The 144,179-nt window shown below is 45.5% G+C and overlaps 1 protein-coding gene across 1 annotated transcript; it reads left to right on the top strand.

Annotated features, from left to right (window-relative positions):
• The first annotated feature begins 44,046 nt into the window (after positions 1 to 44,046).
• On the top strand, positions 44,047 to 111,610 carry smad6b (SMAD family member 6b). Its single transcript, XM_068018172.1, has 4 exons — positions 44,047 to 45,351; positions 48,197 to 48,253; positions 49,476 to 49,544; positions 110,714 to 111,610. Exons 1-4 carry the CDS (start codon positions 44,934 to 44,936, stop codon positions 111,253 to 111,255), a joined length of 1,086 nt encoding a protein of 361 aa, XP_067874273.1. The 5' UTR covers positions 44,047 to 44,933; the 3' UTR covers positions 111,256 to 111,610.
• The last annotated feature ends 32,569 nt before the right edge of the window (positions 111,611 to 144,179 follow it).

The following is a 144,179-nucleotide window of genomic DNA, read 5'->3' as shown; positions in this document are numbered from 1 at the left end:
AATATCCTGGTCTGCTTCCTATCAAACGTCTCACATTCCACTTGGTGTTGTCATCAAACAGCTAAGCATTTGTACCTAGCAAAGGTTTAATCTGCTTTTGACCTGATACTGATGAAGCATGTTTGTAGTCACGATTTGGCTGTTTGATTCGAACCCAACCTCTAACTTTAAATTGTGCTTCCCTTGTACCTGTACATTTGTCAAAGTATGCTTTTGCTATACCTTGTCGCCTTGCAATTTCATCTGCTTTCAACAGTGATTTTAATTCTCGTTAACTGGTAGTAATGGCTTAAGAATGGTCAGTGACATGCGAAAGTTATGACCTATCATAAGCTCAGCTGGTGTCTTTCCGGTCAGAGAGTATGGGGTGGATAGGTATGTGCAGAGTATGATGTAAATGGATTGTTTGAATAGCCCAGATCAATCAAACACTACAGAGAGGTTTATGAAGGGATTTCCAGACCTTAGGGCCTAGGCAGCTGAAGGCACAGCCTCCAATGGTGGAGTGATTAAAATTGGGGATGCACAAGAGGCCAGAATTGGAGGAGCGCAGAGATCTCGGAGGAATGTAGGACAGGAGGAAATAGAGACAAGGAGGGAGTTTTTGTAAGAAATCATTTGAAGTCATTTCTTTGCACTGAAGGCAGACTAGGTTCTCCACCATGTGCACTTAAGTTTGCCAAGTCTGGTTGGACGTCTTCCTGGAGGTTTCATCACATGACCTCTCTCCACTAACCACCTGTCCAGGCAAACAAAAGCCATACCAGCGCTTCTGATACATCTTTCTTTTTCCTTAACCGAGGATTCCACCCCTCCCCCACTATCACAGAGGGGAAGCCTTGCGAAAAGGTGCCCCGAACACGCAAAAAGCCACGAACGGCTCCTCGGCCACAACTTGATAGGTTAATTGGCCATTATAAATTGCCCCTAGTATAGGTAGGTGGTAGGGAAATATATAGGGACCGGTGGGGATGTTATTGGAATATGGGATTCGTGTAGGATTAGTATAAATGGGTGGTTGATGGTCGGCACAGACTCGGTGGGCCGAAGGGCCTGTTTCAGTGCTGTATCTCTAAACTAAACTAAACTTCAAAGCACCCGCGGGAAATGGCTCGGAGAGCATCTGCAGCGCAATGTCGGTGAATTCCTGCTGGTACCGGCGCCCGAGGATGTCGCTCACCTCCCGTAGGACGCGGATGAGCTCTCCCGGTGTCGATGGTGGGAACTGATGAAATGGCTTATTACCTGCACCCACTTTCCCCCCTTCCCCCCCTCCCCCCCTTCCCCTTCCCCGTCCCAGCTCCACTCTCTCAGCTCAACACCCCCCGCAGCCCCCTCCCCCACCCCTTCCCCCCTCGCAACCCCTTCCCAGCTACCCCCTCGCACCATCTTCCCCCTGCACCCCCTTCCCCTGCACCCCCCACCCCCTTACAGCCCCCTTCCCATCTCCCCCTCGCACCCCCTTCCCTCCAACCCTTCCCCTTCGCACCCCCTCCTCCCACCGGCATCCTCCTACCCCTGTGTAGGGGCCCTAACAACCCCACTGCCTTGTGGGCGTCTCGGGAGAGACCAAGGTTAAGGGAGTTCACCCTAACAGAAAATCAGAAGCGGAACCCCGTAGGCGGTCATGTGTCACCTTTGGCATGTTTCCGGACGTTCCTGCAGTCATACCGGTGCCAAACGTCGTGCTCTGAACTCCTTTGGACCCCACCAGAAAGGCCGAGAGGCGGGTATTGACGCTTGGGCAACTCACAACCTCCACACATTCGCCCAGGCATGCGCCATGGAGAGGTCACTCCATAGTCGCCTCACAGCGACCAAAACAACATGGAAGGCAGCAGTTACAGGTTATAAGTCCAGCTCAATTGGCGTAGAGATTGGGCACCACGGGTTGCCTTTGTCGGTGGGAGAGGTCATCGCACCTCACTGGACAGCTACCACCCGCCTCAAACCGGGCAGCCCCCAGTCAATAAGGTTCTGTCCCGCCACAGTCCACCTGCTTCAATGGGTGCTTGGAGCTCAGGGTCATTGCCCGAAAAGTGGACTGCAACACCGCACCAAAGAACATGAAAAAAGGAAAGAAGGTACCAGCCCTTCGTTTTGCAAGCTGGAACGTCAGAACTATGTGTCCTGGCCTGTCGGAAGACCTTACACAAATCAACGATTCTCGGAAGACCGCCATCATTAACAACGAACTCAGTAGACTCAATGTAGACATTGCAGCACTTCAGGAGACACGCCTCCCTGCGAGTGGATCTCTAACAGAACAAGACTACAACTTCTTCTGGCAGGGTAGGGATACTGAAGAACCAAGACAGCATGGAGTGGGCTTCGCCAACAGAAACTCCTTGCTCAGCATGATACAGCCTCCCTCAAATGGCTCGGAACGCATACTGTCCATCCGACTGCTCACCGCCTCTGGTCCAGTACACCTACTCAGCATCTATGCTCCAACACTCTGCTCCCCACATGAAGCTAAAGACCAGTTCTACGAGGAACTCCATAATATCATTAGTAGCATCCCCAACACCGAACACCTGTTCCTGCTGGGTGGACTTTAATGCCAGGGTTGGGGCCGACCATGACTCATGGCCCTCCTGCCTTGGGCGCTATGGCATTGGCAGGATGAATGAGAATGGGCAGAGACTGCTTGAGTTGTGTACCTATCATAACCTCTGCATCACCAACTCGTTCTTTCACACTAAACCCTGTCACCAGGTTTCATGGACACCGACCACTCCCTGGTGTGCAGCAAGGTTAGACTCAGACCAAAGAAGTTGCATCACTCCAAGCAGAAGGGCCACCCGCGCAACAACACGAGCAGAATTTCTCATCCACAGCTGTTACAAAAATTTCTAAATTCACTTGTAAAAGCTCTTCAAAACACTCCCACAGGGGATGCTGAGATCAAGTGGGCCCACATCAGAGACGCCATCTATGAGTCAGCTTTGACCACCTACGGCATAAGTGCGAAGAGGAATGCAGACTGGTTTCAATCTCATATTGAAGAGCTGGAACCTGTCATAGCCACTAAGCGCATTGCACTGTTGAACTACAAGAAAGCCCCCAGCGAGTTAACATCCATAGCACTTAAAGCAGCCAGAAGCACTGCACAAAGAACAGCCAGGCGCTGCGTAAATGACTACTGGCAACACCTATGCAGTCATATTCAGCTGGCTTCAGACACCGGAAACATCAGAGGAATGTATGATGGCATTAAGAGAGCTTTTGGGCCAACCATCAAGAAGATCGCCCCCCTCAAATCTAAATCAGGGGACATAATCACTGACCAACGCAAGCAAATGGACCGCTGGGTTGAGCACTACCTAGAACTGTACTCCAGGGAGAATGTTGTCACTGAGACTGCCCTCAATGCAGCCCAGCCTCTACCAGTCATGGATGAGCTGGACATAAATGAGTCATTTATTTAGATTCTTGATAAGCAAGGGGGTGGAAGGTTATCGGGGGTTGGTGGAAATGTGGAGTAATCAGTTCAGCCAGGAACTTATTGAATGGCGGAACAGGCTCGACGGGCCGAATGGCCTACTCCTGCTCCTAATTCGTATGTTCATATGTGGTGCCCAGAATCGAACTCAATATTCCAGCTTGGTCCTGACCAGTGATTTATAAAAGTTTAGCATAACTTCCTTGCTTTTATGTCCTTATTTATAAAGCCTAAGATCCATGTGTTTTTAAAAGGCTTATCAACTTGTCCTGCCACCTGCAAAGATTTGTGTATGTTGACTCCCAGGTATCTCTCTGATCCTGCACTCTCTTTAAAATTCTATCACTTAATCGTAACGTTTAATATCCCCGTCTTTATCTCAGCACCCATTCATTTACTTAGACCTCTGTGAAGCCCCTTGAGATGTTTTTCTACAGTAAAAGGGCTATTCAAGTTCAAGTTGTTGTTATGTTATTTTTATTTGTTCATGAGATGTGTCGCTGGCAAGGCCAGCATTTATTGCCCATGAGAAGGTGGTGGTGAGCTGCCTTCTTGAACCACTCCAGTCCATTTGGGGTAGGTACATATACACAAAGTGTTGTTAGGGAGGAAGTTCCAGGATTTGAAGGAACAGCGACATAGTTCCAACTTAGGATGGTGTGTGACTTGGAGTGGAACTTGCATGTGTCTGCTGCCTTATTCTTCTCGGTGATAGAGGTCGCCTGTTTGGAAGACACTGTCGAAGGAGCCTTGACGAGTTGCTGCAGTTCATCTTGTCGATGGTACACACTGCTGCCATTGTGTGCCAATAGTGGAGGGAGTGAATGTTTAAGGTGATGGATGGGGTGCCAATCAAGTGGGCTGCTTTGTCTTGGATGGTGTCGAGCTTCTCGAGTGTTGTTGGAGCTGCACCCATTCAGGCAAGTGGAAAGTATTCAATCACACTCTTGACTTGTGACTTGTAGATGGTGGACAGGCTTTGAGAGTCAGGAGATGAGTTACCTGCCATAGAATTCCCAGCCTCTAACCTGCTCTTGTAGCCATAGTATTTATATGGCTAGTCCAATTCAGATTCTGGTTAATGGTAATCCTCAGGATGTTGATGGTGGGGCTTTCAGCAATGGTAATGCCGTTGAATGTCAAGGAGATGGTTAGATTCTCTCTTGTTGAACTTTCTATCTGACTGTGCTTTAACTTACCACTCACAAATAGTTTATGGTATCCAGTATGCTGTTAAATGGAGTTTGAAGTTATCCATATATTTTTGGAGTCTCCAGAAACACTGGACCATTGGTTAACTTGCTTTGGCCTTTCAATGACCCTCTATTGCAGGCAATGATATTTTGGTGACAAAAAACTGCATGTTTGTGTTTGATATGCTTCTCCACTGAAACAAATATTTCTATTTCCCTGTCATCTGTCTTATATTTGTTGCCATTTTGTGGCCTTCACTGCCCATTCCTTCTAGACAGAAAGGACTTGACTTTCTGTAACACCTTATCGTGTCTCTCAGAAATATCTCAAAGAGTTTGACACGCAATGATTGACACTGCGCAATTGCAAGTGTTACTTGGGTAAGTTTAGGTCATGTCCCGAAACAAATTAACAGTCACTTGGACAAGGGTGGATTAATTGAGGAAATCCAGTACGGATTTGTTAAAGGCAAATCGTGTTTAACTAACTTGCTTGAGTTTTCTGATGAGGTAACAGAGAGGGTTGATGAGGATAATGCAGTTAATGTGGTGTACATGGACTTCCAAAAAGTATTTGATAAAGTGCCACATAAGCAAAGTTGAGGCCCATAGAATTATAGGGCCAGTGGCAGCATGGGTACAAAGTTGGCTAAGTTACAGGAAAGAGAAAGTAGTGGTAAATGGTTGTTTTTCAGACTATAGAAAGGTATATAGTGGTGTTCCCCAGGGGTCAGTACTAGGATCCCTGCTTTTCTTGATATATATTAATTACCTAGACTTCGACGTACAGGGCACAAATTCAAAATCTGCAGATGGCACAAAACTTGGAAGTATTGGGAACCTTGAGGAGGATAGTGATAGACTTCAAATGGACATTGACAGGCTGGTGGAATGGGCAGACATATGGCAGATGAAAGTTAATGCAGAGAAATATGAAGTGATACATTTTGGTCGGAAGAACAAAGCGACACAATATAAACTAAAGGGTACAAACAGAGGAGGTTGAGGGGTGTCTTAATTGAGGTGTACAAAATTATGAGGGACCTATCGAGTGGACAAGAAGCACCTGTTTCCCCTAGCGGAGAGGTCAATCAAATCGGGGCACAGATTTAAGGTGATTGGTGGAAGGATTAGAGGGGACACGAGGAAAATCTTTTTCACCCAGAGGGTGGTGGGTGTCTGGAATTCACTGCCCGGAGCAGTGGTGGAGGCAGAAACCCTCAACTCATTTAAAAGGTACCTGGACATGCACCTAAAGTGCTGTAACCTGCAAGGCTATGGACCAGGTGCTGGAAGGTGGGATTAGATTGGGCGGCTAGTTTTTTCAGCCAGCGCAGACACGATGGGCTGAATGGCCTCTTTCTTTGCCATAGCTTATCTATGGCTCTAAAGTGGGTGTAGGAACAGAGAGATCTGGGGGTAGATGTGCACAAATTGTTGAAGGTGGCAGGGCAGGTTGAGAAAGTAGTTAAAAAGGCATTTGGGATCCTGGGCTTTATAAATGAAGGCACAGAGTACAAAAGCAAGGAAGTTATGATAAACCTGTATAAAACACCGGTTTGGCCTCAGCTGGAGTACTGTGTCCAATTCTGGGCACCATACTTTAGGAAGGATGTGAAGGATTTAAAGAGGGTACAGAAAAGATTTACGAGAATGGTTCCAGGGATGAGGGACTTCAGTTATGTAGATAGATTGGAGAAGCTGGGGCTGTTCTCCTTAGGGAAGAGAAGGTTGAGAGGAGATTTGATAGAGGTGTTCAAAATCATGAGAGGTCTAGACCAAGTAGATCGAGAGAAACAGTTCCTATTGGCGGAAGGGTTGAAAACCAGAGGACACCGACGTAAGGTGAATGGCAAAAGAACCAAAGGCGACATGAGAAAACATTTTTTTACTCAGTGAGTGAGTGGTTAGGATCTGGAGTGCACTGCCTGAGAGTGTGATGGAGGCAGATTCAATCGTGGCTTTCAAAAGGGAATTGGATAATCACCTGGAGAGAAAAAATGTGCAGGGCTAATGGGAAAGGGCAGGGATGTGAGCATAGCTAAATTGCTCTAGCAGAGAGCCAGCACGGACTGGACAGGCCAAATGGCTTCCTTCTTTGCTGTAACCGTTTTATGATTCTATGAGACAGCTGCCTTAATTGCTTGCAAGACTGACAAGTTTGAATAATTCCTCGCCTTACCATTGTACCTTATGTCAGCAGTAAGCTGAGACCTGCAGGTTGAAAATTCAATGGTAATAGTTTGACAATACATATAACAACAACCACCACTTGTGTTTCTAAAGCTTACATAAAACAACACCTTTGAGCGCTTAATAAGGAAGAACAGGCTCAATGCGGAGCAGAGAGGGAGGAAAGTTTAGTGGCTGGAGGAAGTGTGGTATACATTTAAAAGCACAGTCAGACACTTACGAAAGGAAAGAAAGACTTGCACCTTTCAAAACCCCAGGATGGTCCAAAGTGCTTTACAGTCAATGAAATACTTTTGAAGTGCAGTCACGTTTGTAATGTAAGAAAAATGGCAGTCATTTTTCACACAGCAAGCTCCCACAAACAACAATGAGATAATGACCAGATAATCTGTTTTAGTGAATTTGGTTGAGGGATAAAAATTGGACACCCAGGAGAGTGCCTCTGCACTTCTTCAAAATCGTGGCCCTAGGATCTTTTACATCCATCAGAGAGGGCAGACAGAACCTCAGTTTAACATCTCATCCAAAAGAGGGCAGGTCCAACCGTGTAGTGCTTCCTCTATATTGCACTGTAGTATTGGCCTAGATTTTGTCCTCCAGTCTCTGGAGAGGGAGGCAATCATCGCTTTGTTGTGGTTAATTTTTTTGGTGAGAGAATTCAAAAGTGTACTGATTGAATTGATAGGTCTTGGATAGTGCATGGGGAGGGATTGGGGGATTGAGCAGTAACCCTGTGTCAGAGGGGTGAAGACTGCAAATCGGGACAGATGTGCATAGTTTATGCCACAAAATGGCTACAGTGCCTAATACAAGAAACATACACCCCTCGATTCCTTTGACTTTCTTCCTAACACATGGTTTCCTGGATTCGACATGTGTTATAGATTCTCAAGCCAATTTAACAGGATCTGGAGTTCGTCCACAGTCATTGTTTGTGAAGAATTCCTTGAACACATCTCCATTTCCTGACCCTCCCATACTACAAAGATCCAAGTTATCCCTCCGAGTCTGTGAGGGCTTTAAGACATTCCTTGCTTCACTAAATAGTGAAGGTTTCTGGCTCCCCCTTGCTCCTATCTGCAGTCACCACTGCCTTCTAACTTCTTCTAATGTTCCTTTCTGTGATCCTTGATTGACTTGTTGGATGACTTCCAGTCTCTCTACTGCTTTCCCCATATGGAGTGCATTCACCATTGCTTCCAATAGTTATTATGATAGTTGATTTATGTTTGTATAAGCTGGTTAAATTTGTAATTGAGTGTTTTGAAATGTGTGATTTTCTTCCCACCCAACTCTATTTTCTGGATCCAACAGGATACATAGTTATCTGGGTGCCCTGCGTTTGTAGAATTTACTGTCAATGCATCTCCGATTGTTAGCTTCAGTCTTGGTCAGTGACAGTTAGAGCTCTGGGTCAGGGAGATCAGCAGCAGTCAGGCCTTCAGATCTGAGAGACCAGTGGCAATCAGGGCTCCTGGTTAGGATAACCAGGGCTCTGAGCTCTGAGTCAAAGTGACCCATTGGAACTGTTGTATTATCTGTGCTTCGATTAATACAAACTCAGTCGAAGAGTCAGTATGGACGTTGTACTTGGTGCTTTATTGAGAGACTGTTCGCATGAGCTCTTAGCAGGGCATCACTGCAGCACCACGTGGGTGATTATATCACTTCCAGTCGTGGCGCATACATATGCATAAACAGATTCAAATAGCTTTGCTTACTTCCACTATCACAACAGGAATTAGGTCTGGGAGATGAATGGGAGTCAAAGCTCCAGGTCTCAGAGACCAGCTGGAGTCAGGGCTTTGCGTCAGGAAGACCAGAGGGAGTCAGGCTGCTATTTTTTTTACATTTCTTCTTCAGATGTAAGAGTCACTGGCAAGACCAGCATTTATTGCCCATCCCTAATTGCTCTACGAAGGTGGTGATGAGCTGCCTTCTTGAACCACCGCAGTCCATCATCTGGTGTAGGTACACCCACAGTGCTGTTAGGAAGGGAGTTCCAGGATTTTGACCAAGCAACAGTGAAGGAACGGTGAGATAGTTCCAAGTCAGGATGGTGTGGGGCTTGGAGGGGAACTTGCAGGTGGTGGTGTTCCCATGCATCTGCTGCCCTTGTCCTTCTAGATGGTAGAGGTTGCGGGTTTGGAAGGTGCTGTTGAAGGAGCCTTGGTGAGTTGCTGCAGTGCATCTTGTAGATGGTACACACTGCTGCCACTGTGCGTCGGTGGTGGAGGGAGTGAATGTTTGTGGATGGGGTGCCAGTCAAGCGGGCTGCTTTGTCCTGGATGGTGTTGAGCTTCCTGAGTGTTGTTGGAGCTGCACACATCCAGGCAAGTGGAGAGCATTCCATCACACTCCTGACTTGTGCCTTGTAAATGCTGGACAGGCTTTGGGGAGTTAGGAGGCGAGTTACTCGCCACAGAATTCCCAGCCTTTGACCTGCTCTTGTAGCCACGGTATTTATGTGGCTGGTCCAGTTAAGTTTCTGGTCAATGGTAACCCCCAGGATGTTGATGGTGGGGGATTCAGTGATGACAAGGGGAGATGGTTAGATTCTCTCTTGCTGGAGATGGTCATTGCCTGGCACTTGTGTGGCGCAAATGTTACTTGCCGCTTATCAGCCCAAGCCTGGATATTGTCCAGGTCTTGCTGCATTTCTACACGGACTGCGTCAGTATCTGAGGAGTCGCAAATGGTGCTGAACATTTTGCAGCCATCAGTGAGCATCCCCACTTCTCACCTTATGATGGAGGGAAGGTCACTGATGAAGCAGCTGAAGATGGTTGGACCTTGGACACTACCCTGAGGAACTCCTGCAGTGATGTCCTGAGATTGAGATGATTGACCTCCAACATCCACAACCATCTTCCTTTGTGCTAGGTATGACTCCAAGCAGCGGAGAGTTTTTATCTTGATTCCCATTGACATTTTTGTTTGGAAACATCTAATTTCTGCAATGGAAAAATGAGGGTCTTATTTACACACAGAAGGAACTGGGTTACATCATCTAAGTTGTCTAATCTGAAGCAAAAAACTCAATGGAGCCAAAAACCCATGACCTTTTGGCATCCTTCCTACCAAAACTGCAGCAGGACTGGAGATCCAGCCTACACCAGGAATTTCCTGTGTATTCTGTTGGGGAATGGTGCCTCAGCCCAACCCCCCAAACGTCCATCAACAGAGGATGCAGCAGGCCCAGGGGTGGGGACCCAGGACATTTTAACATCGCAGGACATATTTTAATTTCTCTGCACTGTCTCAACGCAAGAGAATGGTTCCCAGCAAATGAGAAGGGAGGGGTCTGAGCTGGAGAAGGGTGGGGAGAGGGATAGCTGTGGGAGAGGAGATCCGACATTTCCTCATTGGACCAGGTGGAAAACTCTGTTCCTTTTGGCCCACATGAAACCTTTAGAAAATATATTTTCATAAAGCAACTTACCTGGGCCTCTTCTGGCTCAACACTGATTGTTAGCAGCTGTTGCTGGTGGGTTGGGATTGTGCAGGCCTTCCATTCCCAGGAGTTAAAATTGCATCGTGGTGCTGATGATGTCATCAGGCCTCAACATTCCTGTTTTAATTTTAATCAGGTTTGATTTCATGGAGGTTAAGATGGCGGAGACAGGGGGCAGGAATATATCAAGTACGCAGCACAAACACCACCCCTCCCCCCTCCCCCCACCCCCTTAACCTCCTTGTCACCCTCCCCCATCCACCCTCACCATTTCCACCGACCAGCCATGGTTCAGTTAGTATAGCTCTCACCTCTGAGCCAGAAGGTTGTGGGTTCAAGACCTAGAACAAGGAGGTTATGTTAAACTTGTATAAAACACTAATTTGGCCTCAGCTGGAGTATTGTATCCAGTTCTCCATTTAAGGAAAAATGTGAAGGTATTAGAGAGAGTGCAGAAAAGATTCATGAGAATGGTTCCAGGGATGAGGAACTACATTTACGTGGATAGATTGGAGAAGTTGGGACTGCTTTCCTTGGAGTATAGAAGGCTGAGACGTGATTTGATAGATGTTTTCAAAATCATAGGGGTTTAGACAGAGTAGACAGGGAGAAACTGTTGCCACTCGCGAAAGGATCAGGAACGAGAGGGTAGAGATTTAAGGGAACTGGCAAAAGAAGCAAAGGCGACATGAGGAAAATCTTTTTCACGCAGCAAGTGGTTAGGATCTGGAATGCACTGCCTGAGTGTGTGGTGGAGGCAGATTCAATCGAGGCAGTCGAGAGGGAATTGGATTGTTATCTGAAAAGGAAGAATGTGCAAGGCTAGGGGGAGAAGGCAGAGGAATGGCACTAAGTGAATTGCTCACTTGGAGAGCTGGTCCAGACATGAAGGGCCGAATGGCCTTTTTCTGTGCTGTTATAATTCTGTGATTCTGTGATACTTCCAGTGCTGCAATGTCAGACGTGCTGTCTTCTGGAAGAGATGTTAAACTGAGGCCCTGTCTGCCCTCTCAGCTAGATGTATAAGATCCCATGATCACTATTTTGAAGAGCAGGGGAGTTCTCCCGATGTCCTGGCCAATATTTATTTATTTATTCATTCATGGGATGTGGGCGTCACTGGCTATGCCAGCATTTATTGCCCATTCCTAATTGCCCTTGAGAAGGTGGTGGTGAGCTGCCTTCTTGAACCGCTGCAGTCCATGTGAGGTAGGTACACCCACAGTGCTGTTAGGAAGGGAGTTCCAGGATTTTGACCCAGCCACAGTGAAGGAACGGTGATATAGTTCCAAGTCAGGATGGTGTGTGACTTGGACGGGAACTTACAGGTGGTGATATTTATTTCTCAACCAACACCACTAAAAACAGATTATCTGGCCATTATCTAATTGCTGTTTGTGGGAGCTTGCTGTGCACAAATTGGCTGCTGCATTTCCTACATTACAACAGTGATTACACTTCAAAAGTATTTAATTGACTATCAAGAAGTTTGGAATGTCCTGAAGTCATGAAAGGTGCTATATAAATGCAAGTTCTTTCTTCCCTTCTTAGAATACCCCTCACAGTACCAGCAGCTCAAACATAAATAGGTATTCAGGGTGGTGGTGGATGGCCTGTGCCACCATTCTGTTCAGGTTGCAGGCCGGTTGGCGAGAGCCCACCACATTTGTGTCACTGGCCACGCAAACCTGCAACGTTCCACAGCCAGAAACTTCAAGTTGCAACCGTTACTTAGAATCTTGGAAACTTCTTCCAATAGTAGGAGGATAAGGGGGCATAACGTTTGAAACAAAACCAAGCCATTCAGGAGAAACACACAGATGGTGGTAGAAATGTGGAACTCTCTCCCACAAAAAGCAGTAGACAGTAGCTCAATTAATAATTTTTAATCTCAGATCAATATATTTTTTGATAGCCAATTGGCACAGCCAAGTCGGGCAAATGGTTTTCGGATACAGATCAGCCTTGATTTGATTAAATGATGGAAGGGTTGAATGGTTCACCTCCGGTTCCTATGCTCCGAATCAGGGGCACAATGATGAATTGTACCCACTCAGTTAATCGCTTTGAAGTTGTAATCACAATTGTGCACGTAGCAGCTTGGGGAGGGCGGGGTTGGGGGGTGGGGGTGGGGGCGCGGTGTTGATGGGGCAGGGGGGGGGGGGGGCCATACACATTTGCTGCAGCATTGCAGCCAGAAATCTGAGGCACGTCCTGCAGTGTTGTTGGTGTGGTTTTAGGGCAATAGCCGACAAAACACATTGTAGGCTAACTGCTCAATGTAAGCCCAGTGCATCATCCATCAGACTTATCTCACTTCACAGGCTGTGCTAAGAAGTAGCCACTGATTTTGTCTATGAAATTGTCTGTACTTTCTCCCCTCCCTTCCAGTTGGCCCTTGTTTGTCCATTTGATGGCTTGGATAGTCAAGTGCCTGTGATTATCACATCACACCTGGGGTGTGTCTGTTCATAGGTGATATTATTCCACCTATATATAAGGTGTGGAAAAGGATATATTCTCCATAATAAGTAGGTGGGGAATGGAATTTAAGTATCAGTCCCGTATCCTTGAAGGCAAATGTTGTCTAATGTGCTGGTGTTTTCCTTCATTGGAATAACAATGGAAGAAAGTGTAATTATTGCATCATTTTCTGACATTTTAGCTCTCGGGCAATCATCTAAGCATTACAAAATAAGGAAGAATCACACAAAGGCTGTCTTAAGCAGACTGTCTCTTGATTTCTGGCTCCGTTGAAAATGCAACATCTTTGATTCGTCAAATTGCTTCAAGTCGGGGTTGAGACTAATTGAGGAACAATTATTGAAGCAAGCAGAGATAGGCTGTTAGGTTAGGGAAGCTGGAAATAGCCAGTGTCTGCAGATCTTAATGGTCTGTCTCCCTGCATTAAATTAAGATTCCATGGCTGTCCCAGTGTCTCGCTGGGTGAGGACACCGCCCAGTGTACTATTTAGTCGGAAGGAACTGAAGATTTCAGTTTTGATTGCTGGTTTGTTCTTGAGTGAACTCTTCCCAGTCTGAGTTTGTACTTAGGGCCCTGCAATTGGTATCTGTACTTCTGGATTCATGTTGCCAACCCTCCAGGATTGCCCTGGAGTCTCAGGGAATTGAAAATTAATCTCCCGGACACCGCTGCCAGCAAAAATCCAGGAGAAAAACCATAGGGACTTCTAAAAAAAACTATGGGGGCAATTTTCACTGAATACTTTAGGTGTTAAAGAGGTAAAGAGGTGGCTACACTGGGGTCTTGAGTTGAAATGACTGTTTAGCATGCATTTTGAGCAAGACACCATCTTGGTAAAGGATTTGAAGCCAGCGCCAGGAATGGTCATCGGGAGGGTTGTTAATCAACCAGTTGCCACTTAAAATGCCTGCTAGTGCTCATTAAAGTGACTGCATGGCATTTTGGTGATTAGTGCTTCAACTAACATACACTCCTAACAGTGACCAGCTGTTTGGGAATAAACATGGCATTGATGTCGATTTCAAGTGCTGCTTAAAGGGATACTCACCATTTGATGGTTATTGCTGCTGGACCTGTGAAGACGAACCTCTGAAACACATCGGGAGACATTCTGGGACACTTTGTCAAGACTTCACCAATGCTCGAGCAACATTTATTCTGGAAACTCTCTGAGGATTTCACCTAAAAAGAGTGAGTGCTGTGCTACTCTTACTTATAGGGCACCTTATAGGAGTCACGAGGAGAAAGGGAGCACTTGGTCATGGGCATCTCACTAGGGATCCCCCTTGGTCCAGACGAGGAGTGGAGGAGGACATGAGGCCACGAAGAGCAGTACCAGTTGTTACAGGAGAGAGGAACGGGAGGATGAGGAGGGTGAGGTGGCGTCCTTCCCCTCAGCAGTTACAGGACATCCCTCCTCCTCTGGACCTCCTCCACCAGGACCTCCAATGCTGCATTCAAGAACCTGTGAATCCTCTCCCTCAGTCCCTGAGCCATCCTGCATCGTGTCGCTGTGTGTCAGCCAGAGCACTCCATACCTCAGTGGGAGCGGGTGCGAGGAGCACATGTACTGCTCCATGAAAATTACACCTGATCAGCACTGGAGTGTTAAACCTGGAGGTTTCTATTCTAGCACCTCCAGCAAGCTCAAGTTATAATAACCAGCGATTAGTATCAAATTCTGTGCTAAATCCAGACTTTCAAACAGCTGTGTCTTATTAGCACTGAATCTATTTAGCGCCTGTTTTCACCCCTTTGGCCAAAGTAACTCCCTTTGTGATTTTATTTTGACCCGTTTTTTTGAATGCAGTTATTAATTAGATTTATTGGAGAGAAGTGAGAAAAAGGGCTGTTTGACTGAGCGGAGTGGTTAGAGGCAGGAGGTCATGTGATGAAATCTCCAGGCATACATCCAACCAGAATTGGAAACCCCTTCTCTGGACTAGGGAGAGGAGAAAAAACTCAGTTTCTGATTGTCTCCCTGGTGGCCCCTGTTTGGACATTGAGTGAGAAAATAGTGGAGCGCGGCTGTGAGGCCCTGTAATGTTGAATGGCCACTCATGCAAGATGTTGCAGGGCGGCATGCATTCACATCTCAGGAGGAGGGAATGCGGAATTTAAAGAATTAATTAAACACAGGAATTAATGTTCTGATGAGGATCCTAATTTAGGTAGATGCTGTGGCCTTTGTTGCTGATGAATTGTTGAGAAACATGACATTGAGAGTACAGTAAATTAGACTTTGAACTTTATTCTTAGCTCCCCTCTATCTGTCAACGGGAGACCTTGGGTGCATTTTCCAATCTAATGTCAATGATGTTACTGCAGTGCATCCACCCTGAATATGCAGACAGCTGGAGTCGAAGAGGCTGAAATGTGGGGGGAGAAGGGTAAAAATAAGAACAAAGGCAGGAGAAAGGAGAGAAAGAGGATTTAAGGGATTATCAGAATTAGACGAGGGAATGATGCACGTTTATAGTGGGGAGAGCCTGGGATCAGCTCGATGCGAATGCAATAAATGTGGCAATGCAGTTCAACAGTTTTTCTTACCCTGAAATATTCTGCCCTTCTCTCTCTCGATGCTGCTGGCTCAATGCTTGGGTTCACTTCCCAGCAGCCCACTAGTATCTGGGGGTCTTGACCACATCATCCAGGCTGACACGCCAGTGCAGTACTAAGGGAGTGCGGCACTGTTGAAGATGTCATCTTTTGGATGAGATGTTAAACTGAGGCTCCGTCCGCCCTCTCAGTAGAAGATTCCAGAGTGTTATTTTGAAGAAGACCTGGGGAGTTGTCCCCAGTGTTCTCACCAATATATTTCCATCACCCAACACCTAAAACAGATGATCTGGGTCATTATCACATTGCTGTCTGTGGGAGCTTGCTGTGTACAAATTGGCTGCCGGACGTCTGGAGGTCGTGAATGGCGCTATATAAATGCAAATCTTTCTTTCCATTATAAGAAGTAAACAAAATTCTGTTATGCACCTCCCAGCCTCCTAAGGTTAAGAAAGTCAGTCAGAGGTCACGGACGTGTGCTACCTGTGGGGAACTCAACCACTGGGAGCACGTATCGGGAAATTTAGGTACAATCCCAATAGAAATTGGATGGAAAATCGGTGTGCAAGGCTGCAGCCTCCCAATGTGTGGGCCCACTGGGTGAGATTCTGTGCCAGAAACGCACTTTCACAAATCTATTTTTATATGTCAGTAGTTAAAAAAAAGAGTTAGACATCATGAATAATAAGAAATGATGCTTTGGACTCTGGACACGTGGCAACAGAGGGTCCTGGATGTAGATACACAGTCAAGGGTCCCCCACAGAGTTCTTGATGTCAGTTGTGTTTGGCTGTGAAAGACACAGCGTAAGGGAAAAAGACTTCCCTCAGCAAAGGCAAACCAAATATACATTATCTCTGAGGTATCACTCATCTAATTCCTAGAAACTGGGTCAAAGCAGCATTGGATGTGGTCAACTAGACCCTATACCCGAGTCAGAACAGAATTGTCTGTGATCAATGAGAAGGGTCAGGCTGGGTCAGGGCAATGCATCATTGGCTGAGGTGAACAGAGGCAGTACAGAGAGGAGCAAACAGGCAGATCCCGTGCTTACAGGGATAGGCTGGAGGGAACAAAACAGTGAATTAGGGCTGTTTTAGCTCAAAATGAGATACCTCAGAAGGAACCTATGATACATAACAGATCAAAGGAAATAAACCAGGAATAAGGTAGAAGGACAAGTTTTTTTTTTATTCGCATGGGGGATATGGCATCACTGGCTAAGCCACCATTTATTGCCCATCCCTAATTGCCCTTGAGAAGGTAGTGGTGAGCTGCCTTCTTGAACCGTTGTTAGGAAGGGAGTTCCAGGATTTTGACCTAGCAACAGTGAAGGAACAATGATATAGTTCCAATTCAGGATGGTGTGTGGCTTGGAGGGGAACTTGCAGGTGGTGGTGTTCCCATGCATCTGCTGCCCTTGTCCTTCTAGGTGGTAGAGGTCACGGGTTTGGAAGGTGCTGCCTAAGGAGCCTTGGTGAGTTGCTGCAGTGCATCTTGCAGATGGTACACATTGCTGTGACTGTGCGTTGATGGTTGTTGGAACTGCACCCATCCAGACAAGTGGAGAGTATTCCATCACACTCCTGACTTGTGCCTTGTAGATGGTGGACAGGCACTGGGGAGTCAGGACGTGAGTTACTCACTGCAGAATACCCAGCCTCTGGCCTGCTCTTATAGCCATAGTATTTATGTGGCTGGTCCAGTTCAGTTTCTGGTCAATGGTGACCCCCAAGATGTTGATAGTGGGGAATTAGTGATGGTAGTGCCATTGAATGTCAAGGGGAGATGGTTAGATTCTCTCTTGTTTGAGATGGTCATTGCCTGGCACTTGTGTGGCACAAATGTTACTTGCCACTTATCAGCCCAAGCCTGGATGTTGTCCAGCTCTTGCTGCATATAGACACAGGCCGCTTCAGTATCTGAGAAGTCACGAATGGTGCTGAACATTGTACAATCATCAGTGAACATCCCCACATCTCACCTTATGATGGAGGGACGGTCATTGATGAAGCAGCTGAAGATGGTTGGGTCTAGGACACTACCCTGAGGAACTCCTGCAGTGATGTCCTGGGACTGAGATGATTGACCTCCAACAACTGCAACCATCTTCCATTGTGCTAGGTATGACTCCAACCAGTGGAGAGTTTCCCCAATTCCCATTGACTGAAGTTTTGCTAGGGCTCTTTAATGCCATACTTGGTCAAATGCTGCCTTGATGTCAAGTACAGGATTGTGAAGGGCTATCTTAGTACAGGTGCCAGGAACTATCCCTTTATGCAGAGATCGATAATTTGATTACTAGGCAAGGTGATTAAGACCAGAACACTTGACTTATTTAATAAACAGCTAGATGCAGTACTGGGAAGAGAGTGGGCGAATACTTTGGCTGGATGAGATCCGACACTTATCTCTGAATCATGTGATCTGTCAGTTGTAGTGATGAATGCCAACTGTACTGGGGCAGAAAGAAAGCAGTGAACAGTTAAAAAAATGCTCACATAGAGCGAGAAAAGGCCATTCAGTCCATCCAACCCACTCCTTACAATGGTCCCTGTACAAAATGCAGTGTCATCGACATTTCGCAATTCATTTAATCTCCTGAGGCCATTAATTAACCATGGTTAGAGCCTACAAGGTGTCAGGGATTATGTAATACAATATGAAGTGGGTGAATGTGGTTAGTTAGCTGATCTAGATGTCAAAGCAATATTTATATGTCATACAGAAAGAGATGTGATTAAAAAGGGTCAGAAATTTAGACATCTGCTTTCAGCGTCTGGAGAATTACACAATGTCCCTGTAGCTCAGAGAGGACTGAAAGTGCTGGTTAGAATTTCAAATTACGTTTTGATTGAATATTGCCTCATAGAGGAAGAAAATTACCCAGCTAATATTATCTCTCAAATGCATTGTCTCCAAGTCCTGGAAGCTGGGTTGAAGCACCACTGACTGAGGTGAAGCAGCCCCTAATATCTGAGTCAGAACGGGCAACTGTTGCATGGCCCAATTATGGATTTTCAAAGAACCGTGGCAACCCGGGGGTGATTGCCCTTGTTCCTTCAGATACTGAATGCTCATTATCCACAGTGTTTCTAGAGGGAGGTGGTAACCACACACAGGGTGCTGGATCCATGAGGAACAAAGGCACATCAGCAAGAAAGTCATTCCAGAGAAGCAGTAGCATGTGGGCAGCCTGAAGCCCACCCTGTTAACTACGAATGGTATATGCATCAGGGAAAGCTCAAGTAAAGATAAAAGGAGGTGGAGGAAATTCCTTAAAAAACATAGAAGACCTTCAAATCACTTCCATTCAATTATATGGAATTCCTATGGGCTGCGTCATTCCCTATTCGCTTCCGCTGTGTGGAATTCTTCGTCCTGACCTAACACTTAAATAATCATGCTGGAATAAAATGCTCCCCAATTATTCATGATTTTGTTGCTTGGCAACACTGAATATTTTCAACCCAACACAGATCATGCTTGGTTCAATGCCTGTGCCTCTGAAACTGGTAAAAACACTGAAGGAACAAACATGTACAGCAAAGGGTCAGACTTGTTAATGATGCTGAGACACTATCCTTTAGGGGCAGTGGTATTGAGAAGACTAGTTGTGTTCAGTAGTAAGCCCAGATAGGCACTCCCCACTCCCAGTTCATCTATCCTTTACATGATAATGTGAAGATTTCCAGTCAAACTGGTTAATGAGGAAATCAATATAATCACTGGCACCGTGCTGTCTAGAGGGCAAAGGTGGGGCCTAGGGAGCCATCTGCTTCTCTATGAGAAGGGTGGGAAGCTTCCCTTTCACAGCTTTCATTTCCTCCTATCGGGGCGGTGAAATAAAACGCCGTTTCTTTCTCAAATCTTCTCTCCAGCCTGTGGCCTATTCAGATTGCTTTCTCTCTCTCTCTCTTGACTTGACAAGACATGAGGTTAATCTGGGGTTTTGCATCAGCTGACAGAGGAATGTTGACCAGGAGATTGAAAGAGTAAGAAACACTTGCATTTGCACTGTGTCTTATTGCATCTTCCCAGAAACAGCAGAAAACACTTCGCACACAATAAAGTGCAATGACCCTCATTACATCAGCAAATGCGGCAGCCATTTCATGCACAGCAAGATCTCACAACAACATATATTTATCTAGTGCCACTAACATTTATGGCTCAGTTGGTAGCGCTCTCACCTCTGACTTACAAGGTTGTGAGTTCAAGTCCCACTCCAGCACTTGAGCACAAAAAAATCAAGGCTGATGCTCCAGTGCAGTACTGAGGGAGTGCTGCACTGTCAGAGGTGCTGTCTTTTGGATGAGATGTTAAATCGAGGCCCCGTCTGCCCTCTCAGGAGGACCTAAAGATTCCATGGCACTATTTTGAAGAAGAGCAGGGGAGTTCTCCCCAGTGTCCTGGCCAATATTTATCCCTCTGTCAACATAACAAAAACAGATTATCTGGTCATTATCACCTTGCTGTTTGTGGGAACTTGCTGTGCAGAAATTCACTGTGACATTTCCTACATCATTACAGTAACTACACTTAAAAGTACTGCATTGGCTGTAAAGCACTTTGAAACATCCAGTGGTCATGAAAGACGCTATATAAATGCAAATCTTCTTTCTTTAACATAGTAAAACATCCCAAGGCATTTCACAGGAGCATTACCGAACAAGATTTAACACCGAGCCACATATGGAGATATTGGGACAGGTGACCAAAAGTTTGGTTAAAGAGAGAGGTTTTAAGGACCATCTTAAAGAAGGAGAGAGAAAGACCAAGAAGCTTTAGGAGGAAATTCCAAGGATGATTGACTAGTTGTATATTTGATGGTGTTGATTAAGGGAAGAATGTTGTCCTGGACAACAAGAAAACTCCCTGCTCCCTGACACGTGTTATCTAGATGGTAATGTTAATACTGTGCAACAGCCCCGACAAACAAATTTCTCTGCAGCACCTGTGGAAGAGCCTGTCACTCCAGAATTGGCCTTTATAGCCACTCCAGGCACTGCTTCACAAACCACTGACCACCTCCAGGCGCGTATCCATTGTCTCTCGAGATAAGGAGGCCCAAAGAAAAAGAATGTTAATATTATAGACCTAATAATTTAATCAAGGGGTTGTTCAGTCAACTTTATTCTTCCAATCGCCACCCAAAACAGGTTCACAGTTCATTCATCTTGCTTATGTTTGTGGGATCTTGCTGTGTGCAATATGGGCTGCTGCATTTGCCTACATAAAAAAAGGCAATGTGCTTGAAAGTAACATGTTATCTGTAAAGATTGCAGAAATGTCTCTGAGGGATGTGATAAGGCGTTATATGAATGCAGTCTTTCACTGTGAATGTTAAAGTTTCCAAAAATATTTGGAATAAGTTTGGAGATGGTAAGACTGGAGGTAAAGCTCCTACATGTATCCTGAGATAGTGTCACCATGCTGTATCACTTGAAAAATGAATGAAGGAGGAAAATGCCTCACTAAAAGGAAGAGTGAAATGCAGTTGAAGATTAAGCAAAGACGATGTGGGGAACAAGTTGCTTTCGAAGGAGGTTCTGGATTTTTCAGGATCCCGAGATTATGGTATCAATTTTCAAGTCACCAGTGGGTGGAAATTTATCTTAAGTGAGAACGCAAAGCAGGCATATCCAATCAGTCGCCCATTATATGCCTCCAAGTATATTTAGATTCATTGCAGTCAGAGGAACTAAATGTCAGACTGGGTGTATAATGAGCAGCCAACTCAATATCACCTGCTTCCGCCCACGACATATTTTTACGCCCAGCTTTTTGAACAATTTTGAACAATTTGGGATAATGTGTAACATGAACCCACATTGGTGACTTTGTGACTATAACTGATAATAGAAATGCTATCAGTCTGGGATGTTCAAACTTGGCTGAGGTACAACTGCACCTCATTAAAATGCCCATCCCATCATAGGCTCCGAAGAGTTTGGAACTCAGTTGAGAGTGTAAAGGGAAGTCTGAAGCATAGCGAAGATAAATCTCTCCTGCTAAGATCCCACATAATCCAAATATTGTTGTTATATGCTTCGAAAGTAGGATTTTGGAAGGTTGGGTGGCACAAATGGTTAGACACTATCTTCACCTCTGGGATCTGGGTTCAAAATAAGCTAGCCTGATGAACTGAAGGCTCCTCTCTCTGCTGGCTGTAAGAGTCCTGTATAAAATGCATTTTGGGCCGATTCAACCCAGTTGTTCATGGGCCCACAGTATACCACGATCCTTAATTTCGCTCTGAAATGGGGTGTTTTTCTGGAGATTAGGGCTTGACGCGCATTGTTGGGGTGGGGCAGAGGTCACTTCATTCTGCAGCAGATTTGGGGTGTTTTTCTGGAGATTAGGGCTTGACGCGCATTGTTGGGGTGGGGCAGAGGTCACTTCATTCTGCAGCAGATTGTGCTAGGCTGTGGCTCAGTGGGGAGCACTTTCACCTTAAGGGTAGGAAATTGTGGGTTTAAGTCCTACTTCAAGGACTTGAGCACAAAATTCAGGCTGATGCTCCCACTGCTGTACTAAAGGAGCGCTGCACTGTTGGAAGTGCTGTGTTTTGAATGAGCTGTTAGACCGAGGCCCCATCTGCCGTCACTGTTGGACGTAAAAAATAACATGGCACCATTTTGAAGAAGATCAGAGGGGTTCGCCCCGGTGTCCTAGCCAATATTTATCCCTCAACCAACATCACCAAAAACAAATTATCCAGTTATTACCTTCTTGCTGTTTGTGGGAGCTTGCTGTGCGCAAATTGGCTGCCCATTTCCTACATTACCAGAATGACGAATGCAAAAGTATTTCATCGGCCAGAAAGCACTTTGTGGTGTCCTGAGATTGCAAAAGGCGCTATGTAAATGCAAACCCTTCTTGCTTTCTTTATACCTGAGCTAGATTCCTGGAAAGGGAAGGTTTCTATTTCCCTCAATGGGCACCAGAACATTTTAAGAATGAATCAGGCTTCTGTTTCCATGCTGGACAACCTCAACTATGCTAAAGATGAGGGGTCTCCTCTCGACTTGTATTTTCTTCTGTGGTTAAATTGTGTGTGGGAAACAAGGAAGGAAGAGAAGCTGACTGTCCACATCGATGGGAAGGAATTTGTGTGTAATTTATGTGGGAAAGAGGAATATAGAGTTGCTGCCTGGCTTATAGCAGAGAAAAAAAACATGAGACAAGAGGCATCAGAGAGTGAAGATGATGACGGAGTGAGAAAGAGGGAAAGGAAGATGGTGGTGAAGAGATATTAGAACAGGCTGAATAGAGGAAAATGAGGGGAAAGAACGAAAGAGAGAAGTAGATGCTCGGTTGGGGAAATTGTTGACGCCAACTTTGTGTTTTAACAGCCTGTTGATTGTAAGCGAAAGGGAAAACTGATGGAGATGAAGGGTATCACAGTTTAAAAATTTAGAAGGATGATACCAGAACAGGGAGGTTATAACTATCGAGAAAGACTGAACAGGCTGGGCTCTTTTATCTAGAAAAGTCAAGGCTGATGAGGTTTCCTAATAGACGTCTTTAAAATAATGAAGGATTTCCATGCGGTAGACGTAGGGAAAATGTTTCCACTTGCAGGGGAGACCAAAACTAGCAGCCATAGATATAAGATATTTACTCATAAATCCAATAAGGAATTCAGGAGAAACTTCTTTACTCAAAGAGCGGTTAGAATGTGGAACTCGCTATCATAAGGAGAAGTTGAGGTGAATAGCACAGATGTGTTTAAGGGGAAGTGAGATAAGCACATGAGGAGGAAGGAGTAGAAGGATATGTTGATAGCGTGAGATGAATTAGGATGGGAGGAGGCTTGTGTGGTGCATAAACACCAGCATTAACCAGTAGGTCTGTCTCTGCACTCTAATTTTAAGGCAAGATACTGGTTAAGAATGAGGTAGAGCAGGAGACAATGTGGTGAAGATTGCAACATAGTGAGGCTTAAGGGAGTTAGTAGATAATGTAAGAAAACAAACATTAACCGCAACGTTGTCGATAAAATAGACAGATGAGGAAGCTTCTGACAGAGGAGAAAGTGAGACTGGTTGGAGGCCAAAAGGAAGGATTACCTATCAGACATAAAGCTCATTCTTGTATCCTGCCCAGGATCTACAGAGCACTTCTGTGTGATGAGATTTCAGTGAGTTCATTGAAAATTATATCCTTGGTATATTTCTGGAAAATGTGCAAATGCTGTGCCACAGGACTCAAATAGCTGAAACAGCAATATCCTATCTGGTTGCCTTCAACAAACTGCTTTCCCAGCTCACAGAGCAACTTAATTACAACTTCCCTTTTCTCTCTTTCTCACTAATTCCCATTTGGATGTTTTGCCAATGATAATGTTTGAAAATGGCACAAATATCACTAATCTCTAGCTTCTTGCCATCCTGCATGGAATTACTATGTTTAAGCTTCACGTACAAATTAAAAGTTACATTTCCCAAGAGTATGCAAGTATATCGTATTTATAGGATAATGCAAAGCTCTCCAAATAACGTGCTACAATGACAAAGTGCGTCATCCACAGAGACAGTTTAGTTGATACAGACACAGTTCAGAGAACTACCAGGGGTGTCTCGCATCGACATGTTCATTATATCTGTCACCCCACCCCAATCATTTGGTGGGTAAACGAGGGAAGAAAGAACTTGCATTGATATAGTGCCTTTCACAACCTCAGGAGGTCCCAAAGTACTTTACAGCTAATGAAGTGTAGTCATAGAGTTATACAGTTATACAGCACAGCAACAGGCCCTTCCTTCGGCCCATCGTGTCTGTGCTGGCCATCAAGCACCTATCTATTCTAATTCCATTTTCCAGCACTTGGCCCGTAGCCTTGTATGCTATGGCGTTTCAAGTGCTCATCTAAATACTTCTTAAATGTTGTGAGGGTTCCTGCCTCTACCACCTCTTCAGGCAGTGTGTTCCAGATTCCAACCACCCTCTGGGTGAAAAGTTTTTCCTCAAATCCCCTCTAAACCTCCTTCCCCTTACCTTAAATCTATTCCCCCTGATTATTGACACCTACGCTAAGGGAAAAAGTTTCTTCCTATCTATCCTATCTATGCCACCTCATAATTTTGTATACCTCAATCAAGTCCCCCCTCAGCCTTCTCTGCTCTAAGGAAAACAACCCTAGCCTATCCAGTCTCTCTTCATAGCTGAAATGCTCCAGCCCAGGCAACATCCTGGTGAATCTCCTCTGCACCCTCTCCAGTGCAATCACATCCTTCCTATAGTGTGGTGCCCAGAACTGTACACAGTACTCCAGCTGTGGCCTAACTAGTGTTTTATACAGCTCCATCATAACTTCCCTGCTCTTATATTCTATGCCTCGGCTAATAAAGGCAAGTATCCCATATGCCTTCCTAACCACCTTATCTACCTGTGCTGCTGCCTTCAGTGATCTATGGACAAGTACACCAAGGTCCCTCTGACCGTCTGTACTTCCTAGAGTCCTACCATCCATTGTATATTCCCCTGACTTGTTAGTCCTCCCAAAATGCATCACCTCACACTTATCAGGATTAAATTGCATTTGCCACTGCACTGCCCATCTTACCAGCCCATCTATATTGTTTTGTAATCTAAGGCTTTCCTCCTCACTATTTACACCACCAATTTTCGAGTCATCTGCGAACTTACTGATCATACCTCCTATATTCATGTCTAAATCATTCATTTACACTACAAACAGCAAGGGTCCCAGCACCGATCCCTGCGGTACACCACTGGTCACAGACTTCCAATCGCAAAAACAACCCTCAACCAACAACCTCTGCCTCCTGCCACTAAGCCAATTTTGGATCTAATTTGCCAAATTGCCCTGGATCCCATGGGCTGTTACCTTCTTGATCAATCTGCCATGTGGGATCTTATCAAAAGCCTTACTGAAGTCCATATAGACTGCATCAACTGCTTTACCCTCATCTATACACCTAGTCACCTCCTCGAAAAATTCAATCCAACTTGTTAGACATGATCTCCCCCTGACAAAGCCATACTGACTATCCCTGATTAATCCCTGCCTCTCCAAGTGGAGATCAATCCTGTCCCTCAGAGTTTTTTCCAAGTTTCTCTACCACTGATGTTAGACTCACTGGCCTGTAATTACCTGGTTTATCCCTGCTACCCTTCTTGAATAATGGTGCCACATTTGCAGTCCTCCAGTCCTCTGGCATCTCTCTTGTGGCCAGAGAGGATTTGAAAATTTGTGTCAGAGCCCCTGCTATCTCCTCCCTTGCCTCACATAGCAGTCACTGTTGGAATACGGTCAACAATTTGTACATAGCTCCACAGCAAAGTGATACTCACCAAATAATCTGTTTTAGTTCTGTAGGTTGAGGGATAATTGGCTCAGATACTGGTGAGCACACCATGGATCTTTTACATCAATCAGAAAGGGCAGACGGGGTTTTGGTTTACCATCTCATCCAAAAGATGGCACCTCTGGCAGTGCAGCACTTCCTCAATACTGAATCTGAATTTTAATCCTGGATTATGTGTTCAAGTCTCATGAGTGGAACATAGGAACAGGAGGAGACCATTTATCCCCTCTAGCCTGTTCTGCCATTCAATGAGATCATGTGTGATCTACAACCTAACTCTAAATACTCACATTTGCCGTTTCCCTCCCCCTCCCCCACGCTGAACCTCACCTTCCCCCACTCCAAAGGATCCAAGTAAGGAAATTTATGCATGGCCAGGAAGCAGTTAACACAGCAAAACATCTTCAGTCTTCTAAAAACCCAGAATCTGTTGGATAAAAGTCAATATATCCAATAATAATGCAGCTTAGATCATGTTCCTGATTCTCACATGCCATTTGGAGAAATTCCAAGTATCAATATTTGAAATTCAAGGGATTTTAAGAGCCAGGAGGTCTTGCTGGGAGCTCTGGTGTGGTAATTCCAGACACTAACATTCTCACTCAGGTTTCACTGGCTGGGCTGGATAACCCAGGGTTACTTTGGGACCTTTAGGTGTGATACTAAGACTATTATCAGCAAGTATGTATCTGGAAATCTAAACCAGGTTGTGTTGTGGAGCCTGTATACTTCTGACAGTAAACTAACCCGACAGTTTAATATGCAGATACACTAAGGCAGTTTAAAGGAGTCTTTGCAGATTCAGCCAATATAAAGTCCATCAGTTACCTCCATGAATTATTTCATCTTGCTTATTTGGTTTGAAATTTCACTGTTTCCTTCATTGCCACAATCAGCTCGGCTGAAATGGTAGCACCTTTGCTTCTAAATCAGAGGGCTGTAGATTTGAGCCCTGCATCAGGAGGTGAGTACATATTTGAAACTGCGTCAGCTGTGACGCAGTGGGTGGCACTCTTACCTGTCTGGTTTATAAGGTTCATTTTCCACTCCAGAGACTTGAGCGCTATATCTAGGCTGATAACTCCCAGTGCTGCACTGTCAGAGGTTCTGTCTTTTGGATGAGACATTAAACTGAGGCCCCATCTGCCCACTCAGGTGGACATTAAGAATCCCATGACATTATTTTGAAGACCGGGGAGTTCTCCCTGGTGTCCTGACCAATATTTATCCCACAACCAACATCACTAAGCCAAATACAGTTTGGTTGGTGAATAATTACTAGGTTAGTTAGTAGCTTGGTCTGTCGATTAGTTAATTAATTGACTCTATTCCCTTGATATTACTAAGACATAGTGAGCAAGCACACTTCACAAATGACACTTGATACAGAACAGAGTGCAGGAATCATAGAAAGAATCCATTCAGTAACAATGATCAGACTGATCCAATCGATTTGTTCCAATTATATTGCAAGTCAAAGAGACATGGCAGCTGTTTTGGGGTCAACTAAACATCCAAGTATAACCAGGAGATCAAATTCGCCCACCTTGTCTCTGTCAGCCGGCTCTAGGACATCCAATAGCAACAGGCCAAAGATGCCTATTGAATCGCTAACAAAACCAAAAATTAACCTTTGATAACAGTATAAAATAAAAATTCCTCCTAACCTCAGGGTCTCCTAAAGTACATCCCATGAAGTACTTTTTCAAGACTCGCCACTGGCTGCCATGTTTCCTACTTTGCAACAATCTATGCATTTTGATATTTATTTTTAATTATCATTTTCTCTTTCTTCAGTTTCTTTGCAGTGTGTATCCTTGGCTCCACCTGAAAGGACAGGAGGAGAAGGCTCTACATCTCCTTGGCCTCCACCAGTTCTCTCAATGTCCAGCTGGAAGAGGGATCACTTGCGTCTATTGAATTTGCCATTATCAGGACCTGCAGGTATGTGTAAATATATGTTGGAAGGAACAGTCAGCTCCAGGGGTCTGGACTATGAATGGTAACTTGCCGTGTTTACTAGATTCTGGTACAAACTCAGCAGACTGAAGAAAAAATATGCCCAGTGCAAACCAATGGCTCATGAGGAAGCTTAAGCGATTAACTGGGGGAAATAACAACACGCATGTATCTCGCTCCTTTAACATAAAATGTCCCAATACACTCTCAGAAGCATTATCAAACAAAATTTGACACCAAGCCGCATAAGGAGATATTAGGACAGATGGCCAAAAGCTTGGTCAAAGAGGTAGGTTTTAAGGAGCATCTAGAGAAAGGTGGAGAGGTTTAGAGAGGAAATTCCAGAGCTTAGAGACTAGGCAACTGAAGGCATAACCCCCAATGGTGGAGCGATTACAATTGGAGGTTCAGGAGATATGTGGGCTTTCTCCTTCCTGTTCTTCCTGGTAATGTATGGAAGATGCGTAAGAGACCAAAATTGAAGGAACGCAGAGATCTCAGAGGGTTGTAGGGCAGGAAGATGTTACAGAGATAGGGAAAATCTGGGCTATATGATTAACTGTTTCACTGCAAGGTCATACAGGGCTCAGGAAATGTGAATAAACTGAACGATATCCATTGCGTGTGTATATGGATGTATATATAATATATAAATACAGTCTGCACCACTTAAAAGTGTTCACTTTTAAAACTGGCACCCATAACTTAAGCTGTGTCATTCATGGTTCAGCAGGTAGCATTCTTCCCTATGAACTAGAAGATTGGGAGACTCCAGAGAGTTGAGCAGATTATCTAGGCAAACACTCCAGGGGTGCACTGTTAGAGGTACCATTCATTGGATGAGATGTAAAACCGAAACCTCGTCTGCCCACTCAGGTGAACGTAAAATATCTCATTACACTATTTTAAAGAGCAGGAGAGATGCCCTGGCCAATATTTGTCTCTCAATCCTGCATCGATTATCTGGTCATTACCACATTGCTGTCCGTGGGAGCTTGCTGTGTATAAATTGGCTGTCATGTTTCCTACTTTGCAACAGTGACTACACTTCAAAAATTCTTCAATGGATGTAAAATGCTTTGGGATGTGCTATGGTTGTGAAAGGTGCTATATTAATGCAAGTCTTTCTTTCTTTCTGACTCAAAGGCACACTGCCACTACCATTACTTGCCTGTGGCTCTCATTTTGTGGTAAACGCCTCACAATATAAACCAGGGAATTTTCAGTGTCCAAACTCCTTGAAAGGAGTTCTGTAATGTAAGAACAAACAAACTTGCACTTAAATAGCGTTTTCATAACCTCAGAACATCCCAAACACTTCACAGCCAATGAAGTACTATTTGAAATGTAGTTAGTGTCACTATGTAGAGAAATACAACCAATTTGCGCACAGTAAGATCCGACAAACAGCAACAAGATAAATGACCAGATTCTATTCTGTTTTACTGATGATTGAGCAACAAATGTTGGTCAGGATACCAGGGAATACCCCTGCTTTTCTTCAAATAGTGGCCTTGGGATCATTTACGTCCACCTGAGAGGGCAGGTGGGCCTTGGTTTAATGTCTCACCCAAAATGTGGCACCTGAAATAGTGCAGCACTTCTTCAGTACTCCAATGAAGTATTAGCTGAGATTATATGTTTGAGCCACTGGAGTGGGGCTTGAACCCACTGATAATCTATTTAAGAGGTGAGAATGCTACCATCTGAGCCAAACATGACATCTCATTTCAAAGCTGACACTTTCTATATTGGGAAATTTCCACTGACCAATAGTTCATATATCCTGTTTAAATGAAACAGCCAATCAGCTAAACCTTAGATTACTAATAGAATAAAAGCATAAGAGCATAGGAAATAGGAGCTGGGAGGAGACCCTTCAAACCTGCTCTGACATTCAATAAGATCACTGCTGATCTTCTACCTCAACTCCACTCTCCCGCTCTATTAGCGTATCCCTTGATTCCTTTAGTGATTTAAAATCTATCAATCTTAGTCTTGAACATACTAAATGACTGAGCATCTGCACCTCTCTTGGGTAAAGCGTTCCAAAGATTCACAACCCTCTGAATGAAGAAATTTCTCCTTGTCACTGTGCTAAACGGTTGACTCCTTATCCTGAAAATAACCCCTAATTTGAAGCTCTTCAGCCAGGAGGAACAACCTCTCAGCATCTACCCTCTCAAGTCCTCTAAGAATTCTATAAGGATTATGAACTCTTCATGGCTGATTAGTCAAACTGACGTATAAAAATCTTTCAGATGATAAAATCACAGCTATCAACCTTTTCACACTAGAGGAAGGTAGCTACAGTTGGACATATCCCTGGAGATTTCCTGACTTCCTGCCTCCAACCGTCGGGCTCCCACAGTCCTGCTATTGGTTGCCTGACATGTTCATTATTGCAGTGCCCCGTCCTCCCACACCAATCAGAAAGTGAATCGCCCCTTCTTTACCTGACTGGGTAATTCTTGGCTGTCAGTCAAACAGTCTTCTTTCACTGTCAAATATTTTCACAACTAAAAAACCAATGTACCAACAAAGCTTTTAAAAATACACAATTATTTTTAATGCCCCTGCAATTTTTCTACTGGATTTTTGGCAGCGTCCTGGAGATGAGTTGTCAACTCCTGGGCATTTCTGGAGGATTGGCAACCCGACGTGTAGCTGAGGGCACGCATATGGTTCCCCTTCGTCTGCACTTACTGAACTGTTTTGCTACTTTGCTGATCATAGACTCAGCAGTTCCCAGTAAGGGTATCGTTCACACTCTGTGACAACATTAAAGATAACATTGCCAGATTTGCTGAGGTCAGCAGAGGAAAAGACGCCTAGTGGGGTCTTAGTGAATCTGGCATGTTTATTTTTCATGTTACCACTGGCTGTAAGGGCCAGAGTCTATGAGCCAGTGACTCTCACAACATATTAAAGCAACTTCAGTGCAAACGGATCAAATCCAGGGAAACTCAAAACTGTAAGTTCTCAGATTCAGGCCTCCTGTTTCTGGGTTACTGAATGGAGCCCAGCACATCCAGAAAGACCAGCTCCTGGTACCAAGCTTCACAGTGGGTAACTAGTGCAAAGGGGCCACTCTCCTGGAACCGGACTTCTTAAGCTGTTTAAGGAACCAAAATAGACGGACCTTAGTTCATAAATGGAACAGCTTTCTCTGTTAAAAGCATGTTACCATTGCAAAGTTTTGGAGTGCGGACTGGATGATGCAATGGGTGTGAACCCGTTCACGTTAGAGAGCTGGATATTGATTCGGTGTACCCATCAATTGAGCACATCAAAAGCTCTGCTGTCCGTAGCCTGACTCGCACCCAGTCCCATTCATCCATCATTCCTGTGCTCGCTGACCTACATTCGCTCCCAATTCAGTAATGCCCCAATTTTAAAATTCCCATCCTCCTTTTCAAATCCTTCCACGGCCTCATCCCTCCCTATCTCGGTAACCACCTCAAGCACTGCTGAGAACTCTGCAATCCTCCAGTTCTGGCCTCTTGTACATCCCTGATTTTCTGTAACCCACCATTGGCGGTCGTGCCTTCAACTGCCATGGCCCTAAGCTCTGGAATTCCTTCCCTAAACCTGTCCACCTCTCCACCTCACTCTTGTCCTTTAAGATGTTCCTTAAAACCTACATCTTTGGTCACGTATCTATCTCAATATCACCTTCTGTGTCTCAGTGTCAATTTCTATCTGATAATGTTTCTGTGAAGCACCTTGAGATGTTTTTAACTACATGACAGGCACTATATAAATACACGTTGTTGCAGCAGACTCTGGGACACAACTCTCTGTCTTGTGTTGCACTCAAAACCAAAAGGAAGATTGGACTGAAACTTCTCGATAGAAGTCTGAAGAGATTTTTTTTAAACCCGGGACTGTTAGAATTCTGAAATAAAAGCGGTAAATGCTGTTAATACACAGCAGACCTGAAAATGACAGGTTTTTTTTCCAAAATATACTTTATTCATAAAAATCTGTAAAAATTACATTGCCAAACAGTTTCCAAACAGCACCAAAAAATACAAACATTGCAAGGGAGATCAGTTTCCTTCAATACTGTCATGTGTTTCTTCCCAACCCTTCCGTTTCACAATTGTCATGTCAATTACAGTTTTACATTTACAGCAATTGAGAATATTAACGATACAGTTCGAGGGGTTTCCCATGGATCCAGCCCCTCAGTCCAGCTTGGTGGGGGAACCTTACACTGTGGTCTTTCCCCATTGAGCCTTTGCTGCGGCTGCCCCAAGCTTTAGTGCGTCCCTCAGCACGTAGTCCTGGACCTTGGAATGTGCCAGTCTGCAACATTCGGTGGTGGACAACTCTTTGCGCTGGAAGACCAGCAAGTTTCGGGCAGACCAAAGGGCGTCTTTCACCGAATTGATAGCCCTCCAGCAGCAGTTGATGTTTGTCTCGGTGTGCGTCCCTGGGAACAGCCCGTAGAGCACAGACTCCGGTGTTACAGAGCTGCTTGGGATGAACCTTGACAAAAACCACTGCATCTCTTTCCACACCTGCTTTGCAAAGGCACATTCCAGGAGGAGGTGGGCGACCGTCTCTTCCCCACCACAGCCAACGCGGGGGCACTGTGCGGAGGGGGCGAGACTTCGGGTGTGCATGAAGGATCTGACGGGGAGGGCCCTTCTCACCACCAGCCAAGCTACGTCTTGGTGCTTGTTTGAAAGTTCTGGTGATGAGGCATTCCGCCAAATGACTTTGACGGTCTGCTCGGGGAACCATCCGACAGGATCCACCGTTTCCTTTTCCCGTAGGGCCTTGAGGACATTCCGTGCAGACCACTGCCTGATGGACCGGTGGTCAAAGGTGTTTTTCCGCAGAAACTGCTCCACGAAGGATAGGTGGTACAGCGCCGCCCAACTGCATGGTGCGTTCCGCGGCAATGTGACCAGGCCCATCCTTTGCAACACCGGGGACAGATAGAACCTCAGCACGTAGTGACACTTGGAGTTTGCGTACTGGGGATCTACACATAGCTTGATGCAGCCGCACACGAAGGTGGTCATCAGGATGAGGGCCACGTTGGGTACATTTTTCCCGCCCATGTCCAGAGATTTGAACATCGTGTCCCTCCAGACCCGGTCCATTTTAGATCCCAGACGAAGCGGAAAATGGCTCGGGTGACTGTCACGGCGCAGGAGTGGGGTATGGGCTGACAGGTTTTTTTTTTTTATTTCCAATATATACTTTATTCATAAAAATCTGTAAAAATTACATTGCCAAACAGTTTCCAAACAGCACGAAAAAATACTAACATTGCAAAAGAGATCAGTTTCTTTCAATAATGTCATGAGTTTCTTCCCAACCCTTCCGTTTCACAATTGTCATGTCAATTACAGTTTTACATTTACAGCAATTGAGAATATTACCGATACAGTTCGAGGGGTTTCCCATGGTTCCAGCCCCTCAGTCCAGCTTGGTGGGGGAACCTTACACTGTGGTCTTTCCCCATTGAGCCTTTGCTGCGGCTGCCCCAAGCTTTAGTGCGTCCCTCAGCACGTAGTCCTGGACCTTGGAATGTGCCAGTCTGCAACATTCAGTGGTGGACAACTCTTTGCGCTGGAAGACCAGCAAGTTTCGGGCAGACCAAAGGGCGTCTTTCACCGAATTGATAGTCCTCCAGCAGCAGTTGATGTTTGTCTCGGTGTGCGTCCCTGGGAACAGCCCGTAGAGCACAGACTCCTGTGTTACAGAGCTGCTTGGGATGAACCTTGACAAAAACCACTGCATCTCTTTCCACACCTGCTTTGCAAAGGCACATTCCAGGAGGAGGTGGGCGACCGTCTCTTCCCCACCACAGCCAACGCGGGGGCACTGTGCGGAGGGGGCGAGACTTCGGGTGTGCATGAAGGATCTGACGGGGAGGGCCCTTCTCACCACCAGCCAAGCTACGTCTTGGTGCTTGTTTGAAAGTTCTGGTGATGAGGCATTTCGCCAAATGACTTTGACGGTCTGCTCGGGGAACCATCCGACAGGATCCACCGTTTCCTTTTCCCGTAGGGCCTTGAGGACATTCCGTGCAGACCACTGCCTGATGGACCGGTGGTCAAAGGTGTTTTTCCGCAGAAACTGCTCCACGAAGGATAGGTGGTACGGCGCCGCCCAACTGCACGGTGCATTCCGCGGCAATGTGACCAGGCCCATCCTTCGCAACACCGGGGACAGATAGAACCTCAGCACGTAGTGACACTTTGAGTTTGCGTACTGGGGATCTACACATAGCTTGATGCAGCCGCACACGAAGGTGGTCATCAGGATGAGGGCCACGTTGGGTACATTTTTCCCGCCAATGTACCCAACGTGGCCCTCATCCTGATGACCACCTTCGTGTGCGGCTGCATCAAGCTATGTGTCGATCCCCAGTACGCAAACTCAAAGTGTCACTACGTGCTGAGGTTCTATCTGTCCCCGGTGTTGCGAAGGATGGGCCTGGTCACATTGCCGCGGAACGCACCGTGCAGTTGGGCGGCGCCGTACCACCTATCCTTCGTGGAGCAGTTTCTGCGGAAAAACACCTTTGACCACCGGTCCATCAGGCAGTGGTCTGCACGGAATGTCCTCAAGGCCCTACGAGAAAAGGAAACGGTGGATCCTGTCGGATGGTTCCCCGAGCAGACCGTCAAAGTCATTTGGCGGAATGCCTCATCACCAGAACTTTCAAACAAGCACCAAGACGTAGCTTGGCTGGTGGTGAGAAGGGCCCTCCCCGTCAGATCCTTCATGCACACCCGAAGTCTCGCCCCCTCCGCACAGTGCCCCCGCGTTGGCTGTGGTGGGGAAGAGACGGTCGCCCACCTCCTCCTGGAATGTGCCTTTGCAAAGCAGGTGTGGAAAGAGATGCAGTGGTTTTTGTCAAGGTTCATCCCAAGCAGCTCTGTAACACAGGAGTCTGTGCTCTACGGGCGTATGGGCTGACAGGTTAACATTTTGCATGTTGACCTTCATCAAATATCAATCTGTCTTTTCTGTGTATTTCAGTATTTTCTGTCAGTGAAGACCATGCCCCTTTAACTGATTCCGTATTTGATTCACAGAAATACTCCTCAGTTCAATTTCATGATTGTATTACCAGAATAGGGAACCAATGGGGCCACAGGAAGACAGAGTCCAGGACTAATCAGTGCATTGAGGGGTGTGGCCTAATAACTCTAAACCAATCATTGAATAGGTAGGTGGGACTGAAATGGTTACATTCTGGTAGCAAATCAACACAAGTAAGAGGTGGGAACTTGCAAAGAACCACCTCACAAGCCTGTGGCATCTTTAACCCCTTAACTACCAAAATATTTTAAATGTTTCAACAAAGCATGGCAGGATGTGTGGTGGGGAGGAGGGGTCATGCTTGTAAGTAAGTTAAAGTACAGAAGTATTTATAATAGATAATTAATAATATATAATACAGAAATATCTAATTTGTCTCCAGTAAAATTATTGAATTCTCTTCTCTACTCCCAATCTTAAAACTGTATTATTTTTCAGTCATCCAAAGTGTTAATTACAGTCCCCTCTTGTACATAGTTATCAGCTGATGCAAAAAGGTAGTCAAAAATTTAAAGAGCTTTAAATAAATCCTTTTAAATTTTATTAAGAATATATAAAATAGTTTACAGAATGGAGAGCTTTTTAATTTAGGATGTGGGCATAGTCACCCAAGGCCATCATTTATTTAGCTCATTAGTACATCTGTCAGAAACATTGAATGCAATGAATTACTTTGCGGTGCAGTGATTTATTTTGTAGGCAATTGTGGCAGACTTTGTTTGCACACAGCAAGATCCCACAAACAGATGCTAGGTCCCTTAATCTGTCTATGATGGTAATAGTTTATTTATTTATTTTTTTTATTTAGAGATACAGCACTGAAACAGGCCCTTCGGCCCACCGAGTCTGTGCCGACCATGAACCACCCATTTATACTAATTCTACACTAATCCCATATTCCTACCACATCCTCACCTGTCCCTATATTCCCCTACCACCTACCTATACTAGGGGCAATTTATAATGGCCAATTTACCTATCAACCTGCAAGTCTTTTGGCTGTGGGAGGAAACTGGAGCACCCGGAGGAAACCCACGCAGACACAGGAAGAACTTGCAAACTCCACACAGGCAGTACCCAGAATTGAACCCGGGTCGCTGGAGCTGTGAGGCTGCGGTGCTAACCACTGCGCCACTGTGCCGCAGTTGAGGGAGACAAGTTGTCCAGGATTCCAGCAGGATGCCCTGAACTTCTTTGAATATTGTCAGAGCATCTTAATGTCCCCCTGATCTGATAGCGAGAGCTTGTCAAGTTCTATTTGATGAAGATTCTTTAACTGTGTTATTGTGACATAGTAATAAATGAGGAAATAGCGGGAGGGGGATGGATCTTGTAATATTAACCAATGAGTGATGTAGCATGACTTTGTTGGTAAGCCTTCTTCTTTTTGGTCAGAAGGTTGTACTTTTCAGTCCCACATCAGGGAGTGTTGTATTGTTCATTATCTTCAAAAGCTGTCGCCCGTTCCAGTATTCAAGCAAGCATTACAATCCCATAGACTCAAAGGAACAAAAGGGAGCACTCCCAATGTACTGGAAGCATACTGCTCTCAAACAATAACACCAAAAAAAGAACAGTTCAATGGTCAGCGCTGTTGGTGGGATGTACTGACACAGAAAGGTGCTTGTCTACAGAATAATTGTCACTGCAATCCAAAAGTAATTCATCGTGTGAGGTGTTTTGATGTGATAAGGCAGTATATGAGTGCAGCTGCTATTGTTCAGCTTGAATTATATGAATAACATCAGGTATGAGCTGGTTACACCATTCAATATGATCATGGCGGATCTTCTGCCTCAACTCCACTTTTCTGCCTGTTCTCAATATCGCTTGACTCCCTGAGAGATCAAATATCTGTCTATCTCAGCCTTACATATACCCAACAATGGAGCATCCACAACCCTTTGAGGTAGAGATTTCCAAAGATTCACAACCCTCTGAGTGAAAAAATTTGTCCTCATCTCAGTCAAAAAGTGGTGCATCCCTTATCCTACAGCTGTGCCCCCATGTTCTAGATTCCCCAGCCAAGGGAAACAACCTTTCAGTGTTGCTCCTATCAAACACCTTCATTTTTTCAACTGCAGAGCATCTACTGACTGGTAAATAATGCAGCTAATTTTGAATGATGTGGATCTACCACCTGAATGGATGGTGGAACATGGTCAAGGAAGCAAAGGAATAGAAGTGAGTAAAGTTTAGTTTAGTTTAGTTTAGAGATACAGCATTGAAACAGGCCCACCAAGTCTGTGCCGACCATCAACCACCCATTTATACTAATCCTACACTAATTCCATATTCCTACCACATCCCCACATTTCCCTACCACCTACCTATACTAGGGGCAATTGCTAATGGCCAATTCACCTATCAACCTGCAAGTCTTTGGCATGTGGGAGGAAACCGGAGCACCCGGAGGAAACCCACGCAGACACAGGGAGAACTTGCAAACTCCACACAGGCAGTACCCAGAATTGAACCCGGGTCGCTGGAGCTGTGAGGCTGTGAGATTAAATGTTTGTGTTAGAATATATTGCATTAGTTGGAAATAAAGCAACATTAAAGAGAGGATGAAAAGCAACAACAATAGTGTTGTAGTGTAGCAAACACCATAAGATGCTTCACAGAGGGAAGAGGAGTTCCAATCAGTGTAGAAGCATGAGGAGTGATGACTGAAACTATAATAGAAGGGTGAAGTCATGAGAAGTCTTTCAAAGGGCAGTAGGTTCATAGGAACACCATTGTGCCCAGTTTCACTTCCAAGTCACACACCATCCTGACTTGGAACGATATCACGGTTCCTTCATCAATGTTGGGTCAAAATCCTGGAACTCCCTATCTAACAGCACTTGTGGGTGCACGTACACCACACAGATTGTAGCGATTCAAGAAGGCGGCTCACCACCACTTTCTCACATCCCCAAGAATAACTTTTTGAAAAGGCAGAGAGAGAAGCAGCAAGACAGAGGGATTTAGGGAGGGATTTCAAGAGAATAGGGCCAAGAAAACTGAAGGCTCTGTCAATGATGCTGAAGTGGGAGGATGAAGGTTGTTTATGGGGATCAGATGGAGAGGCTGAAGAAATAATGAGGGGTAAAGCTTAAGTGAAAAAGCAGACATAAATTGTTTAGAACTTTTAAATTATATTTATCAATGCTTATTATACAGTGTGGGGTTAATATTAGAGTGATTAATTCCTGCTGATATCTGAGTCGCTTTATTCCTGTATTATTAGGGTAGTTTACTGCTGTGTACAAGATGAAAATTACTAGTTAACTCTGGGAGTCTGAGTTTCTTTAGAACTAGTGAGGAATGTTACCTTCTCAATATACAAATTTCTCATTATAATTTTCTACTTGTTAAATGTTAAACTGGTCTTTATTGTGTTTTCATGATACATGTTTATTAATTATACAGGAAATTCCAGTTGATAATCAATTGTGCCATTCTTTGACATCAGAGGCAGATGATATGACACCAAACGTGGAGGCTATTGTAGAGAAATGTCCTGCCATCACATCTCCTGAACCAGTCCCACCATTCACACATCAGTTTAGTTTCCATTTGAAACCCAAGTTTGTGTCTAACTTTTAGCTTTTTAATTATTTACCTGATATGTGTGAATTAGGTGGTGCAGTGGGTTAGGCATTGGCCATTCCCCATTGGCAGCTGTTTTCAAAGCCAGCCCATTTGATAGGATTAAAGTCTCTTCTGTATGCTGTGTGTAAGAGCTCTAGGTAAAGTACGTTCGGGCAACTTCAACTCACCCCAGCTCCTAGTGGGGGAATAAAAACTGCTTCTAGTTTAGCACTAGTATGTAATGAAGTGATAATATCACTCAAAGAAGCCAATGGTCTGAGAAATGGATAAACTGTCACAGTGATGCTGAGGCAGAGGGAACTTTTCTCAGCATCTTTCAGTTCCATTTGCAATTCCTCAGATAATGAACTAGTCCACCCCCAGCTGGGCTGATAAATGGCCTGTAACATTTGCGCGCGCACACAAGTGCCAGGCAATGACCATCTCCAAAAAAAGAGAGAGCCTAACCACCTCCCCTTGACAATCAACAGCATTACTATCGCTGAATCCCCCATCATCAGCATCCTGGGTATCACCATTGACCAGAAACTGAACTGGAGTAGCCACATAAATGCTGTGGCTACAAGAGCAGGTCAGAGGCTTGGAATTCTGCGGTGAGTAACTCACCTCCTGTCTCCCCAGTGCTTGTCTACCATCTACAAGGCACAAGTCAGCAGTGTGATGAAATACTCTCCACTTGCCTGGATGGGTGCAGCTCCAACAACACTCAAGAAACCCAACACCATCCAGGACAAAGCAACCCGCTTGACTGGCACCCCTCCAGCACCTTAAATATTTGTTCCCTCCACCACCAGCACACCTTCCAAACCTGCAAGCTCTACCACCTAGAAGGACAAGAGCAGCAGGAGTGCATGGGAACACCACCACCTGCAAGTTCCCCTCCAAGCCACACACCATCCTGACTTGGAAATACATCGCTGTTCCTTCATTGTTGCTAGGTCAAAATCATGAAACTCCTTACCTAACAGCACTGTGTATGTACCTACAACACATAGACTGCAGCGGTTCAAGAAGGCGGCTCACCACCACCTTCACATGGGCAATAAATACTGACCTTGCCAGCAACACCCACATCCCGTGAACAAATAAAAAAAATCAATCCCATGCTGTTCTGACCCAGGGGTGCTTTGTGTTGTCACTGGGTCCCTGTAGGATCGGATGTGAGTGGTGGAGTTTTAAATGAGTCTTGAGTTTGTGTAGAATGGATTGCAGAAACCCAGCAAAGAATACATTACAGGAGTCAAGTCTGAAATCAGTAAAGTGTGAATAATATTTTCAGCTACAGTGGGGGTGAGGTAAAGGTAAAGGCACGAGATGTGCAAGTGGGACTGGTCTTGGTGCCAGGTAAGATTTGAATCACTGAGGTTGTGTGCCACCTGGCTCAATCGAGCGAGCAGCTGGGGAGAGGAGGAGAGTTGGAAGGTATGAAGTTTTGGTGGAAGCCAAGAGTGCAGTTTGAGCAAGTTCTTTCAAAAAGAAAGAAAGACATATTATACAGCACCTTTCACAACCTCAGGGCATCCCAAAGCACTTTACAGCCTATGAAAAAATCTTAAAAGATAGTCACCGTTTTAATGTAGGAAATGTGGCTGCCAATCTGTGCACAGCAAGCTCCCACAAACAGCAATGTAATAATGGCCTTTCATTTTTCTAGTGATGTTGATTGAGGAATAAATATTGGCCAGGACAGCAGGGAGAACTAGAGGCTGGCTACCCGAACCCGAACCCGACGGGACCCGACGACATGTGTCCGGTTTGGGTCGGGTCAGGCCCATCTTCAGGGTCAGGCTTTCAGGTTCGGGTCGGGTCGGGTCGGGCCGGGTCCAGGTCGAGTCGGGTCAGGTCGGGTCGAGCCGGACACACACAGTAAGTGCTCTGCTGGTAAGTATTGAAATTAAAAAACTTACCAGAGCTGGGAGTCCGGGACGAAACTGAGTCTGCGCAGTGAGCGAATGACATCACTATGATGTCATCACGCATGCGCTGCAGCTTCCTGGAGGTTCTGAGTTGGAAGATATGTAAAGGGATGGTTGGGTCGGGCTCGGGTCAGGTCGAGTCAAGTCGGGGCATGTTCGGGTTGGGTCGGGCCCGGGACTAAATCGAAGGGACTCGGGCCGGGTCGGGCTCAGGTCTGCTGTGATTCGGTCAGGTTCAGGTCAGCTTCCTTTTTCCCCGACCTGGGCAGGCCTCTAGGGAGAACTCCCCAGCTCTTCTTCAAAATTGTGCCACAGGACTTTTTGCATCCACTTGAGAGGGCAGACAGGGCCTTGGCTTAATGTCTCATCTAAAAGAGCACCTCCCGCACTGCAGTTCAGTACTGCACTGGGAATGTCAGCCTAGGTTTTATGCTCAAATCACTGGAATGGGACTTGAACCCACAGCAACTTTGAACTCAGCAACAAGAGTGCAACCAACTGAGAACAGCTGACACTGACTATGTTCTAATGTTGGAGAAGCAATCTGACAATACAGTATGGCCATGGAACCGCGGGTGCTGCTAGAAAGGTAGAGCTCGGCACCATCAGCACACATGTGGAGGCCGATCCCGTGCTATGGGTCAGTATTGTTAACGGGCAACTAGTCAACTGTGAAATGTTGGGTGCTCCAGAGGTAATTGTATGGAGTCAAGTGGTGTAGCCTTTGCTTGAGATATGCTGGCTGCATTAGGGCAAGTTGGAATGGAGCCAACTGAGGCTATCCTGGAGAGGTACACCGAGTTTGTGCTCAAAGGAGGTTAAATTCAAAACTAATCTTTGAAAACATTGGACATGATTTTTACTCGGTGCAACTGAATGAGTTTTGAGTGAGTTAAAATCGCACCCATTTTTTCAAAGAGCAAGTGCTGAAACTATGGAACAGGTTCCCAAAGGAGATGGTGGAAGCGATTAGTGTTCATTCATTCAAATGCAAATCAGTTAGATTTTGTTTCAGCAGATATCATTGTAGGATCCACTATGTAAGTAATTTGTGACATGACGTGTGGTGAGTTGGAGCGAACTTGGGAGGAATAGATGACTTTGGACCTATGGTTCCGAAATCTCTCCACCAATGGGGCTTTTCCCCACGTCATGCCTGCATCTGTTGTAAAGCTTGATTGCTATGATTGGTCAATAACTCCATTATTGCATCATATGATTCCTAGGATGGTAGAAGGCGAAATAAATGGACCGTAGTCTTTTTCCATCTAGCGGTTCCAATGCTCCTGTGTTCTGTAGAGGAAGGGCAACACAAGATGAATAGAGTGGTTTGCATCAAACATTGCAGAGAGGTTGAGGACAAGGAAGGATAACATACCACTGTAGCATTCGCCATGGACATAATTGGTAACTTTGATCATGCCCAGGTTGGTGCTGTAAGCAGGACAGAAACTGGCCTAATGGGAATTGAGCAGGACACAGTGGGAGACATGAGCATAGAGCTGAATGACTACAATGAATTCAAGGATCTCAGAGAGGAAGAGCAAGTTGAATATGGAAAAGTAGCTGGAGAAAACAAAGGGATTAAAGATGGGGTTTTCAAACATTGGGTGATGAAAGTGGTTTTGAAGGTAAGGGTAGAGTGACTGTGCAAAGATTAACAAAATCCTGGAGCATTGGTGCATGAAATTGGAGCTATTTGGTCAGAGGTTGGGATGGGACAAGATCGATGGAGTAGGAGGTTGGTCTCATGGCGGTGATAAGACTTCATCGGTTAAGTACGTGACAAGGATCTGGAGGATATGTGATGAGCCCACTCGTACAATGCAAATGATATTCTACAGACGCTCATCATGTATCTGCTTGTTTCCTGAATGAAGGTTCCATTTTCAGTTCCAGCTTTGTTTGAGGTAACTGGCCTCAGTGGGGGCACTGTACTGTTGAACTCAATAACCCTGGGTTAAGGAGGGGTGGAAACTCTGCAAGGGTAATTCGTGATTAATACTCAGTGATTCCCCACTGCAATGTGCCCCTATTTGGCTGGCCAGTGAGGACAGTGTGGTCGAACATCCTGACAATCTTCATTATCTTAATTTGTATGTTAACGATGGTTGTTTGGGTGAGACACTGGAGTGCAGGTTGATTGGCGCTGACTAGTGCCACCATAGTCCAGCAGTGTGAGGGAGGCGGCTACAAGGGAGAAGTAACGAAAATTGGAGAAAAATATATCCACTAACCATTGTCATGTTACTTTGATGCTTTACCATTAATTCCTTGTTTTATTTCATTGTTGCAGTTTGAATTCCTTGCTGATTCTCCTCTAAAACTCTGCTTAAACCTAGTTCTTTAACTGAGCTGTTGGACACCTGTCCTAATGCCTCCTCCTTTGGCTCACCGCCAATTTTTGTTGTCTTGAGTTACTCCTGTGAAGCGCCTAGGGACGTTTGGCTATATGAATGCAAGTTGTTATTGATGATGATGATTACCCTTCAACCACATTCTGTAACAATGTAATTAACTGCTTTACTGGAAAGGCTTTTAAATTGTTGATTTGAATACAAACACAAGGGGATGTGGTGTATTTGCCATAAATGTCATTTCATGACAGTCTCACATCTACTGGGAATTAACCAAACCAACAGTTTATTAAAGCGGCTTTGTCAGGAAGTAACTTTGTTAATTTTTTTTAAAAGCTCCCCCTCTGGCTCACTAGGTAAACACATTGCCTATTATAGGGCTGAGACCCAGAAATGAGTAATTTCCCAGGTAACTTCTCTGGAAATGCTGCAATTAGCATCACCACTACTCGACTGGGAAAGGGGGTGTGATTGCCAACTCCTCTGGGCCATATTCCTGGATGTTTCATCTCATGAACTCTCGCCTCCAAACACTCAACCTCCACACTCACATCATCAGCCACCCAACATGTAAATCCTTGCGACGCACCATTTACCCAGACCAGGTATAAAGTGAATAGATTCTGCATCAATAAAAACAGAAAGTGCTGGAAATACTTGACAGTTCTGATGAAAGGTCACCGGCCTGAAACGTTAACTCTGTTTCTCTCTCCACAGATGCTGCCGGACCTGCTGAGTATTTCCAGCACTTTCTGTTTTTATTTCAGATTTCCAGCATCTGCAGTATTTTGCTTTTAGATTCTGCCTTATTCGGTTGCAGGCAAACAGCCAATTTTCCCATCTCCAATATTTTTACACCCAAGAAATGAAAGCGTTCAAAGAAAATGAAGCCAAAGTTACCATTCCTCATCTCCAGCCTCAGGAAAGTTTGTGCATGTGGGTATTAGAAGGGCTGTGAGTTCTCTGTCACTCCCAGTCCAACTTGCCACACTGAAGGACTGCTTGTGTTTTTGTGTGACTCCCCTCCTCCTGCGCTGGTGAGCGCACGGTTTTCCTCCCGTGGGATCAGCAGAGAAGCCCGGGCTGGAGACTGGGCACTTAAGGGCGATCAATGGGCGAGATTTTAACTCACTTAAAACCCATTCAGAGTTAAAATTGTGAGACTGCAAACCCCAACACCAGGCGCGAAAAGGCTATAGAGAGGGGAACTGTACTTAATATGCAGATTGAAGCTTTTCTTGTTTTGCATATTCATTTATGCAACAGAATGACACAAAAATATGGTTAATGTATCGATTTGAAAACACTATTTAAATGCCTACAATAAAAGCTCTAGTGCGCAAAGAGTTAAGAAACTGGAAACCTTGTTTGCGCAACAATCAGTGCAGATCAGACCCGCGCCAAAATGTCTAGACTACCACATGATTGCAGACAGCCAATGGCTGAGAAGTGCCCTAGGAGGCCCAGCGTGTTGTAAAGAGAGAGAGAGAGAGAGAGTGATAGAAGCAGAGGAGAGGAGAGAAAATCTACTCAGTGCAGTCTAACTGTCCATGTAGGATGTACTGATCGGACCTAGAGTGTGTTCTCTCTCCAGCTCACTTCTGTCTATGTGTGTGTGTGTGGTTATGTGTAATTTTTTTGTTTTTTTTAAAACAAAGCTTGGAATTATATAATATATAAAAGCATGTTGCATTGGTGAAGTCTGCAGTGTGATTTGTGGAGAAGAAGCGCAGTTACTCAAGATTTCGCTTGCAATTATATTGGATCTATTGCAGTGGGAAAAAGGGACATTTTCATTCAATGTGAAGACTGCGGCTTTTAAGAGGAAGAAAAGTCGAGGTGTTTTGTTTTTTTTGGGGGGGCAGTGGGTGTGGGTTGGGGAAGTTAGAGGTGATATTGCTGACCCCACTTGCAAAGAAAATCTTGTGACTTTTGAATATACTTGGCTCTCTCTCCTCTCTCTATGTGCATCTTGCGTTTGTGGATCTGGCTTCGCTAGTCCCAGATTGTTTTTTTTTGTTGCAACATTCATTTTTATTTTTGCATTGGTTGCTGTTGTGAATTTTCCCCCCTCCCCTCCTGCACAGTATCCTTTTCCCCAGCCGAATGTTGCAGCTTCGTATGCGGTGTAGCTGTGATCTGATCCCGGAGCAAGCTGGCTGTGCTGATGCACGGCTCTCTCCCCAGCTTGATGCCGTGTGAGCTGCCTTTTTAAGATTCCCTTCCCCTCCCTTCCCACCCCATCCCCCCTCTTCCCCCCCCCCCCCCCACCCCCCCAAGACAAGAGAGAGGGAGAAAGATTGCCTCGGAAAGCTGCAGGTTTATACCTTGCCCTCCCCCCCCGAGTATCGCGTTTATAACCGTCGCATGTTCAGGTCTAAACGCTCAGGCCTTGTACGGCGACTTTGGCGAAGCCGGGTAACGGGAGGAAATGGGCAGGAGGCGGACGATTGGAGTGACCTGGCCGGATCGCTAAACGAACTCAAGTCGGTCACGCACTCGCTGCTGAAGAGGCTGAAGGAGAAACCCTTGGAACTGCTGGTGCAGGCGGTGGAAAGCAGCGGGGGCTTAAATACCGCCTGTATCCTCATGGCCAAAAACGAGCTGAGGGTTGGCAAGCAGACACTGGCTCCTCAGGTTTTACTCTGCAGACTGTTCAGGTGGCCTGATCTCAAGCATCTATTTGAACTCAAGCGGCTCTATTCCTGCGAGGGCTTTTCCAGGAACGGGGACAACGCTACCGTTTGCTGTAACCCCTATCATTTCAGCAGACTTTGTGGACCAGGTGAGTTATTTTTCCCTGTTATTCCCCCCTCCCACATCTCTTACTTTTATTTCCAAAATATACTTTATTCATAAAAATCTGTAAAAAAAAAATACATTACCAAACAGCACCAAGTCAAAAATTACAAACAGTGCAAAGGAGGTCCGTTTGCTTCAACACAATCATGAGTTGCCTCACAACCCTTCCATTTCACATTTGTCATGCCAGATACATTTTTACATTTTACAGGAGACAAAATTTTCCCGATACAGTTCGAGGGGTTTCCCATGGATCCAGCCCCTCAGTTCAGCTTGGTGGAGGGGACCTTACATTCCCCCCACATCTCCTCACAGCCAGCCTTCACACATGTACTGTTATTTGCAAAAGCTCTGAGGTGTGCACCACCTTTTGTGCATTTGAGAATTGCAGACTTTCAATTCAGCTCTTTTTTTTTGAAGGGGAGGGTGATTCTGATGCCAATCTGGATTTACGGAGTTTTCATAATTTTGCATTTGTTTTTGTTCCAGCCACCGCTTTAAAATTAACCAAGCAGATTTAGAAGTAAAAAAATTTAATTTGTACCCGGCTGATCTCCCACCAGAGCCAGGCTTTGTAAGCCACGTGAGAAATGGTCAGAATGAGATCGTCTCCACTGGTCGCTCCAAATGTCGCACTTTGTAAACGATTCTGAACTTCAGTTTGACATATAATATTAAATAAGTTTAGACCTTCCCCATGTTATTCGCAAATTCAATGAGATTCCATAAATTAGTACCACGAGTTCACATTGTGTACAGAGTTCGGAAGTGTATTTATGACACAATCTTTAAGAAGGTGCATGTAATTCATAAATTCGATTTCAATCATTGAAGTAGCAGAAATAAATGGAAATGTATGTCGTTTATAAGGCCCAGGCTTACTTCATTCATAAATTGCATATTTCAATCATTCATATAAAGTAGATGTAACATTTCAAGCCATTTGTAAGTTGGATGTCTATTTCAGTCATTCACAAGATACCTTTGTTGCAGCAAATGTAACCAGACAGATAATGACAGGGCTTTAAAACAGGTGAAACTTAACGTTCTTGCCCGAGAACACTTTTTTTTTGGCGGGGGGGGGGGGGGGGAGAGAGAAAAGGGGAAAAAAGATACTTACACACAGGCGGGCCAAAATACAAAATCTAATCACTCAGTAATTAACTGAAATGAGGATTGTGGTCGCCTAGCTTTTAATGTACGCCCTGTGATTTTTTTTTTTGAGCAAGCGACACTCGGTCTGAAACCATGAAACTGTCAACAACATGTCTTGATACATAAATGTTACAAAAAGTGTCCCAACAGACTGGATCTGGTGGGTTACCTAATTTAATCTGTGTCAACGCCACCACAGGACGAGGTGTTCGGGCTGTAAAAGTTTTTACATGGCTTGGTGAGCAAACACCAGCTTAAGAAAAAAGAGTTTTAAACCTATCTATGTAACTTCTGTTAAATATTTCAAAAGACAATTTTGTTCTGGTTGCGGTTACTTCCACTGGCTTTTTATATCCAATTACTTGGGTGAAACTTAAATCTCAGAAAATGATGGGTTTAGATCGAGTTTCGAATTAAATTCACTTGTCGTTTTATTTACGTAACCGTTTTACGGTGGAAATATTGGACCCTCCCTTTTTTGTAATCAGTTCATTGTCATAATTGGGATTAACACTTGGGTGCTGTCAGTCTGTAAATCTCGAGGACGCATGAAAATGCCTCTGAGAAATGGGTTCACACTTACCAGCTAACCTGAGTGTTGGTTCTTTTAAAACTGCAGCTTCGCTAAATCGTGTTTGTTGGGAGAGGAACCTCCCCATTCATTAATACATAATTTAAGCGTCACTCATATAGTTACAGAAGAACTGAACTTTAGAAGACTTGTTGGCCTGGTTAGGGCTTTTATAATGCACACTGGGGTAGCTGTTAATGAGAATTATTAATTCAATTTGTTTTTAAAATCAGTGCTGTATTTAAACTTTGGAGGCCCGATAAAAGGAAACCACTGTCTCTTTTTTTAAAAAAAACAGCCGTGTCTCAAGTCCTGTAGCATTTTGCAAATATCTGAGGATCACCGATGCGTGACGTGATAACGTTTTTTTTAATGTCACTGATGCAGACTCCGGCTTTAACCTGGATTGTGTTTTTTTTTTAGTTGTTAAAACGAATGTTTAAAATGTTGCTACTTTTAGTTTCTCTCCTAAGCCACCCGCATCCCCCCCAAAATATTTGGGAAAATGGCTGTAATGTGACCGTTGCTCTGCATAGTTTGAAATGTTTTAGCAAAGAGATACTGAAACATCTTGTTGATTTCCTTCGGTCTCGGAGACTTGGCGAGTCAATTTCACCTTTTTTTACTTCTGGCAACCAGCGCAGAGAAATTCCTTTCCCTTCCTCAGGAAACGGCAGCAATCTCGTTTTTGTTTTAAATTTAAAAAATCCTCTTAATTCTGCAGGCTGGACCAGAACTGAACGAATGTGATTTAAATCGAAGTTTTTTTTCTCTATCTCTCTCCCTCCCCACCTCCTGTAGTGGGAGGAGATTGAGGTCTGGAATTATCCCTTTGAAATGAGATCAATTTCAAGTCGTGTTTTTTTTCTCCTTTTTCCTAAGAAGTTCCAAAGCTATTTAGGTGAAGGAGTGGCAATAATATGCAGTTTGCATATAGCTGGCGCCAGTCTGGCTCTTCGTTCATCTGACGACTGAATATCCAGGCAATTACTGCAAGCTCACTCTCCCTACACTTAAACCTTTCCCAGGACAGCGAAAGGATTTTTTTCCTCTCTCGTTCCGCACTTTTTCTTTCTGTTAACTCCCATGTCCTCATTTTCAGATTCTCCACCACCTCCTTACTCCAGATTCTCTACAAATGATGAGGAAAAGGCATTGGGTAAGTTTTTAAATGTGTGTGTGTGTATACATATATATATAATGTAATTTTTAAAAACAAGTTGCTATTAGTTTGGGGGAAATGGCTAGAGCATGACAATAAACGTGTACCACAGGAATTCAGCACAAGCTCTTTTCTGTGATAGACACAATGTGTTCTCTGACTAAACATTTTTAAGTGTCTTACTTGAAGTTAGGAATTTGTCATTGCATGTTACCACATAGGGCACCTGGCATCTGTGGAACTGTACCCCAGTGCCTTTTCGGGGGGCGGGGGGGGGGGGGAGAGGCGGGGAATTGGTGGGCGGGGTCGAGAAAAAAGGAGCTCCAGAGATTTTTTTTGGAACTGTTAAAGCACGGGTTTTGTTATTGCAGTAATAAACTGGCTTGGAAGAATTTTAATTATAATTAAATACAGTAACTGCACATTGGCTAGTTCAGTTGGGCATTTACCCCACTGAAAGGAAACCTGTAACTTTCAGGAAAGCTTGAGTGAATTCTGCTGATATTTTACATGGTGCCCTGCCAAACACTGAAGTTTCAGTGAGTTGGGCTGTGGTTGGAAGTGTGTGGTGCTGGGGTTGCAAGGGATCAGTCAGCAGGCAAGCTGTTGTTTGGCCTGGGTTAAATTCTTCCAATATTTAAAATGTAATAATTACACAATTGATATGACATTTAAAAAAAAATCAATTGTGCAAAAACTTTTAAAATTTACTAAAAATTACCTCACTTGAAGGAAAGAAATGTGCAAAATGTAGGGACATTTTCCCCAATATATTCTGTATCCAGTCTTAAGATTGGATTAACTATAAATATTTGCTTGTTGAGAGTTGGATCTTTGGTGCAGCTTTTGATGGCTTGGAGAATGGAAGTTTTAAGAATTTTTCTATAGTTCCCCCCTGTCTCCATTTGTTCTGAACGGCATTAACCTCTCTCTCAAACTTTGCAAATCTTATCTGTGGGCTGTGATGTGCTTGCTCTGCAGCTGTGTACAGCACTTGTCTTATACAGCATCTCAGTTCCCTGTGTAACTTTAGCATGCTTGAGAAGTCAGGTAATATGCAAGAATTGGCCTGTTTTCTATTGTGGTACAGCTGCTGTATACTTTACTGTAGTGTGGGGTGGGTGGGATGTGGAGGATTCACCCTGCACAGTGGTGTAGATAGCTCAGTTCTCAATTCCTGTATCCTTAAAACCTATTTACTTGTTTTACTATCCATCAGAATGCACAGTGTCCTACACTGAAACAGAAGCCACCAATTCCCCAAACATCACACCTGGAGACTTCTCAGGTAAGCTTGTTGAACGTCTCTCAAATGTCCGTGTGTTGTGGAGAAAGTGAGATTGTTAAAGGAATGCGTGTTGAGAGGCCTGAATTGGTTTGGAATAACAGACATCATCACAGTAATCATGATGAACGTTTGGTATTGCTATCTTTTTAAAAAATGCTTATTGATAAAGCCTTCTGAAAATATTCAAGGGGATTTCATATGATGCTGAGCATATCATGGGATGATGCGTTGTGAACTGTCTTGTGTTAACCTGTGCTGAAGTTATGTGGGATCACTTTTGGACCTTCTTGAAGTTGAGTTGCTTTGTAATAGAGACAGAAAATGCTGGAAATACTCAGCAGGTCTGGTAGCATCTGTGGAGATAGAAGCAAAGTTAACATTTCAGGTCGATGACCTTTTGTCAGGACTGTGTTGTTTTGTACTTGGTGGGTTTCCCACTTGGGACTACTTTGTTTTGGAGGCCGGTATTATCAAGGCTTCTTGGAAATTTTGTGGAGTGGGAAGTGTGTGTTTAATAACCTTTAATGATTGTGCATTGGTCCAACTTATTGGAGGATGCCTGTGCAGCTCAGGTTTCTTTTTTAGCAGCTGGTGTTGTTGCCCCGAATTTTTTTATGACTTTTTGGGAAGCGGGGAGGAGGTGGGTGGCCAAGGAAGAGGCAAAAGTACATGATGCCCTCTGGGGGAAGTGTGACACAGAAAAATGGTGGACAAAGTTGTTGACTGCTTAAGTTGACTCAATTTTGTCTAAGGGAGAAAAAGTCTTCAGGTAATTCAAGGAGGAGATTCTTCCTTTCAAAAGATGGTATGAGTACATAACAGGATTTCCATTTTTATATGCACAACCCTTTTACTAAAATTATCAATGGGGGAGGTCAAGTCAGATGTGTTTACAACATAAATAACTCCCCCACCCTTGGTTAATCTCACAGCTAGCTAGGGGAGGGCCCAGATCTGCCCACACATACCAAAGCCGCAGTAGCAGAAGGCAAAGGTTGGTATAAATCGATCCCTTCTGGGCCTGCGGTTTCGGAGTGACCAGCAACGATGAAGATCGATAGGAGGAATTCCGCTCCTCGAGTGACTAAATTGGCTGTCAGAGAGGAATAGAAAATCATATTGGAATCAGCATTTGTGAGATGGCTAATTGTAATCAATAGTTCTGAATTTGCTGCTAACATTTAGAACTAATGTCTTTTTTGGGGGTGGGGGGGTGCAGGTGTTGGTGGGAAATGAAGTATTTCTTTGTAAATGTAATTAGCTGATCCCCAATGGTTCATTTGGTAAAAGGTGGTGTGACACTGAATTGTGAGCAGTAAGATTCCAGGCTTGATTTCCCCCTGGCTGTACGGCATTCATTGATCTGAACTTGGAGCAGCATCGCACTGGGTTAAGGTGGTGGGATAAAAATTTAACCAAGGCGCCTGCTCCTGATCGCTGTCTAGTGGCAGCTGCTGGAAGGTGCACGCGCACCTGTTGCTGGATGTCAGCTCAGCGCTGCACTTGGCTGTAACACTCTTCCATGCTTGAACAGCCTGCTGATAAATCACTATCAGATCTCATACCAGAAGATCGGTTACCGAGATGAGCTTAGGTGCCATTGGAACCATTGCTCAATGTGAGTTGGCACGTTAAGGAGAGAAGAATAAGAAAGATCGGCACTGTTAACTGTGGTATTAGAGTAGCATGAATGTACTCTGGTTGAAAGGGTGCTTCATTTGGTTTGACCATTGCAACAACTTGCGTTTCTATAGGGCATTTAACGTCCTGAGGCAATTTGCAGAATTGTTGTCAAACTAAATTTGACACTAGGCCACATAAGATATTGGGACAGGAGGTTGGTCAAAGAGGTAGCGTCTTTTTTTTTTAACTTATTCATTTTTGGGATGTGAGCATTGCTGGCAAGACCAGTATTCAGTATCCTCCCTAAAGGAGGAGGGAGGCAGAGAGGTTTAGGGAGGGAATTGCAGAGCATGGGGCCTAGACAGCTGGGGGCACGTACGCCAGTGGTGGGGCGATGAAAATTGGGGGTGCCCAGGATGGTCTTGCCAGGGTAATACGTGTATGTTTGTGGACCAGAGTCGGCTCCATGTGAAACATCCGCATTGCTATTTTTCTATTTATTGCTAGCTATGTGGTTAATCTGGAGACTTTGACTGTGTGGTATCTGAACGGTGCACCTTAATTATGGTTGACCAATTCTTTATCATGTCCTGAAATGTAAATGAGGGGATTATCTGGAGTTCTTGCTGAGTTCATTTGTTTGTGATATGTGGTTTCAAAGCCCAGACTGGCATAGAAGTGCTAGCACTCTCTGATATGCCAGGAATATGTGGGAAGGACAATTATGTTCAACATCGTCTCTATGAGGTGATCCTCTTCTCCGTTCCTGTCAAGTCAGTTGTCATTGGGATATGTGCCTCCAGCCTGGAACACTGGATTCTGAGTTATCTGAAATGATGGCGGTACTTTTTCCCCATATAAATTAATTATTACTAATTGACCAGGCTTAAGGCAAACTTTCTTCAGCAAAATAGCACAGCATTTGCAAAAACATTTCCCTGCTTGGCTCCTTGTGCTGCAGTGTAGGAGCCAGCGGCCATCCAATAATCTTGGCCAAATGTTCATTCCCAACGTATGGGCTTGGAACAGGGGAGTCTTGGCGGGCAATTTGACCACGAGGGCATCACTTGAAATTCCAGTCCTGTCCTCATCCACATGTGCACTACTTGTGGTAGGGAGTCGTCCTGGGCAGTAACTCTGGCCAATCTCCCTCCTTTCTCCCCGTCGATCTCTGAGGCTAATTTTAGAACACTAACTACTACCCTGGCTGTGATCCATCAACTCGACTCAGATTGGGAATCAAAGCTGGCACTCTCGGCTGGTATTACAGTGATGGGTTCCACAGCCTGTTCGTGGGGGGAGTTGTATTTACTTTATCGACACCACACAGAACATTCTGAGACTTCCGCACCTCTCAATGAATCACCTTACATGGTACAGAGCCACCTGAACCGGAAAGTTCCAGGCTTTACGAACAAAGCCATTCTCAGCCAGCTCCTCATTTAGACTGCAACAGTTGCCCTCGTGTCCCTGGGCTTGGAGGAGAGAAAAGGCCACAGTTCCAGTTTCAATCACAATGCAGTGGCCCTGCCTTCACCTTCTCCAAGCCTACAACCCTCCAAGATCTCTGATCTTCATCAATTCCGGCCTGTTGGATTCCAATTCAAGTCCTGGTCACCCATCCTGTGCTCGCTGACCTACCTTGGCTCCCGGTCTGGCAATGCCTCAATTTTTGAAATTCTTTTCAGATCTCTCCAAGGCTTCACCCCCTCCCTATCTCTCTAACCTCCTCCAGCCCAACCACTCTGAGATCTCTGCACTGCTCCAATTCTGGCATCTTGCACACCCCCCATTTCCATTGCTCCACCATTGGCGGCCGTGCCTTCAGCTGCCTGAGCCCTAAGCTCTGGAATTCCCTCCCTAAACCTCTCTGCCTTGCTACCTCTCTCTTTCTTCCTTTTAAGAAGCTCCTTTAAAACCTACCTCTGACCAAGCTTTTGGCCTTCAATCCTAATATCTCCTGATGTGGCTCAGTGTCATATTTTGCTTTATAACACTCCTGTGAAGTGCCTTGGGATCTTTTATTACAATAAAGGTGCTATATAGATGTAAGGCTTTTGTTGAAAGTACACACACACATCTGATGAAGACAGGAAACAAGCTGTGTTGTGATACCCAATATGAGTGAATACTGTACCCATGCACTCTGTCTCCAAGTTTGCACCGACATAGTTAGCAAAGGGCCGTCGATACCCCAGAGGCGTAAAGGCTGACCAGAAGCTGAATTCCCAACCCAAAGAGTTTTTATTTTATTAACTATATACAGATGTAACCATGCTTCTTTTTAAAAGAAAGTAGTAAAGGTCCCTGCCAGTGAATTTCAATATTGGGGATCGGAGTCAGCCAATTTAATAAATACTAATAAAATATCTGTTTGACTAACACGTTCCTTGATCTTTTAGCCAAGTTTAGTAATGAATGTTTACAGAGAGAGTGAGAAACGCACACAAAGACAGACACAATGCTGTTGGAGCTGGCTGTAACTTTAATCATTTTTCCTTTGCAATTATATGCTGAACAGCACTTAATGTTTTTCCTTTTGGTCCTTTGAAGTTAATTCAAGTTTTTTAGTTGGTATTTTTTTTCTGTTTTTAGTCTGTCCAGGTTGTGTAGAATTTATTACGTTTTACAGACTGGAAATAGCATGTGACTTGTTATGTTATGATCTTAAAGGAGAAAATAGGTGAGGTTTTCCATAATGGAAATGAGTTTAACTAGAACAATATAAGGATAAAATGGAGTGCAGTCTCCGTGAAATCGGATACTTTGTCTCCCAACTATGCAAGTTCAGATACTGAGACTTCTAATAGCAGACTGTCGCACTGAGTGATTAATGCACTCCCAATGGACAGACTTCTAGTTAAGAGGATGGGAGTTTTTCAGTTTTCAAACTGACCCATACTATGCATTAACCCTGGGGGCTCATATTAACCCTTTGTGTGAGGCTGATAATAGCTTGTGTGCATGTGTAAAACAGGAGGATGAGTTGGAGCAATGAGCAATAAAGCGCTGTCTTTCTCCTTTTTCTCTCTCTGTCTCTCTCTCTCGCTCTTAAATGGCGGGGCAGGCTTCAGGGGCCGAATGGCCTACTCCTGCTCCTATTTCTTATGTTCTTATGCTCGCTCTCGTGCATGCGCTCTCACTCTCTCAAGACTTGACTTGATTAGTGTGTTTTTTTTTCTCATCTGAGATTAGCAGAGGTGAGCTTATCCCCTGACAATTTCTACGCACATACATTTTCTTTTTAAGTCCCTGTATCATTATTAATTTGAAATCCTTTGATTCCTCATGTAGTTGGGATTCGGCAGATGAAGTGGGAGGAGTTTGTGAGCTGTCATCAAATCTTTAGAAGCACTGAGACTTTTTTTAATACCACATGAGTTAGGGAGAAGAATAAATTTATCGCCGCTGCTGTTTGTTTCTGCCCAGTGTCCAAATGCGGAAGACAATCTTTTGCAATATGGACTTTTTTTATTATTCATGGGATGTGGGCGATACTGGCTAGGCCAGCATTTATTGCCCATTCCTAATTGCCCTTGCGAAGATGGTGGTGAGCGGCTGCCTTGAACCTCTGCAGTCCGTGTACATTCACAGTGCTGTTAGGGAGGGAGTTCCAGGATTTTGACCCAGTGACAGTGAAGGAACGGCGATTATAGTTCCAAGTCAGGATGGTGTGTGACTCGGAGGGAAAGTTGCAGGTGGTGGTGTTTGTGCCCTTGGCCTTCTAGGTGGTGGAGATCATGGATTTGGGAGGTGCTGTTGAAGAAACCTTGGTGAGTTGCTGCAGTGCATCTTGTAGATGGTACACACTGGTGCTGGTGGTGGATGGGGTGCCAATTAAGACCACGCCTGGAGTACTGTGTTTAGTCTGGGCACTACACTTCAGGAAGGATATATTAACCATGGAGGGAGTGTGGCGTAGATTTGCCAGAATGATACCTGGACTTCATGGGTTAAAGTACAAGGAGGCTTTACACAAACTAGCATTGTAGTCAGAGTTCCCTCTCATTTTTTTGTCGCGTGCGCAGGTGATTTCTTGAAGTGTGTAGCCGCTTTTAAATTTTTTTGTGTGGCTGCACATGCGCTTTTATTTTAAAGGGGCCGACTTGTGCATGCCTGCATGGGGACTTTGAGGTTGCTGCACAGCTTAGAAAGGATGTTGATTGGATGTCCTGGAATTTAGAAGATTAAGGGATGATTTGATCAAAGTTTTAAAAATGTTAAGTGCAACTGATAGGGTACATAGAAACTATTTCTGCTGGTTGGGGAATCTAGGATGAGGAGACATAGCCAGAAAATTAGAGCCAGATCTTTCAGGAGTGAAATTAGGAAATGCTTCAATACACAAGGGATGGTAGAAGTTTGGAACTCTCTTCCGCACACGGCAATTGATACTAAATCAATTTTTAATTTCAAAACTGAGATTGATAGAGTTGTGTTAGCAAAGGTGTTAAGGGATATGGGGCAACAGTGGGTATATAAAGTTAGGTGACAGATCAGCCATGATCTCATGCAATGACAAAACAGGCTCGAGGGGCTGAATGGCCTCCTCCTGTAATTGATGTTCCGAATACCAGGTGTAATTTGTTGAAAGAGGTTTTGAATAGTGACCAATAGATCGAACCTTAACGGATCCCAAATCATTTCAGCAGGTTCCTGATGTTTCAGGAAAATGCCCTGATCACACTCCTCCATTGCATAGTCTATAGCTGTTTGGTTGGATGGTTTAACTATAACATCAGGAGTCAGTACCTACACCAGTAATTCGGGATTTTACCAGATGACGTGAGGTCCTACCACCCAGACGGAGATTGCTTACCCCAACCTGAAACGTCCCTGTTTTGTATGGTTCAGTCTTTCACTGGGTGGTGCACTTAGCAACTGAGCCCCTGGCTGGGGTGGGGTCCCCAAGCATGTGATTTCCTAAACCTTTTCCAGTACTGGATTGGCTGCTGTGGCTGAAAAACACTTGACATTTAGAATCTGATCAGGAATACGGCAGGCCAGGCCTTGAAGTCAGGCTTTACATTTGGGAAGGCCTCTGTGATTAAACACTGCTACATTAACTAAACTTTTGCAGGATGTTTTTATGAAAGGGTTTATTGATTTTTAAAATTAAATAAGTGTTTCCAATTTCAGACAAAAAAATGAAATTGGTAAGTTATAAGTACCAAAACTAATGTCCAATTATAGATGCCTTACAGGGAGCATTGAAGATTATGTCCCAATAGAACCTCTATTCGAAGATGCTTTTGCATCTCTCATCTGTTGTAGATGTTTCCAATTGTGTTGTCTTCCATAGAAACAGAAAATAACACTGGCTTGCAACTTCCTGTGCTATTGCCCTGTCAGCCTGTCCCCACACACCATTCCATGCTCTTGCACTTTAGCCCCATTCTTGTATAATTCACTCTGTCCCCTTCAACCACTGCACTATTCCCATACTCTGTCCCCTTAAGCCAGCTTTTCTATAACTGCCCCATCACTACACTCAGCCCCTTCCCTCTCGGACCTTACCATACCATAGAGTTGGTTCCCCAAGGCCACGTGCTGGTTGACCCACCAAGTAACATTGGTAAGAGGTCATCTGATGGCCTGTTTGTCTCCCTGTTTGTATCTCTTCCAGTCCTCGCCTGGCTGTCTCCATGCAAACACGCAATCTCTTTTTAGATGTGTTTTTAAAAGTGATTTCTCTCCCCCTCTCTTGCACAATTGGGATTGATAGTATCAGGACTGAGAGTGCAGTGCAGACTGGGAACTTGGGCGCATGAGTTATTGTGTGATTTTATCAGCACAGAGGCTTTTTGACTTTCTGCCCATGGCTTGCTTCAAAGGAGAGGCTTGAATTTCTGCTGTGATTTATGCTAACCACTAGAGCTAATCCATCATAGTAACCTCCATGAGACACAAAAGCAAACTGGAGCCAGTTAGGATAATGGTTATTGAATTCATTCATGAAAACCATTTTTACTAAGATTAGATCTGAATGGATTTTTTTTTTTGCTGTTTTGGTAAAAGTGGAATGTTGCAAGACTTTCTTTTTAATCAATGAATTCCTTAACTTGTCCTTTTAAAATGCTTTTCATGAAGTGAGCATCCCCTCCCCCACTCCCGAGGGTGAATGTACACAGATACACTGAAGAGTTGTCATGTGGAAGTGATTACATGCCAATACTATATGAGTGCATTGTTACATTTGTTAACCTACTTTTCTAAGATCAGGTAAAAATAAACAAATCCTACTCTCTCTAATCTGCTCACCCAATTTTCTCTCCTCCTCATCAAGGCACTGACCCTTCCTGGAGTGCACTTGCACACTCAGTACCTCTGTTATCTCACCCAAATTTTTCATGTGTGAACTTGGAGTGGTACCACAGTGGGTATTGATGCTGAACCTCCCTCTCTGTTTTCATCCAATCCAGCCATACATGTTTTCACCAGGGGTCAAAGGAACAGGGGAAGGCCATTCAACCCGTCAACATTATTGTATCATTCAGTTAGATTATGGCTGATCTGCATCCTAACCTGCTTTGGCTCCATATCCCCTTTATACCCTTGTCCAACAAAAATTAATTACTCTCAGATTTAAAACGATTTATTTTTGTGGGAGAGTTCCTCTCTCCTACCACAATTTTGCATGAAGAAGTGTTTCCTAACTTCTCTCTTGAATGGCCTGGCTCTGATTTCAAGGTTATGTCCCCTTATCCTAGAATCCCACCCCCCACCACCAGTGGAAAAAGTTTCTCTGTATCTACGCTATCAGTACCTGTCAAAATCCTAAAACCCCACAATCGAGTTACCCCCTTAACCTTCTATATTTCAGGAAATGCAAGCCCAGTTTATGCAATTTCTCCTCATAATCTAACTCTGGGAACCCTGGTAACATTCTGGGTCAATGGGAATCCATTAGGAGCCAGGACCGTGGCATGTTGGCCCAGGGGTACTGAAAGGAACAGTACTTCCCTAAATGCCAGCCCTGGTGAGATTGGTGAGCTCGACGTGGCACTAGTTAGTTTGTTTGGCTCAGTTACGGCTGCCTTTACTAAGATGACGTCTACCAATCAATGGGTTTCTTAAGTTGCCCTCCAATAAAAGGACAGCCTCTGAAGTCCCAGATGTTGTCAATGCGCACACTGAAAAAATAGGCATGCAAGTAGAGGCCCTCAGATGGGTTCTGGTGAAATCTCACAGTTTACACACCTGCAGGGTCACAACTGAGCTACTGATGGCTCAATGCTGTCGACTGCTGTCTTCGCAATTGTTGCATTTCATAGAGATTTATTGGGGCTGAGGGGGTAGGTGGACAGGAGCTTGGCTTGAATGAGAGTAGAGAAATGAACTTGAAAGATGATGGGCGTGGATACCAGGGACAAAGTTTGGGTCTGCTGCTCTTACTCATTCTTTGCCAGGATCCCAGAACTTTGGAACTCATTACATCCATTAGTCCTGGCTTTTCCCCTACAATCTATAGACTTTCAAAACCTAATCTGCAAACTATAAATTCTTGATTTGCATCCTCCTTCCTCTACTCTCTTCACTCTGGTTGGTGGCTGGCATTGTGTCTCTTGGCCGTACACACAGGCTGTCGGCAAAACTGAGAAAAGTCAGCATGCTCCATGTACTTTGGCCATCTTTAATAGTGTTATCCAAAAATTCTGGCTGGGCATGAGATTGGCGGGTACATTATACAGCCTACTCCTGTCAATGCAAAATATCTCCATTCAAGTTACCTGATAATTCCCATTCTTTAAATACTTAGTTCCCATTTTATTGTGTTAATTGCATTGATTAATTCAATATTTTTTGTGTTTAAAAGAGAATACATTGAATTATTGGATATAGGCCACCCAACGTTCAAATGTTTTTGGTGCAGGATTTCTGGTTCTTGGGAAGGCCCAGCAGTAGGACATGGGAGGTTGGAGGGAGACATGAGCTCATTCAGTGTTGTCACTATTGCTCAATGGTTGCTAAGCCCTTTGGCACCACCAAATGCACTCTTTTTCTCCCCCCCCCCCCCCCCCCCCCCCCGCTCACTGCTGCCCCACTTCCGCCACATTCCCATGAGGCATAGTACCATGCACTGTCCCTGTCCATGTGTTCCAGTATGTATGGCATTGTTTGGCCACATGTACTTGCATTGGGTTATCCTAGAACCTAGGCGGAATTATTGAGGAACTTTAGTGTAAACAGGAGCAATCTCTCAGCAGAACTTAAGATGGGTCAAGAGGCATGTTGTTGAAACCATTTAATTATCTTGGGAGCAAAAAAAAATGATGTACAAATATTGGAGAAGATGCAGCAAGCAGCAGCAAGACTACTTGGATTGTTCTTCACAACAGCCAGCACAGCCTTAATAGGCTGAATGGCCTCCTATTCTCTTGCAATAGAAGAAGAGGGGTTGTGGGGGGGTGGGATCTTTAATATGGTAGATATAAAATAATAATTGCTGTTAATGAGCCCTGTCTGTTCACTCCACCATTGGTGGCCATGTCTTTAACTGCCTGGGCCCTAAGCTCTGGGGATCCGTCTCCACCTCTCTACCTTTCTTCCTCGTCATTTAAGACCCTGCTTAAAACCTACCTCTTTGACCAAGCTTTTGGTCACCTGTCTTAATATCTCCTTATGTAGCTGTGTCAAATTGTGTTTGATAATGCTCCTGTGAAGCATCCTGGAACATTTTACTATGTGAAAGGTGCTATATAAATGCAAGTTGCTGTTGTAATGGTGAAACTTAAGTCAAGCACCCATTCAACCTGACCATCTTTACTATACTCTGCAGCAGCACAGGTAACTGTACTGAGCTCTCTCATAGTGCCAACCCATATGCCAGCGTTCTTCTTTCTGTGTCTGTGTGGACCTGTCTAATAGACAAAAATAAACCCAAAATAGTATTTCGAGAGTTGACCAGGAATGTAGGAGCAAGCACCATAAATTTAATGAGGAGTAAATCTAAATCGGTTATCAGAAAGAATGAGAAATGTTTGAAATAATCTGTCGGAGTGGCCTCATGTCGCCGAAAACATCAGGAACACTCAAAATACAGCTGAATGTAAACCTGGAGGACCGTGATGGGGTAGCGGGGGTAGGAGAACTTCGATGGGCTGAATGGACTTGTCCCATCAATGATGTATTTTGTGCTTCGTGTCCAAGCTGTTGATGTACTCGGACCAGGGAGCCAACAATTTCCTGCTGATATGTGCACATTAAATGAGGAGCGGACTGGGCTCAGCAGTGATTCCCTCCCCCACGGTGGTATAGTCCACTGGCACTTGCTATCTAGGCTCACGTGGAACATGGCCATTTGCTTGAGGTACCAGAGGGTTGTGTCTCGAGTGATCACTGTGAGGACGGGTAATAGAGGGGGTTCACACTCCTTATGTCATTGTAATTAGTTCAAATGGATATGTGGCATTTTATTCATGGTTGTTTTGAAGGCCGTTGGTGGGTGAGGGGGGAATCCGGCTAAGATGACCAGATCGATTAGATGACTGGCTTGGTCACAGTCTGGCTGAGTGGGGTGTCTGGGACTCTCTCTCTGGCCATGGGGCAGTTTACGAGTGGTCCCATTCCTTACAGAACCACATTTGCACCAATTCCATACTCTTACATTTTCATGGCCTGTGAAAACAGGACATGGTCTCTATCCCTATTAGATTCTACAATGGGCCTGTATCCAAGCCACTAACACACTGTAGCAAGAGAGATTTGCCTATAGTTCATGAGCCTCCATTCTCCTTGAGCCTAAAAGATATCATAAAAGCACCAGTATGTTGTGCAAATGGCAATCTTAGGCACGTCACGGGATAGTGGCTGAGGAACATGTCACACAGGCCAAGGCGGGTGTTGTTCTAAGGTTCTGGCAGTGTAAAAATAAAAGAGCTTTAGTCTTCATGGAACCAGTCTATACCTGAGTGAGCAGAGGCAATCGGATGCTGAAGTGTACAGCCTGTACAAGATAATCTAAGTTGAGAGTAGGTATTGATCAAAGTTCACGGTACTCTGTTCAGACCACACCTTTGAATACTGCATCCAACTCCGAGAAACAGGAGGGACATTCACACAACGGGAACTGTGCAGAGAAGTCTGATCCAGTACCATGAGTTGCGTGGAAAAACGTGGAGAAATTTGGGCTCTTTAAGCTGGGGAGATGAACATAACCTAAGAAATAGGACCTGGAGGAGGCAGTTTTGCCCTTTCCAGCCAGCTCTGCCACTCGACAAGATTATGGCTGATCTACCTCAACTCAACCTTCCTGCAGTATCCCAAGTCCCTTAATTCCCAAAAACCAATTGATCTCACTTCTTGAATATCCTCAATGACTGAACATCCACTGCTGTCTGGGATGGAGAATTCCAAAGATTCACAATCCTTTTGAGAGCAGAAATTTCTTCTCATCTCGGTCCTAAATGGCCGACCCCTTATTCTGAGACTGTGACTGTTCTAGATTCCCTAGTCAGGGGAATCATTTTCTCAGCATCGATCTTGTCAAGCTCCGTAAGAATTTTATATTTTAATTAGATCACCTCTCGTCCTTCTAAATAACAGGGAATATAGTCGTAGTCTTCTCAATCTCTCTTCCTAAGACAATCCCCCCCCCCTGTTCCCAGGAATCAGTCGAGTGAACCATTGTTGCACTCCCTCTCTGGCAAGTATGTCCTTCCGTGGGTAAGGAGACCCTTGCATACAGTACTGAGGTAGGGATCTAGAGGTATATGTAAGGGCTTAGAAAAAGTTAGCCCAGAGTAATAGGTTAAATTAAACTGTAGGAGTTGAACTAAGGGTCATGGGTTCAAATCAGTGAAAGAGAGGGCTGATACAAGGACATTCTTCACACAGACTCAGCAACGTGTGGGATACACTTGTAGGTAGAGCAGAGCTGGCAAAAAACAGACATCATTTAAGAAACAATTGGATGGGGGGGGGGGTGCGGGGTTAAATGTCTCTGGAATTAAGATGGGCCAATTTGGGTCCGTCTTCCTATCTTGTGTTTTATGGGACAGTTAGAGAATGCTTTACAATTTGAGCTCCTGATCCTCACTTTGTGATATGGAAGTATGTCCCGTTTGTCTGCTCTAACTTCCCTCCGCTCAACAGCAGGTAAAGAATATCTTAAATATAAGCAGCACAAACATGACAGTTTTGTGTAGAAGCTCCAAAAGGAACGGGCCTGTTAATTGGCTGCAATATTGTCGTTGCATGTCCTATTCTAACAATTTTTTCACTGATGATTTCTATTGTCTAGCATCTTGTTCTGTCATGAGAGTCCCCTCTTCAAAATCATGAGGGGTCTAGACAGAGTAGATGGGGGGAAAACTGGTCCCATTGGTGGAAGCGTTGAGAACCAGAGGACACTGATTTTAAGGTGATTGGCAAAAGAACCAAAGGCAACATGAGAAAAAACTCTTTAACACAGTGAGTGGTTAGGATCTGGAATGCACTGCCTGAGAGTGTGGTGGAGGCAGATACAATCATATAAAAGAGTATTGGATAATTATCGGAAGGGAGAAAATTTACAGCTCTACAGGGGAAAGGTGGGGAGTGGAACAAGTTGAGTTACCTTCGCAGAGAGCTGGCACAGACACAGTGGGCTGAATGGCCTCCTATGCTATAATCATTCTGTGATCCTTCCTAGTGGTAACTTGAGTGCTGTTGTGGGGAGGTGCTTGCTGTGTTAATTAAATCTCTGAGCCTCCAAGGCCATTTTAAGGAAAGGAGCCATAAAGTGAAAGCAGCTGGCCCTTTAAAACGAATTCTTTTTCCCTGGAAAGCAAGATCAAGCTGTGCTCAGAGCAGAGGCCTGGCAGGGGTTTCTCATCCTGCAATGCCTGCTGTTGCCAGACGTGCCAAGTATTCTTTTGGCTTCCAGTTCTCGCTTTTCAAGGCTCCCTTCTGGTAGACTTAACACTGTCTCCCAGGCGGGTTGGATCCATCAAGGTAAGGGATATGGAAAAATAATGACTTGAGTACTTCCACTATGATGCCTTGCACTCTCTGAATTGGTTGTGAATTGTTTACTTGGGGGAAGCGTGTGCCTCAATCAGACTTCCTGCTTTATTGCTGCTATTGTTTCAGCGACGCAGTAGTTCAACATACTGTAGTTCATATTTAAAGAAACTGGATTTTTTTATTTTATCTTTACCTTTTTGTTTTAGCCAGTTGTCTCTACTCTTGTTCCCCAAAGCCTTTGTACATTGGCGCAGGAAGACACAGGACTTTGATATCTTGTGTGTCCCCAAATAGCATGTTGACAGGCTGTTCAACTGTGAAGGTATCGGCATGTAGTCCAGTCCTGTCTTTATGCCCGTGTCCCCTTTCGGACAGGTCCTTTTCCGGCCGAGGCTGACTTCAGCTGAAGGGGACACTACAGTTAGTGGAAATGAAATCAGCCAGGATCCCCGTTCCTGACTACTGTTGAACTGCTCCTCCCAGAGACTATGGGTTCAAATCATCTGACCCCAGACATGGGGCAAGTCCCCCGTGGCCAATCCGGATTGAAACTACTTTGTTTATGAACACTTGTAGGGGTCATCTGACTGTTTGTTTGTTTCTTCACCCTCTCTCAGAGAGAGAGGAGAGAGAGAGAGAGAGAGGAGAAGGAGAGAGAGAGAGAGAGAGAGAGAGAGAGAGAGAGAGGAGAAGAGAAGGAGAGAGAGAGAGAGAGAGAGAGAGAGAGAGAGAGAGGAGAAGGAGAGAGAGAGATTTGTTTCTTCACCCTCTCTCTCTCTCCCACCCCCCCACCCCCAGTTATTGCAGAATGAAATTGCACCATAACAGTTCCTGATTAGATGTCAGAACACTGTCCAGGGCCAGTGTCAGCCCAGAATAGAAAGTGCACAAAGAGAATGAGTGGGGACAGTATCTCTCAGTCCCATCGCAATCAAAAGGTTGCTTGTAATGAAGGGCCTGGGATAGACTGAAGTCTTTCTTTTGGAAGAGTTGAGACAATGTAAATGGAGAGAACTTTAAAACTGGATTTTCACTTGTGATTCTGACTTTGCTTCAGAGCTTGAGATGTTTCAGTGGTTTGATTGCAGCTTTAATTCTCCAATTCCCAGACCTGGTTGTCTCTGATGTTGTGCTTACTGTTGGAGACACTTCCCTGATATAAATAACACAATGGCTGTGCTACCTGGCTGTGCTACCTGGCGAGTGTATCTGCGCGTTTTATCATCTGCTTCAGCCCAACCTTTTGGATTGTTTCCATTTTAACAAATTTGGAGGATGGCAAAATTGAAGATTTGCTGACCATCTTTCTGGGATATTGGTGAATTGCGTAACTCCAGATTGCAAATTAACCAGGATCTTCCTGAAAGTCACCCTTGTCTTCACATTCCTCTTTTTGCTGTCCCTCATCTTCCCCTCCATATTTCCTTTTCCCTTCTCTCTCGTCCGCTGTCTCTCTCATTTCCCTGTCTCTCTTCTCCATTTCTTCCTGCCCCCATTCTCTTTCCTTCTTCACTCTTTTCCCTACAGGGCAAAACATTGAGCTCTGCCATGTGCGTTTAGTTCACGCAGCAAGTAAATGTTGGTATAAGTTTTTCAAAATAGTTACGCAAAGGTTAATATTTCAGCTCATCTATTCCTGGGACCCCCCCCCCCCCCCCCCAACAGTCTAGGGTATATTCAATAGTATCTGCTCAGTATTTAACTAATCAGGTGATACAGCAAAGATGACTCTGCAGAGATTGTGGTTTAAGGTATATTGCTGGGCCTATTTGTTCAGGTTCCTTTTCCTTGTCGACCCAGAGCCATGATGGTGACCCTAAGTACTAAAGCAGAGTTTTTAGCAAAGGTAGGCCTCAGGAGTGACGTTTTTGTTTGTTGCTAGTTATTAAGGTTAAAGTATTTTGGCACCAGGCCAACTGAATAATAATGTAAACAAAAGAAAGAAAGACTTGCATTTCTATATTGCTTTGGAGTGTAAAAATGAAGTGTCATCCATTACATGCGATGTTATGTAGGCAAATATGGCAGCTGTTTTTCAGACAGGAAGATCCCACGAAGAGCAATAGCCAATTGGAGAACCCCCTATCTCTTAATAATACTATGGGATCTTTGACATCCAGCTAAACCACTGGAGGAGGTAGATACAGCCTCGTCCAAAGGATAGTGCCTCTGACAATGCAGCACTCCCTCAGCATTACACTGGAGTCCTGGCCTAGATTATGAGCTCCTGATCAAGTTGTGACAATTTGATTTTGATTTTTAGTTGCCGATTTTAAAAAAAACCTTTAAGATTTCCCAAGTTTACCCAAACTGCTGAGAACCAATTGCTTCTTGCTTTGTAATGTCCAAGAAGAATCCTAATAATGTTTAGTTGGGGGGTAAAAACTCAATGTGCCTTAGCAGCTAAGGACGCGGAGGAACCTCTTTTAACGCAGTGAGTTGCTGTGATCTGGAACACGCTGCCTGAAAGGGCGATGGAAGCAGATTCAATAATAACTTGGGAATTGGATAAATATTTGACAGGGGAAAATTTGCAGGGCTATGAAAGAGCCAACATGGGCATGATGGGCTGAATGGCCTCCATCTGTGCTGTATCATTCTATAATTCGATGAAGGTCCATTGACCAAAGTAAGATCCTGTTGGGAGACTGATCCTCCATTACTGGGGGAACAATCAGGTGTGCTGCTATCACATGGAATGGTTGAGGTGAATAACTTAGATGCATATAAGGGGAAGCTAGATAGGTTCACGAGCGAGAAAGAGGTAAAAGAATATGTTGATGGGGTGAGATGAAGAAAGGTGGGAGGAGGCTCATCTGGAGCATAAACACCAGCATGGCCCAGTTGGGCCGAATGGCCTGCTTCTGCTGTAAATTCGATATGTAATTTAGAACCTGGACACTGCCAAATGGATTCATGTTCCATCAGGGAAGCTCTGTACTTGAAGGGTTAACTGAATGGAAAATGGGCCATTGCCCAGGTTCGAGAAATGATGGAGTGTAGTAGGCTGGGGAACAACTTCATAATGATTAACTGGTCCATTTTTAGTTGTATGCTGGCACCAGTGAGCTCCCACAGTAATAGCCATCATGTGGCTTCAGTTGAATACAGGAGAGTCTGGCTCCATTTCAGCTGCTACTGATGAAGGGTACTTTTTAAGTCTGCACTCCTTGGGTCTGCAAAGGAAGGTTATGCAACTGAAGAGTGCTGGTGCCTGTCTCGAGAGATTGCAAGGCCTCCTATCCCTCCTGCTTGGTGTAAATGTTGGTTTGAGTCAGTAATACAGCTTCAGGAACAGAAACAGCAATATTGCAAATACTGACTGATGCCAAAGCCATTGTAGCAGCTTCACAGTAAGGAACTCTGCAGAGAGAGAGAGTCTTTCTAGGAAATAAAGGCTTCCAACTTGGTGCTCTATATATATTCCCACCATTTCTTTGCTTCTGACAGCCCTGCTTCATATTGGGGTCCAATTCCAGTGGGTTTGACCAGTTCTTGGTACTTGATACAAGTTCCCATTCTCCATGTGGTAGTCCTAGATGGTGTGGCAGAAGACTATTTCTTCACAGAAGGCATCATCGTAGAGCTAAACTATTAACCCATAATGACCCCGGGTGTTTTATTTGCAGCTCCCAGAAGATTACAAGGCTCGGAGTGGAGAGGAGCAGGTGGTGGTGGGAGAGCAATTTGGGGAAGAAGTCACAATGCGCTGGCAATCATTGTGTGGGGCAGCTTGATGCACCAGCTGGTCATTTCCTGCCCATCAATTTCACATGTTCTTTCTTTCTTTCTTTCTCTTTCCCTTTCTTCCCCGCCTCCCTTTCCTCCCTCTCCCCCTCCCAACCCCTTTCCTCCCTCTCCCCCTCCCCAACCCCTTTCCTCCCTCTCCCCCTCCCCAACCCCTTTCCTCCCTCTCCCCCTCCCCAACCCCTTTCCTCCCTCTCCCCCTCCCCAACCCCTTTCCTCCCTCTCCCCCTCCCCAACCCCTTTCCTCCCTCTCCCCCTCCCCAACCCCTTTCCTCCCTCTCCCCCTCCCCAACCCCTTTCCTCCCTCTCCCCCTCCCCAACCCCTTTCCTCCCTCTCCCCCTCCCCAACCCCTTTCCTCCCTCTCCCCCTCCCCAACCCCTTTCCTCCCTCTCCCCCTCCCCAACCCCTTTCCTCCCTCTCCCCCTCCCCAACCCCTTTCCTCCCTCTCCCCCTCCCCAACCCCTTTCCTCCCTCTCCCCCTCCCCAACCCCTTTCCTCCCTCTCCCCCTCCCCAACCCCTTTCCTCCCTCTCCCCCTCCCCAACCCCTTTCCTCCCTCTCCCCCTCCCCAACCCCTTTCCTCCCTCTCCCCCTCCCCAACCCCTTTCCTCCCTCTCCCCCTCCCCAACCCCTTTCCTCCCTCTCCCCCTCCCCAACCCCTTTCCTCCCTCTCCCCCTCCCCAACCCCTTTCCTCCCTCTCCCCCTCCCCAACCCCTTTCCTCCCTCTCCCCCTCCCCAACCCCTTTCCTCCCTCTCCCCCTCCCCAACCCCTTTCCTCCCTCTCCCCCTCCCCAACCCCTTTCCTCCCTCTCCCCCTCCCCAACCCCTTTCCTCCCTCTCCCCCTCCCCAACCCCTTTCCTCCCTCTCCCCCTCCCCAACCCCTTTCCTCCCTCTCCCCCTCCCCAACCCCTTTCCTCCCTCTCCCCCTCCCCAACCCCTTTCCTCCCTCTCCCCCTCCCCAACCCCTTTCCTCCCTCTCCCCCTCCCCAACCCCTTTCCTCCCTCTCCCCCTCCCCAAACCCTTTCCTCCCTCTCCCCCTCCCCAAACCCTTTCCTCCCTCTCCCCCTCCCCAAACCCTTTCCTCCCTCTCCCCCTCCCCAAACCCTTTCCTCCCTCTCCCCCTCCCCAACCCCTTTCCTCCCTCTCCCCCTCCCCAACCCCTTTCCTCCCTCTCCCCCTCCCCAACCCCTTTCCTCCCTCTCCCCCTCCCCAACCCCTTTCCTCCCTCTCCCCCTCCCCAAACCCTTTCCTCCCTCTCCCCCTCCCCAAACCCTTTCCTCCCTCTCCCCCTCCCCAAACCCTTTCCTCCCTCTCCCCCTCCCCAACCCCTTTCCTCCCTCTCCCCCTCCCCAACCCCTTTCCTCCCTCTCCCCCTCCCCAACCCCTTTCCTCCCTCTCCCCCTCCCCAACCCCTTTCCTCCCTCTCCCCCTCCCCAACCCCTTTCCTCCCTCTCCCCCTCCCCAACCCCTTTCCTCCCTCTCCCCCTCCCCAACCCCTTTCCTCCCTCTCCCCCTCCCCAACCCCTTTCCTCCCTCTCCCCCTCCCCAACCCCTTTCCTCCCTCTCCCCCTCCCCAACCCCTTTCCTCCCTCTCCCCCTCCCCAACCCCTTTCCTCCCTCTCCCCCTCCCCAACCCCTTTCCTCCCTCTCCCCCTCCCCAACCCCTTTCCTCCCTCTCCCCCTCCCCAACCCCTTTCCTCCCTCTCCCCCTCCCCAACCCCTTTCCTCCCTCTCCCCCTCCCCAACCCCTTTCCTCCCTCTCCCCCTCCCCAACCCCTTTCCTCCCTCTCCCCCTCCCCAACCCCTTTCCTCCCTCTCCCCCTCCCCAACCCCTTCCTCCCTCTCCCCCTCCCCAACCCCTTTCCTCCCTCTCCCCCTCCCCAACCCCTTTCCTCCCTCTCCCCCTCCCCAACCCCTTTCCTCCCTCTCCCCCTCCCCAACCCCTTTCCTCCCTCTCCCCCTCCCCAACCCCTTCCTCCCTCTCCCCCTCCCCAACCCCTTTCCTCCCTCTCCCCCTCCCCAACCCCTTTCCTCCCTCTCCCCCTCCCCAACCCCTTTCCTCCCTCTCCCCCTCCCCAACCCCTTTCCTCCCTCTCCCCCTCCCCAACCCCTTTCCTCCCTCTCCCCCTCCCCAACCCTTCCTCCCTCTCCCCTCCCCAACCCCTTCCTCCCTCTCCCCTCCCCAACCCCTTTCCTCCCTCTCCCCCTCCCAACCCCTTTCCTCCCTCTCCCCCTCCCCAACCCCTTTCCTCCCTCTCCCCCTCCCCAACCCCTTTCCTCCCTCTCCCCCTCCCCAACCCCTTTCCTCCCTCTCCCCCTCCCCAACCCCTTTCCTCCCTCTCCCCCTCCCCAACCCCTTTCCTCCCTCTCCCCCTCCCCAACCCCTTTCCTCCCTCTCCCCCTCCCCAACCCCTTTCCTCCCTCTCCCCCTCCCCAACCCCTTTCCTCCCCTCTCCCCCTCCCCAACCCCTTTCCTCCCTCTCCCCCTCCCCAACCCCTTTCCTCCCTCTCCCCCTCCCCAACCCCTTTCCTCCCTCTCCCCCTCCCCAACCCCTTTCCTCCCTCTCCCCCTCCCAACCCCTTTCCTCCCTCTCCCCCTCCCCAACCCCTTTCCTCCCTCTCCCCCTCCCCAACCCCTTTCCTCCCTCTCCCCCTCCCAACCCCTTTCCTCCTCTCCCCCTCCCCAACCCCTTTCCTCCCTCTCCCCCTCCCCAACCCCTTTCCTCCCTCTCCCCCTCCCCAACCCTTCCTCCCTCTCCCCCTCCCCAACCCTTTCCTCCCTCTCCCCCTCCCCAACCCCTTTCCTCCCTCTCCCCCTCCCCAACCCCTTTCCTCCCTCTCCCCCTCCCCAACCCCTTTCCTCCCTCTCCCCCTCCCCAACCCCTTTCCTCCCTCTCCCCCTCCCCAAACCCTTTCCCTCCCTCTCCCCCTCCCCAAACCCTTTCCTCCCTCTCCCCCTCCCCAACCCCTTTCCTCCCTCTCCCCCTCCCCAACCCCTTTCCTCCTCTCCCCCTCCCAACCCCTTTCCTCCCTCTCCCCCTCCCCAACCCCTTTCCTCCCTCTCCCCCTCCCCAACCCCTTTCCTCCCTCTCCCCCTCCCCAACCCCTTTCCTCCCTCTCCCCTCCCCAACCCCTTTCCTCCCTCTCCCCCTCCCCAACCCCTTTCCTCCCTCTCCCCCCTCCCCAACCCCTTTCCTCCCTCTCCCCCTCCCCAACCCCTTTCCTCCCTCTCCCCCTCCCCAACCCCTTTCCTCCCTCTCCCCCTCCCCAACCCCTTTCCTCCCTCTCCCCCTCCCCAACCCCTTTCCTCCCTCTCCCCCTCCCCAACCCCTTTCCTCCCTCTCCCCCTCCCCAACCCCTTTCCTCCCTCTCCCCCTCCCAACCCCTTTCCTCCCTCTCCCCCTCCCCAACCCCTTTCCTCCCTCTCCCCTCCCCAACCCCTTTCCTCCCTCTCCCCCTCCCCAACCCCTTTCCTCCCTCTCCCCCTCCCCAACCCCTTTCCTCCCTCTCCCCCTCCCCAACCCCTTTCCTCCCTCTCCCCCTCCCCAACCCCTTTCCTCCCTCTCCCCTCCCCAACCCCTTTCCTCCCTCTCCCCCTCCCCAACCCCTTTCCTCCCTCTCCCCTCCCCAACCCCTTTCCTCCCTCTCCCCCTCCCCAACCCCTTTCCTCCCTCTCCCCCTCCCCAACCCCTTTCCTCCCTCTCCCCCTCCCCAACCCCTTTCCTCCCTCTCCCCCTCCCCAACCCCTTTCCTCCCTCCCCCCCTCCCCAACCCCTTTCCTCCCTCCCCCCCTCCCCAACCCCTTTCCTCCCTCCCCCCCTCCCCAACCCCTTTCCTCCCTCCCCCCCTCCCCAACCCCTTTCCTCCCTCCCCCCTCCCCAACCCCTTACCTCCCTCCCCCCCTCCCCAACCCCTTTCCTCCCTCCCCCCTCCCCAACCCCTTTCCTCCCTCCCCCCCTCCCCAACCCCTTACCTCCCCCTCCCCAACCCCTTACCTCCCCCCTCCCCAACCCCTTACCTCCCCCTCCCCAACCCCTTACCTCCCCCTCCCCAACCCCTTACCTCCCCCTCCCCAACCCCTTACCTCCCCCTCCCCCCCCTTACCTCCCCCTCCCCCCCCTTACCTCCCCCTCCCCCCCCTTACCTCCCCCTCCCCCCCTTAACCTCCCCCTCCCCCCCCTTAACCTCCCCCTCCCCCCCTTAACCTCCCCCTCCCCCCCTTAACCTCCCCCTCCCCCCCTTAACCTCCCCCTCCCCCCCTTAACCTCCCCCTCCCCCCCTTAACCTCCCCCTCCCCCCCTTAACCTCCCCCTCCCCCCCTTAACCTCCCCCTCCCCCCCTTAACCTCCCCCTCCCCCCCTTAACCTCCTCTCCTCCCCCCCTTAACCTCCTCTTCTCCCCCCCTTAACCTCCTCTTCTCCCCCCTTAACCTCCTCTTCCTCCCCCCCCCTTACCTCCTCTTCTCCCCCCCCTTACCTCCTCTTCTCCCCCCCCCTTACCTCCTCTTCTCCCCCCCCTTACCTCCTCTTCTCCCCCCCCTTACCTCCTCTCCCCCCCCTTACCTCCTCTCCCCCCCCTTACCTCCTCTCTCCCCCCCCCTTACCTCCTCTTCTCCCCCCCCTTACCTCCTCTTCTCCCCCCCCTTACCTCCTCTTCTCCCCCCCCTTACCTCCTCTTCTCCCCCCCCTTACCTCCTCTTCTCCCCCCCCTTACCTCCTCTTCTCCCCCCCCTTACCTCCTCTTCTCCCCCCCCTTACCTCCTCTTCTCCCCCCCCTTACCTCCTCTTCTCCCCCCCCTTACCTCCTCTTCTCCCCCCCCTTACCTCCTCTTCTCCCCCCCCTTACCTCCTCTTCTCCCCCCCCTTACCTCCTCTTCTCCCCCCCCTTACCTCCTCTTCTCCCCCCCCTTACCTCCTCTTCTCCCCCCCCTTACCTCCTCTTCTCCCCCCCCTTACCTCCTCTTCTCCCCCCCCTTACCTCCTCTTCTCCCCCCCCTTACCTCCTCTTCTCCCCCCCCTTACCTCCTCTTCTCCCCCCCCTTACCTCCTCTTCTCCCCCCCCTTACCTCCTCTTCTCCCCCCCCTTACCTCCTCTTCTCCCCCCCCTTACCTCCTCTTCTCCCCCCCCTTACCTCCTCTTCTCCCCCCCCTTACCTCCTCTTCTCCCCCCCCTTACCTCCTCTTCTCCCCCCCCTTACCTCCTCTTCTCCCCCCCCTTACCTCCTCTTCTCCCCCCCCTTACCTCCTCTTCTCCCCCCCCTTACCTCCTCTTCTCCCCCCCCTTACCTCCTCTTCTCCCCCCCCTTACCTCCTCTTCTCCCCCCCTTACCTCCTCTTCTCCCCCCCCCTTACCTCCTCTTCTCCCCCCCCCTTACCTCCTCTTCTCCCCCCCCCTTACCTCCTCCTCCCCCCCCTTACCTCCCCCTCCCCCCCTTACCTCCCCCTCCCCCCCTTAACCTCCCCCTCCCCCCCTTAACCTCCTCTTCTCCCCCCCCCTTACCTCCTCTTCTCCCCCCCCTTACCTCCTCTTCTCCCCCCCCCTTACCTCCTCTTCTCCCCCCCCCCTTACCTCCTCTTCTCCCCCCCCCTTACCTCCTCTTCTCCCCCCCCCCCTTACCTCCTCTTCTCCCCCCCCCCTTACCTCCTCTTCTCCCCCCCCCCTTACCTCCTCTTCTCCCCCCCCCCTTACCTCCTCTTCTCCCCCCCCTTACCTCCTCTTCTCCCCCCCTTACCTCCTCTCCCCCCCCTTACCTCCTCTCCCCCCCCCTTACCTCCTCTTCTCCCCCCCCCCCCTTACCTCCTCTTCTCTTCCTTCTTCCTTCCCCCCCCCCTTACCTCCTCTTCTCCCCCCCCCTTACCTCCTCTTCTCCCCCCCCCCCCCCTTACCTCCTCTTCTCCCCCCCCCCCCTTACCTCCTCTTCTCCCCCCCCCTTACCTCCCTCTTCCCCCTCCCCCCTCCCCCTTACCTCCCTCTTCCCCCTCCCCCTTACCTCCCTCTTCCACCTCCCTCTTCCACCTCCCTCTTCCCCCTCCTCCCTCTTCCACCTCCCTCTTCCCCCTCCTCCCTCCCCCTTACCTCCCTCTTCCCCCTCCCCCCTCCCCCTTACCTCCCTCTTCCCCCTCCCCCCTCCCCCTTACCTCCCTCTTCCCCCTTCCCCCTCCCACCCCCTTACCTCCCTCCCTCTTCCCCCTCCCACCCCCTTTCCTCCCTCCCTCTTCCCCCTCCCACCCACTTTCCTCCCTGCCTCTTCCCCCGCCCTCCCCCCCACTTTCCTCCCTCCCTCCTTTCCTCCCTCCCTCTTACCTTCCCTCCCTCCTTTCCTCCCTCCCTCTTACCTTCCCTCCCTCCTTTCCTCCCTTCCCTCCCCCCTCTTCCCTCCCACCCCCCCTCTCTCTTTTCCCCCGCCCCTACCCCACTTCCCCCTTGCTCGCTCTTTCTTTCTGTCTGACTCACCTTCCAGCAGGGGTAGTTGTATTTTGGGAGGGGGTGAATGGAAGGTCGTTGAGGTTGCCCCAAGTTCAGTATTGAATTCCACTGCCAACCATAAGCTATAGGCTCGCAAATTAATAAACTTATAAAATCAATTGTTTGTTCTTATGGATGTGAGGTGAAATTCTACATAAAATATCATTGGTGAAAGAGACTTGGAGCAGCTGATGCTAAATGGGCTCCTGCCTGTTGGAAATGGTCTGGGACTGCGATCCAGTGCTCCCAGCGAGGAGCTGCACCCGTGGATGGGGAAGCTCGTCAAATCACTGAGTGTTGTAAAACCCTTTTCTTGTCGCCGGCTTCACACTTCATGTCTGAAATTTCGTGCCTGGGTTAACAGTCTAAGGGAACTGTCAGTCAGACTCGAGAATCTTTTCCCATGTAACCATTCCTCACTTGTGAGCTGAGATGGCGAGTGCCGGCAGGCTATTTGTCATGTGGGGTATCACAGCTCAGCCAGTATCCTACCCTTGCTCAATTCACTTCCCCTTTGGGTGGTGGAAGGGTGGGGTCATTGGGTTCGGAGCAGGAACTGTTTTCACCCACTACACTGCCCCCTCCGCCCCCCAAATCTCAGCCCTTTAGGAGGAGCAGCCTCCTTATTTTGCACCAACATCCCGAGCACGTTAATTTTTCTTTGGGGTGCAGTGACTGTTGTTATGTAGGCAAAGGCTAATACAAGAACGCAAGAAATAGGAGCAGGAGTAGATCATACGGCCCAATGAGCCTGTTCCACCATTCAATACGTTCATGCCTGATCTTGGGATTCAACTCCACTTTCCCGCCCGCTCGCCATATCCCTTGATTCTCTGAGACTAAAAATCTGTCCATTCCAGCCTTAAATATATTCAACAATGGAGTATCCACAACCCTCTGGGGTAGAGAATTCCAAAGATTCACAACTCTTTGAGTGAGGGAATTTCTCCCCACCTTAGTCCTAAATTATCGGCCCCTCATCCGGAGATTGTGCCCCCGTGTTTTAGATTCCCTGACCAGAAATAATCTCTCTGTCTACCCTATCCAGCCCCTTTAGAATCTTGTGTGTTTGAATTAGATCACCCCTCAGTCTTCTAAACTCCAGAGAATACAGACCCAATATACTCAACCTCGCATCATAGGACAACTCCCTCATCCCAGGGACCAATGTAGTGAACCTAGGGTGACGGTTGGAAGGCAGTGAGGCCAATTGGGGCCCTATCAGGACTCTGACATGGATCAGCCAGCTCCGCACAGACCATGCATCGGCTCCCCCCACGCCCCCACCCACCACTTCCTGTTCTGCATTTATATAGCACCTTTCACAACCTCAGGACATCCCAAAACACTTTACAGCCAATGAAGTACTGTTGAAGTGCAGTCACTCTGTAATACAGGAAATACAGCAGCCAATTTGCACACAGCAAGCTCCCACAAACAGCGCTGTTATTGACTGGATAATCTGTTGTAGTGATGCTATGCGGCATATGTGTTGGCTAGGGCACAGTTTTACCCTAGCCTTTACAGTTACTGAATTACCGGGGTTCCCGTATTCAGAATAAAGATGAGTTCATGTCCCTGCTTGTGGAATCATTCTGGGGACCAGGCCAGTGGTGCCACGCTCGAGCTGGGTGAAATGCACAGATCGACCCGTGGTTGGTAGAGAAGGAAATGAGGGCACACTGTGGGTATATGGGGCTCTGTTTATTACAGGCTACCAAATGCACCCACACCTACAGGTGAAGCAGCTGATGGGCAGTTGGGTTGCAGGGAGAATTTGCAGAGTGTGTGGGGGAGGCAGAATAATCCAGTTTACTGTCAGCTGTCACTCAATCATTACCACTCTCGAAGAGTGACCAGGTTGTCAGTTCAAGTCCCACTCCAGAGACTTGAACATATAATCCAAGCTGACTCTCCCAGTGCAGTACTGAGGGAATGCTGCACTGTTGAACTTAGCATTTTTCAGATAAGACAGTAAAACAATTGATCTGCCCCCTCAGGCGGATGTAAAAGATCCCATGGCGCTATTTGAAGAAGAGCAGAGGAGTTCTCCCTGGTGTCCTGGCCAATATTTATTCCTCAATTAACATCACTAAAACAGATTATCTGGTTAATATTATATTGCTGTTTGTGGGAGCTTGCTGTGCATAAATTGGCTGCTGTGCTTCCTACATTACAACAGTGACTACACTACAGAATGTACTTCTTGAGCTTTTGGGACCTCCTTCAGGTTGTGAAAGGCACTAAGTGACTGTTCTTTCTCTGTGTAACAGGAGGCCTGGGTACCGTGCAGGTCAGCAAGTTTGACTCCAGTGCCTGTTTGCAACATTCCTTCAAGCGCAGCCAGCGACATTCAGTTTAGAAACCTTTCCCTGAACTCTTGCTGATCAAAAGTCGCATTGTTCTCGGGCGCCTGCGAGACTCCAGAGCCCGGAGTGACTGCTGGAGTTCAGCGATCCGCTCCCTGCTAACTGCTCACGATACGTTCCGGCAATGCTCTTCGAGACTGGCTGGTTCTGATGGAGCATTGCCCCAAGTGTGTAACTGAGCCCTGCCCGGCAGGAAGGTCTCCAGTTCAATGCCCCTCCCTAACCAGTATTGAACAAGCTGATCTCGCCACGAGTGACAATGGGGTGCGACTGCCATTGGATTTGGAGACCCTGAGCAGGCAAGACAATGGGTAGCAGCCAGAAATCCCCACTCTGTTCCCCAATCCCACTGCAGAGTTTGTGCATGTGGGGATTTGGATGAAGACTCCATCAGGGTTGGCTACAATAACTCCTCATCTTCAGTAAGAAAAATCTTGCATTTATATAGCGTCTTTTGCAGCCTAAGAAAGTCTTCAAGCATTTTGCAACCAATGAAGTACTTATTGAAGTGTAATCACTGTTGTACGAAACGTGGCAACCAATTTTTGCACAGCAAGCTCCTACCAGCAGCAATGAGATAATGATCAGATAATTTTTTTTTTGTGATGTTGATTGAGAGATAAATATTGGCCAGTAACTGTGGAGAACCCCTGCTCTTCAAAATAATGTCACGGGACTGTTTCTGACCACCTGAGAGGGCAGCTGGGGCCTTGTTTTAATGTCTTGAGATGGCACTTCAAACAGTCCGTTAGTCCTCTACTGGGAGTATCAGTCTGGATTTTGCACTCCGTCCTTGGAGTGAGTGGGACTTGAACCCAGAAGCTCCTGACTCTGAGGCGAGCATGCTACCCACTGAGCCACAGCTGACCACATAGTCAGTTGCCACTTTCACAGGACTACACATGATGAATGATCACTTGGGCAAGGTACCAGCTGACAATTGGATACCTGTGCAATCATTTCCCAATACCAGTCAGCTCCTTCAGGAGGAAAATTTGAGCAAATACTAATGATAGACCGTGTCACAGTATATTGATGTGTTATAGCGAAGGTTGTGAGTGGATAGAGTCATTTACGGCACAGAATGAGGCCATTCGGCCCATCGAGTCCATGCCAGCTCTCCACAGAGCTATCTGGTCAGTCCCACTCCCTCACTTGATCTCCATAGCCCTGCAAGTCTATTTCCTTCAAGTGGCCATCCAATTTCCTTTTGAAGTCATTGATGGTCTCTGCTTCCACCATCCTTGTGGTCAGCGAGTTCCAGTTCATTACCACCCGCTGTGTTTATAAAAAAAAAAATTCTTCCTCTCATTCCCCCAGCATCTCTTGCCCAAAACCTTCAATCTGTGTCCCCTAGTCTTTGTATTATTAGTTAACGGGAACAGTTTTTGCTTGTCTAACTTCTCTAAGCCTGTCATAATCTTGTAATCTTCTATTAAATCTCCCCTTAATCTCCTATGTTCTGAGGAGAACAACCCCAGTTTTTCCACCCTAACCTTGTAATTAAAATCCCCCACCCCTGGAACCATTCTAGTAAATCTCCGCTGCACCCTCTCGAGAACTGGAGAGTTTTTGGAGGGAATTCCCGAAATTCGGGCCCAAACAGCTGAAGGCACAGCCACCAAAGGTGGAGTGAAAGAAAATCGGGGATGTACAAGAGGCCAGAATTGGAGTAATGTAGAGATCTGAGAGATGTAAGACTGGTGGAGATTACAGGGACAAGTGAGGCCATGGAGAGTTTTGAAAATCAGTTTGTGATTTTTAAACTGGTCACAGTGAATCACAACGTGACCTTGCACTGTGTGTGCCTCACAGAAGCTTCAAGACGGAGCTAATAAGGTATCTTTTTTATTAGCTGCAACCCATTCACTCAGACCTCGTCAGAGTTCCTATAGTATCCAGGGAAATGGGAGCCTCCCTGCATTTTACATTCAGGGAATATTTCCTCAGCTGCAGCATTTCAAATTGGCAGCAGCAATTAAGAAACCCAAGCCGGTTGACATGAAAATGCTTGCACAGTAAAGATCGTGTAACGGAAAGAAGATCAGAGCAGATTGAAACCTATAAAAATACAGAGGAGTAAACTATCAGTTTGTGAGCAGAGTTTCTAATTGATTGAACTGGCAGCTCTCCTGTGGCATTGCTCACAGTGCATTGGCGAATGCAACTCTGAGGGGCCTGCTAAATCCCCATATCAAACGTCCCATTTGCAGCAGAACCAGCGCCCTCTCCCCAGCCTGGATTTCTCCCCTGTTTCTCCTTGCATGCCCCTCCTGTGTTTCGAAAAGCATCTCCTGTCTCTCGCCCCTACATCAGCAAGGCCTTCTACTTCCCCCTTAACAGGCTGTCCATCTCTGTTCACGAAACAGGAGGTCTGCCTCTCGTGCCTCAGCTCTCTTGCCTCACTTCTGCTGTACTTCCTCCCCAACACCCCTTTTTCCACCCCCCCCCCCCTTCTATATCTTGCAATGTTTTCATTTACTGCATTGGGAGACTAGATTGGGGGCGGGGCTATAGTTGAGGAGAAAACCGAGAGCAGGCCCTTGAGGAAGGTGCTCTGATTTGAGATCTCGAGGCAGCCTGGTGCCCACATAGTAACATGTTGGAATTGTAATCCTGGGAATGCCAAATTTTGCCCAATTGTTTGTTTGCTTTGGTGGAGAAGTGGGGATAAGTCTCGAGAGTAGGACATTGAGACTAGGGAGGATGTATTAGCTGTTTCTAGAAAGGACCATGTGCCAAATTTATGGAACGTGCGTCACATTTTTGGGAAATTTTCTTTTCATGTTGCACGGTCAGTTTTATTGAGAGGATTGTAGTGAGGGACTGTAGATGGTGGCTATTTTTTTAAATTTTCCTTTTGGGGAATGTGATTGGGTAGAATTTTTCCTGTAATGGAATGTGATTGGGTAGCATATTAAAACTGGAGAAAGATTTTCCGCAATCTGATTGGCAGAGAATAAAAATAGAAAATAATCAATTGGAAAGGAGAATGACACAGCACCTTGAACCTCAAAGAATAAGAAGATGAAAGCTTGACAAATTGGCGTGATGGTCACAATGCAAAAAGTGGTGACGAATGAAAGTTTACAAAAGAGGCATGTTTAGGAACCAGCTTCCCCCAAAAATGGGGATCATCATTCAGTAACTGGCCAATTAGAGTCCACGTTTTAATTGGATAGTTTAGCTCTTTCTTTCTGAAGGATTGGGTGCAGGATGGGGATAATGCCTGAATGTGCTCTCTTCTTGTGGGGGTGGGTGGGGTCCCTGGCATTTCTGTCCCTTAATTCTCTCATGCAGTGCGTTTTGCAGATGTCGCAAGGAAACGTGGCACAGTTTGAAGGTCACAATGGTGACCTTCTCTTGCAACCTTCTCCCCTCTCCTGAATGCATCGGCTCTTCTCTCATAGGCCAGTGAAACCTAGGGTTTCCTAGTCTGTAATCCTATCTCTGTAACCTCCTTCAGTCCTGCAACCTTCTGAGATCTCTGCACTCCTCCAACTCTGTCCTGTTGAATCTCCCCAATTTCCATTGCTCCACCATTGGCAGCCATGCCTTCAGCTGCCTTGGTCCTAAATTCTGGAATTTCCTCCCTAAACCTCACTGCCTCTTTACCTCTATCTGCTTTTAAGATGCTCCTTACAACCTACCTGTTTGACCAAGCTTTTCATGACCTGTCCTAACATCACTTTGTGTGGCTGGGAGTTTGATGATGCTCCTGTTAAGCGCCTTGGGATGTTTTACGATGTCAAAGTTGCTAATATAAATGCAAGTTGTTGTATGGTTCCTGAATCAAGTGTTGTGATGGGGACTTCTCTGCTGTGTCACTGTTGATAAAATACCATTTGAACTGTTGGCCCATGTTGTCAGAGAGATTGAATCATTGCCTTCCGGAGAAAGGGGCACTTCCTCCAGCGTGAGGCTGTGATGTTGGGACAGCAATGAGTATTTCTGCAATGAAAGATGCACCATCTGTTTTATGCATGCTGGGATGTTTTACACCTACAACGATAAACTCTCATCCCTCCGATTCCCAGAGCCACAAAACAATTCTTAATCCCTTTTCTGTTTCCCAAATTGGTCCTGAGGGGGTGACGTCTGAGATGTGCCATGACTGTTTCACACGCCCTGTTAAATATTTTCTCTTCTGTTCTGCACCCATCTCGCTAGTTTTCTCTCCTCCTCTTCTAAATTGGGTAACCCATGTAGGGATATGGGTCTCTCATGCAACAGCCTCTATACGGTGTCTTGTTCAGGAGCCCATTCGATGTATGCAATCCTGGCCAGTGTGTGTTGGCAGCCTATTTTTTATTCATTCATGGGATGTGGGTATTGCTGGCTAGGTCAGCATTTATTGCCCATCCCGAATTGTTCTTGAGAAGGTGGTTGTGAGCCACCTTCTTGAACCACTGTAGCGGTTTGATACAACTGGGCCATTTCAGAGGGCATTTAAGAGTCAACCACATTGCTGGGTCTGGACTTGCATGTCGGCCAGACCAGGTAAAAACAGTAGATTTCTTTCCCTAAAGGGCATTTGTGAACCAGATGGGTTTTTATAACAATCGACATGGTCACCATTAGACTAGCTTTTAATTCCAGATTTATTAATTGAATTTAAAATTTCACCATCTGCCGTGGTGGGATTTGAACCCATGTCCACAGAGTATTTGTCTGGGCCTCTGGATTACTAGCCTAGTGACATGACCACTACGCCACTGCCTCCCCTACTACAGAAGCATCACAGCTGAGCCCAATGATGCCCCTAAATTGACATGAAGAGGGGTTTTGGGGCTGATTTCTCTTTTTTTTTTTTCCCCCACCTCCATCTCTCCAGTGCCAATTGCTTCTTCCTTGCTCCTGCTCCCTGCTGCATAAACATCAGAGCAAATGTTACGGCTTTTAACCATCATAAATAATTTTAATGGTCAGGAAATTGTGTCAGCCTCAAATTGGACTGCATCCAAATTCCTGATACACAAAATCTCTGCATTGATCGAGCCAAATTGTAAAGTTTATTCCTCCTTTCCCAAAATATGTTCAAAATTCTATCATTTTTTGTAATGAGACATCAACGGCCTTCAGCCAGACTCCTGTTCCGAGGGGGTGGACAGTCCATTGTTCCTCCTCCCACTATCCAAAGATCCCACAGTTACACAGTATCACGGTGCGCTGGTTAGAAAGCTATCAGTCGGAGACTTCTCTCTCGACATTGGCTCCTTCTGGGTCTGGCGGCCAGCACCCATCGCGTGACCATAACAAAGAGTAGTCAGAAAGTCTGGCTGAAGTCTCTCGATGGTAGTCTGGCTGGTGCCTGATGGTTTTTCCCAGCCCTGCTATTTAAAGAGTAAGGGACAGTGTAGATGACAGTTGCTGGACAGGCATCTTGCTACGGGGAATTGCAAAGACAGTTGTTCACTGGACAGGATCCAGTAAACACAGGCCTCTGGCTAACAATTTAAAAGCAATGGGATCGGCGACCTATTGGGACTGTCATGAGTTGGGAATTGAATTCCCTGAGTGCTGTAATAAATCATCCTTTCACATCAGGGTTCACACAAAACCAGGAGTATTTTCTTGCCCTTTCTTTCGCGTCTTGTTTCTCTGCCCAGAATTTCCTCGTCGCCAGTTTTCTCACTTCCCCTCATGAAGCTGCTGGGTCGCCTTAAAGTGTGGGTTCCACGGGCACTGGCAGCTCTCCAGTACCTCGTGAAAAGGACTATTCCTTCCGCATAGAGAGTGTGGTGGTGGCAGATTCAATCATGGCTTTCAAAAGGGAGTTGAATCATTATCTGAAGTGAAAAAAAAATTGCAGGGCTGCAGGGAAAAGGAGGGGGGAATGGAACTCTGAGTTGCTGCCCCAGAGAGCTAGCATGGACACAATGGGCCAAATGGCAGCCTCCTGTGGTGTAACCATTCTATGATTCCACAGTGAGTGTCAGTGGGCAATTTGATCGCTGAGCCCAGTCCTCTGTGTCGCCTGCTTTGCAAGCAAGGGATCACTAGATAGCCACGCGAGCAGATCACTGCGTAACAACTGAGGGCAGCAACTTTGGTTCACGGAATTTGTTCTTCCTTTTCGCCCACTCTTTTAGTCAATTAGAGCAATTCTGATCAATCATAACGCAGGGTTTCCAGGGTAACGTCAGATAGCTAGGTACAGAGCAGGTACCTGGATCCGTACCACACCTGGCCTGGTGTTGACCCAGTGAGTCATCGGGAGGGCTGGCTTTTTCTGCTGTTTCAGTATTTAGCTGACTCCACGTTTGCACAAATGATGGAACAATTTCCTGTGTCTGTCCAGGAAATGTCGTGTAGCTGCCAGATACCTTTCACTTTACGTTTTATCCTTTCCAATTGTCTTTGCCGAATTTATTTTCGTTTGTGTTTTCTGCCCATTAAAGGGGGAGTGTGGATGAGTTTCAGGTTTGATCTTGTACTTTTGAGTTTTCTCAAACTCATGTGATGAGGAAATTCAAATACCAGCCAAAACGTTTCCTACTCAGACAACAGGGAGCCTTGGGTCTGCTGCGGAGACATCTCTCATAACAGAAAGAAAGCACAGACGTTAAAAGCCAGTGAACTGTGGTTACACGGAACCAATGTTGCTGTGACTGAAAGTATAGAATCTCTTCAGGTACCTGGCATACAGCCACCTGGGATACTTCACCATCCTGTTGCATGCCATCTTGGAGAGGACACTTTATGCCTGTATTATTGTGTTGAATGGTTTTTAAACTTGACAATCTTCTGTTTCTGAGAAATCTAATAAAAAGACAATCCGCTGGACTTTGGACACAGCCAGAGTCAGTGAAAAGTAGCCACTTTTTTGTCAACATTTAAAGGCCTGTATTTGAGATTTATGAAGGGGTTTGATCAGGTTGGCGTAGAGAAGACATTTCCACTTGGTGGTGGAGACCAGAAGTAGGGGCCATAAATATAAGATAGTGACTAAATCCAATAGGGAATTCAGGAGAAGCTTACCCAGAGAGTGATGAGAATGTGGAACTTGCTACCAAGTGGAGTGGTTGAGGTGAATAGTATAGATACATTTAAGGGGAAGCTGGATAAGTATATGAGGGAGAAAGGAACAGAAGGACATGCTGATGGGTTTGGATGAAGAAGGGTGGGAGGAGGCTCCCAGACCTTTTGGGACAAATAGCCTGTTTCTGTGCCGTTAATACTTTGTAAATTTGTGGAAACAATATGTAGGGTCATCTGTGCTTTGACAGGTCCGACCTCAAGCTCAAACCGTGGTTACTGAGAATGAGGTAATGCTGCCAGATCTGGGAGCTTCTGATTCACCACCGCCCCCCCCCCCCCCCCCCCCCCCCCACCCCTCTTCCCCGATCACAGTGCGGAATAAAGTGGCAAACCTCTTTATAAGGAAATGCGTCAGAGACTTTTGCTACCCGTAGCAGAGTGGGGATCTTCCTCTTGTGAAGACTTTAAAAGGGTTCCTCATTTTGCTCCCTTCGACTGGGCAGCCCATCCCAACAACAACAGAAAAAAGGCTTACCACAGCCTTAATGAACTCCCTTTGCTTTTGAGAGCAGTGCTGATTATGCTGTGGTGACCCTTGGGTTCAGCTTGCTTTGTATGAACCGCTTCAGGCCTCAGTTAGTGGCTGTTTCCTTTCAATCGGAGGCCCTTTCTGTCAGGGTCATGACACTTGGCCTTTTGGAGAAAGCCATGTCACCCAGTTTGAAATATGGGGAACATACCCCTGACTTTTTTCTCTCTCTCTCTCTCTCTCTCTCTCTTTTCCCCTCCCTCTTTACCTTTTCAAACAGGACTTCATTCCAAAGGTTCCTTTAACCCTGTACTGTCAGCCCCAAGCATGCAGTCACTATTTTATTTCAAAAGATTGCAAAGGGGTGGCTGTTTCTCCGCAAGCATTGCGCACTCATGGCCGTAGGTCACAATTTTTCAATGATTGGGACTTTTATATAACAGTGACTAACCAAGACAGCCCATTATAAACTCCCATTTCCAAATTAACAGGGTGTAGGGGAATGTGGGCCTGTCGTTGCTATGGTGGCCATTTTGCATTGACTCCCAGAGTTCCAAGCAGCTCTTAATTGAAGACGACAACAGTAACTTTGTGAAGTACAGACTTCTTTCTTTTGGTTTCCTGTGCTTTTCAGCTATGAGAACATCTTTGCCGACTGTGTAATTTGGACTTTGCGGTCTGTTTAAAAGGGCGTATAGATTGTAATTTTCATTGCTAAAAGCTGGCTCACATTTTGGGGTACTGAACAGGATACTAGAATGTCCAATTAGGGCCCAGTTTACAAGGTTTGGTTTTGCTGTTACAACTTTTTCTATCTTTTTTTGATTAATTTCTTTCCCTCCTTGCCTGAAGGTTTTAATTAACTTCTGTAGGAGGTATGGCTTCAAAGAGGCCTGTAGATCTCCACCTCCTCATCTAACTGATCATTCTTCAGGTGCCGACAGTGTGGTGGATTTTGACTCTGATAGTGTAGAAAATTGGCAGCTTGTTGTACATCTGATAGAATGATAATACACAGAGACGGTAGCTATTTGACTCACCTTACCTGTGCTGCAGATAAAAATCTCTCCCCATTTCCATCTGCCTCCACTGAGTTTCTTCATGTTTTATGACAATGATGTGGGGGTGTGAAGGAGTAGCATGACAGCAGCACCTAATCCAGTCCTTACCCACTCTTCACAAGTGCACTTACTACAGGGGTTCCACTAGTGGCTAATGAGGGTACTGGAAACCCTGGTTTACATGTTGATTGTCCTCCTGCCTAGACCTGGGGCAATGTGACCAGCAGCTGGTCTGGCTGTGATCAGAGCCACAGCACAGGGATTGAATCTTGTATGTGCCACACAGCCCTAAACAATCGCACACCTTTGCCAGCTGACCCATTGAGGACGCTTGCCATGGTGTCTCGTGCCACAAAAGAGGTGCGTAACAAGCCTACCTGGGCACGTATAACTAAACTATCGCCGGCACAAAGAGAGAGACAGAGAAAGGGTGTATTGGCCTTGGGGTGTGTGCAGCACAGATTCACCAGAAAGACAGCGGGGCTGAAGTGTTAAATTATGAGGACTGGTTGTATAGACTAGGCTTGTGTTCCCTCGAGAATAGATTAAGAGATGATCTAATTAAGGTGTTTAATATGATCAGAAGAATTGATATGGTGGAGGGATACAAACTCTTTCCTCGTGGTGGTGGGGGTGGGTGGTAGGTGGCAGAGTTCAGAACTAGGGGGACATAACCTTAACATTAGAGCTAAGCCATTCAGGGGTGATGTCAGGAAGCATTTCCTCACACAAAGGGTAGTGGAAATCTGAAACTCTTTCCCCCAAAAAAGCTTTTGAGGCTGGGGGTCAACTGAGAATATCAAAACTGAGATTGATAGATTTTGTTAGGCAAAGGGGTGTTATGGGTTATGGAGCCAAAGTGGGTAGGTGGGCTTGTGGTACAAACTAGCCATGATGTAATTGAACGGCTGAACCAGCTCTCGGGGCTGAATGGCCAACATGAAAAGACCCTCTACTCCATCTAGCCAATCCCACGTAATTGGTGATATCTTAATGCACTGCAAGTTGTACACTCCCTAGCCCACTCGAAATCATGTGATCTCTTGGGAGAGGGGCGAATGAGCAAGAATTGCCAAACTGCGAGCAAGGTTGAGTGGTCCATGTCTGATGGGCTGGTTTATTGGACGTCTGCTTCGTATTGGCCCTGGGATGGTTAGGCTGTTGCCATGACGGTGATCCTTTGCTCTTTGGCTCTGTAAATGAACGGCAGAGCAATGCATCTTTCAAGTGAAGATTATGTAACTGGAAGAAAGTTTCTTGGAACCGTCCTCCAAGTCGAGGTTTTTGGAGGGGGTTGTGGGGGAGGCAGTGGTGGAAGTCAGGGATGGGTTTGATCACTAACTTGAACCAACTTTGGGGATGTGATGCCAATTGCTTGGTGGATGGACTTTCAGGCGCAGAGTCAGGTGTGGCATCGAGCAGATGCTTTGCTGATGGGTGGCAGTTGGAGGGAATGTGGTATCCCAGTATTTTGGGGAAATTGGCATCTGGTCTTTCAGCCAGATATAGAGTGGGTATGTCATTTATTGTATTTGCAGTGCAGGCCATTTGGCCCAACTGGTCTTTTCCAGTACATACATGTGCAGAGTTTGCAAGTTCTCCCTGCGACCGCGTGGGTTTCCGCTGCGTGCTCCTGTTTCCTCCCACAGCCAAAGACTTGTAGGTTGATAGGTAAATTGGCCATTGTAAATTGCCCATAGTGTAAGTAGGTGGTAGGAGAATTAAGGGAAGGTGGGGATGTGGTAGGGAATATGGGATTAATGTAGGATTAGTATAAATGGGTGGTTGTTGGTCGGCACAGACTCGGTGGGCCGAAGGGCCTGTTTCAGTGCTGTATCTGCCTATGACTCTATATACTGCACACAAGCCTCCTCCCACCCTCTGAGTCAGAAAATCATGAGTTCAAGTCCCACTTCAGACACTTGAGGATGTAGTCCAGGCAGACAGTGCAGTACTGAGGGCATGCTGCACTGCTGGTAGGCACTGTCTTTCAGATGAGACGTCAAACCAGGGCCCTGTCTGCCCCCTCGGGTGAACGTAAAAGATCTCATGGCACTATTTCAAAGCTGAGCAGGGGAGTTATCCCCAGTGTCCTGGCCAATATTTATCCCTCAATCAACATCACTAAAAACAGATTATAGAATATCCAGTAATTTATCACATTGCTGTTTGTGGGACCTTGCTGTGCACAAATTGGCTGCCACATTTCCTAATTACAACAGTGACTACACTTCAGAAGTACTTCATTGGTCGTAAAGTGCTTTAGGGCATCTTGAGGTCTTGAAGGGCGCTATATAAATGCAAGTCTTTCCTTCTCTTCATCTAACATTATATTGGTGAGAAGCAAACCGGGTGAAGAGGTGGGTCCATACAGAGCTGCCACAAGAATGAGCAAAATTCACACTTCAGCTTTGGTGTAGAATAAATTTATCGCGTGATACACTCGAGTCATCCCCTGACATTGCTTCCCCACTGCAGCTGTCACCTGTGCCTGACCTGTACCCATCAGTACTTCTCCCTAGCGTTATGCAGCTTAAAACATTCCCTCCAGACACAACCCAGGATTGGCAGGAAAACTATCTATAATTGTGTGTTTTTCACAGTTCAATTGAAGATCATACAAAAATTTCTCACACCCACCAGTGCACTTCACTGAAATGCTCGTGCCCGCATTGAGATGCTTTTAAATTTGTGAATTTATAAATTGGCAGACATTTTTAAGTTTAAAAAAAGTATCATACTCGAAGTCATAAATGACTAAGATAGTAATGAATGGAGGGAAACTCGCATTGTGTGGACCAATGGAGAGATTTAATTAGAGGCCTTAACTGCAAAGCTAACCCAAAGTCCAAAAGCAGCCGCAACATTCACCCTTTCACACTGAGGAATTCCAGGAATTTTCATTATTTTCAGTGGGAATTTGATGGGCTCAAGTTGTAGAGAAGAGTTAACACTGAGCTAGCTCTGGGAATAATGCAGTTAGTGCCTGGCAAAGTGGTCTCTGGTAAACATGGGAACTGAATGGTGATGATGATCAGTCAGCAGGTAGGGGGGAGTGCTGGCTACATGAGTAAAAATAGCTATTGTGTGTGTTTGTGTATGTTGTACAGGCTCTTGTCACTCTGTCACACATGGTCACACTCGCGTGCTTTCTTTTCCATCCCAAAACATGCTAATGTAGTCACACTAATCTTTCACCCTGTGTGCATACTCTTCATAGATGGGTACAGACCATCAGACTAAAGGTCTGCTCGGGTCTGCAAATGAAACCCAGCCAGAGTCCTTTGACTTTTTTCTGCACCCAACCCGACCTGACCACTGGAATATAATCAAATTTATTGAAGAGGCTGTGCTCTACCTTGGATGGAATCGCTCACTGCAGCCTAGTGCGGAGTGTTTCCTGCCTTGACGTCCCGGGCTGTCACTGTGTCCGACCCGACCCGAGCCCGAATGCCGTACCCAGAAGAGCGACAACATTTTGTCGGGTTCGGGTCGGGTAGCTATGCTCTACATCAGACCCGCCTCTAGCTGACCCCAAAAACCAAGCGTTTGTAGTTTTAATTCAAACATCCTGAATTGCAACAGTGATTACACTGCAGAAGTATTCCATTGGCTGTAAAGTGCTTTGGGATGTACTGAGTTTGTGAAGGGTGCTATAGAAATGCAAGTCTTTTTTCTTTATCTGGTCTAACTGTTGTTCAGTTTACTGAAAAACTGACACCACATGATAACTAGGTAGAAAAGAAAGGACTTGTGTTTCAAAAATACTTTGGGGCCAATTAACATTAGGCCTACTCAACGCTTGTACCACCCAGTCCGAAGGGGTTACATAAGGTTGTTCTTTATTACTCTGTTGCATGTCCACCATTCAAGAACTTCAAGTGAGGCCCATCTTGCTTGATTCTCATCACAACAGATGGTAACAGTCACCATAGTAACTTCAGTCTTGAGGTGAAGCAGGAGTCACAGTTGCTGGAGGAGCTCAGTAGGAATAGCAACCTTAAGGTGTTATATGTTATGTATTTATTAAATATATCACTATTCATCCTGTGCTCACTAACCTATATCGGCTTCCAGTCTTGCAAAGCCTCTTTTTTTTCAAATTTTCATATCCCTCAGTGGTTTCGCCCCCTCCCTATCTCTCTAACCTCCTACAACTCTCCGAGATCTGTATGCTGCTCCAATTCTGGCCTCTTGCTCATCGCTGATTTTAATCGCTCTACCATTGGTGGCCGTGCCTTCAGCTGTCTAGGTCCTAAGGTCGGGAATTGCCTCCCTAAACCCCTCCGTCTCTCTATCCCTCTCTTCTTTAACATATTCCTTAAAACCCACTTCTCTGCCCTAATAGCTCCTTATGTGGCTTGGTGCTGGATTTTGTTTGATAACGTTCCTGTGAAGCATTAAAAGGCACTATCTAAATGTAAGTTGTTGCTATTGCATCGGATTAATCATTTCTTCCTGTTCGTAAGAGAGAGAGGCACAAGGACTGTGAAGCCGTGCACTTGATGAGCTGGCTATCTTTCTCACTAAATTGATGGGTGGGAGATAACCGAAGGAAGTGGTTTTGATGGCTTGGAATGCGCTGTCTTTCAGATTAACTCATAATGAGGCCTGGACGAAGGCCATCGCAAAGACTATGAAGAGATAAAATAAAGGGAGGGACAGTGAGTGTTGGGGGGGAAAGGAAGAGTTGGAATCTGCTGAGACTGGGGGGAGGTGGGTGATGCAAAGTGCAGAAGTGAATGATTTATTGAACTGAATTACCCTGTTGCAGAAGACGTGAACTAGAGAAGTGCCCTAAACTTACCGGACACTTCTGGCAAATGGAGCTGGAAAAAGTACACAGGACATAAAATTTATAAGATTAAAAAAAAACTCTTCTGGCCAAAAATGTAGCACTTTTTTTTTTGTACATTTTGAATTCAATACTTGGGCATAATTGAAAAAATCTGGATTGAGACAAATTGCTTTCTCTCTCTTGTTTAGCTATCTTCAAACTCAGTCCAGGGTGAGGTGGGTTTGTGACTCCATAATAAAAATGTTCTTGAGGAGTATCATTGCACTAGGGAAACTCCATCTCCTTAAAGGAGCTTTATTTGAAAAGCACCTGGGACTTAATTATTTTGAATAACATTCCTTTTATTTTTTTTTAAAAAGCTCTGTCGCCTCAAGTGATTTGGGTGTTGCTTGGCTCATTTAGTGTGTCGGGTCAGCTTGCTATAATCAACATTGTACATGAGCCAGCGTTATCTCCTCCTCCCCCCCCCCCCCCCCCCCAACTTCCTTCCATTCTACAGCTACATGTAGCTCAGTGGCTAACACTCTCCCCGCTGAATCAGAAGGTGTGGGTTCAAGTCCTCCTCCAGAAGCCTGTGCACAAATTCCTGACTGACACTCACACCGCAGCACCGAGGCAGTGCTGCATTGTCAAAGGTGCTGTCTCTCGGATGCGATGTTAAACCGAGACTTTGACCCCTTGGGTGGGCAAAAAACAAAATCCCATGTCACTATTTGAAGAAGAGAGCATAGGGGAGCTCTCCCTGTCCTGGCCAATATTTATCCATCAACCACCATCATTTAAAAAAAAAAACTAATTATTTGGTGGTCATCACATTGCTGTTTGTGGGAGCTTGCTGTGCAAAATTTGGCTGCCACATTTACTAAAACAGTGACTGCATTTCAGAGTTCTCCAGTGACTGTAAAAAGTGCTTTGGGACATACTGCGGCACAATGGTGCAGTGATTAGCACTGCAGCCTCACAGCTCCAGCAACCCGGGTTCAATTCTGGGTACTGCCTGTGCGGAGTTTGCAAGTTCTCCCTGTGACCATGTGGGTTTTCGCCCGGTGCTCCGGTTTCCTCCCACAGCCAAAGACTTGCAGGTTGGTAGGTAAAATGGCCATTATAAATTTCCCCTAGTATAGGTAGGTGGTAGGGAAATATAGGAACAGGTGGGGATGTGGTAGGAATATGGGATTAGTTTAGGATTAGTATAAATGGGTGGTTGATGGTCGGCACAGACTCGGTGGGCCGAAGGGCCTGTTTCAGTGCTGCATCTCTAAATAAATAAAAGGCGCTACAGAAATTAAAATCTTGTTCTCAGACATGCTCTCACTCTCTGCTGTCATTTGCTCTTTGCTCTCACTCACAATCTATTTGTCTCTTTCTCCACTCTTATCACCTCTTATTTTGTTTCTTTTGTACCACCCTCACTCCCATTTCATGTGCTGAAGATGTATATTTTTTTTCTTTTTCCAAAGTCCATTCAGACTGTTGTAGGAACTCGGTCGTTCCAGTCCCCAGGAATGTGTCTTGTGTTGGGTGACTTGCGTTCCATGCAGGCTGCAGAGAGCCTGGGTAATAAGCAGCAGCTTGGAATGAACAGTGACCTTGCTGCAGTGAGCTTTGTGCGTGTCATTAAAGGTTAGCAACAAAGCACATCTCACGCTTTGCTTAATGAAGACCGTTAGCTGGGGGGTGGGTGTGTAAGCTGGCTTGCTTCCTGTGACGCAGGGGTGCTGCAGTGTGTTCAAAAGTGACCGCATCGGTTATCGGCCATTAAACCTGAAATTTCCCATTTTTTCCCAAAACTTTGCGGTGGTTAAATCTGTGGCTTTGTAGAAACAACCTCCCTCCCGAAAATGTTGAAATCACTCAGAATGGAAACTTGAAACTGATGCAACGATTTTCTCTTCCTTTTTTGGCTGCTGAAAGAATAATAAAGTTTGACAAGTGGGGGTGGGGGGGGGGGGAAAAGGGTGGTGAGAGAGAGAAAATGTAAAGTTATTTGCTGCCTACCCCAGAGATGTAATCTGATTCTATCCTTGGTCTACACTGAGATAAGGAGGAGGAACAGGTCAACAACTGGACTTTAGGAAAGGAACAACTCAGACCTGGGCCTCAAAGGGGACATTATTCATCAGGAATTCGCTCCAGCAAAACCCACATTCCTGTTTCCAAACTGGGTGATCTGATTCGCAATCGCCAAGATGGCAGAATGCTTTTTGACCACAAGGGTGCAATTTCAGAAATTAAAAAAAAAAGTCCTTGCCCATGTGTTATTTATTGGAGAGGGGAGCAAATTCCAGTTTGAGGATTGCCTGGGATTTTACTTTTGTCCATATTCTCTGCCTTTCCGCTCTTCTGTCGAGTGGTGGGATAAAGTTGCAGGAATCCCAGCTGCCGTGCTGCTCCAAGTGTCAGCAGTAGCTCAGTGGGTAGCGCACGCAACACCAAGTCAGAAGATTGTGGGTTTGAGCCCCACTCCAGATACTCGAGTATAAAAATCCCGGCTGACGTTCGTGGTGCAAGGATTAAAGGAGTGCTTCACTATCTCAAGAGTGCCTTTTGGATGAGACGTTAAACCAAGGCCTTGTCTGCCCTCTCAGGTGAATGTAAAAGATCCCACAACACTATATCGAAGAAGAGCGGGGGAGTCCTGGCCAATATTTATCAACATCACAAACAGATTATCTGCTGATTGTCACATTGCTATTGTGGGAGCTTGCAGTGTGCAAAGTGGCTCCTGTGTTTCCAACATTATAGCAGTGACTGCATATCAGAAGTACTTCATTGGCTGTAAAATGCTTTGCAACATCCTGTGGTGGTGAAAGGTGCTTTATAAATGCAAGTCCTTCCTTTACTGGACTGCCAGTCTTCATGTGCAATGGTTCCAGTATCTGCCCTCTGCTGCCCCATTATTCAAGTGTGAGCATAATTAGTGAGTGTCACCTTACACCCTCCATAAACTTGAGCTTATCCAAAGCTCTGCTGCCCATGTCCTAACTTGTACTAAATCCCATTTGCCCACCACCCTGTGCTCGCTGACCTACATTGGCTCCCGGTTAAGCAACACCTCGATTTGAAAATTCTCATCCTTGTTTTCAAATCCCTCCATGGCCTTGCCTCCTCTCTATCTCCGTAATCTCCTCCTGTCCCACAAACCCTCAGATCTCTGTGCCGCTCCCAATTCTGGCCTATTCTGCATCCCTGGTGTCCTGACCAATATTAATCCCTCAACTACCTACCATCACTAAAAAGATGATCTCATTATCTGCTTTTTGTGGGATCTTGCTGTGTGCAAATTGGCTGTTGTCTTCCTGCGTTACAACAGTGATTGCACATCAAAAATAAGTACTTCATTTTTACTGATTTTTTTTATGAATAAAGTATATCCTGGAAATAAAAAAAAAATCCAAAATAAGTACTTCATTGGCTATAAAGCACTTGACACCGAGATTGTGAAAGGGGCTGTAAAAATGCAAGTCCTTCCCTTCAGAGGATATAAGGAGTTAAAACTGAGCAAAATAAAGCCCCATGGGGTTTACATAAAAGATGCTCCCTTTTTGTTTAGTTTTTATTCCCAGGCCCACCCAACATTTTGTGGGATTTTTCATCTCTCATTTCTTTTTTATATATTTTTAAAAGTAATTATTTTGCAATACATATTTAATTTTTCCTTTTTGAAGGATGTGTCTTGCGTTTCCCCAGTCATGTTGATCTTTTGCCAACAAGCACAGTTGTAGCAGAGGGGAAATGGTGACGGCTTGAAACAGCCCCATATATAAACAAGGGCAGCATTTCAGTATACATGTCTGGCTGATAAGTTGGCTTTTGATGGGAGAGATAGCAGTGTCGCCAGGCTGAATGTTGCTGTTATAAGTTATAGTTGTCCCTGTAATAATAGTTGTTTAAAGCATTGGGCTTGTACCATTTCATTCAAGGGGAGAGGAAGAGAGAGAACTGTTAAATTAAACCTTTTTCTTTTTCTCAGTGCAAGTACTTTTCCGTCAAAAAAAAACTGATTGGGCTTTATTGGCGTGATATTGAGTTTTGAGCTCAAATATTGCACTTTCTTCCCAATTCATGTGGCGAAGTGTTGTTTTCCATTCAAAGCGTTCAGGGCCTCCCGCTATCTCCATAATGGCATCACCTAATGGCTGCAGGCAAAGCCAAGAGCTGGCTATGGATGAGACAGTGCAGGCCCCTTGTATTAGGGGCTGGCTGAGAAAACTTGCATCTCGTCAGGTTCTGCTGGTTGAGTCCTTCTTTTCAAGATTTTGTTTGAATATATGTTTGGAGATTTGAAAATTAAATTTAAATGAGTCAACTTCAGCAAAGCGTCGTGCAGAAAGCACAAGACCAGTTCAGCAGGAGCTGAAAACAGTTCCGCCTTTTTACTGTCTAATAGTTTCCTTAAGGCGCACACGTTTTCATTGCCTGCCTCTCTCTCTCTGCTAATCTGTCTATCCCCATTTCTGTCTTTCTCTCCCCCACTCATCTGTCTGTCACTCATGTTCCTTTTTTTAAATCCAAATCATTTTAATTTTTTTCCTGTCCCTCTATCTCTCTGTTCACTGTGGTTCTCTTTCCCTGCACACTATCACCGCCCCCCCTCCCCGCCACCTCTCTGAACCATTGTAGTTTAACCCTTTCAATTCCCTTATCTCCTGTTGTGTAATCACTGACTCACTTCCAGATTGCCAGGTTTGAGTCCGTCTCTGAAACTGTGGAGTCTGTTTGCACGCATATGTTAACCCTTTCAGTGCTGTAACAGTTCTCGGGACAGGAGTAGGCCATTCAGCCCTTCGAGTCTGTTCCACCATTCAATTCAATCCTCCCTGATCTGCATCTTAACTCCATCTATCCACCTTGGTTCTATAAACCTTAACACCCCTTTGCTCAACAAAAATCTATCAATCTCAATCTTGACATTTTCAATTGACCCCAGCCTCGACAGCTTTTTCTTTTGGTGGTGGGGGGGGGGGGGGGGAAGAGTTCCAGATTTCCACTACCCTTTGTGTGAAGAAGTGCTCACTGACATCACTCCAGAATGGTCTAGCTCTAATTTTAAGGTTATGTCTCCTTGTTCTGGACTCCCCCCACCAGAGGAAATAGTTTCTGTCTGTCTACCCTGGCTATCTACCCTATCAGCTCCTTTAATCATATTAAACACCTCAGTTAGATCACCCCTTTAATCTTCTGTATTCGAGGGAATAGAAGCCTAGTCTATGCCACCTGTTCTCATTATTTAACCCTGTATTAAAAGTCACAACCTTCACTTAGTGACACTTGAATGGTTTGGGGTCAGGGCACTGTAGAGTGATATCTATTGGTGTTCCCTGCAGTTCTGTTCATGCTAGTTTACTTGTCTCTCCAGTCCTTGCAATCTAGGAGCAAATGTTGGCATTTTTTGAGGATTAACTAGCAGAATAGATACGGGGGAACTGGTGGACGTAGTCTATTTAGATTTTCAGAAAGCTTTTGATAAGGTCCCACACAAGAAGTTAGTAAACAAAATTAGAGCACATAGGATTGGGGGGAATATACTGGCATGGATTGGGAACTGCTTAATGAACAGAAAACAGAGGGTAGGAATAAATGGGTCATTTTCAGGTTGGCAGGCTGTGACTAGTGGAGTAATGCAAGGATCAGTATTTGGGCCCCAGCTATTCACAATCTATATCAATGATTTGGATGTGGGGATTAAATGTAATATTTCCAAGTTTGCAGATGACACAAAACTAAGTGGAAGTGTGAGTTGTGAGGAGGATGCAAAGATGCTTCAAGGGGATTTGGAGAGGCTAACCAAGTGGGTAAATATTTGGCAGATGGAATACAATGTGGAGAAATGTGAGGTTATTCAGTTTGGTAGGGAAAACAGAAATAGAGTATTTCTTAAATGGTGAGAGGCTGGGAAGTGTTGAATCTCAAAGGGACTTGGGTGTCCTTGTTCATGAGTCACTGAAAGTTAACATGCAGGTACAGCAAGCAATTAAGAAGGCAAATGGTATGTTGATGTTTATTACAAGAAGGTTTGAGTAGAGGAGTAAAGATGTCTCACTGCAATTATATAGAGCCTTGGTGAGACGCACCTGGAGTATTTTGTGCAGTTTTGGTCTCCTTACCGAAGGAAAGATATACTTGCCATAGAGGGAGTGCAATGGAGGTTCACCAAACTAATTTATGGGATGGAGGGATTGTCCTATTCTCTGGAATTTAGAGAATGACAGGTGATCTCATTCAAACATACAAAATTCTTACAGGCCTCAACAGGATTGATACAGGAAGGATGTTTCCCCTGGTTGGGGGATGGGGTTAGAACCAGGAGACACAGTCTCAGAATAAGGGGCAGGCCGTTTAGGACTGAGATGAGGAGAAATATCTTCACTCAGAAGGTGGTGAATCTTTGGAATTCTCTGTCCCAGAAGGCTGTGGAGGTTCAGTCGTTGAGTATGTTCAAGACTGAGATCGATAAATTTCTAGTTATTAAAAACATCAAGGGTTATGGGGATAGAGTAGAAACATGGTGTTGAAGTAGAAGATCAGCCATGATCTCATTGGCGGAGCAGGCGCGAAGGGCTGAATGGCCTACTCCTGTTCCTCCATGTCTTACATAATCTAAAAAAAATCGGAAATCCTCCCAATTTGAGGGTACCTCACCCCACCCCACCCAATTGTTGCTCACTCTTATGCAACTGGTTGGCGACTTCCTTATATATGGTGGGTTGAAAATAGGTCGTTTGCCCTCGAGAACTGGTAAGGAGAGGAGACTTGGAGGAAAGAAGCAAAATACAGATCCCCGTTCAAAAACAGCTCAGCCTCCCCCTGAAGTCACAGGTACATGGAACGTCCCGAAGTAGAATCCCTCAACACTGTTTCTGCTCCACATGACCCTCCTCCTGCCCTATCTCTTATGGAACTTCTTTTGTGAAAGCACTCCTGGCTGCTTTGATGCCGAAGTTAGTCGACCAGAGGAGAGGACTTCACTGGGCAGAATTTCCATTCCTTGATCATTCCTAAATGTCGGCAAGTGTTTGTATGACACTCAGCTGTGGCCCAGTGGTTACATCTCTTGTCTCTGAGTCAGAAGGGCATGTGTTCAAGCCTCATTCTAGAAAAGAGTTATCAAAGCCCTTGCTTCGAGTCCATTCTAGGTAACAGGCATAGCAGCATGGGAAATGTACCCTACTGGCAAATGAAAATAGAACTAAGCAAGTCCATCTAAATCATTCCGTCACTTCTGTCCTTTTGATCAGTACACTGCAGAGACTTGAAGACACAAATCCAGACTGACACTCCCAGTGCGTACTGAGGAAGTGCTACACTGTCGGTGGTGCTGTCTTTCAGATGAAACATTAAACTGAAGTTGTTCCAAAACCACCTCCTTTTAAATCACTCATGAAAATGTACTTCTTTGACCGACCCCCCTGGTCACCTGTCTTAATATCTCCTTATGTGACTCAAGATCAATTTTATCTGATTACGCTCTGTGAGGTGCCTTGGGGTGTTTTACTATGTTAGAGGTGCTATATAAAGGCAAGTCATTGGTGTTGCTGTCCATTCCAAACACCCTCGCTGCAGCAAAGAGGCCCAGGGTCTCCTTTTTAAACGCTGGGGCCTCACTGAAATGCCAGGGTGTCGACAGGAAGCAGTGCAAATTAGCACTGCATGGAGGCTGCAGGCATAGGGGATCGGTTACCAGCCGACCCAGAGATGTCCTGACGATGGGGAGGTGAGAGTGAGGTTGCAGTGGGGGAGGGGAGGAGACTGAAGCTTTCCTAGCGAGGCTGCTCCTGACCCAGATCTGCTGCTGTGCTGGTTTGGCCTAGTGAGAAACTCACTGCCAGTTCTGGCTCAGGCCTCCTCCAAAAACTCCAGCCGAGACCTGAGATCCACGTCTTTTTTTTTAAAAAAAAAAGAGCCCCTGCCCAGTCAGTATCCTTGTCGAAGAAAGAAAGACTTGCATTTATATAGCGCACTGCAAGACCACCGGATGTCTCAAAGCACTTTACAGCCAAGGAAGGACTTTTTGAAGTGTAGTCACTGTTGTAATGTAGGAAATACAGCAGCCAGTATGCGCACAGCAAGCTCCCACACACAGCAGTGGTTATAATGACCATATACACACTCTTTTGTGATGTTGATTGAAGGATAAATATTGGCCAGGGCACTAGGGATAACTGCCCTGCTCTTTGAAATAGTGCCATGGGATCTTTTACATCCCCCTGAGAGGGCAGATGGGGCCTCATTTAATGTCTCATGAAAGACAGGACCTCCAACAATGCAGCACTCCCTCAGTACTGCACTGGAGTATCAGCCTTGAATTTTATACTGAGGTCCTGCAGTGGGATTTGAACCCAGAACCTTGTGACTCAGAGGTGATCGTGCTGCCAACTAAGCAACAAACCTTTTGTACAAGCTATTTAATAATATTACATAGTATTTACAGCACAGAAAGGGGCCATTCAGTCCAGTTGCTTTATGTTCCACGCGAGCCTCCTCCCACCATACTTAATTTAATCTTATCAGCATATCGTTCTATTCCTCTCTCCCTCATGTGTTTATCTAGATTCCCATTAAATATATCTATCCAGTTCATCTCAGCCACTCTATGGGCTGCATTTTGTGCTGTCGGCAGGGCCTCCCAATGCCGGGCCACAAAGGCAGGAGGAATCCTGCCTCGGCCATTTGGAGCCCCCCCACCCCTGCACCCCCGGCACAAGTCTACATTGCCCGGGCAATTAACAGCCCGGCACTGGGATCCCTGTCCCTTTAAAGACAGGGATCCCGCCTCCAAGAGCTGCCAGCCAATCACAGGGGCAGCAGCTCAGTAGTAATAGCAGTGCCACTGGGAATGGTGGCCACTGCTGGTACTGCAAGAGGCCTTGGAACCAGACCCAAGGTGACTGAGGTGGGGTTGTCGGGGCCAGACCAGTAGTGGGGGGGGGGGGGGTGTGAGGGTGGATGTTTAGTGCAGGGGGAGGGACGTTCAGGGAGGTGTGGTTTTCCAGTGGGGGCCCACCATGGGCCACAGATTACCTGCCGAGGAGGGGCACCCAGGGCCAAAGGGAAGCCTCCTCGTTTTACTGGGCGAACTTCTCACGTGGCAGAGGTCCTTTTTTTTTTCCACCTCCGCCCGACCCACCATTCGCTGGTTAAATCCCAGCGGCGGCAGTGAGTGGCTGTTAACATGCCACTTTAAGGTCCTTCATTGGCCACTGGGTGGGAAGGCCATCTTCGGCCTATCCTGCCCCCGACAATGCAAGGGGGAGGTGACACCCTGCCTTCCATCGCAATTTTATGGCCCCTCCCCTGCCCACCACTGAACTCGTTTCCGTGGGTCCCATAGAATTCAGACCTATGTGTTAGTGAGTTCCATGTTCTAATCACTCTCTGGGTCAAGAAGATTCTCCTAAACTTTCTATTGGATTTATTAATGACTATCTTATCTTTATGCTTCCTAGTTCTGATCTTGTCCACAAGCAGAAACATCTCTACATTGAGGTTGATGCTTCGACAGGCTTCAGCAAAGTTAGACATCAATACTGTTGTAAAGGATTGTTAGTTATGTGTGGACAGTCGCCTGCTTCCTTCCTTAACCAATGCTGAAGGAATGTTTGGAGTTCATTGATTTATGTATGCCAATCTAGATAAAGAGCAAAAGGAGACCCAACAGTTTCAAAAGAAAGAATTACGTTTCTATAGCATCTTTCACAACCTCAGGGCATTCCAAAGTGCTTTACAGCCAATGAAGTACTTTTTCATGTGTAGTCACTAATGTAGGAAACAGCAATATTCTGCAAACAGCAGTGTGATGAAGCCAAGTTAATCTGTTTTTTTATGATATTGATTAAGGAATAAATATTGGCCAGAATACCCGGGAGAACTACCTTGCTGCTTTTCGGATAGTACCATGGGATCACTCAAGTCCTCCTGAAAGGGTGGTCACAGCCTTAGTTTAGTTTAATAGCTCACTGGAAGGATGGCACCTCAGACAATGCTGCACTCCCTCAGGGGTGTCAGCCTAGGTTATGTGCTCATGATGAGCAAGGGGGTGAACGGTTATCGGGGATAGGCAGGAATGTGGAGTCGAGGTTACAATCAGATCAGCCATGATCTAATTGAATGGTGGAGCAGGCTCGAAGGGCCGAGTGGCCTACTCCTCCTAATTTGTAAGTTCGTAAATGTCTAAACCCACAATCTTCTGACTGAGGTAACAGTGCTAACCCATTTGAACCACAGCTGACACCAGAGGCATTTGCGTTTGTCTTAACCTAAGCTCCAGTCAGCTGTTGCATGACTGTAATCAGTATCTTGTAGCAGTGGTGGTTTGAGGAGGAGGATTCAGCACAGAATGCATTAGAATACCCTCCCTAAACCTCTTTGCTTCTCTCTCCTCCTTTAAAACAGTTCTTAAAACCTACCGCTTTGACGAGGCTTCCTGTCCTAATATCTCCTTGTGACTCTAGTGTCAAATTTCATTTGATAATGGCTCCTTTAAGCACCTTGGGGCATTTAACAATGCTAATATAAAAGCAGGTAGTTGTTAACATGCCCCAGTTAAAAGCTTTTCATTTTATCAGCTTTTCTATACTTTGGGAGCAATCACCAAACCAACATGAAGCTGTAACTCTCAGAAGCCAACAACTCATTTTCAAATTTTCTGCCACCAGTTTGTGTGCAACAAAGAAACACTCGATTCATTCCAACAATCTGTCTTCCGGGTGAGACATTAAACAGAGGCCCTGTCTACCCTCTAAGGTGGGAGTAAAGGATCCCATGGCACTATTCGAAGAAGAGCAGGGGAGTTCTCCTTGATGACCTGGCCAAAATATTTATCCCTCAACCAACATTACACTAATACAGATTATCTGGTCATTAACACATTGCTGTTTGTGGGATCTTGCTGTGCGCAAATTGGCTGCCACGTTTCCTACATTATAACAGTGACCACACTTCAAAATTGTTCTTCATTGGCTGTAAAGCACTTTGAGACGTCTGGTGGTCGCATAAAGAGCTATATAAATGCAAGCCTTTTCTTTTAACAGCTTTTGGTCCTGTCCTCCATCTGATTTTTGATTGGCTTTGAGTTTCAGCCCCGCCCTCCATCCAATATGGTTCCAACAACCTTCAGTCCTGTCCTGCATCCAATCTGATTGGTTCTGGCAGACTTCAATCCTGCTCTCTCTCTGATTTTAATTGGTTCTGACAGCCTTTGGCCTCCACCCTCCAACCAGTCTGGTGGTTTCCAAAGTCTCCTGTCTCATCCTCTTTACCAATCTGATCATTACTCACCAATCTCCAATTGGAAAAGAATTGGATTTTCTATGTGAAACACTATCTAGAGGATATGTGACTTAAAATGCCAACAGTCAGCTCGTATGCTGATTGGGGAAAGTTGTTATTAGGCTGTAGTGGCTTAACTGGATTGAGATCAGGCTCCTGAGTGATGCTTGGAAACTCTTGCGTGCTGGCATCTGTTGATAAAAGTACTTGAGCGAAGAGCATTGAGCCCTCATCAATCAGCAGTAATATAGCTGTTGGGAATCCAGTCTCCGATAAGAGAGGGAGAGAGGAATGGAAGCATACAGACTATAGAGGGCCAAGATTCAATTCCCAGCCAGTGAGGTAGCTCCACTTGTCTTCTGGGACCTTCGAATAATGGTAGAGAGTCAATCGCCCAGACTTCCTCCGTCCTGACTGCTGTGCAGAGAACCCTGCTGGCAAGGGTGTGTAGAAACATAAAATGATATAGCACAGAGGAGGCCATTCAGCTCATCATGCCTGTTATGGTTCTTTTGAGCTATCCAATTCCCCTTTGTAAATTACTATTGAATCAGCTTCCAACTCGTTTTCAAAGGCAGTGCATTCCAGAACACAACAACTCATTGGTGTAAAGAAAATGTTTCCTCATTTCCCTGCTCGTTCTTTTGCCAATTATGTTAAATCTGTGTCTTCTGGTTACTGACCCTCCTCTGGTACAGAAGCGTTGGGTGAGGACAGGGTAAAGCTCAGCTGTGATGGTCTTTCCCCACAGTAAAATACCCTGCCAGTACTTAATGTTTAGGCAAACATGCGAGGGTCAAATGGGGAACTGCAGGGCATCCCGCTCCCATAGCAATATGTCACTGCAGGAGTCGACGATGTTGAGAATGGGAGGGGGGATATTTATTCAACTCTTCCCTCAAATTCAGAGTGTACAATCCAGAAGGAGAATGTGCAGGGCAAACACTGGAAAATGTGTTCAGCTTCCATTGAGAACTATTGATTGACCTGGTACAGGAAGCTGTAGGTAAATTGTTCACCGTGTTGGTTACAACACAGGACAGCAAGATATGTACTTTTTAAGCCCATTCCTTAATTAAACTTGGAAGCTGTTGTAAAGTGAGAATAGAAGGTCTGCCTTTGAGTTGACTATATATAAAAAAAAAACATCTCCAGAGCTTGCCACCCTGCCCCTACCCTTCCACCCGCTCACGGAAGGCCACAGAGCCCCAGAGCTGCAGCGAGGCCAGTTAATTGTACAGAACTGGCAACGTGTATCTGCTAACTGTTATTTGGGGAGGGTCCTGGACTGATGGGACAAGGAAAGAGTTACAAACTGCATTCTGTAGACCAGCTTCAAGTGTGTTTTGTCAGAGAATTGTGCAATGACAGAGTGCAAAAGAAAGGCTGGTGGTGGGGAAAGGGGAGCTGGAGAGGAGGCTAGATGTGAGGGGTTAGAGAGAAGATTTAATGGGGGCTGCGGTTGGAGAGAAGATTTGAATGTGGTTGGGTGGGAGGGTGGTATTGGGGGTCAGCTCTGTTTGAAAATATGAGGCAGGCTTTAAACCTGTCATGACAGTGGGCTTACTGAAGGGAAATAATGGCATCACCCTGCGTGTGTATTAATCAGAGCTGATGGCATGAGGGGAAGGAGTCGAGAGGGCTCTGTCTGTTGATAAGTTGTCAGGGAGCTGAACACAGCCTCCGAGACAAGCTGGCTCACAGCACTAGCCCCCCGCTCGGCTTGAAAACCTGGGACCAATGCCCAAATAGAGACTGTTGGACGTGTTTCTTTATTTTAATTGTGTGTGTTTGTGTTGGGTTACGAAAGGAGTGCATAGTGTGACCAATGGGAACTTTGAAAAAAAGTTAAAGCAAGCGGATATGGCCTTCCTTAGTGTACTTAGTCTGCTTTTTAATGACTTGTGGGTGTATTATATGGGGAAAAAAATGCACCGAACTGTTTGACTCTCATTAATTACATGTTTGGACTGTGCTTAATGGGCCTGGTGCGCACACAGCGTCACCAAAACCTGGCTGTAGTTGAAGCATTGCGACCCTGCCCTTAATATCTTACCGGTAATGTTCTGTAGCATTTTGCAAGCACCGTAAAATCAAGTCTATGGGTTGCACGTTTCTTTCTGTGTCCTTAACTGGAAGGTGGGGGTTGGTGCCAATATCTGTTGAGCAGTTTGAATGGTTGGTTTGGCAGTCTTATCTCTTGACTCAGGAGGCTGTGGGTTTAAGTCCTGCACCAAGATGTGAGCATGTAGTCCAGGCTGACGCTCGAGTGTAGTACTGGGGGAGTGCTGGATTGTCAGAGGTGCCATTCTTCAGGTGAGATGATTAAACTAACGCCCCCATCTGCCTCTTCCGATGGATGTTAAATGGTGCTATGGCACCATTCAAAAAGCCGAGAGTTATCCCAATGTCCTGAACAACATTCAGCACTCAACCTGCTTGTCTCCTGGCTAATTTGGGGATGATCATGTACACAAAATGACTTGTGGGATTTAGCTGTGTTTGCCGACATCACCAGTCACTGCACTCCAGAGTAATTTGTTGTGATGTTCCTGAGAGATGGGTTAAGGTGCTGTCGAAATGTACATTAGCCTTGATATAAACTGGATAGCTCAGTTTGTTAAGTCAGACTATTTTCACCTCTGGGACTTGGTTCGGCGTCTTGTCTTGTTTTAAGCTGGCTAGTACAGTTAATGATTGGGGAGTGTCTGAAATCATAAAATGAATGCACAAACTCTCATCATCAAATTCCAAGTAAAGTTTTTTGGAGAGGGAAACCTCTAATTGACGTTTGATAATGTATTTTGTGATCAGCAACCTCAGAATCGAAGATCTGATCCCACAGCTCTATTCAGTTCTTGGCACAGGATAACATCCTAACTCATTTTGAAAAGGTGAAAGTTGCCTCTTTCTGTTGAATTTAAGAACCCTGTGTGAAATGAGTCAGGCCTAACTTTCACAAATTAACGGTTGTCGTAACAGGTGTTTCAAGCAATGGAAAATATCATTGGAGGATGCCATTCAGCTTCCGGAGCTTGTCCCACCATTGAATGAGGTCATGGCTGATCAGTATCCCAACTCCATCCACGTGCCTTGGCTCCAAATCCCATAATGTCCTCAGCTAGCAAAAATCTACCAATCTCAAACTGGGGCAGTAGAGGGCACATTGCTGGAACATTGTAGAGGGACTGTTATTCTGCCTAGCCTGGGAGTTTTTGAATGTACAGTGTTGAGTGTGTTATACACTGAATGTAGCCCATACAGTATATGGCCTGGGAGTGCTCTGCCCTAACTGCTGGCATAGGTACGATTGCTGTAGTATTCTATGATTCTAACTTCCCTCTCCTTTGATGAGCACAGAACTATCTAAATAGTAAAGATTATGATCAAAAGAGGTTGCAATTGGAAAGCTTCTAATAACTTGTAGCAAATGTTATTAATTGCCTCTGTTTTGCAGTATAGGAATATCAGTTTACACAGCACATGGTCAGACGTGGAGGGTCCTAAGCTGACTGGCTATTGAGCTTTAATCATCGAGAATATTAACAGTGAACACAAATTGTGTAAACTTTCATCAGGCGCTAATTTCATTAATTTGCTGTGTTGCATCTCGCCACTAAAGATTGCCGATCTGCCTCCTGCTGCGATCGGTACTGCTGAATTGTCCGGGTCGCCATGTTCTGAGGTGACACTATGGGGCAGCTTCAGAGGAGGAATAGACATCATGGGGTAAGATTTCCTGTCCCAAACAGTACTGGTGTGGCCGGGAGTAAGGTCCATTCAGTGTTGAGGTTGCAGTTGGATAGTGGTTATGTTACTGGACTAGTAATCCAGAGGTATGGTTTCAAATTCCACCACAACAGCTGGGGAATTTAAATTCAGTTCATTTAAATAAATCTGGAATTAAAAACCTAGTATTAGTAACAGTGACCATGAAACCACTGGACTGCCATAAAACCCCAACTGTTTCACAAATGTCTTTACCCAGTCTGGCGTACATGTGACTCCATACCTACAGTATTGTGGTTGATGCTTCACTGCCTTCCGAAATGGCCTAGCAAGCTACTCCGTTGCATCAAAACTGCCTTGATGGACTGCAGTGGGTCAAGAGGGTGCCTCATCACCACCTTCTCAAATGCAATTAGGGGTGGGCAATAAATGCATGTGGGACCCCTTCCTTTTATCCATCGGGGATTTGGCATGGAGAGCACAGCAGTCCCGTGCAATAGGTCACTGAGTAACTTCATGGACTCCCAGGTCACCTGTAATTTCTGTGGCCTGGAGAAGTCCGTGTTTCATATTTATTTAGAATGTGTGAGGTTGAAGCCGCTATTTGACTATCTGAGGGAGCTGCTCCTTCAGTCTGGCTGCACTTCAGTCCCACGCTGCTGATCTTCGCCACCCGATGCGGAGGGGAGCAGGCAAATCAAGGGACCACCTCGTGTGACTGGCCAAGGTGGCCATCGACAAGTCCAGGCAGCAGGCGGTCGAGGAGGTCACTTGGCCAGACTGTCTGCCTCTCTTCCACGGTAACGTCCGTGCCTGGGTACCCCTGGAGAGAGAGCACACTGTGCCCACGGGTACACTTGAGGCCTTCTGCGACCAATGGGCACCATAGGGACTGGAGTGTATCCGAGGAATTACATTCTAGTTTGATTTCCTAAGTTCCTAAGCTAAGTTTCCTTTATAAGTTTTGTTTTTTTTATTACAGTATATAATGGTGCTCCTTTCAGAAGGGGCACTTAGTTCTTCTGTATTAACAACCTCCCGGTTAGTCCAAAAGAGGTATAAAGGGAAAACGTAGCACAATATCTGATGGAACCATGACGTGCAGGCTCTCCTTAGGCACATTTTCCTAGGCACGTGAGGACTTCTGGTATCCACCTAGACCATGAGTTGGATATGCAACTGCACAAGTTTTGGATAGGAGAATGCAGTCCTGTTGCAAAAATTCCTTGAGTTCACAACGAGCATGTTACATGATATATTTAGATTTTTGATTTAATTTAGAGATACAGCACTGAAACAGGCCCTTCGGCCCACCGAGTCTGTGCTGACCATTAACCACCCATTTATACTAATTCTATATAATATATGTGATGAATCCTTTTGAGAGCTCAAGTCTATAAGCACCTTCAGTTATGTTGGTATAGGAATGGTTCGGTGATCAGCTATTTCACCCAGAATGATAATGGTGAATGATTCAACTGAGTTATAAATTGAGAATAATGAGGAACGCTTGATAATTTTTTCGCCGATATTAGTAAATTGCCCGAGTCAGGTGATGACCTACTTGATGGAATGTTTTGAAAAAGTAACAAGATTCAATAAAAGCAAAATACTGTGGATGCTGGAAATCTGAAATAAAAACGAGAAATGCTGGAACCACTCAGCAGGTCTGGCAGCATCTGTGGAAAGTGAAGCAGAGTTAACGTTTCGGGTCAGTGACCTTCCGAAGAAGGGTCACTGACCCGAAACGTTAACTCTGCTTCTCTTTCCACAGATGCTGCCAGACCTGCTGAGTGGTTCCAGCATTTCTTGTTTTTATAACAAGATTCAGCAGTCAGGGGAACAGACAGGCCTTTCTGTGGCCGCAGACATGAATCCAGGATACTGTGTTGCCTCCCTGGTGCCAGGGTCAAGGATGTCACTGAGCAGCTGCAGAGCATCCTGAAGGAGGGTGAACAGCCAGCAGTCGTGGTCCATATCGGAACCAACGACATAGGTAGAAAGAGGGATGTGGTCTTGCAGTCAGAATTTAGGGAGCTAGGTAAGAAATTAGCAGGACCTCAAAAGTAGTAATCTCTGGATTACTCCCAAGCCACGTGCAAGTGAGTATAGAAATAGAAGGATAAGACAGATGAATGCTTGGCTGGAAAGATGGTGCAGGAGGGAGGGCTTTAGATTCTTGGGACATTGGGACTGGCTCTGGGGGAGATGGGGCCTTTACAGGCAGGATGCGTTGCACCTGAACAGAGCCAGGACTGGGTTCCTTGCGGGACGTTTTGCTACTGCTGTTGGGGAAGGTTTAAACTAGTTTAGCAGGGGATGGGGACCTGAGGGTAGACTCAGTTGGGACAAAATCAGAAATGAAAATGGAAGGTAGAAAATTAATGGATGAGTCTGGAAGACAGAGGAAACAAAGGTTCGAAATTTTTTTTTAAATTTGGCCATGCTTAAGGGTATCTAGTTCAAGGCAAGAAGTATAGCAAATAAAGCAGATGAGCTGAAGACACAAACACGTGGCAGCTAAATGTTCCTGGCTACAGGGTTTTCAGACGCGATAGGGAAGTGGGGGGGGGGGGTAAGAAAGGAGGGGGAGTGGCAATTCTGGTCAAAGAAACAATTACTGCTATGAGGAGGGATGATATGTTGGAAGATTCATCAAATGAAGCCATATGGATCGAACTAAGGAAAAAAAAGGGGCAGTCACACTGCTGGGAGTGTACTGTAGACCCCCAAACAGTCAGAGGGAGATAGAAGAGCAGGTATGTTGGCAAATCTCTGAAGTACAAGAACAATAGGACAGTAATAGGGGATTTTAACTACCCCAATATTAACTGGGATAGTTTTAGTGTGAGAGGAATTGAGGGAGCAGAATTCTTGAGGTGTATTCAGGAGTGCTTTTTGGCCAGTATGTAGCAAGTCCAACAAGAGAGGGCGCAGTTTTAGACTTAGTTGTAGGAAATTAAGGTGGGCAGGTGAAAGGAGTGGCAGTGATCATAATTCAGTCAGTTTTAACATCATTATGGAAAAGATCAAGGATAGATCAGGAGTTAAGAGTTCTCAATTGGGGTAAGGCCAATTTTACTAAACTGAGGAGTGACTTAGTGAAAGTGAACTGGAAACAGCTACTTGAAGGTAAATCAGTGTCAGAGCAGTGGGAGGCATTCAAAGGGGAAATTCAAGGGGTTCAGATTAAACATGTTCCCACAAAGAAAAAGGGTGAGACGGCCAAATCTAGAGCCCCATGGATGTCGAGGAGCTTACAGGGTACGATGAGGCAGAAAAAGAAAGCTTATGTCCGACACCGAGAACTCAATATAACAGAGAGCCGAGAGAAGTATAGAAAGTGGAGGGGTGAAATCAATGAGGAAATTAGGAAAGCTAAGAGAGGGCATGAAAGAATATTGGCAAGCAAAATCCAAGGTGAACCCAAAGATGTTTTATCAATACATTGAGTAAAAGGATAGCTAAGGAAAGAATAGGGCCCATAAAAGACCAAAAAGGTAACCTATGTGTAGGGGTGAAAGATGTTGGTATTGTTCTTAATGAATACTTTGCATCTGTCTTCACAAAAGAGGGGGATGGTGCAGATATTGTAGTTAAGGAAGAGGCGTGTGAGGTATTAGATGTGATCAACATAGGGAGAGAGGACGTATTAATGGAATTTGCATCCTTGAAAGTTGATGATAAATCACCAGGGCTGGATGAAATGTACCCAGGCTGTTAAAAGAAGCAAGAGAGGAAATAGTGGAAGGTCTGACCATCCGTTTCCATTCCTGTGTGGTGCTGGAGGATTGGTGAACTGCTAACGTTGTACCTCTGGTTAAAAAGGAAGTGAAGGATAGACTGAATAATTACAGGCCAGTCAGTCTAACCTCAGTCAGTAATGGGAAAATTATTGGAATCTATTCTGAGACAGGATAAACTGTCACTTAGGCACAGGTTAATCAAGGATAGTCAGTATGGATTTGTTAAGGGAAGATCTTGTCTAACCAATTTGATCGAATTATTTGAAGAAGTAACAAGGAAGATAGATGAGGGTAGTGCAGTTGATATGGTCTATGTGGATTTTAGCAAGGCTTTTGACAAGGTCCCACATGGCAGACTGGTTAAAAAGATAAAATCCCATGGGATCCAAGGAAATGTAGCAAGGTGCATACAAAATTGGCTCAGTGGCAGGAAACAAAGGGTAATTGTTGATGGGTGTTTTCGTGACTGGAGGGCTGTTTCCAGTGGCTTTCCACAGGGCTCAGTACTGGGCCCCCTGCTTTTTATGGCATATATTAACGATTTGGATATAAATGTAAGGGGCATGATCAAGACGTTTGCAGATGACAAAGATTGGCCGTGTGGTAAATAGCGAGGAGGATAACTGTATGCTGCAGGAAGATATCAATGGTCTGGGCAGAAAAGTGGCAAATGGCATTCAACCTGGAGAACTGTAAGGTGATGAATTTGGGGAGGTCAAACAAGGCAAAGGAATACATGATTAATGGGAAAATACTGAAGTGTAGAGGAAATGAGGGCCTGCTGTCTGGCTGAAATGGCTCAGCTGGGAGAGCATTAGGCTGAAAGCCTGAAGGTGCCTGGTTCAATCCTAGGTTTCAGCAATTTCAACTCTTTTAGGTTACTGAGTTGGGTGAACAGCCATGATCATAATGATTTGCGGAGCAGGGCCAAATGGCCTACTCCTGCTCCTATTTTCTATGTTTCTATGACCGTGGAGTGAATGTTCACAGATCCCTGAAGGTAGCAGGACAGGTCAATAAGGTGGTTAAGAAGGCACATGGAATCCTTCTGTACCTCAGCTAATAAAATATGAGTAGGGAGGTTATGCTGGAACAGTATAACTCATTGGTTAGGCCACAACTTGAGTACTATGTGCAGTTCTGGTCACTTCGTTACAGAAAGGATGTAATTGCACTAGAGAGAGTACAGAGGAGATTTACGAGGATGTTGACGGGACTGGAAAAATGCAGCTAGAAGGAAAGATTGGATCGGCTGGGGTTCTCTTCGGAACAGAGAAGGCTGAGGGAGATCAGTTTGAAATGTATAAAATTTTGAGGGGCCTGGATAGAGTGGAGGTGAAGGGCCTATTTACCTTTGCAGAGAGGTCAATGACTAGGGGACATAGATTTAAAGTGATTGGTAGAAAGATTAGAGGGGAGATGAGGAATCGTTTTTTCGCCCAGAGGGTGGTGGGGGTCTGGAACTCACTACCTGAAAGGGTAGTTGAGGCAGAAAGCCTCAACTCATTCAAAAGAAGTCTGGATATGCACCTCAAGTGCTGTAATCTGCAGGGCTACGGACCAAATGCTGGAAGGTGGGATTCAAATGAGTGCAATGTTTTTCGGCCGGCACAGACACGATGGGCCAAGTGGCCTTCTGTGCCGTAAACTTTCTATGATTCTATCCTATGACTGAGACAAGATGATGATGGAATTGGGAGAATCTCACTCCACAGCACCGTTCCCTGGCCACAACCTGCAACTACACCTTCCAGGCAACTGTTTACATACAGGATTTTCATTCTAAATGTTTACATGGGCAGTTCCAATGTTGACATAAAATTGTGACAACCACAAGTCCATGTGAAATGAGATTTTTCATGTAAAATAGTTGGCGACTTTGACAAATGGTGGAAGTTTGTACCCCAGAAAATATATTTAAAATGAAACTAATGGACATTAGAAAAACAATAATATAAAAGGATGCAGGGAATTGTAATTGCACAGTTACGATAAACTGAATGAAAAGAAAGACCTGTCCCAAAGTGCTTTACAGCCAATTAAATAGTTTTAAAATATAATTGCTGTTGTAATGCGGCAGCAATTTGTATTCCGCAAACTTCCACAAACAACAATGTGGTAATGACTAACTTGTTTCTCGTGATGTTGATTTGAGCACGAAATATCAGACAAGGCAAACTCCCCTGCTGGGGCTTTGGTTTAATCTTTCATCTGAAAGCCAGCATCTCTGACAGTGCAGCACTCTCTTGGTACTGGACTGGAGCATCAGCCTATATTTTTGTATTCAAGTCTCTGGCGTGGGACTTGAACCTACAACCTTCTGACTTAGATAAGAGAGTGCTACCCACTGAGCCGTGGCTGATATAATGGCCCTTTTGTATGCTGTAAATTATATAATTCTTTTATTCACAATTTCTAAACATTTCATGACCATTGTTAATAGAAAAGAGACCCCAGCATTTACCAGGTTTGTTGACCATAAGGGCACCAATGCCTTTAGGAAAGTTGATCGTAAATACACTTTGATGTTGTACGATTCACTACCTCTTCTGTGATGGTCTTAATGGGTCTACTCCAACCATTCCCACCAGTTGTCCCACATCCACCAGTATTTCACCCTGGTGTTACACAGCTCAATCAACTCTGTCCACTCACAAGGCAGGCTTGGAAGGACGACATTTTAATTGGGCCACTGGGCATTCCTCACAGTTCAAGTGAAATGGTACCTACCCACCCACCTACCTGGAAGTCTAGTATGTGGAAATGTTGGCGTGAGTGATGTAGAAGGAAAGGCTGGTACTTTAAGAAAGGAATGTTTTAGTTACCAGCTTGATGTTGAGCTTGTGGGCATTGGTGTTGTGAGCTTCATTTGGCCTGATGTTTGGTTTCTCTTCTCCCTTCCAGATGCCAGTCTCTCACCCGATACAATGAAGCAGAGCCACTGGTGTATTGTGGCGTACTGGGAGCACCGGACCAGGGTTGGTCGCCTGTACACCGTTTATGAACAGTCTGTCAGTATCTTTTACGACCTACCTCACGGGAACGGCTTCTGCCTCGGACAGTTAGCCCTGGACAACAGGAGCGAGACCGTCAAAAGGACTCGAAGCAAAATTGGCTATGGGATCTTGCTGAGCAGAGAGCCAGATGGGGTCTGGGCTTACAACCGGAGCGAGCACCCGATCTTCGTCAATTCGCCGACCCTGGACATTCCCAATTCTCGGACTTTGATTGTTCGGAAGGTGATGCCAGGATACTCAATAAAGGTTTTTGACTATGAAAAATCTTGCCTTCTGCAGCAAGCCACGGATACAGATTACCCAGATGGGCCATATGATCCGAACAGTGTCCGAATCAGCTTTGCAAAAGGCTGGGGACCTTGCTATTCAAGACAGTTCATAACTTCTTGCCCCTGTTGGCTGGAGATAATGCTGAACAGTAGCAGATAACAGTCAACCTCCAGGAATGAAATCCTATATTAGAGAAAACAAGACTATTCCAAATATCATCTACCTAGATTTAATATAAAGTTTTATATATTATATGAAATATATATTGTACTTGTAAATATGGAGTCATTTTTACATTGTAATTATTTATGTATGGTGCAATGTGTATGAATACAGAACACAACAGGAAAATGCACTTTGGTTTATATATACTCATTCAATATCAGATTAAATTATACAGCAAAAATAGGGAGAAAGCCTAGTTTTGGTGTATAGTTCTGCCGTACTATTAGTACCCAGACAAAAAGCTAACTTACCAGTAAAACAACAAAATGAGTCACTCATTGATAATAAAGTATTTGCATTATAAATCAGTTGTATCCAGTCTTTGTTCCAGGTCATAGTGTACCAAACCCTCAGTGAAGAGGCTTGTGTCTGTTTAGCCTTTGTTACCTCTAGACTTGATGGTTCCAACGCTCTCCAGGTTGGTCTCCCACTTTCTACACACCGGAAACTTGAGGTCATCCAAAACTCTGCTGCCCATGCCCTAACTCTTACCGTTCACTCATCACTCCTGCCCTCGCCAAACTACATTGGCTACATTAAGCAATACCATAATTTTAAAATTCTCATCCTTTGTTTCCAAATCCCTCCATGGCCTCATCCCTCCCTATCTCTGTAACCTCCATCAGCTCCATAACCCTCAGATATCTGCACTCTTTCAATTTTGGCCTGTTAAGCATCTCTGACTTTAATCGTTCCACCATTGAGCTGGCGTACTGTGTACAGTTCTGGGCACCACACTATAGGAAGGATGTGATTGCACTGGAGAGGGTGCAGAGGAGATTCACCAGGATATTGCCTGGGCTGGACCATTTCAGCTATGAAGAGAGACTGAAAAGGCTAGGGTTGTTTTCCTTAGAGCAGAAAAGGCTGAGGGGGAACCTGATTGAGGTATACAAAATTATGAGGGGCATTGATAGGTTAGATAGGAAGAAACTTTTTCCTTAGAAGAGGGGTCAATAACCAAGGGACATAGATTTAAGGTAAGGGGCAGGAGGATTAGAGGGGATTTGAGGAAAAATCTTTTCACCCAGAGGGTGGTTGGAATCTGGAATGTACTGCCTGAAGAGGTGGTAGAGGCAGGAACCCTCACAACATTTAAGAAGTATTTAGATGAGCACTTGAAACGCCATAGCATACAAGGCTATGGGCCAAGTGCTGGAAAATAGGATTAGAATAGTTAGGTGCTTGATGGCCAGCACAGACACGATGGGCCCAAGGGTCTGTTTCTGTGCTGTATAACTATGACTGTATTGGTGACCGTGCCTTCAGCATCCTAGGTCTTCAGTTCTGGAATTCCCTCCATAAACCTCTCTACTTTTCCTTGATTTAAGACATTCCTCAAAACCTACCTCTTTGACCAAGCTTTTGGTCATCTGACCTAACATCTCCTTATTTGGCTCAGTCATATTTTGTTTGATAATACTCCTGTGAAGCATCTTGGAATGCTTTATTATGTTAAAGACATTTTGTAAATACATGTTGTCGTCATCATCTCTGCCTCCTCTGGTGTGGGAGGGGCATGTAGGAGCTGCCCTCTGGGGTTGGTGCAACATGGAATGATGGGCTAAGGGTCTGCACCATCATTTCCTCACACAATCAGCTCTGGATTTCAATTGGAGGGAGTTTCCAGGTGAAGATCAGGCTCTTTTCCACGAGAAGTCACGAATAAATCCAAGAGGGAATTCAAGAGAAACTCTTTAGCTAGTGAATGGTTAGACTTTGGAACTTGGGAATAGTTGAGGTGAATAGCATAGCTACATGTAAGGGGTAGCTAGGTGAACATATGACGAAAAGAATAGAAGGATATGCTGCTGGGGTGAGGTGAAGCAGGATGGAAGGAGGCTAGTGTGGAGCAAAAACCCCAGTACAGACCAGTTGGGCCAAATGGCCTGTTTCTGTGCTGTAAATTCCATGTAATGCCAATGGTTCAATTAAGTAGTTGTATTTTAACGGGGACCTTTCACTTACTAATATGGAAGCTGACTTAGCATTATGCCCTACTGAAATTGTCTTGCCTTGTTTCGTTAGGCATCATGACCCCAACCCAATTAACCTCCTGCAGTAAGGCTGGCCACAAATGCAGGCCTTTCTTCCCATCAAGCAGCAGGCGAGGGCAAGGTGGGGCTGTAGGCTCTCCTGTAAGTACCACTTACCTACACAGTTCTGGACCTTGTATTTGGCACATTGTCTACCTCCTATTTGTAAGTAGCTGCTAAACCTTTAGCCTACTGTGGACTTGAGCAACAGAAGCAGTAAGATTCCTGGTTCCATTCCTCAGTCTGTGTTTGGATTGTTGAATTGAGACAGGGCTGGTTGTAGGGGCACTGGAGTATGGGTTACAAAGAGGGGGGAAATCATGGCAATTGATCCCTGCTGTAACGTGCATATTGGGTGAGGCTCGGTAATGATGCTTCCCATGGTGTAATAGCATAGCGACACTGACTACCCTCAAACACCAACAGCCACCTTGGTGAGCTATCAGAGATTGAGACTCTGGTATCCGAGCAAGAAATGGGGTGATTAAGAAAGGAAATGGGGGATGGGGGGGAACAGGAGAAAACAATCCTGAAGGCTATACTGCAAATACAAAAAATCCTGTTAATGTTGAGATTTGTTAGCAAGAATTACATAGCATGTACAGGACAGCCATTCAGCCCAACAGGTCAATGCTGGTGTTTATGCTTCACACTAACCTCCTCTCACCTTATTTAATCTCACCCTATCCTTCTGTTCCTTTCTCCCTCATACTTATCCAGCTTCCCCTTAAATATATTTATGATGTTTGCCTCAAACGCTGCTGTGGTAACTTGCTCCACATTCCCAGCACACTGAGTGAAGAAGTTTCTCCTGAATTTCTTGCTATCTTATATATATTTCCAGCAAGGACCCTGTACTGCGATCAGGAGTGGGAGCCATGGTTGATTTTCATTTAATCCATTCCCTAACCCATGGACACTGAGCCTAATTATAACACAACACGGCTGAGTTTCACACTGGCCTTTTTTAGGAGCCTATAACAATGCAAGTAACAGTCAAATATGTTGAGACTAATATACTTAGTGACTCACTTATCTGGAGGGAGTCGGAAGTGGCGGACCTGCGTGGAGACATCTACCTGTACACGCTGAAGCTTGAAGAAATAATATCAAACCATGACGTTGCAGTAAAGTTTAGTATTCGCAATAGTATGGTGGTTATTACTATTTGTAATCACAGAGATGTGCGTGAACTATAGAGTGGTGATATTGGGGAACTTTAATTAATTCTGGTCACCACACTTTAGGAAGGATGTGAAGGCCCTTGAGAGGGTGCAGAGGAGATTTACCAGAATGGTTCCTGGGATGAGGGATTTTAGTTACAAGGTGAGGTTGGAAAAGATGTGTTTGTTCTCCTTTAGAACAAATGCGATTGAGGGGAGATTAAATATGAGTGTACAAGATTATGACAGGCTTAGATAAGTTAGACAAGGAACAACTGTTCCCATTAATAAATGGTACAAGGACTATGGGACACAGATTGAAGGTTTTGGGCAAGAGATACAGGGGGAATATGAGGAAGCTTTTTTTATGCAGCGGGTGGTAATGACCTGGAACTCGCTGCCCACAAGGGTGGTGGAAGCGGAGATGATCAATGACATCAACGGGAAGTTGGATGGCCACCTGAGAGAAATAGACTTGCAGGGCCAAGGGGGTCGAGCCGAGGAGTGGGACTGACTGCACAGCTCCCTGGAGAGTGGCATAGACATGATGGGCCAAATGGCCGCCTTCTGTGCCGTAAATGACTGTGCAATAGCAATGACGTTAGTCACAGATTGTTAGAGGAAATGTTAAGTCTTTCACTATTTTTGATGTAACCAGATGAAATGATGGTGAACCTGTGTGATGTCGACAACTGACCCACTGATGGCAAGAGGATTTGACAGCAGGTGTTAATGTTGCCTCTTTAAAAAATAGAAGCTGTTGTTACTTTTAAACTCTAGTTGTTACGTATGTCAAAAGCTTAATAAAACTTGACATATAATAAATAGATGTGACAAACAGGAAATCTATAAATGTAAGAGTGACAGAAGTCTACAGATAGTTAATATAGTTATAGATAGTTACATAACTATGCGCCATTCTCTTTATCTCTAGAAATATATAGCTAGTTATATATTATATAGCACAGAAACAGGCCATTCAGCCTAACCAGTCCACTTGAACATATATATAGTTATATATAGTGAGATATATTCATGGCATATATGTATAGTTTTATATATCATTCTTTTGGGCCTCCTTATCTTGAGAGACAATGGATACGCGCCTGGAGGTGGTCAGTGGTTTGTGAAGCAGTGCCTGGAGTGGCTATAAAGGCCAATTCTAGAGTGACAGGCTCTTCCACAGGTGCTGCAGAGAAATTTGTTTGTTGGGGCTGTTACACAGTTGGCTCTCCCCTTGTGCTTCTGTCTTTTTTCCTGCCAACTACTAAGTCTCTTTGACTCGCCACATTTTAGCCCTGTCTTTATGGCTGCCCGCCAGCTCTGGCGAACGCTTGCAACTGACTCCCACGACTTGTGATCAATGTCACAAGATTTCATGTCGTGTTTGCAGATGTCTTTAAAGCGGAGACGTGGACATATATCATTATTTATCTAAAAAAACAACATCCCAGGATTGATTCCTGTTCTATGTTGAGTTAGCTGCTTTCAACCAAGACAATAGTTGGAGATTTTACCCTCAAGGGGGAATCTAGAACTAGGAGGCACAGTTTAAAAATAAGAGGTCTCCCATTTAAGATGGAAATAAGGAGGAGCTTCCATCAGAGGATCGTTAATCTTTGGAATTCTCTTCCCCAGAGAGCACTGGAGGCTGGATCACTGAATATATTCAAGACTGATCTACAAGAGAGTCAAGGGTTATGGGGAGGGGCGGGGGGCAGCAGCAGGAAAGTGGAGTTTAGGCCACAATCAAATCAGCCATGATCTTATTGAATGGCGGAGCAGGCTCAAGGGGCCGAATGGCCTACTCCTGCTCCTTGTTCTTATGATTTTATGGATGGGCTAGGGAAGGGGAGATGAGCCAACATTTCCACTCATGGCTACTAATCCTTTCGGAAAACTATATCACTGGACTCTGAGTGATAACAAAGCAATATATCCCCCTGCACTGTCAAACACTCTCCTGATACTGTCTGGGCTGACATGGAGAATGGATAAGGTACGAGCCAGCTGTCCATGCCATTGGAACTGTAGCAGAAGAGATAGGCCTTCAGGTGAGGAGCAAGAAAACTTCGGGAGGAGATCAAATGCAGCTTCAGAGAGAGGCTCAGGGTTGAGCCCAGGAGATTAGTAACGGAATATCCGTATGGTACCCACTGTTAGAAATTAATTATGTACAATTCGGAATGCTTGGAAAAGGAATCTGCAAACCGAAGACAATATGGGACTCTTACCTATTGGTTTATGTTGAAAGAGTGGGTCCCACCCTCAGTGCTCCCTTTAAAACAGTTTTAACAAAAGACGCCAAATAATGCCTACCCCAAGCATAAGTTGCAGACTAGAATCTAACGAAGGGCTTCAGATTATTTTCTATATAGAATAACATACTATTCTATATACAAACTTAAATTTAATTGAAGGGTTTAAATGGTTTACATGGATACCTGGGAGTGAGCTACAGACTGGAATCTAATTGAAGCATTCATATATTTAAATGTAAAATATTGGCTATCTAGGAGTGAGGTACAGATTGGAATCTCATTGAGGGGATTCAGATAGTTTACATATAGAAATAATGGATATTCAGGGGCAAATGAAAGTTTGGAATCTAATTGAGTGATTAATGATATCAGTATAGATTAATGAATACCTAGGAGTAGGTTGCAGACTGGAATCTAATTGAGAGATCCAAATGTTTCTAGAAGGAAGCAGGAACTTGCATTTATAAGCACCTTTCACGACCTTAGCTGGATTCAGCCCAAAGCTGAAATACCAGTGGTCAATTTCTAACCTATCATACCACTCTTGTACAAAATTGACCCTGGACAGATGAGTATTGCATGATCTCCAGCACTCAGCCACAGTCAATAACTATTGAGATAGACTAGATTTGAAGGTTTGGCTACATGAGGGAGAAAGCAATAGAACGATATGTTGATAGGGTTTGATGAAGTAGGATGGATGGAGGCTTGTGTGGAGCATAAACACCAGCACAGACCTGTTGCGCCGAATGGCCTGTTTCTGTGCTGTAAGTTCCATGTAATTCCATTCAGGCCATCGTACAGTCTCTAATCCCCACATTCCAGCAGCCAGCTGCCAATTTAAGTGACTCCAGAGTTTTTGTTTTCACTACATACCAGGAAGTCCATTGCATGTGTTGATCACTCTTTCTGTTAAGAACTTCCTGTCATCAGTCCTAAACTTGCCAGTTGCTAGTTTGAACCTGTGCCCCTTGTCTTAATGTCACAGTTTAATTTGAAGTAGTGCTCCAGATTTCCTAAATGCCCAGCAATGGAATATTGTAGTTCTGTTTGGCCAGACTACAAGAAGGAAAAAAAGAATCTATTGCTCTTGGATTTGAGCCATGTATAGCCAATGGACATGAAATAAGGGGAAGATAGGGGGCAAAACCTTTTTAAAGAGAATTTTGTGGCTGCTGCATGTTAGCATTCAATTGGCAATATTCAAATTATAAATGAACTGATGTTCCACTGCATTCTGAAACAGAGGTTTTAATTAACAATTTTTAATTTATGAAAGTAACAGCAGATTAGTTGGTTTTTAACTTGCACTTATTATTTACAGAATTATGCTGCTGTAGATTGTTTTTGGTTCCTGTGTTATTGGAGTGGTAAATGTCAGTTTATAACAGGCAGGAACATAGGAACAGGAGGCCATTCAGTCCCTCAAGCCTGTTCTGCCATTTAATGAGATCATGGCTGATCTGTGACCTAACTCCATATACCCATCCTTGCCCAATGTCCCTTAATTCCTTTGGTTAAGAAAAATCTATCAATGTGAGAGTTAAAGTTAACAATTGACCCAGCATCAACTGCCATTTGCGGGAGAGAATGCCAAACTTCTACCACCCTTTGTGTGTAGAAGTGTTTCCTAAATTCACTCCTGAAAGATCTGTCTCTAATTTTTAGTCTATGTCCCCTAGTTCTGGACTCTCCAGCCAGTGGAAATAACTTTTCTCTATCTACCCTATCTGTTCCTCTTGATATCTTGAAAACAGTATTCAAATCACCCCTCAACCTTCTAAATTCCAGGGAATGCCAACCCTACTTTGTGTAATCTCCTTGTAATTTAACCCTACTGGGGTACAGTTCCACTGGTACCCATAGCATCTTCAAGTGGCCATTGCACATATGTGAATCTAAACAGTGAGGGCCCACGTTCATCAGTGGGTATCAGTGTTGACTGTTCACTGCCTACTGTTGCCTCATTGAGGAACGGGGCAGGCAGTGGAAGCTCCTATCTGGAGTAAGCATGAATTTTACTACAATATGTAAAAAGTGGTGTGGAAGGTCCCAGCCGACTTCCTGGTGATGCCAAAGGTAAGAACTTGTATTTCTATAGCACCTTTCATAATCTCATGACGTCCCAAAGTGCTCCACAGCCAGTGATGTACTTTTTGAAATGTAGTCACTGTTGTAATCCAGGAAATGCGGCAGCCAATTTGTGCAGAGCAAGCTCCTACAAACAGCAATGAGATAAATGACCAAATAATCTGTTTTTGGTGGTCTTTGTTCAGGGATAAATATTGATCAACACACTGGGGAGAAAGCTTCAGAACAGTGGCTGTGGGATCTTTTACAACCACCTGAAATATACAAAAGTATTGGAGAAGTTGCAGCAAACAGCAGCAAGAATAACTGAATTAATCTTTATGAAACACTGATTCAGCATCAACTGGAATCGAATTTTGGGCACTACACTTTAAGAAGGATGTGAAGGCATTACAGAGGGTGGAGAAAAGATTTACGAGAATGGTTCCAGGAATGAGGGACTTCAATTATGTGAATAGATTGGAGAAGCTGGGTGTTCTCCTTTGAGAAGGTTGAGAGGAGATTTGATAGAGGTGTTCAAAATCATGATGGGTGTGAACAGAGTAGCTAGGGACCGGTGGTGGAAGTGTCAAGAACCAGAGGACACTGATTTAAGGTGATTGGCAAAAGAACCAAAAGCAACATGAGGAAAAACCTTTTTATGCAGCGAGTGGTTAGGAGAATGCACTGCCTGAGTGTGTGGTGGAGGAAGATTCAATGTTGGCTTTCAAAAGGGAATTGGATAAACAACTGAAGGGAAAACATTTGTAGAGCTATGGGGAAAGGGCAGGGGAGTGGGACGAGCTAAATTGTTCTTGCAGAGAACTAGCTTGGACTCTGCGAGCCGAATGGCCATTTTCTGTGCTGTAACTATTCTATGATTGCTCTTCGAGAAAGCTGCCGTAGACTTGATGGACTGAATGACCTCCATTTTTGCTGTGCTATTCTATTTTATGGGCACCAGTCAGTATGTTGAGGAGAGAGACTGCGGGAGAAAAACACACTCTATTCAAAATCATGCTGAGCAAAAAGTCAATCAAAGGTCATTCTCTAAAGGAGCGTTTGGTATTTTGTTTAAACTCAGGAAAACTAGATTGCTTCCTGTTTACAGAGTAGTTACCCTGTCATAAGAGCAAATAGGATTTTTTACATAGCAACTAAATAAAACTGGACTCAGTAGAATTCCTTGGTTTGGGGAAACCACTGTGGACCTCATGTTGTCTCTGGGGCACAATTAAATTGCAGTAACCTGTGCATCACACCCCACCCCCACTTCACCCTTCATCATTATCTCTCCGGTCAGTTTAAATAATATCCTGCACTCATTATTTATACATACTGTCCTGTGAATTCACGGGCACTGCACAGTCTGCCTCACTGGGTATTTTTACAAGCCACTGAACTGTAGCATGCACTGTCCTTGAACTGGAAAGACAGCAGCCCAGAAAGAAGTTAATAAAGGCAAGGGCTATTGCACCTTGGGGAAAACAGGAGCTCTGCAGACAGCTGGCATATCAGAAGAACACGAGCCCGGAATATCCCGTCCTCGCCTTGTAAAAATTGCCGTTATAATTGAAACCTTTGCTGTCTTCCCGTTTGATTATATTTTAAAGGGGCATTGCCTTTGCGGGGCGGGCGGGAGGGGTGGGGAAAGTAGTACCAAGGAATTATTTTTACCCTGTGATAGAGAAGCAGGTTCCGTACATGTAAGATCCACATTAATGTGTTTTCCTTTCCTGCGCATCTTTCGCACTCTCCTCTCCTACAGACGGTGACTCTCACTGGAGTATAGTTCCGTGGATGGTGGCTGCCCTGAATTTCCTTACCCAAGGGGGTCCATGTGTGTGTGTGAGAGAGAGAGCCTGGACAGGCAATGTTTAGCAAGCTATTCTACCACAGAGGCAACACAGCCAAGTCCAATCCTGCCCTCATAAAGACATCCACACATACAAACAGCTGAGCAGGTGTCACTTGATAATAACCCTTGACTGATTCCCTTCCTCTTCAGTTCAGCTGCACTTCCCTCCCTCATTCTCTACGCCTCTCTCTCCACCTTTAAAATCCTCCTCACAGCCTATCTCTTTGACCAAGTTTTTGTCCACCTGTCCTAATATCATCTGCTTTGGTTCAGTGTCAATTTTTGTCTGATTAATGCTGCTGTGAAGTGCCTTGGAACAATCTAGTACGTTAAAGGCACTGTATAAATGCAAGTTGTTGTTGTATTAGTGCCGTGCAGGCTGAGATCAGCTGAGGGCACAGACCAGTGTTTAAGCCTGGGTTACTACACTTTCTGTAGCAATAGTGCAAATACAATTTTGCTTAAAAACTACAAATAGCTGGAAGATCTAAAATGAAACCAAACAATACTGAAAATGCACAACGCCTGAAAATTAAAAAAAGCAAGTTGGCATAGACCCTTTGGCAGAAGCCAGCATTAACCCACAGTGCCATCAGAGGAAGCAGTGACTCATTCACATCACTGAGTCATAAGCAAATACTCTTTGCCAGATTTGCATGAAGACAGTGCTGCTTTAAGAAAGCTTTTACTCAACTTCTCATCTGCACACTAGACTCCTGGGATTGATTTAGGTATCACTATGAGTTCCCCATTTAATGTGATTAATTAAAATAGACTCAACCTCTGCATTATATTTAAAACATGAACCAGCTATTCTGGGCTCTTACACTCATAACAGATAACTACAAAGAGCATTCTTGTGCAAATATACAAGATCAAGCAAGACTCGTCAAACTAGGGCATAATGTGACTGTTTGTGCAAGTGCTTTTGTGCTTCACTGGTGGTCTGTGGATCCCCGTTTGCTTGTTTGTCATTCATTTGGATGTAATTTTGGTGACATCTCATGACCTTGAGTCACACATGTAACCAACCGTGTACAAAGTGAAGGGCCAAGAGGATGGTATGAAATGAAACCACCCGAGCAGGAGTTAGGAGTTGAAGAGGTTGGTATCATTCAACCATGACTTAGGAACATAGGAAAAGGAGGAGGCCATTCAGCCCCTCAAGTCTGTTCCGCCATTCAATTAAACCATGACTGATCTGTATTTTGACGTCACCTACCTGTCCTGGTTGAATAACCCTTACTTAACTAAAATCTATCCCCCTCCGTTTGAATTTTTCAATCGAACCCATCCCACCCCAGTCTCAACAGCTTTTTGGGGGAGAGAGTTCCAGATTTCCACTAGCCTTTGTGTGAAGAAGTGCTTCCTGACATCATCCCTGAACAGCCTAGCTTTAATTTTAAGATTATGTCCCTTTCTTCTCGACTCCCCCACCAGAGAAAATAGTTTCTATCTCTCGACCCTACCAACTCCTTTAATCATATTAAACACCTGAATGAGATCACTCCTTAATTTTCTATACTCAAGAGAATAAAGGCCTAGTCTTTGCAAATTGTCATTGTAATTTAACTCTTAGCCCTGGTATCATTCTGGTGAACCTGTGCTACACACACTGCAAGGCCAATACTGAATAACCCTCCTGAGGAATGCAGTCCTTTTGGTTCTGGAACTTTGTTTCATGCACTTATACTGATAGATGAGGGTTTAGGAAGTTTTAAGTCCAATTGTATTGGATGCAAGCACACAGTAGAAGACAGCCCCTAATTAGGCACTTAATTACCAATCGCATTCAAGAGATCATCGGAGGGCTGGCACAAGAGATGGAAAAATATCACACTGGTGCAGTAGCAGGGGGTTTCTTATAGGAACACAGGAGCAGGAGGAGGCCATTCAGCCCATCGAGCCTGCCCCACCATTTAATACAATCATGGCTGATCTTCCACTTCAATGCCTTTTTCCCACATTATCCACACATCCCCTTATGTCATTTGCATTTAGCAATCTGTCAATCTCTGCTTTAAGCATACTCAATGACTGAGCTTCCACAGCCCTCTGGGGTAGAGAATTCCAGAAATTCACAACCCTCTGAGTAAAGAAATTTCTCCTCATCTCAGTCCGAAGTGGCTTCCCCCTTATTTTGAAATTGTGTCCCCTGGTTCGAGACTCCCCAACCAGGGGAAACATTTTAACTGCATCTACCCTGTCTGTCCCTTTAAGTATCTTGTAGGTTTCAATGAGATCACCTCTCATTCTTTGAAACTCTAGAGAATACAGGCCTAGTTTCCCCAATCTCTCTTCAGAGGACAGTCCCGCTATCCTGGGAACAAGTCTGGTGAATCTTTGTTGCACTCCCTCTATGGCAATAATATCCTTTCTAAGGTAAGGGAACCAAAACTGCACACAGTACTCCAGGTGTGGTCTAACCAAGGTTCTATACAATTGAAGCAAGATTTCACTACTCCTGAACTCAAAGCCTCTTGCGATAAAGGCTAACATACCATTAGCCTTCCTAATTGCTTGCTGCACCTGCATGTTAGCTTTCAGTGACTTATTGACAAGGACACCCAGGTCCCTTTGTATATCAACACTTTCTAATCTCTTACCATTTAAGAAATACTCTGTACATTTGTTCCTCCTACCAAAGTGAATAACCTCACATTTTTCCACATTATATTCCATCTGCCACGTTCTTGCCCACTCACTAAGTCTGTCCAAATCCCCGCTTTGCATCTTCCTCACAACACACATTCTCACCTAATTTTGTGTCATCCGTGAACTTGGAAATACTAAATTTGGGCCCCACATCCAAATCATTGATATATATTGTGAACAGCTGGGGCCCAAGTACTGATCCCTGTGGTACCCCACTCGTCATAGCCTGCTAAGGCGAGAATGACCCATTTATTCCTACTCTCTACTTTCTGCCTGTTAACCAATCCTTAATTGGGCGGCACAGTGGCGCAGTGGTTAGCACCGCAGCCTCACAGCTCCAGGGACCCGGGTTCGATTCCGGGTACTGCCTGTGTGGAGTTTGCAAGTTCTCCCTGTGTCTGCGTGGGTTTTCTCCGGGTGCTCCGGTTTCCTCCCACAAGCCAAAAGACTTGCAGGTTGATAGGTAAATTGGCCATTATAAATTGTCACTAGTATAGGTAGGTGGTAGGGAAATATAGGGACAGGTGGGGATGTTTGGTAGGAATATGGGATTAGTGTAGGGTTAGTATAAATGGGTGGTTGATGTTCGGCACAGACTCGGTGGGCCGAAGGGCCTGTTTCAGTGCTGTATCTCTAATCTAATCTAATCTAATCTAATCCATGCCAGTATATTACCTCCTATCCCATGTGCTTTAATTTTGCTAACCAATCTTCTGTGGGGAACTTTATCAAAAGCCTTCTGAAAATCCAAGTATACCATGTCCATTGACTCCCCTTTATCAATTCTGTTAGTAACATCCTCAAAAAACCCCACAGATTCGTCAAACATGATTTCCCATTCATAAATCCATGTTGACTATGCCCAATCAGATCATTATTATCCAAGTGTCCATTTATCACATCCTTGAGAATAGATTCTAGCATTTTCCCAATGACTGATGTAAGGCTAACAGGTCTGTAATTCCCCGTTTTCTCTCTCCCTCCCTTCTTAAATAGTGGGGTGACATTTGCTACCTTCCAATCTGCAAGAACTGTTCCAGAATCTATAGAATTTTGGAAGATGATCATTAATGCATCCACTATCTTCATAGCTACCTCTTTCAACACTCTGGGATGTAGAATATCAGGTCCTGGGGACTTATCAACCTTCAGTCCCATTAATTTCTCCAATACAACCTTCTTACTAATACTAATTTCCTTCAATTCCTCATTCCCCCTAATCCCTTGGATCTCTAATTCTGGGAGATTTCTTGTATCTTCCTCAGTGAAGACAGATACAAAGTAATCATTTAGCTTCTCTGCCATTTCTCTATTCCCCATTATAAATTCTCCTGACTCTGCCTGTACTGGACCCACATTTGTCCGAGCCAAACGTTTCCTTTTTACATACCTATAGAAGCCTTTACAGTCTGTTTTTATATTTTTTGCTAGCTTACATTCATATTCTATTCTCCCTTTCTTTATCAGTTTCTTCATCCTCCTTTGCTGTATTCTAAAATCCTCCCAACCCTCAGGTTTACTACTATTTCTATGATTTTGCTGAGGCACATTGTTGGGTGTGGAGCATTCGATGTACCTAACCTGTGGACTGCTCAATGTTAACTCGAAAGCAATAATGTTCCATTATTCCCAGTAAACAGTCTGCTTATCCTAACCAGCACAAAATTTTAGTCCCACCTTTCTCCAAAAAGAGGGTGAGATAAACGGAGTAAACCAATGTTCCAACCTTTCATTCCATTAATTTCCGAACTGCTTTAACCTGAGGTATAGAATGATACAGCACAGAAGGAGGCCATTTGGCCCATCATGCCTGTACAGGCTCTTTGAAAGAGCTATTCAGTTGGACCCACTCCCCTGCTGTTTCCCCGTAGCCTTCCAAATTTTTCCCCTTCATGTGTTTATCCAATTTCCTTTTGAAAGTTATTATTGGATCTGCTTCCACTGCCCTTTCAGGCAGCAAATTCCAGATCACAACAACTCGCTGTGTTAAACAAATTCTCCTTATCTCGCCTCTGATCTGTGTCCTCTGCCGGTATGAGCAGGGTAACGGGGCAATACTAAGGTTAGGTTGCTATAGCCAACTTGTAGTGTTGGGATGGAGTTTGCCCAGGAGTCCATATATGCCTATACTACTCTGATAGATTTTCTTGGACTCTGCCATCTACCCAGTCATATATCTTCTATATAATCATTCTAAAACCATCAACCATCAGATGAACTAAAGCTGTCCTGCAGCACAAGGAATCATTCCATTGTGTACTACATCATTTGATTGTGGCACCTTGTTTTTCTTAAAGAGGCTCTGCCAACAGGTAAATTGCGAATCAATTGTCATATGATGCAGCCCATCCTATCCCCCATCATTGTTCTCTTGACTTATTCTGGGGCACTGATGCTTAAAGGCCTGCTACCCGACCCGAACCCGACGGGACCCGACAACATGTGTCGGGTTCGGGTTGGGTCGGGTCGCACCTCCGGGTCTGGCATTCGGGCTCGGTTCAGGTCGGGCCGAATCGGACACACGCTGTCACCACCTCAGGTAAGTGGCTCTAATGTTAATTTACTTTTTGGACTTTAAAGGTGGTTTTGTTAGTTGTTTTAAGCTTGTGCAGGTAAGGAACAAAGTGAAAAATGGAAGGTAGGTTAACTGATGTTCGGGTCGGGCGCAGGAAAAAACGGAAGAACGGGTTCAGGGTCGGATGGAGTTTTGTCGAGCTCGGGTCGGGTCTCATTTGCAGACCCGAGCAGGCCTTTACAGGTGCTGTCTTTGTGGATTCGATACTAAACCAAGGACCCATCTTCTGATTCAGGTAGATGTAAAGATCCAATTGCACAAATGCAGAAAGAGTAGGACATTCTCTGCAAATTCTGGTCAGTGTTCTCTAATTAATCATTCATCTCGCTACTGCATACAGGATTCTGAAGTGCATGAAATGTCTGCTGCAATTGCCTACATAACAGCCACTGTACTTTAAATTAACTCATTCTCTGTAAAGATGCCCTTTTTAAAAAAAAATAATTCTCAAGCATCACTGATAGAGCCAGCATTTATTGCAATCGCTAGTTGCCTGGAGAAGGTGGTGGTAGGCCTTCTTCATGGACTGCTGCAGTATGTGTGGTGAAGGTGCTCCCACGATGCTGTTATAGAGGGAGTTCCAGGAATTTGACCAGCATCAATGAAGGAATAATCAAGTCAGGACATATCTCAGGATGGTGTGTGACTTGGAGGTGGTGATGTTCCCATGCGCCTGCAGCCCTTGTCCCTCCAAATAGTGGAGGTCATGGGTTTGGGAGGTGCTGCTGAAGGAGCCTTGGTGGATTGCTGTAGTGCATCTTGTAGACGGTACACACTGCAGCCACTGGTGGAGGGAGTGAATGTTTAAGGTGGTGGATGGGGTGCCGATCACGGACTGCTTTTGTCCTGGATATTGTTGATCTTTTTGAATCCACAGAGACATGACAGGGAGCAATATATATGCCAGCTCTTTCATTTTAGTATAAATATTTTAGGCCTCCATGAAATTAGCAGAGAACGGGAAGTTTGAGTGTATTAAGCATTCATATGATTACATCACTGATGGTAATTTCTGCCCTATTTTATTTACATATAAAAGTCTTGCATCTGGCATGTGACACATCAGATATCACACTTTGTTACAATGGAGAATAATCTAAAAAACGAGGAAAAGACCTTGAGCCTAAAATTTGCAAATAGTTCCAACTGACCTCAGGAGGTTTGTACTAATTTTTATTTTATTTTATTTAGAGATACAGCACTGAAACAGCCCTTCGGCCCACTGACTCTGTGCCGACCAACAAGCACCCATTTATACTAACCCTGCAGTAATCCCATAATCCCTGCCACCTACCTACACTAGGGGCAATTTACAGCGGCCAATTTACCTATCAACCTGCAAGTCTTTGGCTGTGGGAGGAAACTGGAGCACCCGGCGAAAACCCACGCGGTCACAGGGAGAACTTGCAAACTCCGCACAGGCAGTACCCAGAATCGAACCCAGGTCACTGGAGCTGTGAGGCTACGGGGCTAATATACCAATGTTCTGGGCAGGAGGCCATTGCTTCCATTGGTTTACCCTTCCAAGCCACCCATCAGTTCCCTCCCCATGATGCTGGAACTAACACCCCTGCATCACATTTCCTAATAGGAATTCACCCAGTCCTTTTATAAAATAAATGTTATTCGGTTCCTCCACCATCCATTGGCAAGCTCTTCCACAATTCTATCTCTCTCTTACCAAAATAGGTTCTCTCATCTTCCTATTTTCTTTTGAGACTTTTAACTTAAAATAGTTCCCCATGTCCTCACATTCTGCCCCAACAGAACTTCCCTGAATGCAAACTGCCTGGAGCTATGAAATCCAAAAGATCTTTACCCAGTTCCACCCCCATCCTCCTTTTCTCCAGAGTGTAAAGTCCAAGTGGACAATATTTGCTCATAATCCAGCCCTCCCGGTTCTTAATGGCTTCTCTGGAATGCCTCCTATAATTCTACGTTCTTTCCATAATTCGGAGACCAAAACTGCACCCAATGCTTCAAATGCAGCCTCAACAAGCCCAAATATTACTCCATCACCTTCTTATAATTATAGATCACACCCTTAGATATACATTCCAACCATTTATTTGCTGTTCTTTTCACCACCTGCAAACAATGAATCAATGGTTTTGCTGACAGTCCAATTATCTGGTTTTGTCTATTTAGAGCAGAGCCCTAAAAGGCACAGGCCAGGTTCACAGCTGAACATCATAACTCTGTTTCCAGGCTACCAGTGAGCAATGCCATGGGAGATCTGTCAATAAACTTTAATACATTTCAGTAATCTACTCAAGAGTCTAGTTAGATTGATTATTCTCCTGTGCTGCCTTATTCCTGCTTGTTATGTGCACTGGTGACTGGCAGTGTGTGCTGGTGGTGTTTACATGGCAGTTTAATCTTAATTAACTAATTGATTGATAAATTTCACAAATTCAATGTTTCTGTTTGTTTCCAATGCAGACAAATAACAGTAAAAAGGATTATAACACCAACTGATGTATTAGTATTCTCTAAATCTTTGTGAATTATTGCTCAGAATCTTGGTACTTGTTTAAGCTATATCACAGTTGCTAAGTTTTCTAATTTTCTTCCCATCTCTCCTTGGGCCACTGAATCTTATTGGGTACATAAGCTCAAGGTGTCAGACTTGGCTCAGTGGGCAGCAATCTTACATCTGAGTCTGAAATTGTGGATTCATAATTCCACTCCATAGCCTTGGGTACAGAATCTAGGCTGGCACTCCCATTGCAGTGCTGAGCGAGTGCTGTACTGTCGGAGGGTCAGTGCTGAGCGAGTGCTGTACTGTCGGAGAGTCAGTGCTGAGCGAGTGCTGTACTGTCGGAGGGTCAGTGCTGAGCGAGTGCTGTACTGTCGGAGGGTCAGTGCTGAGCGAGTGCTGTACTGTCGGAGGGTCAGTGCTGAGCGAGTGCTGTACTGTCGGAGGGTCAGTGCTGAGCGAGTGCTGTACTGTCGGAGGGTCAGTGCTGAGCGAGTGCTGTACTGTCGGAGGGTCAGTGCTGAGCGAGTGCTGTACTGTCGGAGGGCCAGTGCTGAGGGAGTGCTGTATTTTGGAATGAGGCATTTAATTTAGGCCCCTTTCAGGTCGATGAGGTCTTGGTTTAACATCTCAAAAACAGCACCTGTGACAGTGCAGCACTCACTCAGTTACTGCACTGGAATGTCAGCCTGGATTTTTGTGCTCAAGCCCTGGAGTGAGACCTGAACCTAGAAACTCAGAGGCAACAACGCCACCAACTGAACCACAGCTGACACTGGGAATGGGAGTTTATCCCTCAACCAACACCCAAAACAGATGATCTATTCATTTATTTCATTGATTGTGGGAGCTTGCTGTGCAGAAATTGGCTGTTGTGTTTCCTGCATTACAACAGTGACTATACTTTAAAAGTACTTTGTTTTCTGCAAAGCACTTTGGGACATCCTGAGGTCATGAAAGGGGCTATAGAAATACAAATTGTTCTTTTGTCTGTCTCTTGTAACTCACCCAAGTGCCCATTCTTAATGTATTAGCCCAATGTTTGGCAGCAGGTTATAAAACTTCAAGGGGAAAGGGAACCCACCCAGTACTTAACCAGATATCTACACACACCGATCGGCAGCAGCAAGAGTGACTGCATGGTAATCAAAAATAGGAACCTTGGCGGATTTACCCCTTCCCTTGTTGGCCGGGAGGAATTGCTGCATCCATATTCTCACTCCGAAAAGGCCAGTGAAGGAGCCTGGAACGTTCCTGGTCAGTGATACGGCACATACACACTCACACTAACACACACACACACACACACACTGTGTCTTTGAGACACAGTAGAATTCTCAAGCTATTATGCTGTGCCACCAATGAAGAGGTCATCGAGAGAGCTCTATAAAAAGTTAGAATATAATCCTGTCCATGCTTGATACCTCTGTATTTATTCGACAGGCCACTTGGCTGGGAGACCTTTGCACAATTAGGTGGGCCCTGATGTAGCAATCAGCCTTTCTCTTTGTTTACCCTAGTAATACAGTGTAAACTGCAGGATAAAGGGGCTGGATTTCATGCTGTTTTATTGACAACAAAAGCTCAGGCATTTTGTTTTCCTTTGCCATGTATTTAGGTCCCACACCAGCTCAGGTATGTGCTAGTCTAAACAGAACTGGCAGCCTCTTGTTAAAAATTACTCTGTGCCTGGCTAATATTTCACAGTGTTTCATGTCTGCTCTGATGATGTCACCTTCAAAATCGGCCTGACCTTTTGCTTTAATGACATCACTACTTTCTCAGTTCTGACTCTATATTGCTAGTTCACTTCCATATGTCACAACAACAACTTGCATTTATATAGCACCTTTAACAGAGTAAGACATCACAAGGTGCTTCACAGGTGTGTTATCAGACAAAATTTGACACAGAGCTTCATGGGAAGGTACTGGGATGGGTGACCAAAGCTCACTCAAAGAGGTAGTTTTTAAAGAGTGTCTGGAAGGTGGGGAGACAGAGAGGTGGAGAAGTTTAGGGAAGGAATTCCCGAGCTTGGGGCCCAGGCGGCTGAAAGTGCTACCACCACTGGTGGAATGATTAAAATCGGGGATTTGCAAAAGTTCAGAATTGGAGGAGTGCAGAGATCTCAAAGGGTTGTGGAGCTGGAGGATATTACAGAGGTGGCCGGGTCAGTGGGGGGGTGGGGGTGGGAGTGGGGGAGGGATGAGGAGGGGGTGGTGGGTAGAGTGGTGAGGGGGGTGAGGCCTTGAAGGGATTTGAAAGCAAGGATGAGACTTCATAGAATCTTACAGCACAGAAGGAGGCCATTCAGCCCATTGTGTCAGTGGCAGTTTTTTCAAACTGCTTTGAATATACATATAGAAAGAAGAAATAAAATTCTCCGGAGTGAGGCTTAAACCCACAAACCTTCAGACTGAAAGGCAACAGTGCTACCCACTCAGCCACACCTGACACTATATACTCCCTCATCCACATTGTTCCCTCTCTTGTCCTGAAGCCACTAACTCATGCCAGGGGACCGTTGGCAGCCTCCCAGTACTTTGGTAACAACTGATATGTGAGCATGAGGTATGGAAACCACGGCTGATTATTTTTTCCATCTTAAGGATATTGCGTAATCGAGCATTGGTCTGAGAGTTCTTGCTGTGCTTTTTACACGATGAAGCCTTTCCTGTGATCCAGCAGGAAAATACCAGGAATGGGACTCATCTGAGAAATGGGAAGGAAAGGAAGGGACTTCCATTATGTAGCATCTCTCTCAACCTCAGGACATTCCAAAGTGTATTGCAGCCAATGAATTTTATTTTTCACTTGTAATCACTGTTGTAATGTGGGAAATGCGTCAGCCAATTTGTGCACAGCAAGCTCCCACAAACATTGATGACCAGATAATTTTTTTTATTTTTTATTTTATTTTAGAGATACAGCACTGAAACAGGCCCTTCGGCCCACCGAGTCTGTGCCGACCAACAACCACCCATTTATACTAATCCCTTATTCCGTACCACATCCCCACCATTCTCCTACCACCTAGCTACACTAGGGGCAATTTACAATGGCCAATTTACCTAACAAACTGCAAGTCTTTGGCCGTGGGAGGAAACCGGAGCACCCAGCGGAAACCCACGCGGTCTGAAAGAACAGGATATAATGGGCCAAAGGGTCTCTTTGTAGTCCTCTTGATGACTGACCTCAGCTTCTTCAATGCAGAATGGGATTCCAAGGAGAAATGTGGTTAGTCCGGTTCAGGATCCACACCAGCCAGTGTCTTTATCCATTTCAGCATCAGGAGCTGGACTATTTGATTGTGAGGGACCTTATAGCCAAACTCAATCCATTCCTTTCCTAACATCTACGCACTTTCCAGCAACAGCCACTGGATATAGATCAGCAGCAGGAACCCTGGCTGATATCCCACCCTGCCCATCCTGAGGGTTCTGAGCCCCATTGTACAATCACCAGTATCACACCAGCTGAAATCAGCCAACTTAGCACAGACCTTCTGCTCTGTATGGCTTACGAAGATATCACGCAGTGCATTATAGTCTGTTGAGTCATTCAGGCAGTCCTCCATAGAGGCTAGACTATGTAAATTGAAAATAAAGAGAGAGAAGTGTCATTTCTAACTGTGAGTCTGAGCGCACAGTGGCAGATTTCACGGATGACATCGAAGGGTTGCTGGATGAGGAAGACACTCTACCTGAAAACCAGCCCAACCCAACAACCCATTGCAGCAACAAACGGTTCATTAAATGAGTTCAATGCCTTGGACTGAACTACCATCTCCGACTGTTGATCACTTTTTGTTGTGCCCTGAGCCCTGATCCTTCCTGTTCTATAGACCCTGGTGCATCTGGAAGTATTGTCCCAGTTTACTTTTGCTTTCTTTTTAAGTATCTTGCATACGTCCATGAGGTCCCCTCTCAGACACCTCTTGTTCTGTCTGTAACAGGCAGGTTCTACAATGGGGGGGGGCGGTATTCTATAATGGGGCAGTTTCTATAGGGGGGTTTTCTATAATGGAGATTTCTATAAGGGGGGGTTTCTAAAAGAGGGAGTTTCTATAATGGGGCAGTTTCTATAAGGGGCGATTTCTATAAGGGGGGTTTCTATAATGAGGATTGGGGTGTTCTATTATGGGTGCTAATCCAAATGGCAGCTTCACACCCAGACAGCAAGTTGAAAATTACCCCGTATTTCCTCACTTGCGGAGTGGGGGAAACACTTGAAGAAAAGCTAGAATACATGGAATCTATTTACAACTTTATTTCTTGCCTCCTTTGAACCAAATATTTCAAGCACAGAGGATTTAAAAGACTAACAGTTTTGCATGACATCCCATACTTTACTCTCAGTTAAAGCTCGTGCTTTTCCAGTTTCTGGAAAAGTGGAGGCCTAGCCGCTAATTACCTCTTAGAAAAACAGGCAGTATTAACTGACAGCAAGACATGACCATTTTGACCCTGCTGGTTGGGAGAGCCAAGTTTTAAACAAGCATTGTCTGCCTTAAGAGGTTTTTCAACTTCTTTTCCATTTAAATCTGCAGTGAGATGGAATGTATGCTTTTGAAACAAGCACATACCTGTCTCATAAAGTGAACTCAGCTTGTGGCACTTACCAACATATTCCTTAAAGGAGAACTGAGCTTTAGTGTCAATGTTGAAGCCATTAAGGAAACGTTCCTACAGATTGGTTTCTTTGCTGGTTTTAAGGCACCTGTAAAGTTCACAGGAAACCACAGACCTCAATGACATCATGCTTCCCAATATCTGTAACAGTAATAATGTGGGAATATAGTTCTGAATGCTTCACTTTAACCCGTAAACTTCCAACAGGTCCTTGTAAATAAAAACAACTATTTCTAAAACATACAACAAGAACTTGAAATTTGTATAGTGCCTTTAACATAGTAAAGCATCCCAAGGCACTTCACATTATCAAATACAATTTGACACTGAGCCAAGAAAGGCGAAATTAGGAGAGACGACTGAAAGCTTCGTCAATGAGGTCGGTTTTAAGAGAGTCCGAAAGGAGGAAAGTGAGGTAGAGAAGTGGAAAAGGTTAGGGAGAGAATTACAGAGCTAAGGGCTCAGGCAGCTGAAGGCACGGCCACCAATGGTGGAGTGATTAAAATCAGGAATGCACAAAGAGGCCAGAATTAGAGAAGTGCAGAAATCTCGGAGGGTTGTGGGGCCGGAGGAGATTACAGAGCTAAGGAGGGGTGAGGCCACGGAGGGATTTGATACAAAGGATGAAGATTTTAAAATTGAGGTGTTGCTTAACCGAGCACCAATATAGGTCAGCGAGCACAGAGGTGATCTGAGAACGGAACATGGGCATCAGAGTTTTGGATGACCTCAAGTTTACAGAGTGTAAAACATGGGAGGCTGACCATGCATTTGTTTGAATAGTCAAGTATAGAGGTAACATAGGCATGGATGAGGGTTTCAGCAGCAGATGAGATGAAGCAGGGTGGAGTCAGGCGATGTTACAGAGATGGAAATAGGCAGTCTTAGTGATGGCGCAGATATGAAGTAATATCTGGCATTCATGGTGCTTTTCTCTTGCTGGAGAATTAAAGAGAATACTATGGAGGTGTGCAATCTAAACACCATCAGCAGCAGGGAACACCCCCCACCACCTATAAAATCGATAGGGCCCTATAGATGTAATAAAGGCCTTTCACTATTGCTATGAATGTTGGGATAGCCCCTCCTCCATAGCCACATCTTCTCTCTTCTCACACTCCATTGAGGAAAAGGAAGAGGATACACTTGCAAGTCTCACAGCCAGGAAGGGTAGGCATAGAGAAAGCCAACAGGAGTGGGGAGGAAGAGTGAAAAAAAGAAAAGGGAGAACAATATATAAAGGAGAGAGAAGAGTATATGCTAATGGCAATTTGACATGGCTTGCAGCTTTTAGTGTTCTAGCATGAAGTGACACCTCAAGCACGCTGATTGAAGATCTCACACCTGGGATTTATCCAATGTTGACAACTGTGACCCTTGATAGAGTTAGATAAATGCTGATTTCCTTCAATCCCTGACTACCTGGCATTTAAAATGCAGCTGGCTCGTAAAGCTGCACACAAGCCTATCTCAGGAGTGAGACATTTGTTGGCTAGGCACTAAGTTTGATGTGCAGATAAACCATTTCGAAGATAACCTGAATTTCTGCTCCAGAGCAATAATAATCATAACCAGTTTTTGTTTGTCAAAGTTTGAATACTTGAGTGGGTTGTGGCATTAATTAGGCTTCCAGTCGACAGAAGATGGCCACGGTCACAGCACTGACAATAAAAAAAAGCAGAAATGGAAGAAATGGGGATGGATGAACCTGCCAATTGGTCATAAAATATCAAAGTGACCCCCTCAACCAGGCCAAATGTTGGGGCACCGAAACCAGTCATACTTATATACAGAGGGAGCAAGGCAGTCGACCAGAGACCAGATGAACTAGAGATGTTTGCCTGGAATTTAGAAGATTATAGGGTGATTTAATCAAAGTTTTCAAGATATTAAGAGGAGCTGATAGAGGGAAACTATTTTTGTTGGTTGAGCAATCTAGAACTAGCAGACATAGCCTAAAAGTTAGAGCCAGGACTTCCAAGAGCGAAGTTAAGAAACAATTCCACATGCAAAAGGTGGTAAAAGTTTGGAACACTCTCCCACAAACAGCAATTAATGCAAGATCAATTGTTAGTTTTAAATCTGAGACTGATAGATTTTTGTTAACCAAAGGTATTAAGAGATATGGGGCAAAGACAGGTATATGGAGTTAGGTTGCAGATCAGACATGATCTCATTGAATGGCTCAACAAGCTTGAGGAGCTAAATAGCTTCTTCCTGTTCCTATCTTCCTAGTTTCCACACCAGCTCACTATTGGGAAGGCAGGGCACCCACAGGTCAAGGGAGGAAAGACCCGGACTTGACTGAAACTACCTCACAGTTGAATAGCTGGTAGTATTCAGTGCCAAGGATCACATATCAAGAATGCCCAGTTCAGCAACTTACTGGCCATCACTCATGAAACTCTATCAGTTAGCTTATGACTTAGAGAACCAAAAGAAAGACTTGCATTTATATAGCGTTTTTCAAAACCACCGGACGTCTCCAAGCACTTTACAGCCAATGAAGTACTTTGTAAGTGTAGTCACTGTTATAAGAACAAGGAGAAAAACGGAGAATGGGTTAACTAGCCATTAATGTCCTGAAAGTTCTACTACTACCTTCTATCCGGCTTCAGCTACATAATGATTTTATAGAATGATAGACATTATGGTCCCAGAGGAAGCCATTCAGCCCATTGTGCCTGTGGCGGTGTTAGTTCCTCTACTGAAGCTACCGACTTTTATCCTATTTCTCTGCCTTTTGTCCCTGTATTTTATGCTTGGAGGCACGGACTAATGCAAGAAATCAGATCACTCCATGCTGTCTCCACTCACCAGACATGAGGTAGATACTGGCTATAATACACAACTGAGGGAGTGCTGCACTGTTGGAGGTATCGTCTTTCAGATGAGATGTTAAATGGAGGCCCCGTCTGTCCTCTCCAGTGGATGTAAATGATCCGAAGGTGCTATTTTGAAGAAGAGCAGGGGAGTTCTCCCTATTGTCCTGACGAATGTTTATCCCTCAACGAACATCACTAAAAAATTATTTGGTCATTATCACATTGCTGTTTGTGGGAGCTTGCTGTGCGCAAATTGCTGCATTTCCTACATTTCAACAGTGACTACCCTTGCAAAGTACTTTATTGGCTTTGTGACATCCTGAAGCTGTCAACAAAAGAAATAGGAGCAGGAGTAGACCATTCGGCCCCTTGAGCCTGCTCCACCATTCAATATGATCATGGCTGATCTTCACCTAACCTCCACTTTCCAACCCGCTCCCTATATCCCTTAACTCCCTGACAGACCAAAAATCTGTCTATCTCAGCCTTAAATATATTCAACGATGAAGCATCCTCAAACCTCTGGGGTAGAAAATTTCAATGATTCACAACCCTCTGAGTGAAAAAATTTCTCCTCATCCCAGTCCTAAATGATCAGCTCCTTATCCTGAGACTATACCTCCGTGTTCTAGATTCCCCAGCCAGGGGAAACAACCTCTCAGTGTCTACCCTCTGAAGCTCTTTCAGAATCTTGTATGTTTCAATGAGATCATCTCTCATTCTTCTAAACTCCAGAGAATAAAAGTCCAATTTACTCAGCCTCTCATCATAAAGGCGCTGTACAAATGCAAGTCTTTCATTTTTGCATACACACACACCTGAGTTAGACAAAATGGAACCAAAGTGGGCAAAAGACTGGACGCCCAAAACTTTGGATCACTCTTGGTTATGCAATGGCTGTGAGTCAAAATTTAACAGCCATTTTGTTTTGTTGTTTCAGAATGTGTTTTTTTTTATAAACATTTGCAAGTTGTTTAAGTTTTCATCCCTGGCAATAGGGTTGGAAGTCTGGCCCCTGCCTTCTCCCAGTATTAGTGAAATAGGTTTGACCTAAGATAAGGCTCTGTGCACCCTGGGCTAACTAATTAAAGGATAGCGTGAGAAAAGTCCATAGTTGGAGCTAAGCTTGGGTTACCTTAGTGTGTGAAAAGACAAGGCGATATTGTACACCCAAAAGCAAACATTCCGAATATAAAACTTAATAATCGAACAGTTACCCAAAGTACAGGCAGGTACCAGGTTACAGTGAGGGGAAAGTGTAACAATAGGTTCGTATGGCTCTCGTAATGCTGTAATGGGTCACGCTACCAACTGGTGTAGCATCAACACTGACAAATTTTTTTTTAAAAGATCCTGGTTCAAAATGCAATCACCGCTGAGCTAGCTACAACAACAACTTGCATTTATACAGTACCTTTAAAGTATTAAAATATCCCAAGATGCTTCTCAGAAGCAGTTATCAAACAAATCTGACACTGAGCCACATAGGCAGATGTTAGGAAAGGTGACAAAAAGCTTGGTTTTTAAGAAGTGTCTTAAAGGAGGAGAGGTAAGAGAGGCAGTAATGTTTAGGGAGGGATTTCCAGAGCTTAGGGCCCAGGCAGCTGAAAGCACGACCACCAATGGTGGAGTGATTAAAATCAGGTTTGCTTAAGAGGCCAGAATAGGAGGAATGCAGAGATCTTGGAGATTTGTAGGGTTGCAGGAGATTACAGAGATAAGGAGGGGTGAGGCCATGGAGGGATTTGAAAATAAGCATGAGAATTGGGCTAGAAGGATGAAAGTCAAGGCCAATAGCCAGCCCAGGAGCCAATGTGTGTCAGTGAGCACAGGGATGGATAGGATTTGGTGTGAGTTAGGATAAAGGCAGCAAAGTTTCAGATGAGCTTAAGTTTACAAAGGGTGCAAGATGAGAGAATAGTCAGGACAGCATTGGAATAGTCAAGTCTAAACATACGGTTGAGGATAGTTGTGCAGTTGTCGTAGCAGCATTACAATTATCCTCAGTGCCTTGGTGGGTGGGGGATGGGGGCGTGGGGGGGGGGAAGGGGGTGTGGGGGAGGGATGGGGGTGTGGGGGGGGAAGGGGGTGCGGGGGGGGATGGGGGTGCGGGGGGGGTGGATGGGGGTGTGGGGGAGGGATGGGGGTGTGGGGGGGGAAGGGGGTGCGGGGGGGGGGGTGGATGGGGGTGTGGGGGGGGGGGGAGAAGGGGGCTGGTGGCACAAAACAGTCTCAGTTCCTGCTCCTAAAGAAATCGCTTTCTGGAATTTGATTGAATGTGGATTTTGAATGAGGACAGGATTGGGCTCAGCTGTGATGCCCTCCATGGTTCAACATCCACCTGACACTACCTTTCCAGCCTCATGCACAATGAAAGGCCAATTGGGCAAGTAACTGGAGGGATAACTGAACCCATGCAAACTTAGCCTAGTAAGAGGAAGAAAGGGAGGAAAATTCGCAAATTGAAAGAATTGATTGTAGTTGTCTGTTACGAAGATTTGAGAGCCTGTCAGCGTATATTTAAAAAAGATTCTGTGATTTGCTCTCATGGTGGATCCGCAGTTCCCGAAACACAAAGTTGGACTTCCATTTGAATTGATTTTCACCAGCCCAACCCAGGTTTCGAGAATGATTTAAGTTTAGATCTATGTCTCAGTGAGTAGCACTGTTGTCTCGGAGTGAGAAGGTTGTGGGTTCAAGTCCCACTCCAGAGACGTAAGCATAAAAATCTAGGCTGACACTCCAATGCAGCACTGAAGGAGTGCTGCACTGTTGGAGATGCTATCTTTCAGATAAGACATCAATCTGAGATTCTGGCCGGAATTTTACACTACCCCAGCAAGCTGGATGGTGGAGGCGGGGTGGCGTAAAATGGAGCGAGAGGCTCCGGGAGGCCTTCACAACCCGCTCCCGCCTCCACCCCACTTTATGTAGGGCGGGGGGAGGTGGAAAACGGGCTGCCCGCTCCAGGCCAATCAAGGCCCTTAAGTGGCCAATTAATGTTAGAGAAAAATCATAGAAGCATTAAAAAAGGTTATTTTACAATTCTGTTTATTAGTTTATTGCAGGGTGCCCGATTGAGGACTGCCCCCACTTCCCCAACCAACCCCCAGGACCCAAGATGCCCCCTTACCCCCAGCTGACCACCCTTGCCTCGCCGGGGCACAACTGACTACCCCCGGCAAGGCAACCCAAACCTACCTGCAGTCCTGGCTCCATGTCCTCGGCTAGGCTGCAGTCCCAGCAGTGGCCACCGCTCCCAGTGGCGCTGCTGGGACTAAGAGCTGCTGGCCCAATGTTTGGCCGGCAGCTCAATGAGGCAGGACTTCCTCCCTCAAGTGGGTGGAAGTCCCGCCTTGGAACAATTAAAGCCTGAGGACCCGTAAAATACTGAACGGATCCCCAGGCTAGGCAGAAATGGGTTTGCCACCGTATTTTACGTCGGTGGCCAGCTCCTATCCGCCCGACGTAAAATCCAGCCCCCTGTTTCATCTCTCAGGTGGATGCAAAAGATCCCATGACACTATTTTGAGGGAGAGCATGGGAGTTCTCCCTGGTGTCCTGGGGCCAATATTTATCACTGAACCAAGAACGCTGAGAAGACAGATTATCTGGTCATTATGATATTGCTGTTTGTGGGAGCTTGCTGTGTGCAAATTATCTGTCACATTTCCTACACTACAGCAGTGACTACACTTCAAAAATATTTAATTGGCTGTAAAGTGCTTTGGGAAGTCCTAAGGATGTAAAAGGCGCTATATAAATTTAAGTCTTTCCTTTCTCTTTGAAAGAAGGGAGGGAATAGAAGAAAGATAAAGAAACAAGAAGAAAAATAATCTTTCTAAAGCTGACTTTGCAACAAGAGTTTAGGAAGTTGTCACGGTGAAGGATTGTTTCTTTAATGCCTGTTACAAAAACAATCATTTTTTCTCAGCGGGTTTAACCACTGTATCCTGTTAAACACTTGTTTACAAGAGACGGAAGGATAAATAGTGTGACAAGACAAATACAGCTTCAGCCAAGATCACTGGCCCGTACCGTTCTGATGTCCTCAACTTTCCTGACCTCATTGGGTGCCCTGAGTTTCTCAGCTTGGACCACACAACCTAGGTTATTAGCTGGTTTCTCCAACATCCTGATCCAGAAAAAAACTTGTCCAACTTGGCTACAATAGTTGGCTCTCGGCCTTGCCTGGACTCCAGTGAGATCAACAATCAACAAGAAAAAGACGTTTATCAATCTACACTTTGTAACCGAACATCAGAACTTGTTTTTGTCTTACATATTGGTGCAATTTAACCTAGGTTGCCAACCCTCCAGGAAAGGCCTGGAGTCTCCAGGAATTGAAGACCAATCTCCAGGGTGCTGCTGGGAGAAATGTTAGAGAAAAATCAGGGAGGCATTAAAAAGGGTGTTTTACAATTCTGTTTATTAGTTAGATGGGAGAAAGAAGGCTGCTTGACTAACAGTAAAGTATTATCCAATTGGACAATGAAGAGACTATTTGCTTTCTGATTAGCACGGGGAGGCGCAGCGTCATGAGGATTGATGTATTGGGCGATCCAGGGCGTAAGTGTGGAGGTGGGACAACTAGAGGCAGGCGGTCATGTGTTGAAACTGCTAGGAATGCATTCAGTCAGAGTTGGCAACATGAATTTAGCCCTGATGGTGACTCCTTCCTGTTATCAATGACGCTCTTGCTGTTGCGACATCGGGTTTGCAAGCATTGTAAATCAGGTGTGAATTTGGAGTCCATGTAAACTGCACAAGAGTTCAGCTGCATGAAGAATTGGGCTAGAGAGGGGGAGGGGAGGAAAGCGGTGGGGAGGGCATTGGAACCTTTGTCCCAAAACTCAGCACTTGACTAACTGAAAAGTCAGTTAAGGCAAAGAAACAGCGAGTCATAAATAATCTGAGAGAGTGGTTGATGAGGCATAAAATCCATGGACTCTGGGCTTGTATTCATAAGGAATTTTTATTCATTCAGTTGTTTGGTCTGAGTTTTGTTTGCTGCGCTCTGCACGCAATACTCTGTAATCAATAGTACACAAACCCACTCAAACAAATATTGATGCTTTAGGGAGATAGATTCATTCTATTTATATATAGGAATGCTCTGTGTTAACCATTCCTCTGCTTTTGTTAATTAAAGTAGAACATGTTTGCTTTTCTTTGCCCTATTAGACACAGAAAACCTGCAGAATCCAGCATGAGTACTATTTATTTCTCTCTGTTTCCTTTCCCCTGGTTGTCCTTCATGTGAGCCCTTGTCAGCAGTTTCATTCCATCATGCAATATATGATGCCCTCCTTGATTTTTGCACATTCCAATACTCTAGAATTATAATCAGGAGAAAGAACCTGGTGGATTTTTTTCTTTGCTCCCCATCTCAGCTGTGCTGAGGGCAATTGCAACCAGGCTTCCCCCTTTCCACTGTTGCCCTGACGGAGATCAGTTAACTCAACACAGATCAGATTGATCCTGGCTTTCTTTTGACCTTGTTAGTACTGAGACGGGAGTAATGCACCGTCAATTCAGTCCCATCACTCCACAGGTCATAGCATGTTATTAAGGTTTTCCCACCTACCGGAAATTATCCAAATTAAACACTTTATTAACCCCCAGAATAAAATACACCAAACCAGGTATCTTTAAACAACAACAAATTAACCATGTATTAATAAACAAAATCTTAAACACTATTAAGATAAACCTATGTCTAAAAGAATTTATAACTTCTTATTTATCCTAACCCCCATGCACACAAATACGTTCAAAAAACAATGGTTAACCAGTTTTTAAAAATGGTGTTTCTTAGGAATAAAATAAGGGTTGTAAGTCCTGGTGGGTTACATTCCCAGTTGATGAGGTGTCTCAGAGTAGAATAATCAGATGCCACTCGAAGACTCCAGGTGAATTTGATGAACAATCTTTAATAGACAGGCATTCAAAGTACTTCAGCTGCAGCTGGTGTCACACAGTTCTTTCAATGAGGAGTATAGCAACAGGTCTATTTGGATTTTTAAACTGGCAGTCTTTCGGTAGAAACTTTACTGAGAATTCCAACAAACACAAACAGGCAATAGAGAGAGTCACTTCTGTAGCAGAGACGTCTTAGAGTTTCGAAATAAAAAGGAATTTACTACATCCAACAATGAAAATGTTCTTTCCAGGGTTTTATTTTCCTCCTTAGGCAAACACAGTAAAAGCCTGCTTCCCGAACTGAACCCGACGGTACACGAAGACATGTGTCGGGTTCGGGTCAGGTCGAGTTGCTCTTCCAGGTCCGGCTTTCGGGCTCGGGTCAGGTAGGGCTGAATCCGGGTCCAGGTCGGACACACACAGCAAGAAGAGTTAAAAGTAAGAAAATTACCTGAGCTGGGAGTCCGGGACGTCAAAGAGGGAAACTCTGAGTCTGCGCAGTGAGCGCGTGAGCATCTCTATGACGTCATCACGCTCATGCTGCAGCTTCCTGAAGATTTGGAATTGCAAGGTAAGTAAAGGGAACGTCCCGGTGGTGGGGTCAGGCTCCTGTTGGGTCGGGTCAGGCTCGGGCTCGGCTCGGGTCAGGCTTGGGAAAAATTGGAGGGACTCAGAATTGGTCGGGCTCGGATCCGATGAGATCCTGTCGGGTTTGGGTCAGGTTTTTTTCCCCTGACCTAAGCAGGCCTTTAAAACACAGTCTGAGCTCAATGTTAATTTTTCTGCTGAGATATAGACAGCTTCTTTTTAGTAAGTACACTTCACTGGGCTGCAGATCAGACTGGTTTCACCTAGTCCCTACACAATTAAATTGATACATTTACAGAATGTGGCTTCTCTCTCCTGCTGTTGCCTGGGGAACAGGCTTGCTGTGGCACACTGTTCTCAAAGAATCAAAAAGCTTTTCTCTCTGCCTTAAAGGTACACTGTTTTTAGACAGAGTCTTAAAGGCACACTGTTTTAAAAGAGAGGAGAAAAAGAAATGGTTCCATAACAAGCTGGACAGGTGCATTTACATCACGCGAGTGCCACCACGTTTACCATGGAAAGCAAATCTTTCCGGAGTCTCCCAACTGTTTCACATTTAAGTTGCAGTCAGCCGTGAGAAACCATTACTTGGTAAATCTGGCAGTGCCAGGGTGGGTCTTGCTTATTTTAATAGCCCCTGTACATACCAGGTGGCACAGTTACCAACATAAGTTATAACATCCAGAGTTGCCAAACCTCTAGGATTGTCCTCGAGTCACCAGGAATTGAAGATTAATCTCCAGGACTGCAAGCAAAAACCTGGGAGAAAAATCATAGAGATATAAAAAACTTACTTTTTTTCATTTTTGTTGCACATTTCTTAGTTATAAAAATATTGGACATGGGCTAAATAGGTTGCTTAACTGACAGTCAAGCAACATCTAATCGGGTAATTAAATCCACTTGGTTTGCCTTCCAATTGGACATAGGAAGGCAATGCCTCAGGAGAATGATATTGTCGGATGACCAATGGCGGAGGCGTGGTGGGGGGTGGGGTGCAGGGTGGTTGGAGGCAGGAAGTCATGGGATGGCATCTCCAGCAATACGTCCAACTAGAGTTGGCAACCCAATTGTGTTGAGCAGTGGGTAAGACTCTTGCCATTTCCACCAACATTCCTTACACAAAATCCTTCACGTTGGCCAGATGATCATAAAACCAATGTGTTTGGCCTCCCAGAAACCGGCTGTAGCAACATTAAAGCAATGGTCATCAAAGCCCAAATTCTCTGGTCAGGCCACATATGCTGCAAGCTCCCAGAAAACTACTTTATTCAGAACTGAGCCCCAGCTAAAGAAGATAGTCTTAGAAAGACACAGCAGGTCAGGCAACAGCCATGGAGACAGAAACAGAGTTAACCTTTTAGGTCGATGACCTTTCATCAGAACTGGAAGATGTTAGAGATGAAACAGGTTTTGAGAAAGTAAAGAGGCAGGGAAAGAAGGGAGGAAGAACAAAGGGGCTAGGTCTGTGAGAGGATGGAGAACAGGAGGGATTAAATAACAACAAAAACAAGAAATGCTGGATTCACTCAGCAGGTCTGGCAGCATCTGTGGAAAGAGAAGCAGAGTTAACGTTTCGGGTCAGTGACCCTTCTTCGGAACTGACAAATATTAGAAAAGTCACAGATTATAAACAAGTGAGGTGGGGGTTGGGCAAGAGATAACAAAGGAGAAGGTGCAGATTGGACCAGGCCACATAGCTGACCAAAAGGTCACGGAGCAAAGGCAAACAATATGTTAATGGTGTGTTGAAAGACAAAGCATTAGTACAGAATAGGTGTGAATATACTGAATA

The sequence above is a fragment of the Heterodontus francisci genome, chromosome 38 (assembly GCF_036365525.1).
Source record: "Heterodontus francisci isolate sHetFra1 chromosome 38, sHetFra1.hap1, whole genome shotgun sequence".
Lineage (NCBI taxonomy): Eukaryota > Metazoa > Chordata > Chondrichthyes > Heterodontiformes > Heterodontidae > Heterodontus > Heterodontus francisci.
Note: the sequence above shows the minus strand (reverse complement) of the source record. Positions and strands in the feature narration are given on the sequence as shown.

Coding starts and splice junctions, on each gene's coding strand:
- smad6b (XM_068018172.1), top strand. CDS start 44,934: ATGTTCAGGTCTAAACGCTCAGGCCTTGTACGGCGACTTTGGCGAAGC. Junction 45,352..48,196: donor CAGCAGACTTTGTGGACCAG/GTGAGTTATTTT, acceptor CCTCATTTTCAG/ATTCTCCACCACCTCCTTAC. Junction 48,254..49,475: donor TGATGAGGAAAAGGCATTGG/GTAAGTTTTTAA, acceptor ACTATCCATCAG/AATGCACAGTGTCCTACACT.